The 144179-nt window shown below is 40.7% G+C and overlaps 5 protein-coding genes and 1 long non-coding RNA gene across 13 annotated transcripts in view; 1 reads left to right on the top strand and 5 right to left on the bottom strand.

The window, feature by feature from the left end:
* LOC137661142 (serine/threonine-protein kinase SBK2-like) overlaps window positions 1-5917 on the bottom strand; it is a 9900-nt gene extending 3983 nt beyond the window's left edge. Inside the window, exon 1 of the mRNA XM_068396519.1 lies at window positions 5751-5917. Coding sequence (XP_068252620.1) covers window positions 5751-5753 — 3 coding nt within the window. The 5' untranslated portion in view covers window positions 5754-5917. The remainder of the gene's footprint in view (window positions 1-5750) is intronic.
* A 20414-nt stretch (window positions 5918-26331) lies between these two features.
* LOC137661270 (carboxymethylenebutenolidase homolog) lies at window positions 26332-35384 on the bottom strand. 5 transcript variants are annotated; one of them, XM_068396755.1, is made up of 7 exons: window positions 35267-35384; window positions 34226-34316; window positions 31520-31788; window positions 30618-30725; window positions 29363-29505; window positions 27817-27908; window positions 26332-26600 (listed from the first exon to the last, which is right to left on the bottom strand). In XM_068396755.1, exons 3-7 carry the CDS (start codon window positions 31780-31782, stop codon window positions 26421-26423), a joined length of 786 nt encoding a protein of 261 aa, XP_068252856.1. In that variant the 5' UTR covers window positions 31783-31788; window positions 34226-34316; window positions 35267-35384; the 3' UTR covers window positions 26332-26420. The 5 variants fall into 5 exon arrangements, with proteins under 5 accessions (XP_068252856.1, XP_068252858.1, XP_068252857.1 ...); XM_068396757.1 differs by having other exon boundaries at window positions 31520-31742; XM_068396756.1 differs by having other exon boundaries at window positions 34226-34291.
* A 1714-nt stretch (window positions 35385-37098) lies between these two features.
* On the bottom strand, window positions 37099-46113 carry LOC137661476 (carboxymethylenebutenolidase homolog). Its single transcript, XM_068397027.1, is given in 5 exon segments — window positions 37099-37278; window positions 37945-38037; window positions 39242-39383; window positions 43085-43192; window positions 45899-46113. Coding segments are annotated over 5 exon segments (738 nt in total).
* A 7562-nt stretch (window positions 46114-53675) lies between these two features.
* LOC137661479 (carboxymethylenebutenolidase homolog) lies at window positions 53676-59041 on the bottom strand. Its single transcript, XM_068397030.1, has 5 exons — window positions 58836-59041; window positions 58085-58192; window positions 56038-56180; window positions 55535-55626; window positions 53676-53855 (listed from the first exon to the last, which is right to left on the bottom strand). The coding sequence occupies exons 1-5, from the start codon at window positions 59039-59041 to the stop codon at window positions 53676-53678; spliced, it is 729 nt and encodes a 242-aa protein (XP_068253131.1).
* Window positions 59042-70129: 11088 nt separating this feature from the next.
* On the bottom strand, window positions 70130-80943 carry LOC137661362 (uncharacterized). The gene is made up of 4 exons (XR_011047853.1): window positions 80442-80943; window positions 77460-78500; window positions 72638-72771; window positions 70130-71462 (listed from the first exon to the last, which is right to left on the bottom strand). It is a non-coding gene; the product is annotated as an uncharacterized lncRNA (long non-coding RNA).
* A 332-nt stretch (window positions 80944-81275) lies between these two features.
* MARCHF6 (membrane associated ring-CH-type finger 6) lies at window positions 81276-137972 on the top strand. Of its 4 annotated transcripts, none has more exons than XM_068396450.1 (26): window positions 81276-81367; window positions 86958-87054; window positions 87914-87987; window positions 97105-97248; window positions 101455-101527; window positions 103545-103713; window positions 105162-105354; window positions 105661-105722; window positions 107743-107775; window positions 109441-109492; window positions 112719-112777; window positions 113400-113480; window positions 114715-114783; window positions 114900-114974; window positions 115827-115961; window positions 116448-116567; window positions 118751-118851; window positions 119553-119690; window positions 121510-121711; window positions 125969-126038; window positions 127206-127387; window positions 128778-128912; window positions 131008-131097; window positions 132524-132656; window positions 133364-133499; window positions 135681-137972. In XM_068396450.1, the coding sequence occupies exons 1-26, from the start codon at window positions 81349-81351 to the stop codon at window positions 135769-135771; spliced, it is 2733 nt and encodes a 910-aa protein (XP_068252551.1). In that variant the 5' UTR covers window positions 81276-81348; the 3' UTR covers window positions 135772-137972. The 4 variants fall into 4 exon arrangements, with proteins under 4 accessions (XP_068252551.1, XP_068252549.1, XP_068252548.1 ...); XM_068396448.1 differs by having other exon boundaries at window positions 127191-127387; XM_068396447.1 differs by having other exon boundaries at window positions 81287-81367; window positions 86955-87054; window positions 127191-127387.
* Window positions 137973-144179: the final 6207 nt, after the last annotated feature.

The raw sequence follows: 144179 nt of genomic DNA, 5'->3' as shown, positions 1-144179 counted from the left end.
TTTTGGCAGGGGGCGGAATAGGACCTCACACTGCTAAAAAAGGTAGATGGCATCCTGGAAATATGAGTGGGAGCAGAAAGAATGAAGCCTTTTCCCTAAGTTTTCACATTGCTCTATCTGTGACCAGAGCTTATTACAGTTCCTCAAACTTCCAGCCCCCACTGCTGCTAAATCTGGTCATTCTTAAGAATCCAGTAATTTAGCAACAGAATTATATAAACTTAGGAAAACTACAAAAAGGCTGGATTTGTACAGAAGACTGGGACTACTTGCGGGAGAGTTCCCCTTCTTTTTCCTTCCCTTCTCTCCTAGACTGCATTGCTAAATCTTATCCAATTCAGAAGTACCAAGTCACTGGCCCTACTTTTCTGCAAAGGCTTTGGCTTGGTGTGAGAGCTGACAGCAGCCAAAGTTAGAACAGTCCACAGGGAGTTCAACAATGAACAAGTGTGTGCATGGGAGGGGATGAATGGAAGGCTGGGGAGAAACTCACAGGGAAAGATGGTCTGGAAACTATTTTAGAGATTTTTGCTTTGATGTCCTGCTCTTTGCTGCCCAGTCGGCACAACTTGCGAAATGCCACACAGCAAGGGCACCGCAGAACCTGCAAACAGACCCACTCTGCCACTGACATTTCCAAACTGGTGTTGCCACATTTGGGTGTTAAAACGAATAGCTGAAAAAGCCTTTTAAAGAGTCCTAGCTAGGAATATAGAGAAAAAACTTAAAATGTACTAGACCTTTGAAAGACATAGAACTCCCCTTGATATTAGATAGGGTAAAGCCACATTAAATAGGGAGTGGAACAATAGGAGAGACGTCTGCTTGTCTTGTGCAGAACGCATTAGATTTATATTTGTGAAAGAAATATCAAAAGATCTCTTCCGTAAGACAGTGTTTCTCCTATATCAAATCCATGGTTATATACAAGTTCTTGTCAGAAAATGGTTCATGATCTTCTCAGATAACTTTATTTCTCAAACTTGAGTTAGATAGTTTCTTCCCTTGTAGGCTGGCCACCTGTTAGTGCTATCTCACCCAAAGGTTAGAATCCACTTAATGTATTATTCAATAATGATATAATTTTCAAATATCTATTCATTAAAATGTTTTTATTTGCATTGAATTATTTATTATATGATTCATCTATTTTGCTTTTTATATGATTCATTAATTCTCTCCTATTTACCGTGTGAAAACTTGCTTTTGTGAATGGAAGGATATGCTTCTCTGTATATTCTTGGTTCTCACTCCATCTTTGGGAGTCGAAACTTTTCAATCCATAAGCTTTTGCAATTAAAAAAAATCCCAAAACCTCTCATGTCCTTCCACTCCACATTTCAAGTGAACTGCAATATAGGTGGCAAGGACCCTTACTTCCATGCGTGGCCCCACTGGCATGGGAGGGCAGATTGTCTGGGTACAGAGTGGGGTATCAAAGTGAAATAGCCAGCTTGGAAAAATAGATCATCCAGAGGACATGGGTAGAGTGTCTTGAGGGATAGTGGCAATCCTGTGGGTCTGATCAGGGCTCCATATGAAGGAAGCCCCAGATGCAGTCACTCCAGAACAGTTTGCAGGCTTTGGCCCTTGCTGCCCTTGAGGAAACTGATTACAGGACACAGTCCATACTTCAGGAAACAGCTGAAGTTGTCAGGTCTTTCTCTGAGGTACCACTGCTATTAGCTAGGAAGTTAAGTGAGAGCCAAATTTGGGTCACCACTGAGTAGAGTGTGCCTGGGTGCTCTGCACCTACCTCTGCTACCTTCTAGAGTGCCATTTGCCCTTTGCAGAGTGACAAGCACTGGGGAGGAGGCCACCAGGGCCCTGGCCAGGATGCACTCACTGGCTGGGCTGCACTGAAGGCAGCAGGCACAGTCCTTTTCAAAACTGTTCTTTCCTCCACTATCCTTCCTGTGCTTTACCCCTGCTAGAGGTCCTGTTTCCGGGCTGTCAATGTGTGAGAAACCCTAATTACCCAAAAGAGTCTCTAATTACAGCAGCAAGAAATTCACATCCTTTCCACCATTGGGAGATGCTTCCCAACTTCCTGAGGAGCTGAGAAGGAGCTAGCCTATGGAGATACAGTGTCTTAGTGTAGGTAATGTTATTCTGGTTCTTCAACCAAAATGATTAATATGTTTGGTCCAGAAAAGCACTTCATACATGTCAAGAGCCAAAGACAGTGTCATCTCTGTATAACAAACAGAGATAGTACTGCGATGACAGAATCACAGAGGTGTTTAGGCTGGAAGGGATGTCTTGAGATCATTTAATCCAATTCCCCTGCTCAGGCAGTGGCAGCTGAAGCAGGTTATCTAGGAAGCTGTCCAGTCAGCTTTTTAATGTCTCCACAGACAGAGACTCCACAACCTCTCTGGGCAACCTATCATGCTGTTTGACCACCCCCACAGGAAAAAAAGTAGAAGAAAAAAAAGGTGCTTTCTTGTGTTTCTTTGTGCACGTTGTCTCTTGTCCTGTCAATGAGCACCACTGAGAAGAGTCTGTCTCCCTTTTCTTCATTCCCTCTCAGCAGGTATTTACATACACCATTAAATTCCCCTCTGAGACTTCTCTTTTCCAAGATGAAGAGTTTCAGCTGTCTCAGCCTCTCCTCATATCAAAGATGCTACATTAAAAATGGCCTTGAGCATATGGCATGTAGGGTCCATTTTCTTGTCTGACCTTCTACAGAGCTTTAACCCAAACCAAATAACCAACAACATTTGGGACACCTCTTACAAAAAGTCATGCAGGCTTGATCCAAAGACAAACTTTGGTCAGCTATGAAAGGCAGTGTTAACATTCTTGCTGTTACATATTTATATGATGTCCTAATGTGAATTTACCTAACCTGCTGCTGAAGTTTCTCAGCTAGAGAAAAGAGTTTTTTAGTGCCTGTTATATTTCTCCTGATTCTTGCAGGGTTTATAAGCACTGTGGTCAGAGGTACAACCACAGCCTATAAGAACATATTTTAAACTACCTAGATTGAGTAAAACTAGCAGGGTACAGCCTGAAACTCAGGTCATGTTTTTAACCAATGCTTTACTTAGGCTTCGCAAACCGTCTGGCACACCATGCTTCTGTAGTGCCCACGTCAGTTAGTTTAAAAACAGATCGAATGCTTCCAGAAATTGTAGTCACATTTTGAATTTTGAATAAACATCTCCATGCTCTCTGATCAAGGCACCTCTCAGTCTTCTTATTGGTTAAATGCCTTCAAACCACCTTATGTACAATTCTCAAACCAAGGCCTGTTGTCCAGCTCTCAGATCTGTTTTATGGCTCTTTTCTGAAGCCTCACCATTTTTTCTGCCCCCACCATGTTAAAACACCGACTGCTCCTGGGGGAATGCCTCCTGTGATGCATTCAGCTAGAATTACCCTCCACCTCATGCCGTGGCCCCAAGATCTCTTTTTGCAGGAATGCCACACTGAGAAGTTGCACTACCTTATACATCCATTATGACTCCAGAGTTTTTCTAAATTACCGGGTTTTTTTGGGGGGGAAAACTCCACTTCCTCTTCACATCCCTTTCTGGGTGTTGCCTGCCTTGTTTCTACCTAAATACTTTTGTATCACCTTTAATAAAGCACATTTTGCTCAAATGGACTTAGTGTATCAAGTAATTCAGATCACTTGGTGTCCCTGTTGTTATCAAACCACTGCATTCACTTCTGTCTAGGAGCTGTGTAAGGACCTGACCTGTGGGGGTTTCCCACCAACCTCTAAATCATTGGTGGGAGTTCGGAGCACTTCTCAGCCCGGTATCGGTTCATCCTGCACCTGCTAGAAACATCCCATTCACTGATCGTTCCCTGAAAGCTATCTGTACGAATTCTTCCTGGCGTTGGTCAAAATCAGCAAGCCACACATTTTTAATGGATATAAAAATAAGCGTAGTATAGTGGAAATTATTGTATTTTATGGGTGTCTTCACCCTACACAATTAATTTTGTTAAATTCTGACTCTGTTATAATACTTCTGCCTTTAACAATGATCTAGAAGAAAGCACTGAAATCATCCAGAAAATGTTTGCAAATGACACAAAACACGTTTGGGTAGATAATGCATTGCTTGATAAAACTAGTGCATGCACATACACACATACAAAAGTGTTTCAAATGACCAAAGAAGTCAGGAGTTTAGTCTGGCATTGAGTGACAGGAAAAAAAAATGAAATGTAATATTAATCAGACAAATCTAAATTCATTTGTTGCTTTGTAGATAAAATGGGCACTGTGTAAACCCAGAAGTGTAGATCTGGTATAGCCTCACTTCTTTGCAGGCCTTAATATGTAGGATGATACAGAATTGCGCTAGAAATAATCTACAGTGATACAGATAGATACACATTTTAATGATCCAGATTCATGTCTGAGGGGATAACGGTACAAGGGTTACTGATGTTGCAGATTGCACTTTTACATTCACTCTGCTGAAGAAAATGCCCAAAAAGATTCAGACGCAGGAAACATCAGCAGTGAGAGGCAAACTAGCGTTTTCCAGGTGCTAAATTAAGAAAATAAGCTTCACTGTAAACAAAAAAAATAGATATAGCCGTTCAGCTTTACACAGAGTAAGACAGGTTATAACAAAAGAAGAGATCTGTTCTGAGACGACGTGCCTCACAGTGAACTCTACTTTCTGCAGAGGTTCCTACACACAGATGCCCTGAGGCCATCTGAAATTTAATCTCTGAAAATCAGCTGAGTTAGGAAAGCTGTATTTCTGAAGAGCTGGCCACCTGCTAATGACTCCTGCACTAGAATTGAGAATACCGCGCACCAGTGGATTTTGTATTTTTATTAGAAATGCATTCCTTCCATTTGCTCTGCTTTGCATTCTTCTTTATCTACTTTTTTATGATGTTTTTTGGAATGTTAAAAATATACTGATGTGAAAGCCTGGTTTCTCTAGCGCAAATTTCCTGAACTCCTCTGGAGGCCAGCTGATGGGTCAACAGAATTAGCTATTGGATGTTTTCTATCTTCTTAATGGTATCGGTGAGACCACAGTTCAGCAAGCTAGCACTAGTGTCCACACTTTGACAGAAAAAGAACCGGAGAAGAACCATGAGAATGACAATAGGGCTGACAATGACAGGGGAAACTTCCAGGGGAGCAGTCTTTTTAGCTTATCAAACAGAGAGTGAAGAAGTGACTCTATCATCTGTTTGTACCTTTGTGGGTACTAGAATTTCACTAAAGAGGGCTCTCCCAATTAAGTAAAAGCATTATAATAAAACCAAAGCTGAAGAATATCCTTCCATCTCTGGAACTTTTAACTCAAGAATGGTGTGCTTTTTTTCCCTAAAAGGTCCACTCTAGTGCAAACCACATTTAATACGGGCAAGGGATCAGAACAGATTTTGACAGTGGTTGTTTCTGGCCTTATTGCTAATAGATTCATGAGCTTCTTTCCAAAACTGGTCAGCAGGACAGTGCTTAATCTCACTGAGGAGAACCGCATGACTGTCCCCTTAGCAGAACTGCATATTGCTCTTCTTGGGCAGAAACACCGAGCAGCCTGCCCGGAGAGAGCCCCGTGAGCCTCTCCCCAGCAAGCAGTATACCACGATCTCTGCGCAGCAGTCTCCTCGGACAGAAATCGGCAGCAATCTCGCAGGGACCAAGCCACATCAAACCCTGCTCCCAACCCACCAGCTGGTACTGCGGCACCGTCCCACAGGACACAACCAGACACAAAGCAACCTTTCAGGGCAGAGGCACCTAATGAGCTCACCATCAACCAGATGTGGGAAATGGGTGCACTCCATGTTGTGCCGGCATGCTACACCGGAGTCTCCAAAACCAGTTCGTGAGGGGTGGGTGCCCTTTCACGTGCCTGTCCGGTCTCCTTCATCCTGCCACGGCTATACCTTCTCTTCCCACGCTCCCTCCCCGTCCATACCAAGCCTCTCACCTTCTCCGGCAGCGCAGCACTGCCGGCCGGCCGTGGACTGCCTCGCTTCCCCCGCTGCAGCCTCTGGGCTGGGTTCAGCCTGCGCCGAGAAGCCGGAGGGGGCTGCCAGGCATTACGGGGCTAAGCGTGACGCTCCGCCCCTTCCCCACGTCTCTGGTCCCGGGGGGCACACTGCCTCCCTGCTGAAGGTGACCTCTGGGAGGGAAGAGAAGAGGGGGAACAGGGGGAGGAAGGGGGCTATCCATCTGCCCCATTTATAGAGGGGGAGGTGTTGCAGGGATCGGAGTGTGGTTGTTGTTTCTGCTCTAGCCATACCATCATAAGCCCCAGAGACCCTTTGGCAGACCCACCCTTTTCAGCCCTTCCCTCCAGCTTGGGCTCTCATTACAGCTGAGAGAGCAAAGCAGCTCCCTGGGCTGGTGCATGGTCCTTGATCTGGGGCTGTGCCGAGTACAGCCATGATGGCAGGGCTCAGAATGACCATGGGTTGCCAGCGCTTGTTCTTGGCCACCAAAGGGACTGAAGACATGTCAGTCACAATTGCCTGTGTCAGTGAGCATCAGAGACCAGGCACAAACCATAACTGGGTCAAGGTCCCTTCATGGGCCTGGTGGATCAGGCTCCTCACGCACACCAGTACTACAGAGCATTAGGGAGAAGGTGAACTTATTAATGGTAACTACGATGACTTGCAGGCCTTTCACCTGTTCTCAGTACCTCCAGGCAGACTATGTTCCTGCACCAGAGTCCTCTTTCTTCCACTTGAGCATGGAGAGGAAAGCAACCCCTGGGGACACTGACACCATGCAGGTCCTAGACCTTGTCTCTGAAGCACAGACGTTGGCTCACAAGGATATGGATCAGTTTGTATATCAGAAGCAGTGATGCATGCAGCTGTGACACTCCTGTGTCACCGGCCTCCCTGCTCCCTAGAGCTGGAGCTATGCAGGGGACCTGCAAGGCTTAAGCACCTGATGAACCTCTGTGCTCCCTCGGGGGCACAGTATGCTGAGGAACACAGAGAGGACAGAGGTGACAGACACTCTAACAGGGGAGGGCACGGCAGCCCCCATAACTATAAGTACTCTGGGTCTCCAGCACAGGACTGAACCTTCTTGCCTGCTGTCTGATGGGAGGGGAATTACACCAAGGGCTTGTCGCTCAGTGCTCTGCCGCACATAGGGGCAGTAAGGTGACATGCACTGGACTGCCGTCACAGACCTGTGAAGTGTGAGTCTGCTGCTGCTCAGAGATGGTGCAAATCAGAGGGCAAGAGGAGTAGCGCCATCAGGCTCCCAGCTGTCCCTGTTATTCTCGATAAGAGGTGGGGACTGAGGTTGTGGTGCTGATGACCTAAAGGTCTTGTGCCATTCAAGGCTGCCCCTTCACACTCATTCTTGATGGATTCTCCAGTGACTGGGAAAGGCCTTCAACGTGCAAAGTCCCTACGGGCAGGAACATTACAGCTGGGGGCGGTGCGAGTGTGTAGGAGAAACCTATCCAATATCAAAGAATTTAGCACTGGGATGACTGGTGTAGTGTAACCACTGCTCCCCAGGAACATGGCCCCTGTATTACCTAGTCTTCTGGGGGACAGAATGGGTGAGACTGTTGCTTCCACTTGCGCCACAATTCAGAAGTTGAACGGAGACATGTCTCTGGGGACTTGCTTAAAGTCACAGGTACAAGAAAATGCTGGGAAAGCAGCCCAGATACCCTGACTCCCCAGTCCCTCTCTCCTCCATTCCAATCACTAACTCAAACCTGCTTCCAGATCTAGGAACAAAACACAGTAGTCTTCCTCATTTTCCAGCTAATTTTTTAAGAGATGGATTTCTTACATTTTCCATTCCTACTGAGCGTGAGACCTGCTGAGTGGTTTTGCTCAGAGAAAAGTTTTCTTTCACAGCCTTGCCTGCAGTGTGCCAACAAGTAACAATCTGGCTGAGGGCTTGCACCCTACCTGCACTTCATCTGACACTACATCTGCAGGGCTTGTCATGCATTCCTACCACACAGGGAAAATGTCACATACATTTTGTGACACAAAATGTCTCACATCTGTGTGAGACTCCCTGCTCTCTGTTCCCTGAGGATTGGGCACAGAGCAGCTGTTGGAGGTCCTAGGGCCTGCTGCTCTACTAATGAAGTGCATTTCAGGACCTCTATAATTTAACACCTACACCTATTGCACCTGTGCTGCACACATTTTGTCCTGCTGGCAATATTGGTCAAACAAAAATATTGGTCAAAGTCAGCACTGGCAGAGCTGGAAATATGATGTAATCAAGACTGCATTTGTCTTTCGAAAGTTGGTCCCAGGTTGTGGACTTGTGGATACACTGTCTCCAGCATGCAGAACAATTTGCCTGCAGCATCATAAGCAGATCCCCAAAGAATCTTGCAAAAACCAGTAAGTCAAGGTTGGTTGTGGATCTCTACACGTCCTTCAGGCAAACTCTGTAGGCAGCCATGGGAGTTGAACGGAAAAGGAAAAGTGGAAGAGGGGAGGAATTTCAAGTGGGTATTAATGGCACTTCTGTTCAGATTGCCTAATATTGTCCACTGCAAAGACTCCTTTCAGAGGCATGTTTATGCTTTGTGACACACACAAGCATTGGGGATGGCCTATGGTATCCAACAAAAATACTTCATGAAAATGCATAATTTTCCTCCTCTGAATTATTGTTGGGTTTAGCGTGATAAATCTCCTGTCCCTTGCATGCCTGGCTCATAAGAGGCAGCACACAGAAAAATAATGGAACGTGAACATGCCCAAGAGCCAGACATGGCAGCCAGTGTCACAAAGTCATAGCAGTGACAACTGCATGAGGAACAGCTGCAGTGAAGAGACTTAGTCAAGAAGGACTCTCCCACACCTCTTTAGTCCTTTCTTCTCTTCTCTTATCCCTCTTCCTTGGCATACACACAACAGCCCATTTCACTCCCATCAGAATAGCAGCAGTTCTTCAAGCACACACTGTACACAACTCCAAAGGATCAGGGTTGAATTCCTATTAGTGAGTGCTCAAAATCAGACAATGCCAGATGTATGGTTGCAACTGGAACACTGCCCCTTCAAAGAGAAATGCACTAGGCTTCAGCAAGTACCCAAAGAGCCACTGAGGGGACTGGCTGCTCCAACACACCTCTGGCAGGACACTCAGTTTCTCAAGTGTTGGCCTTAATGTGAACCATTTCTCTGCAATATCCCTGGCTAATGATGCTGGTGATTTCCAGAGAAGGTAAGTTGGGTGAAAGGGGCCTGTACTCCTGTTTCAGTTACCCAACCCCACGTGGCTCTTTAGTTTCCATTCTGTACTATTGAAGGTGCCAACAACACCTAGGGTGATGGAAGATTTGATGCCTGTTTGGACCCAAGAGAGCACTCTTGTCACTGCACTGGTATGGAGGCTTATCAGCAGGGACATATGTGAGAGAAAGCTGCTGAAACTGAACATTAAGCTCCTTTACCAGGACCTAAAATGGCACTGCTCTTTCAATGTTGTAGTCTATGGCAATACTCAGGTTGTCTATAAGCAGCTTTTCAGAGCAGTCATGATCCCTTCATTTCCAGCACTCACTTTTGCTCAGCCCTTTTCAGAATCAGCTTTGTGCCTGATGCTGGAATGGGAATAGCTCTTTGACTTTCCCCATTGCTTTCCTACTTCTTCTTCTATTAATAATTCTGTGAGCTGCCATCATTTTCCTCCCCTCCAGTCTGAGCAGGCAGGCAAGCAAGCCAATCTGCAGTGTGCTACAGGGTGGGGGCTGCCTCCTGGCCAGAGGGCTGGGGCCCTGAGCTCTCCTCGGCACAGGCAGGGTGCTCAGAGGAGTCCACCAGCTGCGCAGACCACTTGTGCTCTGAGGTCATTCAGCACTACCCCATCACTGAGGAATCTGCTGGCCGCCTTCCTGACAGCACCGTACAATGTCCCACCTCTCCTGCCAGCTAACACAACACGCTCATGCTGAGCCAAGGCCCTGCTGCCCAGAGGTGTTTCTCAACCATGCTCCCCAGCCTCAGCAAAACCCTTAACACCTGAGAACTCTGGTCACATGCTGACCACCCTATCTGCTTCAAAACACCTGCCCAGTCCCATTTCAGCCTCCTCCCTTCACGTTGCTGCTGGGTGCATTGGGTGCAGAGTGGTTGCAAGAGGCAGTGCTAATACGTTGGTATCCATAAGCACTGATCCCAATGCCTTGGAGCAATGCTGGGATGGTGCCCTTCCACTGCAGCGCAGGGACAGGGACTGACAATAGCTGTATTTTTAACCTTTCCTGTTGTTATCTCTCTCAGCCTGTCCTCCAGGACTTAAAAAAATACACAATATCCAGTATCCAGGATGCACATCAGCTTTCTCCCTGAAGCTCAATGACTTATTTGTTGCCACAGGTACAGCTAAGCACTGTCCAGGTGGCAGCTCATCTTGCAGCACCCACCCTAGCCTGGTGAGATGGTGCCATCACAGCAGGCTCAGTTGGCTGGGGCTGTGGATGGCTTGGAGACAGATCCTGGGGAGGGAAGGGTTGCAGCGGAGCTTTGCAGGAGAAAAGGCTGGACTTGTGGCCGAAGAGTGGGACTGGGGTGGCAGGGCAGGGTGGGAAAGCTTCCCTCTGTCAAGGCAGAGAGAGGGGCCAGCTGCCCCTAAGCGACAGGGAGCCAGGAGACAAGGGAGATAACGAGGCTGGCAGAGCAGGAGCTCGCCAGCCAGGGCTTGTCCCACAGTGTCCCACAACATGGGAGCACAACGTGGGAGCAGGGAAGGCCCAGGGATGGGAGTCGGGTTCACCTGAGTGTCCAGATCATCAGATGAGTTTGTGGTGACAAAGCAGGTCCAAGGGCCAGCTGAGAAGTTGATCTGCAGGTCAGGGTCAGTCCCAGTGGTAGTAGCCAGTGCCAGACACAGTCAGGTGATTGCAAAGTAGCTCTGAGATCAAGCCAGAAAGTCAGTCCATGTGTCAGGGTCCAGACGAACAGCATCTATGGCCAGAAACAGCCATGAAAGAGGTGCAGACAGACCACGATACAGCTCAGGCAGGGACTAAAAGCCTAGGGCTGAGCTGAAATGGGGCTCCTGGTTCCATAGGCAAAGGTTGCAGAGGGAGGCCCAGATGAGGCTGCTCAGGGCCATCAAGTGCCTTTGGGGAAAGGCAAAATGATGGCTCCTGCCTACCTCTCAATTTTTCACAGCTTCATGTCTGCCTCTAGCAATGGTCTGGAAGGCAAAGGATGCTTCCACCCCCTGAGGAAGGCTGATCCCTCCTGTGCTACCTCACCTCGTTTATACAGCTTCATCTGCATGGTGTAGCAGACCAGCACCCTGCAAAGCATCTTCCACCAATCACCCCCCAGGGACCACTGCTGCTGGGACATTGTCCCCAGTGTCAATGTCTCACTGTGCCCAGGCTTCTCCTGGGACTCTCCACAAAATTGGGAGGGAGGAAGATGCCCCCTCATGGGGTGTCAGCAGTGAGCGCCTGCTCTCTGACAGGTCTGGGTGGCCGGGGGGCTGGGAGCACTCATGGGTGCACATTTGGGGCGCACAAGTCAGCTGGGCTCTGGTACTGGCTGGGAGCATTGCAGCATCATGGTGCCAGAAGGTCCGTCCTGAGGGCAGTTTGTGCTTCCCGGTGCCTACCCTGGGGCTTCTTCAGCAAAGGTCATTGCTAGAAAAAAAGTTTTGTCCAATTTTATCTGAAAGTTATCCAGTGACACGGGCTCCCGGCTGCCTGCAACACTGCCTTCTTCTCTAAAGAAAATACGACAGAGGAGAGAAGCTGTAATAGCTATAATAAATAGGTATAATAAAACCTTGAGGGGAATGAATAACATGAAAATAAATTACTGCTCACTCTCTCTTCAAAAGACAAGACACAAGAACTAGAGGCAGGTCCAAAACAAACACAAGGCTTCCTCACACAGCACGCCTTCAGCCGCGGACACCTTGCCTCAGGAGAGCGTGGGTAATAAACGTTTATGCTGTTTCATAAAATAACTGGATGGAGATGCTGCAGAGGAAAAGCACAATTAAATACAAAGATTCAACGTCTGTCTCAGACTGCTGGAGTCTAGGAGAATATTTGGGGGATTTACTAGATACTTCCTTGCTCTTATATCTTCCACAAGGAATTTGCCACTGGACGGTCTCACAGACAGGATATAGCATTAAACAGTGGTTCAGCTGTTCTCATTCATTCCACTAATGAAATGCTCTGATGGCACAAGTAAGCTGCAGCACCCCTTGGGCAAATATACCAAGGCAATAAGCTCCATGTCCCTGCTCTGCAACCACTTCTCCCAAAACAGCCCCATAGCTGCTATTTAAATAGCTGATGAGTGATTGTCTGTCCTGGGCTAGCTTGTCACCTTGGCAGCCCCTCCCTCCTAGGGTGACAGCTTTCAGATTGGTCAAGGAGGTGAGATGGGTGGGAGTTTACCTGTGGGTGAAACAGAGACCTCACAGGACAGAGGGTTTCCAGAGAAGGAGTGGATGCCAGCCCTAAGGAGTAGCATGCTGGATTATTTGTCCTCTCTCTTCAAGGGCCACCTGTGAGTGTGTTGTCTGTGGGATGGTAACAGAGGAGCGGGCAGTGAGCCAGCCTTTTAGAAAACAACTCTTTGGTAACTGAGGGAAGCTCTCAGCTTCATGTTGCAGAATTTGGTGAGACAGATCTGCATTCACCTTGCCCATCACCTTCAAGATTTCATAAACCTCACTCATAACTTCTCTCAGCCTTCCTGTCTCCAAGCCGAAGAGCTGCAGCCTTTTCCGTAGTTCCTCGTAAAGAAACTCTATTCCATCTCTTCGATTGCTGTAGCTGACCTTCCTTGTGCCTTCTCAAACTCCACCATGTCTTTCTCGAGACCAGAACAGCCCCCACTGCTCAAGATCAGGATGCATGAAGGTTTTATACAGTGTTAAAATGGCACCCTCTGTCTAACTCTAAATACTCTTGCCAATGATGCCCAACATTTATTTTGGCTGCTGCTGCATAAGCCCATTGTATAGGGTAATAAATGACAACTCCAGGATCTCCTTCCTAATCTGCAACTGCAGATCTGAGCTCTGAGTTCAGCATTATGTAGGAATGTGCTAGATTATTTTCCCGAAATGTATTACCTTACATGTATCTACGTTGAATCTCATCTGACACTTTTCTCCTCAACCACTTCGTTTTGTGGGATCCCCCTGAGTTCCACACCATCAGAATAGTATTTGACCACCTAAGAAAAACCAGTATCATCCTCAAACATGGAGATTTCAGAGTTCAGTGCCTTCCCCAGGTCATCCATGAAGATGCTAAATAAAACTAGTCCCAGGAGCAATCCCTGGGCTATCCTCGCTGCTTATTCTTCTCCACTCTGAGAAGTGTCCTGTGCGCCCTACCCTTTGCCTCAGCTTTCATTCCATAAAAGGACCTTTCCTCCAACCCTGTAGCAACTTAGTTCCTATAGTAACTTCTGGTGAATAACCTGTCAATGTCTTTTTTGGTAGTCCAAATGCATTATGTCTCCTGGATCTCCTCTATCCATGTGCTTATTGAGACCCTCACAGAACCCAGCACAGCAATGACGCAGGATTTCCCTTTACAGAAGCCACACTGGCTCTTTCTCAACAGTTATTCACATACTTATCAGTCTTACTCTTTATTATAGACACCACTCTTACCACAGATGGAAGTCAGACTCACCAGCCATTTTTTACTGGGGGGATTACACTGGCAATCCACCTGTGGACACAATTTCTGTGCTCTGGCACAGAGACATTAATGACAGGTTATACAGCCTGGACAGAAGTTCGCAGTTCCACATTTGAATTCCTTCAGGACTTTCAGGCAAATGTCATGCAGTCCTAGTGGCTTATTAACATTTTAAGTATCTGCCTGGTCTTACTTCAAACTAAGCTGTCTCCTCTGACCAATCTATCTACTGCAAATATGGCATCAGGAGTGGAAATCTCCCCACCAAACAAGGCACTCCTCTGCTGGAAGGTGGAAGAAGAAGCAACTGTATCCCAAAGCTTCTCCCAACAGCCATAAAAGAAAGGAGCTTTAAAGCTTCCTAAATGCCCTGGGAGAAACATCCGAAGTCTGATGTCCTGTCAAATCCACTTCTCAAGAGCTGAATTCTCTTGTCTCTTTCCCAGAAGCATGGCTGGCAGTGTGGCTGTTGCTGCATCTGCAAGGTGATACTATTGAGGGGCAGAGGCAAGAAATCAACACTGGTCTGGAAAAATATAATATGTGGAAACTGGACCCAAGTGACACTAGGGGGTGATATTAAACTAAGGAAATGCACATTAATTGTATAGATTCATTTAGCTGCTTTGAAATTTAGTTCCACAGAAGTGATCTATTAAATCTAAGCCTTTCTCAACCGGGAACCTCCCAGGGTCTGAGCTTCAGCTTTCAGTGTCACTGTGGTCCAATGATCCATCTCTGGTATGGGATGACACTAAGTAAATACCTAGATACATGGATGGCTGAGGACCTGGGACAAAAGCAAATAGGGAAGAGACAGGCAAACATGCAGACAGAATCAAAAGAGTCAGGAAAACCTTCTTACCCTGGTGAGACATTATTGGATGGACATGTGAGGTGGGGGGTATGGATTTCAACACCAACAACCCTGCTACCACAATTCTTCTGTCTCCACAGAAAATGGAGGCAGGACAGTCTTTGGCTGTCTTCAAGTAGCCCATGATACCTGCTAGCCTGGGTTTACCTTCATGCTGTCCTGCCCTGTAGGAGCTGTAGGACCTGTCTACTGCTGTGGTCCCTGGAGATTTTTCAGTTTGTGTAGCCCATCCAGGGAATTTGCCTCTGAGTGATGATCTACAGGCATGGCACAAGCTATAGGATGCCCAGCTGTGCTTCATCCCTAGAGGAGCTCAGATGCAGCTGAAGTCTTACAGAGATGAGATTTCATCAGCCTCTATGACTGCATGAAAACTGAGGCTTCACTTGTGGGAGGTTCACAGTCCTCCCCCATCAGAGAGTCAGAGAGAGCTGCTGGTGCTGAGATGTTAGCAGGAATTGTTCCAGATATGAAAGGAACTGATGCTCCAGACGAGCCCTGACCTACCTCCCCTTTATATCCTGTCATAACTGGTGGCTCCACCAGTTCTCAGCAACCTCACATACATGGTAAAACACTACCACACTTTGTGGAGAGGCTTTTTTCTCCTAATCCTCAGTTTCTAATCACAGAATCAGGCAGAATGGATATGTCCAGGATAAACATGTCCATCCTATTGTGTCCTGAAATGTTCAGGTTTTTGTCTCGTTCATGTTATTGTGCAATAGAAGGTTCTTCTGCAATGTTTTTTCCTTACCAGAAAGCTCAGATATTATGCTTTCAAAGCAGTCTGTAGTTTTGGCTCCTTGAGTTGGACAGCCCAAGCCTAAGCATCAAAGCTGCCAACAAGTTGCAGTGCACACTAAAGGTGAAGACAGCAAACAGTGCTCAGCACTTCTCAAATTCTTGATCTTCTTGTTCCTGGCTGGACCCTAAAACTGTGCTCATAGTTAGAGGTCTAAACACCAGAGATGTCATGTGAAGCAGTAACATATTCTTATTTCTGACATACGGCAGTGAAAACAGAAAGCTGTGAAAGGATGTACTGAACAGGTTTGGAAAACTCCTGAGTATGCTTGGCCAGTAGGAGTGGACATATCAAGATGCCAAACCAAAATGTCTTATCCAACCCATGCAAAACAGGGAACAGAAAAATAGGTTTTGGCCTTGAGTCACATCTTGTTCTTTTGTATCTCCATCAATCCATAGTAACCCACCAACTACAACAGAGTGGATACAATTTGCAGTGCTTTTTGGTTCAAATTGCACTTATATTCCATAGGAGATAAATTCAGAATTATTCCAACCAAATTATGTGTTGTGTGAACAGAAACTAGTCCTAGATTAATAATTTAAAAAAAACCCAACCCCACAACCAACCACCCAAAAAAACCACAATCGACACAAAATACTAAGAACTTGAATCCACAGTTCATTCTTTAAAGGATTTTATTTCCTGGACACTTCTGAAGACTTTTTTTTTAAAAACTGGGCGGGGGGATTGTCCACAGACTTTCTAAAAACACGAATGCCAGTAATTTCTGGAGGAACCCAGTGTACTCAAAGTGACTGTGCATCATTGCCCAACCATCTAGTTTCCTGATATAAGTGACATCGCTGCTCTTTGCCATTGTACACATTTAGTTCAGTATCAACTCACTTCTGCTGAAAAACCTCGCAGCGTAGATGAGCTAGCAGAGATCATGGTCTTGCACTACAGGAAGCTGGTCTTCCCACGTGGGCACATCTATATAAGTTCACTTAAGCCATCGCTATCAGTATCAGTCTTTTGCTCAGATGAAATCCAAAGTGCTTTTCTCCACAGCCACTGGCCCAAACTCGTGAACATGGCCAGATGTCAGTGATAAAACCAGGACATTAAGTAGATATTTTCTCCCATTAGGAAAGACACAGATCAAAGCACTTTCCGCACTGGCCATATAAACTCTTTAAAAACTGTACATCTCTTGGGGTCCCTGCACTATACTCCACTGCTCCTTTAGAGGGGGAAATGGCTAGGGTATTTGTGATGATCTAGCTGGTGCCTCTGTGTAGTGTTGCCCAGTGGCTCTCAGCCAGAGCTTGGAAAGCTGAAAGCTCTCTTGCTAATGCATTATTTTATTTCAGTGATCTCATGTTTAAAGTATCATTTCCTCAGTCTTAGGCTCTCCCGCGGGGTCAGTAAATGCCACATTCAAAGAAAATTTTAAATCCTTGGTGAGTGACAAGCTGGAATGGCGATTTGAGTCCTAATCCCTCTCTTGAGTGGTGAACAGAGCATGTCATCTTTAGTACATCAGACAGATGCTATCAGAGATATCATAGGAATAGCAAACACCAGCCATTTGAGCCAGCTGGAAAACAACAAGACTTGGGCTGGTCCCCTCTCCACCCCATCAGCCTGCAGGGGTTTTTGGTGAGCCCTTCCTGCCTCACTCCTACTGGTATAGCATGATACAGCGCAGACATATTTCTTTTCCTTTCTCTTGCAGGTCTTTTCCTTCATCCAGAACCACCATTCCCCAATTTGCCTGAGGGGAAGAAGGAGTCAATATTTAAAACTTGTTCTTCTTTATTAATTCCTGTTTTATTTCCTTCTCCTTCGAATTGCTTTCTAGCTCCTTGTCCTTCTGCTGAAACATCCTGACATGTTCCTCTTCAATCCCCTTTGCATGTACCACTTGGCATCAGCACAGCAGAATAAGTAGATTTGAGGAGGCAGTGAAATTAGGGCTCAGCAAGGGAAGGGGGTGGGGAACATTCCAGAAAAATCCCAGACACCCATTTTTCCCCAAGTTGCCTTTGTCTTACTGAGGATTAACTTCCATCATCCTACCAACTTAGCTGTCTACTTCCTGCCATTATCCTGGGTTCAGCAATTCCTGGGAATTTAACTTTGCACTTTGGCATAAGATCTACAAATGACCCAGCAACAACCATGAAGCAACACAAGGCCACCTGTCTCTTACAGTGCCATTGCTTGCAGTGTGATAGAGAAAGTCTTAGTGACAGCAAGGAGTGTTTATTGCCTCAAATCTCTAGGGCACCTGGAAATAGAAACGTCCCCTGCCTTGCTTCTCCAGTGCTGACCCACTGCCTCTCCTTTGAAGCATATCTCCCTTTAGCTCTCTCCGCAGAGGGCCTCTACTTCCACTTAGTACTGTTGGCTTTTTGCTATTCTCCAGCCGAGGTACCTCTGCTAATGTTACCTAGTGTTCAGCCAGAGCTTATTCTTGGGTTGTTAAGTCAGGGAGATACAGAGGAGGCATAAGACACCCGTGGCTTTCAGGAAGCACCATCAGTGCCAGTGTCTTTTCCCATCCTGACACTCCACTTCTTCCTGTCCTGCCTTATGATCTGCCTCCTACACCTTTCACTTGCCTATTTGTTTTTTCACCCCTTTGTCCTCACAGACAGACAAGACTTATTCAACAGATCCTTGGCAAGCAAAAAATATCTGCACAGGTAAGATGTACGTGGACTAGTGAAGGCGGTCTTCAAGGATCAGCCTCAGGTGTCTTTTCCTCTTGTTCACAGTGTCTGTTTTCCTTCTCTCTGATGCCCTTAAACCCTCTACTTTTCCCACAACTCTCATTTTCAGCAACCATTCTGCTCTCTTCAGTGCCCGTCTCCCACACCTTTCCCTTTCACAGCCAACCGTGTGCTCCCTCTTCGTCCCACCTGGTAACTCTTTACTCCTTGCCTGTTCCAGTTTCATCAAAGACTCCTTCTGCCTCCTTCTTCCCTGCCCTCCTGGAAAGACCCTAAAGCTGTGCCATCTCTTCCTATTCTGTGGTCTCTGCTGCTCTGCCATAGGTAGCTGTTTGCAGACATTTAGTCTGCAAAAAGAGAGAAAAGGGCAAGAGTGAGCCGTTATACAGGCAGATAATTAGGACAGGGCCTCAGCAGCATTTTGCAGAGGTAAAAAGGCAGGATTACATGCACTCTAGACGTGTTGCCAGCCACTGTAGTACAAGCCCAGTCTCACTTGGAAGCCCTTTGGCTGTGAATAATGATTTTGATCTGATCTAACTCGCTAAGATTGTTTAAGCAAAGCGCCCTGCTGACAAGGCTACGCAGCTTTAGCCTGGCTCAGGCTGTGAGTGTAACAAGTTCATGGCTGCTTACAACAGCCTTGAGAAAGCCAAACACAACAGTGTTGCTCTCTGCCTTGGTGTTACACAGCAAAGCGACCTCAGCAGAGTGTGGGCTGGAAATGAGCAGCAAGAAATAACGTCGCTGCATGGCATTGTTACTTCCATTTTTCTGGCTTTGAGTGATTTTAATTATGTAACTTTATAGTTGCATTACTAAAGAGGGTTCCATCATTTTATTTATTTTTTTTCTTCCACTATTTATTATATTCCACTATAAGGAGAGAACATTTCTCTGGTTATCACAACCAAAAATACAGCTGTGATATACATCCTGTATGAGTCAGGAATACACCTGAGCAAGAGGTGAGCTCTACTTTACCCTGCCCTGTGGAGCCAGAAGTTGATTTCCCCTGTAGTGGGGAAATCATGAGTTGAGCCTGCCCCTTTCATTTTGACCCAGGTTATCTGTGTCTCTCAGAAAGAAAAAATCTGAACGAAGTTGGAGTTAAACCAGCTAGATGAGCAAAACAGGGAAAACCTGGGACAATGGCAAGCGCTCTTTCTATTCAGACCATCTGACGGGATCACCTTACCTTGAGCTCCTCACCTACCCTGAGCTGCTGGCTGCTGCACACAGCTACTCGCAGTGACAGTCCCACTGACAGGGAGAGTTGCAGCAGCTCACTGCTCTCTAAAGCAACATCACAGAGCACTACAAAGTACACTGTTTGCAAATATGTACAACAACATGCGAACTACCCCTTTCCCCTTCATGTCTTCCCCGTTGCAAACACCACTGCCTAAAAATTACCTTCAGCTTTTTCCTCAAAGGAATCAGAGGAAGTAATAATATTTTGTCTCTCCTTCTTGGTTTACTGAAGGACATGGGGTTTTTACTTGTGGTTAGCCACCCATCTGAGGTATCTTGGCAACTTTCTTAATTTTCTAAGGATTCTGGAAAAAAAGAAAGAACCTTAAAGAAATCTTCAACAATCTGTAAGCTCAGAACCTGGAAGAAAAACTAAAGAACAATTTAATAGTGCAATTGGAATAATTTCCAATCCCCTTAACAAATAACATTATCATAGCTTTGCTGATGTTCACGGCAAACCAGCAGCCCAGATGAAAAATTTCCTCACCAGCTCTTAACATAGCAGTGGTGGGAAGGGAAGGAAATGTATTGCCACAGGTGTCACCATCTGCTCCACGGTCTGAAAGGGGAACTTTGTTTTGGAGTTTTATTAGCCCATTTCACTCCCCGCTTTCTGAAATTAGGTATTCTGTTACTTGCTGGACTTTGATACACTTTAGTGCCAAAGATAAGAAACAGGCAAATAAGTAAAATGTGCTGAGGAAGGTTTATGAAGGCATAAAGAGGAGGCAGGCACCAAACTGCCATCACTCTTCCCATGGGAGCTCTGCAACAAAGCACTCTTTGTGGGGCTACTTTATTTTTTCTTACCTTACATGAAATGAAGCTAGATTGTTTTTTGTCTCTGTGACAAACCTGCGTCCCTGAAAAATGGTCCCCTCACTACACCTTTCTAGAGGCTAAGCTACCACTCACTGTCTGCAGTGAAACATTGAAATGTCATTAGCTAAAGGAATGAAGTCCAGTTTGATTAAAACCTATGCTAGGTAGGCAACTACAGTCCCAAATAACAAGATTAGTATGCCTGTGGATGTGGACAAAAGGAGCTACAACAAGGCCCTCAGACGGGCTGGAGCTGAATCTATGGGTGTAGTCACCTCTATCACGTTTTCCATCAATTCCCCAGTTTCCATCAAGTTCAACTTCTGGTCAGTCCTCTAGCCCTGAAGCCCCACTAATCCAGCACAGCAATCATTCAGCTCCCTCCCTAGGGCCTCCTCTGAAGAGGGCAAGGTCAAAAAATGCATCCAAGACCTAGCAGCAGAGTTCCTCAGAGCCAGAGGTTGCAGCTGACTAACGTCAGTGCAGCTGAGGAAGGAGAACTGCTCCTCACACTAGTACAGCTGGCACTCTGCAGCGGGACATATTTTTAAAGCAAGTGCACAGTCTCTTATAATCTAGCATAAAGCCTAGATGCCATCCTCCCTGCAGGCCAGAAGATATTAGACATTTTTTATAATGACTGACTGCACGTTATTTTATAGGAATATTGGCACTGCTATGTACGTGTGTGTGTGTGTGGTGAGGGAGTTCTTTTCTTTGTCCTTGCTGACTATGGCCTGCACACTGAATGTTCATTCCTGTTTGGAGTTTAGAAGTCAATAAAGCTGAGAAAAATTATTAAGATGAAAGACTGACTATCCATTTTAGGTACCACATTAAAAAAAAAATGCTAACTTGACAGAGAGAAATGCAGAAAATGGAGCAGAGTCAAAGAGTCATCAAGTTGATTAAAATTTGTTGCCATAAAGATTAAACTGAAAACCCATAAAAGAGCTCCCACTCAATGTGTAAAAGAAGCAGCAAATGAAGAAGAACTACAAGATAAACCTGTGTAATATTAAACTGATTAAAGATATCAGATGCTTCCAAAATACTTGTGCCAGAGAACAGAAATCAGGATCTGGAATTCATCTTCCAAGAAGGCAGAGGAACCAGTGGTTCATATTAAGCTTGTGTTTCAGTATTTTCTTGATATAAAGCACCTCAGTCTTCTTGTGAAGAGATTAGCAGCAGAGGACAGGATACGTGCTATTGTTCTTCAGGACTCTGATCTCCACCATGTTCTGTTGTCCTATCTATCTCCAGTCCCTGAGGTTTTTTTCCGGGAGACCTCTTTCACTTTAGTCCATACAAATGTCTTCACTCAGGCATCAAGGATTCATTGCACGCAGACCATGAGCATATAACACTTTCTCAGTGACAAAAATCCCACTTGGTCTACAAAAGGTGAGATTAAGGGTCATCTAGGTTCTCCCTTCCATTTCGTCCACAAATCGTGTGACTGCCCCCAATAGAGTCTCAGTTCCCCCTATCCCCAGGGTTACCCTCAGCCCATTCCCTCTGCCCTCCTGCTCCCCTGCATCTTGGTTGCCCTCGACATTTCCTTAGTCCACTCCCCTCCTGTATCCTCTGACAAACCCTACACAAGTGGTTCAGGCTTTCTGTGTGCTGACCGACCAGCCAGCAGCCTAAATAATACAAGGAACTGATGAATCCACACTACACTCTTTTGCTCAGCGCAGTGAGTCTGTCTCCTCTGTGCCATCCAGATTTTCTAGAAATGTAGAAGAACTAAACAGCACCGAGGACTTCACTGTTTTGTCAAATTTGTTTGGAATTGATCAAAGGGCTTCTCATGGTTTAAGTCTGGGCCGGCTATTAAACGGATGGCAGACGCTCTCTGTTAACGCTCCTCCCCCCGCCAGAAGGGGAAGGAAAAGAGAAAAGGGAGAGAGACTTATGGGTTGGAATGTTAAAACAGTTTTAATAAACTATAATAATGAAAAAGAGTATAATAATAATAATGGAAATAATTAAATGTATACAAATATATACAAAACCAAGATCGAGCTCCCCCGATGTCGGTCATGTCACCACTGGCACTTCAGGGCAGGCTCCGGAAAGGCCCAGGCTGGGCCCAGCAACAGATAGGAACTGGATTCAGGAATGCACAGTTCGGGATTGGGGGCAGCAGGAAAACGGACAGAGTCCTCTTGGGACACCGGCCATAACAGAAGGGACAAGACCCTCGTGATCCCCCCGCTTTATACTGAGAATGACGTGTATGGGATGGAATACCTGCGTTGGTCAATTTTGGGTCACCTGCCCTGTCTGCTCCTCCCTGAAGGTGCGACCCTTCTACAGCTCTTCACTCGTAAGCAGTGAGGAATTTAGCAGTGACCTTGGTTTCTCTAAGAATAAGTACAGCAAGAGCCTTTCTGCATAACATCCCTACCGGTGCCTCAGTGATAACTACAAAGTTCGAGCGTTATCAGTCCTGGAAGCAGACACTGTCTGCAAAACATGCAGTTAGTTTCAGAAAGTGCAGTTACTTAGAAGAAACTCATCTGAAAGTAAAAATCACCAAAAGGAACATTGTTCTGTTTTAGGCCAAATCAGGACAGGGCTCTAAAGTTACTAGGAAGGGACTGACAAGACAGCACGACGCCCAGGGGAAAAAAAGCATCTGCATGAGGTCCCCTGATCAGGCCTTAGGAATGTCTACTATGTCTACCCTGGTGTTTTTCCTGCAGCTAATTTACCTTATATCAAGGCTGCTAAGTTCGGTAGAACCGAACATTACAAACCTGAGTTTGTAATATCTAACCTACATGCCTATATGTCAGTGCTCTCTAGACACAAAGGATATTCTCAAATGCAAGTTTTGAGAATGTGTGTGTGGTTTTTAGTAAAGTAAATGTTAATACTGCCAAAGTTCTGAGTTTTCCATCTTAGATGTCGTATTTCTACAAAAACAAAAACATAATGAAATGCAATACCTGTCCTACAGCAAGCCACTCTGAATTCTCCAAGGACAATGAATTCTGACAAAATACTCCTCAGTTTCACAGTCTTCCCCTGTCTCAGAAGAAATTTGGCAAAGCTTAGCCCAATTCCCTGACACATCTGTTCATTCACATAAAAAAAACAAGCTGGAATGGTTTGCCAGCCAAGATATTACCTTCCGAGAAACCAAGGCTCTTTTATTTAAAATCCATGTGAGACAATAGTTCTAGGGAGTTCGATTTCATCATCTCTCTCTGTTCTCATAGCAACCCTGATAAATTGGGCATGAATCCATAGCTGGGAATTGAATTCACACTTTACAGACTACCTATCTGAAGCACATACCCAAATTGCTTTCTTCCAGGAAGGTTTGCACATTGTTATCCTCCTGTTACGCCAGAGCTCCACAGACACACGCATCAGATGTGCCTGCACCAGTGAATGGAGGTGTCTGCAATTCTCCCATGTGAAACTGTTCCTTCTCTGTATGCTGAGTCCAGAACCATGTCAGGACTGGCAGGAAGCACAGAACTCACTGTCCGGCCCTTCTCTCCATCTGTAGGTCACCAGGAAGCTGCACAGATCCAGCCCAAGGGCAGGACCAGGGAGGGCCTCATGTAACTTCTCACCTCCTATGTGGAGGGACTGTTTTTACCAGCATGACTCATGGCAACAACTCCCTACAGACCTGAAGAGGCTTTCCCTGCACTGGCTAGACCCACTAAGAACAGGCTCATCTCTCCTGAAAACAAACAGCCAGGAGATGGGAACACGACATGCAGTGACCAAACCAGAGAACAGCACTAATCGCTGACCAAGGGCATAAGCCAAGGAGCAAGAGAAGCTTTTGCACTTTTACCTCAGAGGTCTGCATGAAATCTTTTTGAAAGATAGGAGAGTTCCTTTAATATCAACTCAGTGTGGTGCAGGGAGAACTATTTTCTCATGGGAGATACACGGTGCATTGCAGGAGGGAGGGGAAGGAGTGATATGAAGAAGGGGTTCGAGATGGAGGGGTGGCTGAAGAACTGCTGAGGATGTGGAACTCGATGTGGGACTCACCTGGTGGGAGACTCTGAAGCAGAGGCATTATGGAGTCCAAAGACACGTGTGCAGCTGCAGCTCCGTCACAGACCACTTAGGGCTGGCCTGGCGTGCACCCCCGGCTGGGGGGACGCCAGAGGGAAGGCGACTGAGTGAGGGAGCTGCCAGGCATGGCTGGCAGATGTGACTGCGGAAAGAAAAATATTGTGGGGCAATGGAAACAACCGAGGGGCTGCACCTTGAAAGATAATAGTCTGTGAAAGCTGAAGGGGCTCCCTGGGCTCACAAGTATTTCACTGAGGGGAAATAGGGCTGTGTTCAGTACAATACTTTAGCTGCATCTAATCCCTCAGCATCACAGATGCAGGCAAGACCTTGCCACAAGCTTACTGTGAATTACTCTGAGAGGGACCAAAGGAGCAGAAATACAGTGATGTTCCTCTAGTCACTAGGAACAGCTGTGTCTTACCAATCCTGATACTTAATTAAAGCACAGTATAGAGAAATCTGATGATACTGGAAGGATTTGTGGAGGTGAGAAGGTAATGTTGTCATCCAGGCTGGTTTTGATTCAACTCTGAATGAGGGGTGGGGGGTAGGCAACTGCCTGAGATGGTGAAAGATGACAGAGCATTTGCATCAAGCTGATTGTGAAATGATTGTTTCACTTTCCTGAAAAGAAGGAAGGAGCATCATCAGAAACTCAGCTGGTGCTGGGGCTTCTGATGAAGATAATGTGAGGAGAAAGGAGTGGAGGACGCCAGTGCTTAGTGAAAGAGACGTTATTAAAAGTCAGATGATCCTGATGTGGAGGAAGGGCAGACAGTGTAGCAAGAGGCCATTGCAGCTGCATCGAGATGCCTGCAAGTGTTTCAGAATCAAAGAGGAGGCTTACAAAGGGAGGAAACACAGGCGTGCATCTGAGGACAAGAGTAAAGGAACAACAGACCCCACAGACAGGCTAAGGCAGCAGCGCAGCTTACTGCTATCAAGCGACACAGAACTAGTAATAAAAGTATTTGTAAATGCATCAAAAATGAGAGAAGGGCAAAAGGAAAGTCCTGGCTATTAGCAGGAAGGAGAACTAATACCAAAAAGTCTGGTAAAGACTGAAGTGTCCAGAACCATTTGGTTCAATCTTCACAAAAGTTAATTTTAAACATATTCTGAATGAAATTATTTTTATAGTGGAAACGGGAGTACACGTGTACAGAGGGGGAAGAAAAATTAAAACAGAATAACTAGATGTGAGCAGGTTTGAAATCCACCTTGGAGGAGTTTAAGCACGTCTGTGAGCCACGAGCCATGATGTCTCTGACTGCACGGGCAGATGTGTGACATCCCTGGGGAATGGAGGAGGACAAACATAGAGGCCAGCCTTTCCATGGAAGAAAGGAAGGCACTGGTAGCACTTGAAGGCTACCGGTAAGGCCTGGAAGATATGAAACCAGATTATCCAGAACTCAGTTAATAGACATGGAGTAGATAATAAGATGCTAAAGGAAATAACAAGGTGGCAGCCAACAAGAAACTCCTGCCCTCCTGAGCTCTCCCCTTACTAGACCAGTCTGGAAATGGAAGGAGAAGAGGGACTGGAAGTCTTCACTCATATTTTCTTCCTATGCTCTCTGTATGTCTGATCGTAGTCTCCTATTCCTATTCTGTTCTTCTTTCTCTTCTGAGTTTTCCTGCACTTCACAGTCTCTTTGTGTCCTACTCTCTTTCCACTTGTTCAGGTCCTTCTCCTCTGGTCCTGCATGTTCCTCTAGTCTCCTCACTCCAGTCATGGTTCCCAACATTTTGCAGCCCCCTTTCAGCCTGCATACATTGCTTTCCATTGGCCTTCCCCTTCCCTCTTTCTAGCTTTGTTTGTATGAGTTGTGAATAGGATATTCTGTTTCCAGGAAAACATCCCAGCCTTCCAAACTATACTTACCTTGGAGCTGAAAAACTCACAGCTCAACAATTCTAAACACAGCTTTTAGGAGAGCATTTCTTAAGCGTAGGCAGAGTTTCAATGATTTTTTATCATATTGATGTTAATATAAAAAAGTGAAACTTCCAGATTCTAGAAAATATCCCACATGAGATTCTAATAATTTTAAGATATACAAGATCAAATTTTTAAATCTTTTTTACATTTATAGCTTTCAGCATTTGAAAAGCCATTTTGAAACATTGCTTAGAAAATAAGTGCAAATAAGTAGTGTTATTGCAAAAAAGTTTCACAAAATATTTTTATGGTTTGAGCGCATTTTAATCAATATAGTCTGTATTTCTGATTTCCTACAACAATTGATTTATTTTATGGCCATTTATTTATGCTAAATGTATTTATTCAGCCAGTTGATCATGTCCTTTCTTCCTTCCTCAATATAAGGTTTATCTTGAGGATTGATATCTTCTCTTTTGCGATGTACAAACCCATGTGTCTGCCCAGGGTAAATTTTAACTTCATAATCAACTTTGCAGTTGTGTTTTAGCTTCTGCTCCAGTAGGGTGACCTGTAACACAGAATGTTCCATGTTGGCTGAGTACGGAGTTAATATGTAATTTATTTACAGTCCTCAAATTGTCCTTGTTTTTTACGTTTCTGGGAAACACAGTGTGTCCTTCCCATAGTTTTCTCTTCTACTAATTTTATACCCAAATGCATTTCTGTTACTATACTTTCTTTATTTATCTAGGCTTTCTTCTCCAGTAAAATAACATGTGATTGTATAAAACTGAAAAAAAAAAAGTATATGGGTTACTGTAATAATACTTGTAAAGGTAAAAACACCTATTGCTCAGTGTGATGAGAAGGTTAGCATGTAGTGATCACTGTACAAGTTACTGCTGATAGACCTCACAAAAAAAAATGGGGCAAGATTTTGAATTAATTTGAAGTTGAGGGAGGAGAGGCACAGATACAAAATCGGCAGTTCAAAGCTACTGATACTTTTGGCAGGAAAATTAAAGCCAACACCACTCAATGAAAGTGTGTCTTCCTCCGATCCCCTTGTTAGAGAATCATCTTTCTGCAGTCATTCTCCACCTGTGCTCCCCAGGAAGGCTGTTGACAGACTATCAAAAAGGAGAAGCTCTGCAGAACAGTGGGAGAAGGAAAAGCATAGTCACAGGATTTTTTAATTCCCTGCTGCTAGTGATTCCACCAGTACAGATGGGGACTTTCTGCTGATTTTATGCACCATCAGTATGATTAAAGAGGGTCTCCTATCTCAAACTTGACAGAAGTCTTCCTTTGGATTCTTGGCCTTTTCCTCCTAGGAACTCTCATATCTAAATCATATTTTGCAACAGAAACTGAAAAGACTTTTTAGTGTCACTGTAAAACTTTTTTATTTGGGGATAAACAACATAAATTTGTGTAGAACTACTGTAAGAGTTAGTGAAAGAGGAAGAAAAGTGCAATTTAGTGTCCTGGTTTCACGGGGATAAAATTTATAGAATCAATTTTCTGTTACATTTTGTTTCAGTTTGTGGCCAGCCATGGTGATCAAGGCCATTAGCAGTTAAATTCAGGGCAGCTGACCCAGGCTGGCCCACAGGTGTATTCTATAACATTAACAACACATTCACTATAAATGGAAAAGCTTGCTGGGGATGGGTGTGGTTTGTTTGGTTGTTTTGTTTTGTTTTGGTTTGTTTGTTTGTTTGTTTGTTTGGTGGTTGTTGTTGTTGTTTTTCTTCTTCTCCCCCTCCCCCCGCCTCTCTCACCTGCTCCAATGGGATGAACTCATCCTTTTCAGCAAAAATGAAGAAGGTGGGATTAAGCAAACTGGATCTGTCCTCGAAGAACTTGATCACTCCTAGGGAAGAAGGAGAGGCATATACAATAAGTCATGCTACTGAAAGTGGTTAAATCACTAGTAAAGCTATACAGTCAAAATAAAATACATTCTGATCCATTAGAGCTGATCAGCTTGTAATGGAATTAAACATGCTTTGCTTAAAAGTCCCTTTGGTTGTGAGAACTTCCTGTGATTTGGGATATCATTAAAGATAGAAAGACCAGCTCTGTGTGAAAAAGTCAGGGAATAATTGTTGTATTTGCCCCATTCTTGGGGTTTTCTTTGGGCATCTGCTTCTGACCACTGTCAGAGACATGGTCCTGTGAAAGATGGACACTTCAGAGCTGCTCCCCTCTAGCCTGGCATGGCCATTTTTAAGATAATTGTAAATATTCATTGTTCCAGATACATGGTTAGTATTTTGGGGTACATGCATTTATACTGATATAAATTTATAACAAATAGATATTGTAATTTTTGACTATTCAAATATATTTGATTTTAAGAAACAGTAAAACTAGCTAGTTACCATGCTGGCCACTCTTTTCATTATTGAATTTATTACAGCAGAAAAGGAAAAAATGAGCAAGTAGCATTGCTGAATTGACTCGGCTGATCAGCAAATCAGTGCAGCAAATTGTCCCCATAAACTTTCTGGAAAAATACCTGCAACTTCCTTTCACCTCAAATGAATATAAATTGCTCTGGGCTATATAGAACTACAGAGGTTTATAACAAAAATATTAAAGATAGCATAAAAGCATTAAGAACGGAAGTGTGAGAGTGCAAGTGTTAAAACAGAGTGAAAAAATGGTTCACATTAGTAACAAGGGGCCACTGCCAGGAGTAACATTGAGGAATAAGGTGTTCAAGTCATGACCTGAAGGTCTGCAGCCTGTGCAGTCCCCAGCCCAGATGACTCATTAGCAAAAGACCCTGCACTCTAACAGAAGGACAGCAAAAAGATTGCAGCATATCATCACTACTGCCATGTCTTTCCCTGTTAGCCCAACAAGGGAATAGAGTACAGACATGTGTCAAATAGGTTTTCCAAAAATGAAAACCAGACAGTGGGCAGCAAACTGTCCTAAGACTTATGCAGACTGAGGTAAGTAAAGATCCATAGTAACTGCTGGCTCCTAAAAGATACAAAAGATGTGCCCAGAAACTATTTTGCCATTGCCAACCAAGAGGAACCTGAGCCATAGAGAGGCTTTGGCACTTGGTGTCACTTGTACGCTACGTTGTACAGAAGCAATCCTGGCCATGACACTTGAATACATAGATCTTGCTGATTATGATTAAGTGCAAAAATGTGAGTGTGCAAAATCAAATTTCTTAAAGATTTTCTATAATAAAATCACCTTCTTCCATAAGATGGCGCACTGAATTTTGTTACAGTAATACTCCTACAGAATAAGTTCCTGCACTGGTCATGTCTGCTCAGAACGTAATAGGTATTTGAGACTTACCATAGAGGGACACCCCCGTCTTTAAATGAGGATTTTTCAGCATCAGATGTTGTACTGCTGCTCCACCCCAGCAAAACCCAATGACGCCAATCTTCTTTGCACCACATTGTTCACTTAGATACTTCAGGACGACATCAACTTCTCTGAGACATGTAAATGAAAGCAAATTAAGGCTCTAGCTCTATTTCCCTGGCCTCCAAGGTGGCTGCTGCTCAAAGACTGACTGGGCATCGGTCTGCTTGTGGAGGTGGTGAGTGACTGTCTTTGCATCACTCCTGTTTTTTCTCTTTCCTTCACTTATCAAACTGTCTTTATCTCAACCCATGAGTTTTCTTGCTTTTGTTCCTCCTATTCTCTCCCCTGTCCCTCTTGGGGGTAGTGAGTGGTAGTGGTATAGGTGCTTGGCTGCTGGCTGGAGGAGGTGAACACACAACACTAGTTTACTATTATTCATTTCTAAAATACAAGAGAAATTTCAGGGGAGAAGAAAAAGGAGAAAATCAGTCTTCCTAGATCACTGTTACTAGAACCGAAGGTGATTTTATAAACAGCAGTCAAATTAATTTCACAAATGGCAATAGTTTTCTTACAGGCTAACACAAATAAAAGTTTGAGACCCACAGCCAGTTAAGAGCATCTCATTATCACAAATATGACTATAGGTAAAGTGTCTTTCATCAGGGAGACAAATATTTCATGAAATTGTGGAAGTAAATTTGCAATTATTGCTTCAAAATCAGCAGTAACATTGTGCAATCAAGCTATGTGTCAGATAAAAATGGGAAAAATATAGCTAGTAGAATGGGGAAGTAGTATGCTTTGAACTAGCTGGGATCTGATGTGAAGCAGGACCAATGATCCCTAGTTAAATAGTGTTTGGTGACTACGTCTGCACCCTATCTGAAATCCATAGCAGTTGCGCCTGCCTGCGGGAACTGAATCAAACTGAAGTGGAAGGAGCGAGCTGCATTTTCTAGCCTTTGCCAGTTCTTTTCTTTTGAGTCATTCATCTCACTTCTACTCTCTGCACAGGTAAACAGTGGGAACTTCTATTCTTGTTCAACGTTCTGCTTTTCTCCAAAAAGCACCCCTCACATAACCACGAGCTTGACCCATGAGCTGCATGACATTTCTGTTGTGGACATCCAGCTGTATTTGACCCATTAATAATTTACGATCTAATCCTGCATCTTTAATGAGGCAAAAATCCCTACAAAAGGATGTCCACTCGCTGGACAAGGAAAAACAGTTGTACTTGTCTATTTTGCCGGCATTTCGTGTTTTCAGCCAGTCATCAAAAGACGCCCAGTCATTAGAAAGCTTCCAAGCTTCTTGTCCCACAAAAAAATCTGGGCAGATGGCTCTGCAAGAAAAAATGAACAGATTTTATGCTCATGAAATAATATTGAGAAAAGATTAAAGGGAAGTCCATGTGCACTATACAACAAATTCATTTTGTTGAATACGCATAGAATTTCATCTACATCAAAACACTTATTTTTCTACGTCTAATAAAGAGACTTAGCATAACTCCCAGATACATTTTGCCCTGTTAAAATTCATTAATTAATTTGACAAATTGTAACTGCAGTTGAAAAACCATAGTGGTTTCCTACCAAATTTTAAAAAAATACCCTACAATTTACCTGGTACGTGTGTTTGGGCTAGAAGAAATGCTAACCCAGTAACACAGGATAGAGGATACCAAATATGCTTTTCACATATTTGAGAACTTGTTTCTTTCTTTGGCACAAGCTGGTACACTTCACCTTCACAGAATGACTTTCAGCTTCTCTGGAATTTTTACCATAACAGTAAAGTTAAGTTGCACAGATGCTACGTCAGAAGAGAGGAAGCAGACTGCTTTGGGCTTGCGGAGGATGAAAGATGCAGAATAAGATTTTTCTGTTTCCCCTCTCTTCTTCTGTGCTTGCCTACTATCTTGTTATGGTAGGAGTACTCAACTATGTTAGACTTCTTGCACAACTATGTTAGACTTCTTACACTGTTTTAACAAACAGGAAACTCTTCAGAGAAACATGTAAGCGAAGCCTATGAAATTATTTGTGTTTGTAGGGTTTATATAAAAACCTGGAATAGTTAGTTCAACAAACTTTCTTATTAAAGAGACACTTTGAAGACAGTAGTATTTCTTACGTGTATCCATTAGCTGCCAGCATATCAGCCATGTATCTGGTGTTTGGGAGTTGCCATCCAAATATATCATGAATCACAATCACAGCTTTGTCTGTGCTGGCAGGTGGTTTGCAAACATACGCCTTGACGTGCTCAACTTGCACTTCCTGGCCACGGCCTCCATAGTCAAACCTGTCTCCAATATCACATGGGCAGGGCCTTGATTCATTAGCCATGTGTGATGCTGAAGAACAAAAAATACTCTGTTGTGAATATCCCAGCATACCATACTGAAAAAGATCAAAATACAGCAGTATCATAGATAATCAAATTTTTGAATCATTACAGTAGTATTGTGAACACACCGGTTACTGTTAGATCTAAAATGCAACATTAGTCAATAAACCCATTGGGTTGTGTTTTATAAATAATAATCTTGTTAGAGTTACTTACGTTAGGAACTCTCCAGTGGGGACCTGGTACATAACTAGGGCTTCCATGCCCTACGGTAATACAGTAAGAATAAATTTAAGACCAACCAGCCAGGCAACCATCACAAATTATTTAAATAGTGATGAAGCCAGTTCTTCACTCTTCATTGTGTATATGTCCTTGTCAGGAATGCATAACTTTCTTTCGTATAGACTGTAAAGTCTTAATACAGGACTTACTTAGCATTTTGAAGAAAAAAATAAAAGCACAGCTACTGTGTAGAAAGATACAATTACACTTAGATTAAATGTGATATTTTCCTCCAGAGACTTAAAATATTCCATAGCTGACCCTTTCAGTGTGAAGAAATTCTTTTTCTAAACCAGCTTTAGCATCAGACATTGCAGACTTTTGATGGAGGATACTTAAGGAAGGTGCCAATAAAAATATACCAGTGAAAGCCAGAGTATAAAATGTTATTTATCTAATATTAAATAAGGAATGCACTCAAACCCCAAGACAGAAAAAAAGAAAACTGAACATAACGAAAAAATCCTTAAGTTGAGGTAAATGTTTTATGACCAAGGTAACAGTAGGGCATGGTTCATTTTTTACAAACTATTGCTTAAACGAAAATAACTCACAAAGGTCAAAAAATGCCAGCTGAATCTAACACAGATTTATGTAGCTCCTTGATCTCAAGTTAATGATTGTGTTCCACTGACCTTAGGTTAACCAGCTGGGTGAACTGACTTCATATCGCTGCAAAATGACTCTAATAACATATTTGAATATGCACAGAGTATCTCCAAATTATTAAAGAACATGGAGCGAATTTAGATAAAGCTTTACCTAAACTCTCTACAGATAAAGTGTGTGTACTAAGAAAATTTTGCTAGTACAGAAACAAGAATGTTCAAACTTGACTATGCCAAATATACTCACAGAGAGAAATAGGAAGAAGCAGGTTACTGAACAGTCCCTGAACTACTGTGACTTACGTAGTTGTGGCACTAAAGGGACAGCTTTAGGAAAAAAAACAAGCAAAAACAACTCTACAGCCAGGAGATTTGCACAGATCTCCAGGGACCAAGATGTTCTGTATTTGCAGACTTTAAAATTGAGAATATCCCAAGTAGTATTAGCAGGGCTAGGGTTGCAGGTCTTGAGAGATTTCATTTTCACAGGTCAATTCAAGACAAGGTGTATCATCTTCTTTGAAAGCTGCATTAACTCTGGGCACACATTTATACTAATCCTCTACTTTTTTTTTAAATAAGCGACACCTGCTCATAGGTGTTTTTTTTCCACATGTAGTCTCACATATAGGACTTCTAATTTAAAATAAGTCTACTGGGAAAAAATGAATTAATAGATGAGCATATAAGACCACATACAGTTTAAATATATAATAGGAAAGAGCAACTAATTTTCCATCCACAGACTATTTCCTTTTGATTAGATTAAAATATAACAAAACCAGCAACTGAGTATTAAAGAAATATATAGTTCAGAACTCCAGAAACACAAACACAATGCCCTTACAAGTCAGTATACCCTTAAAGGCTATAATTGCAAATATTTCAAATTATGTGATAAATTGTAAAGCAAAATGTAAAACATGAAATATTTAAACATGCAGATATAGCAGCTGAGGAAAAGAGCTCCAGACACAAGCCCACAACGGCTAGTGTTGGCTTGTATGGTTTATAAGCCATATAGCCTTGCAAGCTTTGTAGCATAATCAAAATGTTTTGGTGCTTCTATATTTGCCGTAGTATGCATTACATGCAAATAGTATCTTTCTCTGTTTTTGAGATACTACTAAAACTTTCCTTAAAAATTAATTCCCCTCTCTTACATCCATCAAAGCTCTTCTTTTAGGAGGATCTGTAAACCCACAGCCTTGGTGTTCCACCATCTCCACCTACAAGTACTTGAGCATTTATGTGAAGACTGAACAATAGTTTTCAGAAACTTGAACCTACAATCAGAAAAATATAGATATTGCTGTGAGGCTCTTTCACTTTCAACAGACTCTCCTGAGTCCTCCTCCTGAGAGGTCTTCCTCACCTCAGGAGGGAAACTAAAAAATTTCTGAACCATCATTTCAAACAATTAGGGAAGGAAGTAGCCTCCTGATAGCATTTAAATGAGCACGCACTCTTTAAAACAGCACATAGATAAAAAGAAAGTTCCCCAAACATGCTGAGTCAGATCTCAGCATGCACTTATTTCACATTTCTCAGGAGGAAAAGCCACAAAAGTTTAGAAAAATCAAAAACCCACACATACCTGTAGCACAGCAAGTGTGCGAGATAGCAGAGGCAAGTCACAAGAGCTCAGCGTGGACGGTTACTGCTGAATGTGATCCCAAAAGAAAGTGCTAACTCATAAAATGAAAGGGGTGAGTGCAAGGATCAGGTTTCTTCAAATAAGAGTTACGTAAGTTACTGCCTTTATCTTGGCGTAACACAGAGTCAGAAAGTGGCAAGTTCACTCTTTTAAACGCCATTAAGTTTATTGCTCGTGTAGGCAGGGTGCGCTACTGTGAGGAGTAGTGCCATTGCTGAGTACCAGACCTTCTTTTTAACTTACACAAAATGGTATTAAGCACTGGAGGTCTCTTCAGCTTAGGAAACATGTTGACTCAGCTGAGCAATTCATTTAGGCAAGACTTTTTTTTTTAAAGGGCGTTCCTTTGTTTTTAAAGGTTGGGGTAGTGCCACTTTTAAACATTACATTGGGGTTATTATTTCCTTAGACTCTTCATCCATTGGTAAAACACATATCTAAAGTCATCACCAGGGTGAGGTAGTGAAGTAGAGACATCGTTTCAAAGCTCTATAAAAGACAAAGCTTATATAGTACAGGAAAAATATTTTCTCTTTCAGAGTGAAAATAAATAACATACAAAAAAGGTAACAGTTTTGTAGATTGCTGTACATACCATTATAATAAGTGCTTAAAATGCTGATACATTTTTATCCTCTTACAGGACATTTTATACATTTTTTTTCTTTTGAATTAAAGTGACTGCCTGATCCTTGTATTCCTTCCATTCTCCTGATTTTCTTTTTATTGGATTATTCGGATTATTCTTTAAAGAATTTTATTAAAGGACATTAGCAATCTAAAAGTCACTGTATTCCCCTTTACCTTAATATCAACATTAAACTTTAGAAATTAAATGGCTTTTAATTTCATTTCCTGTTGTTTCCATGTTCCTTGCTACGCAATCCATACATTTTTTTTACTTAGAAGTCAAAACTTAATTCAACACATTCAGGATCTCTGTACATGCAGGAGGTTGCACTTTGTTCTGTAAACACATACCTCTTTTGGATCTCGCATTTCCAGCTCTTACTCAGTGCCTTACAGTTTTATCATGAAGATTTGGCTGTGCTGGTAGCAACTCCTAGCTACCCTTTCACTTCAAATAAATGCTGCATCTCAGTCTGTTTTTTTTCTTTTTGCTTAGTCACGGTGTTAGGGTTACAGCACGCATGCCATTTCAGTATTTATGAATGACGGCTGTTCTCTAAATATATGACCTGATCGGCCTCTTGCACATTAGCTAACCTGCTAACGCTAATGAAACTCCATTAACGTGGAGTTATCCAGGTTTTACACTGGGGTAATTAAGGTACAATAAAGTTCCAGACCTCTACCTTCTTCTCCTGGAAAAAATGTGTTATGAGAGCTGTATCACCCCGTTAACAGCTGGATTAATACATTAGATCTAGATGGTATCATATGAAAAGCAACAGTTAATCGACAGTCTCAGGCCAGAATTCTCTGAAGACCTCCCCACGGGAAAGACAGAGGGCCATCAGCAGCATGTGAAGGAGGAAAACATGGACGGGAAAAAGGAAAAGACATTAAAATCCCATTGAGAGAGAGACGGTCAATACATACTGTTGACTATTTTTAAATGACACACCACAACGTATATTTCTCTGATAGTATATCAGTTTAATTTGAGAGACTGTCGTTAGTAAAATTAAGGCTTTCCTAAATTACATTTTCTTCCCGTTAAATCACACAGCAGAACTTATCAGTAGCACTGAGGAGGTGAAAAGGGACATACATTCTTTTCTTTTTTTTTTCTTACAACTTTAGAAGTACCAGCACCCAGTGAAGACACTAGGCAGCTGGTTTCAAACTAATGAACACAAGCCTTCCTCCCCATGAGGCACCATTAAACTGTGGAAGTCACTCTCACAGAGTCCACTAGAGGTCAGCATTTCAAGCAGGTTCAGAATGGAACAGGCAAACTCACAGAGGCTAGGTCCACCAGTGGCCCTTCGACATGCTGCTCCAGTGGCAACATCCAGCTCAGGGATCCCCTGAACAGCTGGCTGCCAGGATGCGGAGCGAGAGGGGAAATTCCCTACGCAGCCGATGCTGGCCACTGGCGGAGGCCGGGTGCTGAGGTAGATGCAATCTTGAGCTGATGCAACATGGAGATTTTTGTCGTATCATTGATGGAAAAATTACGTAACAAGACACAGTACGCAAAAACATGTAACATTTCTTCTTTAAGCAGCAACTATGGTTTGTAAGCCACACATTAAAATACCCTGTCTGCAGATTGCATTGTACTTTTGAATTCCTAAACTGACCAGGAAATAATCTATAGAGTTTCACAGAACCAAAGGTAATCTGAGAAAGTAGTACCCCATCTGAATAACCTTAACCACAAATTCTGAAACAATATGTGCCCTTTTATGTCACCTGTTATATACATCTGCCCCCAGGGTACAAGTCAAAAAAGCCTCTCAAAATGAGCTTCTCCAAAAATGTATTTGTGTCCCTAAATTTTGGGCTTGTGATTTATGTAGAACTTAGATGAACAGTGGCCATAATACACAGAGAGATTAATTTACCATTAGTCTAACTTACTTCAAGTATTAAGATAAACCTCAAGGAACTGGAGCATATTTCACAGCATATTAAAACATGACACTGCTAGGTGAAATCTGAGACTTCTTCAAAACAGAAGAATATGAAAGTAACAATTAGAATCTACTGACAAAAAAACATCTAAAATATTCTGTTTGCTTTTTTCTGTAATTTCTTTCAACAAACTCTCCCCTCCGTTTTTCTAAAATGTGTTATCAAAAATCTCCAGTGTTGTGTTACAAATTAAGTTGCTTGCTCTTCTATTAAATGTATTTATTCAGCCAGTTGGTCATATCCTTTCTTCCTTCCTCAATATAAGGTTTATCTTGAGGATTGATATCTTCTCTTCTGCGATGTACAAAACCATGAGTTTGTCCAGGATAAATTTTAACTTCAAAATCGACTTTGCAGTTTTGTTTAAGCTTCTGCTCCAGTAGGGTGACCTGTAATATAAAGCATAGTAGTAGTTATATTAATATAGCCATATTCCATGCTGCCAGTCCTCAGCTTATTCATAGTTCAGCTCCCTAATTTATCATTCATGCTAGACACTAATAACCAAGCTCCATATGAGCAAAACAAAAACTAAAATTATATAAAGAAAAACTACCTTTGCAGTAAGGGTCTAGAAAATTTGTTACAATGTAAAGGCAGGTCCAACAATCTGCAAAGATATGGATAGAACAAAAGTATTTCCTACATGTGAGATACATGACAACGCTAAATAACACTACCACTGAACAAAAAGCTTCTAACGGACTCCTATGGATGCATGTCCTACACAGTTTACGGGTTCCTAGGACCAATAGAAAACAAAGTCATACAGGAAAGGATAGCACCCAGAGTAGAGTACTCCAAAACAGCAATGGGACTTCAATAAAACTTTGTTACCTGGGTTACTGGCCATACTTTTACAAAAGAAAAGAGACATAGGAAAAAAAGGATCTAGTTTCCATTCTTTGCCTAGGTTACATTAGCCCTTCTATGTCTAGCTCCATTTTTCTGCTTGTTTTTTGACCTTCAAGCACTCAAGGCCAAATTTCAACTCCCAATTCAGGATGGAAATACAAACATGCAGAAATGAAAGAAGATGGAGGTTATTAGCATACTTGATGAAGGGGAATGAAGTCATCTTTTTCAGAAAAAATGAAAAATGTCAGGTTCAGGAGATCGGATATATCATCAGAATCCTTGATTAGTCCTAGAAAACATTAAAGAAACAAAAAAACTCTTCAGTTGACTTTTAAGGTGAAATCCAGATTCAAATAGTCTGATTCTGCAGTGAAAAGTTTTCATGTCTCATGCAATATGTAGCCACAAATATTAGCTTTACTTTCAAGCTACTGTAACCACGGCTCCTAGAATACCCGCCCAGATTAAAACTCTATTTAAATCAGTTTCTTGAGATACAGACTGAATATCTGAATTGATAAGACTTGAAAGATGCCTTCTGTGCATACAAGCTTGAGCTCTTTTGAACTGACTAGGAAAGTCAATGGTTTAGTAAGTAGACAAAAATTTACATTCTGAGAGCATTAGCAATGGGCAGCTTAGCTATCCCAGCTTCTTGAGCAGAGCATAAAAGGAAACCTGGTGTTAAAATAACCACAATCTAACTTTACAGAGTAGCTAGATCAAAAATAACACTCTCTGCTGCCGGGTGAAGTTCTAGCTCTGCAGCATGCACAGCAGTAGTAAGCAGGAAAAAGGAGCCAAATTGGGAAGCGAAGGACTACATGTCTGACTGTCCAGACCTGAAATAAAGACATGGCTGCTATGACCCATTCTGAAAATAGGAACAAATATCCTGACCACCATTTTCTTTGCATAATATCCTTCCTACTCTGCTGAGAAGAGAGAAAAAAAAAAGAAGAGGAGAAGGAGAGGAGAGGAGAGGAGAGGAGAGGAGAGGAGAGGAGAGGAGAGGAGAGGAGAGGAGAGGAGAGGAGAGGAGAGGAGAAATGAAGAGAAGAGAAGAGAAGAGAAGAGAAGAGAAGAGAAGAGAAGAGAAGAGAAGAGAAGAGAAGAGAAGAGAAGAGAAGAGAAGAGAAGGGACCTTACGATGATCACCTAGTCCAACTGCCTGACCACTTCAGGGCTGACCAAAAGTTAAAGCATGTTGTTAAGGGCATTGTCCAAATGCCTCTTAAACACTGACAGGCTTGGGGCAGTGACCACCTCTCTAGGAAGCCTGTTCCAGTGCTTGACCACCCTCTCGGTAAAGAAATGCTTCCCAATGTCCAGTCTAAACCTCCCCTGGCACAGCTTTAAACCATTCCCACGCAAAATCTCTCTCTTCCTCATCTGACAGCCTGATTTGAAGAAATAATGCCAGATCAAGTACTTAAGCTACACAATATACATATGTATGTGTACCTGCTTGTATTACATCCTTGTATTTACCTACCATAGAGATACACCAGCCTTCAGTTCTGGGTATGTCATCATCAGGTGACGTACAGCAATACCACCTCAGCAAAAACCAACAACCCCTAACTTCCTTGCACTGCACTGTTCCTTTAGATATTTCAGGACAGCATCAGCTTCTCTGGAACTTATAAGCAAATGCAAATTAAGCATAGAATCATAGAATCATAGAATGGTTTGGGTTGGAAGGGACCTTAAAGATGATCTAGTTCCAACCCCCCTGCCACAGGCAAGGACACCTTCCACTAGACCAGGTTGCTCAAAGCCTCATCCAGCCTGGCCTTAAACACTGCCAGGGAGGGGGCAGCTACAACTTCTCTGGGCAACCTGTTCCAGTGTCTCACCACCCTCAGCACCCATAGTAAAACCAGTATTTGAAAATATGAAAAGAAAATGTAGAGATGCATATAACTGTCCCCATATCACACTGCTACTATATTTTCTTTCACATACTTTAAATAAAACATTATTTCAGACAAATATTAGGAGTTGTTATCTGAAATTATCAGAAAAAGAACTGAATGGAATTAAATAAAAATGCAACATGAATAACACACATCAAAGGAAACCTAAAGGGATGGAAAGTAGATGATTGATTAAAAACCTACCTAAGAGTTTAAAAAGCTTACAATTCTCTGAGAAGCTGGATGAATTTTTGCTTTGTAAATGTAGATAGAAAAAGTAATAAAAACCTCTCAAGAGAATACTATTCATTAGACAGTCAAAATGCTGACAATAACTGTAAGTTAGCATCTGAGATATTTGCTGCATGAAAGTCAACGTAACAAACATGGTAGATGTTTTCAGAATTTACAATGTAGCTTGAAATACACCTTGCCCAGATGGTGTATTCTGAAAACACACATTTACCCCTGAAGCAAGTGTCACCATGCAGAAGCAGTAAAGAGAAAGTATGGATGGGAGAGAGGTAGCAGTTACGTCTCTTATATCACCTCAAGACTGCATTTTCAGCACCAGTTCCAGCACCAGCTATATGCAATAACAAAAGCATCACAAGGCATTATCAGCATGCTGAAGAAATCAGTCCTATTTCTCTCCAGAGGTGTTGTGTTTCTGCTGTGAGAAGACATGCTAATTTGGACCACATGGTCTGCCTTTGACGCAGAGGAAGAAGCCCTTAAGCTACCTGTCAGATTCTCTCAGGAAAGAGCAAAACAAGAGGTGCTGCAAACACTGCCATAGTTCAGGAAGATGCCAGTAAAGTCTGTTCCAAAATCTGCAAGAGGAATCTAAAACAGGTATCATAGACACAATTACTAGAAGGAAATTCTGAGTTAAGAAAACCAAAGGACATTCTAATATAACTGCGCTGATGTGCATCCAGGAAATCTGAGTGATCAAGAAAACGCCAACACTGCTGAATACAACTCAGTTATCAGCTAGCTATTCTAAGATGCAGGAAAAGGGATTCAGTTACACCAACAGCTGGACAGAACTGGAATCAACAGAGTTTCTTCAGCAGTGGTGCCAGGATAACATCTTTAGGAGCTAATGAAGATGTCCTTGATCCCACTAACTACAAGAGCATATAGTCTGCATGTAAGTGCAGGCTTGTACCTTTCCCTTGGCCTTTGCTAAGCCAAGAGTTTGACTCCAAGGTTGTAGCAGCAAACGGCTCTATTCTTCCACTGCTACGTAGCTGTGCAATATAACTAAGGTGCTAGCAGAAGACTCTTGCCTCATGTTGTCCAAAGTCAGCATTTTTTTTCAAGGCAGCCAACACACCATGAGTTCAAATCACAGCAAACTTGGGTCTTAAAAATTCTTCACAGTGAAATGAAGAGGCTGCATGACAAAACTGTGTTCAGGGACCTGAACACATCCACTCCTCCCTCCCCCAGGGTTTTGCTGCCAGGGCCCAGAGTCAACCTAGGATAGTGCAGGTGAAGGCTGCTCCATTCCCTCTAGTGACCATGGGGAGAGGCTCCCAGACAGCGCTGCAGGGTAGTCTCAGCAAGGGCTGACAACTCCTATCTCCATGGGAGCTGTTTTTAAGCTGAGGCTCTGTCACTCAGCCTTGCCTGAGCTACAGCCCCCGCTCTGTCACAGCCTGTGCCTGGCCATGGGCCCTCTTGATCCAGACCCCTGTCCAGATCATGGACCCATAAACTGACTTCGTGGCTTGGCCTCGGCCCTAGCACATGACTACAGACCTGCCTGGTGATCACTGGACTGTATCTGATACTGGTTAACGTCTCCAGACCTGCCCCTGAGCCCAGCTTCCTCATTCCCAGCTTGACCTCAGACCTGCCTCAGCTGACCCTGGCTGCTGTCCTGGTGCCTGCCCTGCTCATCTTTCTGGAGTACTGTGGGATGGGGCCCTGGCACTGCCAGCTCAGGATACTCCTCTTGGCTCTCAGCACCCTGTCCCCTAGGGAACCACCAGCCCTCACTGCGCCCTGACAACAGATGATCCAGCCATCAGCTACCTGGAGCCAGTTACACCATGCTGGGCAAGTACAATGGCACAATCAAAAACTCTTCTTTCTATACAACATCCTAAAGTGTCAGTCTGTTATACTCAGTGAGACTCAAGATGAGAATTATGTTTTCTCACTGCTTGTGTCACTGATTGATTGTTTTTAAACCACGCTTTTTGAGGCAGAGGAAGCAATTAGAAGTCTATGATATCAGCACAGAATCACAGAATCACAGAATCAGCCAGGTTGGAAGAGACCTCAGGGATCATCAAGTACAACCATTGCCCTGACACCACCATGTCAACTAGACCATGGCACTAAGTACCGTGTCCAGTCTTTTCTTAAACACATCCAGAGATGGTGACTCCACCACCTCCCTGGGCAACCCGTTCCAATGTCTAATGACCCTTTCTGAGAAGAAATGCTTCCTAATGTCCAACCTGAACCTCCCCTGGCGAAGCTTGAGGCTATGTCCTCTTGTCCTATCGCTAGCTGCCCGGGAGAAGAGGCCAACTCCCACTTCATTACAACCTCCCTTCAGGTAGTTGTAGGCTGCAATAAGGTCACCTCTGAGCCTCCTCTTCTCCAGGCTAAACAACCCCAGCTCCCTCAGCCGTTCCTCGTAGGTCAGACCCTCCAGACCCTTCACCAGCTTGGTCACCCTCCTCTGGACTCGCTCCAACACCTCAACATCTTTCTTGAAGTGCGGGGCCCAGAACCGGACACAGTATTCAAGGTGCGGCCTCACCAGTGCCGAGTACAGAGGGACGATCACTTCCCTAGACCGGCTGGCTACACTATTCCTAATAGAGGCCAGGATGCCATTGGCCTTCTTGGCCACCTGGGCACACTGCTGGCTCATGTCTAGCCGGCTGTCGATTAGCACCCCCAGGTCTCTTTCTGCTGGGCCGCTTTCTAACCACTCTTCCCCCAGCCTGTAGCGCTGCATGGGGTTGTTGTGGCCGAAGTGTAAGACCCGGCACTTGTTCTTGTTGAACCTCATGCCGTTGGTCTCGGCCCATCTATCTAACCTGTCCAGATCCCTCTGTAGGGCCTTCCTACCCTCCAGCAGATCGACACTCCCACCCAGCTTGGTATCATCTGCAAATTTACTGAGGGTGCACTCAATCCCTACGTCTAGGTCGTCAGCAAATAATAAAACTCTTCACTAAGCCACTACTGAGAAAGCTGTCCTTGAACTCTGTTCAAGGCAAAATAACAGGTCTCTGATTCCATCCCCTTCTAAGGAGTCATTAAAAAAGGCCACCTTCACTGGTAAATTAACTGCATCCAATCTCAAAGAAAAAAAAAAGGAAAAAAACCAACAAACCAATAACTGACAGCAGCAGGCAATGTGATATCCAGCTCCTTGACATCTTACTTGTTTATTTTCCTGGCATCTCGAGTTTTCAGCCAATCATCAAACTTGGACCAGTCATCAGAAGGCTTCCAAGCTTCTCTTCCTGCAAAAAAGTCTGGGCAGATGGCTCTGTGCACACAGACACACACACAGAAAAAATCAAAATTTAATGAATTAATCAAACACTGAGATACTTTTGGCCCTTCATAGCACAGAAAGTTTCTATCCAGGCATAATTTTGTTTTGATTTCTTTTTCCTGAGAAATTCATGGTTGTAAACATCATTGTTAACTATTCTACAGAAATGCCTATGAGCTTTAGAGAACATTTATAGGTATCTAGGTATTGTATAGGCTTTTTTCAGTTACTAAACCACATGATACAATTTGTGATACAAATCTAGAAAATACAAATATTTTTATCCCTGGTATTTTACCTGTTTTGAGTACATAATTTGAAAATACACACAGTAAAACAACAGATTATCTTGTAAAGGATGTTCGAACTAGGTCCTGATTAAAACAATTTTGGATTTTACACACAACATAATACCATTTAACATAAATCCATCGTTGGTGGGTTCCATTTAAACAAAGACAACTACATAAAATAGTTATTTACTACAGAGCACATCATGAGGCTTACTTACGAGCTAGAAAAAAATAACTGATGGACTGAGGTCAGCGAAGAACAAGCGAAGGGAAAACATGTGGGAAGAAAGGGAGGAGTGTTTTACTGCACACATCATTTGGTGACTGAAAAAAGTGAAGTACAGTAAGAGACCACTCAGTACTAAAGAGTTCCTGCATCACGGGCATGTCCAAACCCTGGTCAGGAGGACCTCGGCTGAAATGTGTTGCGTGACCAGCAGCAGAGCTGTGATGGTGCAGTCACTAGTGGATAATACAGTCTCCTCATGCAGAAGGAAACGAGCAGGGACTCTAGAAGCTGCCCTCACTAGGTCACCCCCAGATACTGCTGTGTGTTCTCCCAAGCCCAGCCCACAGGGAAGCAATGGGATCTCTGGGAAACTGCTATCATCTTTCACTTATTAAATGCCTTTCACTCTCTCCCTCCTCAGACACACAGTGTGGATCTCAATGATCATGGTGAAATGACTGGTTCAGTTTGGCCTAAAGCAGACCAAAGTATGTTGCAAACATTATTTTTTACTGTGTTTGGTCATTTCTGTGAAAAAAAACCAGTGACATCCAAAGCATACTTGTGTTTGGAAAGGTATGGGCAAAATTGCACAGCCTTTCGATAAGTACCTGTCAGAAAGGCTACATATTGCTTTGAAAATGAACCTTCCCAAGCCCACATAGAAGAACAAGTTCTTCCCCACTCATACTAGCCTGATAAGACACTACAAGCCGTCAGTCTTAATGTGGTCTCTGAAATACAGCTCTCATAGCTCTTCATCTCATATTGCACCAGGAAAAATCCAGCTGTTTTCCTCTCAATGAACATTGGCATACCAGTTCAGCAGCATCTTGAAGCAATCAGGGAAGACACCCACAGCCTCTCTTTATTCAGACACTGCTGCCTGAAAAATCTCATCTCTCCTCCTGCCTAGAGCAACGGAAACACCAGCCTTCTTCCCTTGACCGCTGCAGTATTAGCAGTACGGGTGGAGGAAAAGAAGATATTACAAAAAGAAGTGTAACACGTTATGAATCACAGGGAAAAATTACAAGAAGTAAGGTAGTGTGGAGAAATACCAATTCATCAGACACTGGGTACTTTTGACTGAGCGGACTCTTACTGTAATAAGGAAGCACACTGTCATACTAGCAACTTGCCAGCATCCTGCACAGCATGAAAGGTGTACTTCCAGTCTCATGTTGAGAATGATTGCATTTGGTCACAAGACAAACATACTTCCAATCATGGAGCAGAATTGGGGGTGTCAAGTCCTCAGTAAAGACAGTAGCAAGGAGCAGACTATAGACCAATTCACTGCTCCAGTGTATCAGAAAACGCTAATCCTCACAAAGGCAGTATCTTTATCTCACAGAGACATAAGAGCTCCTTTCAGCTCCACAGACAGACCTCAGCCACATGGTAACTGTCTGCTGACATCTGACTTCCCTCGTGCTCCGTAGGCTGAGAGCATTAAAGGCACCATCTCTCAAAACTAGACCACTATATAATTAGGTGGAGGTTTGCTTTTTGGAACTGCAGGCCACTCCCAACCCTATGTTTATAATGTATACTGCAAATGGAATACCTTGCAGCATATCCAGTTATTGCAAGATGTTGCTGCATTTTGGAATTTAACTGCTGTAGGGCACTGAAAATGAGTGTGAAAGATTTGCAGGGAGGAAGGGAATTGTATTTAATACCCCATGTGTGCATATGAATCATTCATATGCACATATTCAATGTACCTATTCAATATCATATTCAAAAGATACGACATTCATTCATATGTCTGCTGATGACGATTTTTTTAAATCCCATCACATAATTTTGCTTGAATGACTGTTTATTTTAAAAAGACTTCTAAAAACAGAATACACAATTCTGTGTCAGAACACACCGTTTTTTAAAGTCATCTCACATTGCTGGGAAAATTATCAGAATCACTTTTTACTGCATCATGTTTTCAATACTCTATGCATTCTATGTGGGCAGTCACTTCTGTGAACAGCAAGTATGAAGGAAGCATGCTGTACTCTGCAACATTTCACAGCAATGTTCCTTTGTGTTTTTGTATTATGGAAATATATCACTCAAACTGCCCTGGTAATAGTTTCCTCTCATGTATGGAAATAAAAGTTCTAACATAAGGCTAGAAATCATAAATTTCTCCAAGAAGAAAAGATTTCTTACATGTATCCATTAGCTGCCAGCATATCAGCTATGTATCTGGTGTTTGGGAGTTGCCATCCAAATATATCATGAATCACAATCACAGCTCTGTCTGTGCTGGCAGGTGGTTTGCAAACATACGCCTTGATGTGCTCAACTTGCACTTCCTGCCCAAAACCCTCATAGTCAAACCTGTCTCCAATACCACACGGGCAGGGCCTCGATTCATTAGCCATCTAGGAATCTGCAGGAAAGCAAAAGGACAAACAGTAATATCATTTATTTGCAGTAACAACTGTGATTATGGGTCATAATCCTCATGCAGTCCACACAGTTCCCTCCAGACACCCACTTGATACTGCAAGGTTAGAAGTGAACGCTCCAGGCATTTATTGTAAACAGGCTCTTGACACCAGTCCTCGCTGGTTTCCATAAATATTCCTGAATTCCAGGTCCATCAGCATAACCCAGGAGTGCGGTAAGGCCAGAAGAAGGGCTTATGTCAGTCCACTGTTCTTAGCTTTGTGCCTGGAGCAATCCAGCATGTGATAACGACATTTCCATGTGATGTCCCCACACACTGTGCTTCATAACCATTCCTCTCACGTGGTCTTACGGCTTCTCCTCACAGGCTGGCACTTGGTATGTTCTTGTTGTTACTCCTGTGAGACCCCACTGTCAGCATGCTGCTTTTCTGACTACTTTTTTTTCCTTCAAGTTTTCATTGAGCATGTCCCCTTTCCTTTCCTCCATGGGGAATCCAAGGCTGCTGCTGCTGCCTACATGCACTTTGCTGGTCCCTTGTATCCCCTGCTGCGTACAGCCCTTTCCCAGGGAACCCATCATTAACTGGCATCTCTCAAAGTTCTAATAAATCAACTCAAAGAAGGTAAATCAGCAGAGGATTTTCTCTGAGAGTTACACACTATGTAATCTGAACTGAGAGTGGTCAGAAGAATACAGAGACATACACCAGTACTGTGCATATAACATACCCTCAAACATCACAGATACGTAACTTCTCTGGAGGTATATATTTTAAAGGACAAACTAGAAACTACTCCATTCCTCCTCAAGTGAAGAAAGGTTTCTGAAGAGTTTATGACCTAAGAGGTCTTCTCAGAAGAATCCCTCAAGTTCAGTTTAATTTCTTGTTCGTTTCAACTGGAGATAGGCCACAGTAGCATCTTTTTAAACCCAACTAACTTCTGGTGCCCCTTACTCTTCCCCCTCCACCAAGCAGTAAGTGGTCATACACAGAGCCTTTTTTCTACCCTAGTCCGAGAAGCTGTTTAACCTAGCTCTGCTGCCACTCTTAATCAATCAAAATGGCCCTGCTTGCTTACTAATAAGAGCTAGTCTCTCTTCCTGTGTAAATGCATGCACTGGAATGATATTCCTTGGTCTGGCTGGTCCCCTTACTAAAGTGAAATGCAGCATGCTGGCAATAAAAATCAAATGCAAAATCAACTCTTCAATGCTTAAGCATTTTTTGTTAGGAATATATCTTAACCATTTATCCCCTTCTAGATTTTCTAACTAATTCAAACAGATGTCAAATAAGACCTTTAATACGCTTCCAACACTCCCTCCCATCTTTAATTTCTCTGCTACAAATGTGTCTAACATGGTAAATGGTATTAAAAACCAAACAAGAAAACATAGTGAACAACAAAACAAATTACTCCAAATCCTGCCTCTTTACACCAGTTATGCTCTTTTCACAGGACAATGTGCTTTGGGGTGATACATGGAGAGGTTCCCAGCATCGAGAACTAACCCCCTTTAAGGACAGTGCCGTTTCTGAACAAAGCTTGTCTCCTGACATGCAATCAATCACCACATAATCCCCAAAAGATGCAGCTGGAGTTTAACTTGCCAGCTAAACTGACTGCAGCTTTGCCATCATTACATTGAGGCAGAAGTACCTTTTCCAAATCTCAGGCAAAGCAAGGGCATGAGACTTCAAACACACTCTGTATAACTGACCAGACTTAGAAAAACTCTCCTACCATCATGCTTGCCAACTGTTTTCCTTCACAAGCAGTTCATTTGAGCAGTAAGTCGACAAAAATTGATTTCTATTTAAGTAAAAGACTTCTTTTAAAATAAATCTGTTTTAAAATACATGTTAAAACACAAGCTGTGTTTAAACAAAAAAAAACAGTATTGCCAAGGTTTAATAAACAAAAACAACATGCTGCATCAATAAGGTTTTTTTTAAATGTAATGACTCAACGTTTACGAATTATTCACAGAAAGGGGTAAATCATCTTGTCCTGCTGAGGCTACCCCTACAAACATGCCAAAATTCACAGCATAACCTTTCTTTGAACAGAGTGAATGCTTGGTAAAAAATACTAATTAAACTGGCATGGATGCAGATTTTCAAAAGTACATAAGAATAGTTCACAGAAGGGATTAATAGAGATGCTGAGCAGATCATGAACAGAGCACTTTTTTTCTCCCTGCACCCTGTAGAATTTATCTGGTACAGCTAAAATTCATTTAAATAAAAATTGCAGGAACCCAGGATTTAAAAAGTTGTTTATTAATTGAATACTAATTTTCACCTATACGTAATTCAATCACCATAAACTTAAGGAGTAGAAAGTTCTTAGTTTAGGAATTTAATTGTATTTACAGTTTAGATGAGCTCTACACATTGGTGAAACATCAAATGAAATACAGTTCAAACTTGCCTGCGGCTGAGACACATGAAGACTTTTAACCTATCAGCTACTCAGGTTTGATCTCTACCTAAGAAATCAGCTGCATTGCCATCTCTTCTGACTTTTCTTTCAAAGCTTTATGAAGTGTGAATTTCATCATGACTTTAAAATGCTTCATGCCTTGCCTTTTTTTCAAAAAATTACTCACTATACTTTACAGTCTCACAGTTTTAGACACTTGTCACATTTTATCAAGCCCACACACGACATATTTACAGCCCAGATCTGGCATTTCCATTGCCTTGATTTACGCTTCCCAGTTTTAAGACTTAGGCTATCACATAAGCCCCCTCTATAAAATAAAACTAAATAGTAAAACAATTTTGGTAAGACCTAGCTTAGGCAGAGAGTCCAATCTGTGAACTTCTAATACTGCAGCCACAGCACACCACCTGCGCTGTTCTCCCATCCACAGTGGTGAACCTGGGGCTACAGCATCAACACAGAAATACATCACAAGACTCAAAACAGCTCTAGGTTGAAACACTTCTGTGCCTTCTCCTTCATCCCTCTAGTTTTTCTTCCCATTGTTCAGAAACACCTCATCAGCCCTCTTCCTGCTTCCTCTACAGCATGTCACTAAGGCAGCAACTCCCAGTCTTCTCATCCAGCAAGCTCTGATCAAGTGATAGGAGTGCCAGACACAAAACTGGAAAAAATGGTCTCCACAAGAGTCTATACTGCATCAGAGGCTTCTCCTACCTTTAATGAGCGCTGGTAATGCTTGGATGGCAGAAGTTCAGCTTTACTAGTTGCTATTCTTTGAGTGCTACTCCTTCAGTGATATATATTCGGGTTGCTTAAAGTGCGTCCCCTCTCAACTGAGTTTTAGTTCACTGAGTCATTTTAATGTGATTTTGCACTATTTGGCCAACCAAGTTTAAATAACAGAGAATTGCAAGGAGATTAACTCAGCATTTTGGAACTAATACTGTTTGTCACGGTTAAAATTCTCTGAAGCAGGTAGGTATACCTCTATTTATACTTGTTTGCATGAGAAAAAAGATCTTACTCATGATGAGCAAGCATGAACAGTAAATACCCCCAGGGTACAATTCAGATCATGCTTCTTCCAGCTCATTGGCTTATCAAGTTTTAATGCTATCCCAAGGCAATCTGATTTTGCCACGTACAGGAGATAAAACGATAAACATTCAGCAGTGCAAACTAAAATGCAGGGTGTGACGATGTTGTATCACAACCACAGCTGCCTCTGAATAACTCCAGAATCCTAAGGAGGAGGTGAAGTTCCACCTTTTATCCTAATCCAGCAGGCTACAGTGCCTTGCTGCATGCAGAGAGAACACTCAGCAGCTTTGCTCGCTACAGCTTCTCACCGACTAGGAAGCCAGGTTTCCTCCGACAGTGGCGTACCATTACCGCAGGATTTGACAGGGACCATCCAGTGCTGATTACTGTAGTTAGAGCCAAACGCCCTAAAAGCCGCCTTCATGACAACCAAGGAGAGGGGCCCCATCTCGTGGACATTTCCTGGAGCGAGGATGGCTGCGAAGCTGTTAAACACAGTGCTTTTAATGCAGTGCTGAAAAGCTGGCTATGATAGCCATCTGCATCAGATCTCTCCTGAACTAGAGGTACATCTGGGCTGAGCAGCCAGGGGTTACACACAGAAAACGCCTCCTTTCTCTCTCCCGAGGCAAGCCATCCTCCCCTTTCCACAGGTATGAGGAATCCTGCCTGAACACGGCTTTTAAAGACCTGGAGAAAAGTTTACACACTGCTGGCAAACTCTGTACCTGTGCACTGAGGAGGGGGGATGAGGGCAGAGGGGAATGAACTGGGATGAGGTCAGGGCATCCACCACTACCAAGGTCAACCAAGCCTGGGAACAATTTATTGGGGGCCCCAGAAGCTGTGGCACCCTTGCCCATATGCTGTGAATGGCAGGAGAGCCTGGATCCCCAGCATGGCTGGAGACAACTTGTGCCAGCCCTGACGACCCAGGGCCTGGCGCATTTGGAGAAGAGTACAGACAGGCTTTCACATCTCTTCTGTAAAAGCTGTTTACACAACCTGTAGCTTTGTCTCACACATGCTACAACACCCAGCTTGTTAGCTTCATCTAAGGAGGCTCCCCACTGAGTGCTTATTTTTAAGAAGCTGTGTAGGATTTGGGAAAATAAACAGGAGAAAACTGTTGTACATGCAATGCCTATTTCTATCCCACTTCAAACAGGTTTTTAACACCAACAACACAACTGCCATTTTTCATTTCAGGACAAGCTACAGCAGACACTGCTTTCCCAGCTCCCTCAAATTTATTTTTTCCTGATTAGCGAAAGCTTCATTGGGCTCGCCCCTCATCTCCTACAAAAACAACGTTATGTATGGTGCTGCCTTCACAAACCCACAATACTTGCAGGATTTTTCTGAGGTCGTGAAGGCACACAGGGACAGGAGTGGTGCCACAAGGGCCTGGAGCTTTCCTTGGGGTACACTGGAATGCTGCGGGATCGGGACCTGGACGTTTGGCTACACAAGATCCAGCTTGTGACCTGGTACAGCCATTTGGGGACATGGGATAACACAGACTCGGGTTATCATGCAGAAAGCATCAGGTCGGCACGGGGATTTTGGGGGTCAGAGGAGGTTGAAGGCACCCCTGGTAGTCATCTCGTCCTATCTCCCGGGGTGGGCCAGGACAGTTTCTAAACCAGACCGCACCAGTCAAGGCTTCACCCCGAGGGGTTCTGAAACTCTCCGAAGAGGGAGATGCCACCACTTCTCTAGGCAGGTCGCTCCAGAGCTTGGCTGTGAAACATCCTCCCCTCTTCAGAGCTCAGCGCTTCCCCTAACGCCTGCTGCCTCCTCGCCTTCCCCTGCGCCCTCCTGTCAGGGCCTCCTCCACCGCCCCCGCGGTGGGCGAAGGCGGCAGCAGCCCGGGGTCCCCTCAGCCCCCCGTCCCGGCTGCCCCGAGTCCCCGGCCTGCACCCGCCCCGCTCCCGCTTCCCAGCGCCCCTTCTCGTCAGGAGAGGCCCCGGCCGCGCCCCTCCGCGGGAAGCGCGGGGCGATGCCACCGCCCGCTGCCCCTGACCGGTAGCGGGCACGGCCCGCCGCCCGCCCGGGGCCCGGGGTGCAGGACGGGACGCGGGGCGGGGAGAGCTCTGCGCAGCAGCCGGTTCCCGCCCGCAGGCGCCTCTGCCCCACTGGGCACAAAACGGCCTCACGCTCCCGGGGCACGGCGGACCTTCCCGAGCGGAGCCGCTGCGGCGGCCCCGGCGGGGAGGGTTATGGCGGCCCTGGGAGCCCTGCTCTCCGCTGCCGGCCCTTCGTGAGCTGATGGCTGCCGGCAGGGAGCGCCGGGGCGGGCGGGCGCTGGGGGGGCTGCCCCGGCCTCCTGGGGGAGAGGCGAGGCCTGCAGGTGAAAAGGTGGTGAGGGGGGGATTGGTGGCACTTCTCCAGGTCCCCCCAGTACCGCCTGAAACCTGGTCTAGCATCGCAAAACACATCCAGGGAGGTACTTAAAAAAAAAAAGGGCACGCACACATCTTTTTCTTTTATCCTTCTGCGTAACTGTCAGAGGAAATTTATTTCAGAAGGTCGGTGCGCGGGGCATGGTCCTTGGTTGCGGAGCACGGGGCCGCTGTTGCTAGCTTTGCAGGAGCGCGGCACCCCAGCAAGAAGGTCAGCCACTTGGAGATACCTGCGTGCCCGCAACGGGGCATCTCCCTTGGCTGTAACACAATGCTTCTATTTTCCATTTCAAGTTTCATTCTCTCTAACTCCTGAACATCCTCCATCACCATGTCTATAGCCATACCTCCATGGATACAGCAAAGACAGACAAGCGGACTGGCCACATAGGTACTGACTGGCAGACCAGAGAGCTGAGCAACATGCAGTTTGTACAGTGCCTCTCACTCCATGACTTCTCTCCTCACAGCAGTATTAACATACTCAGCCTGTTGAGGTATGCAGACAACGGGTGTACCGTGACCATATAGTCACACTGACAGGACAGCAATGTGTGAAACTGCCAAACATTCCTGATACCAAAGGGAAAATAATATCCATGCAGATAGCTAGCCTTGATTTATGGCTACATTAACAAGGCAGCAGGGTGAGAAACTGACATGTTGTAGAAAATAAAAAGGGACATGAGTGCCTTAGAGGATCTCTGAGTAAACACAAGTTGCCAAGTAATTACCAAGGCAATGAAGTCCAAAAATACCAAAACCAAAAAAAACGGTCAGCAGGTCAGCAAAACTGGAGCCAGTGCAGTAAAAGTAAACAGCGATGTTTATTGTTGTATATATGTTGTGCACTTGTGAGGAGATGAGGGGAAGAACTTGAGAGAGGAACAAGGAATATAATGTAAAGCAAACAATATAAACAGGACTGAGTGGGAGTACCTGTTTGTCAGCCCTGTGCCTAGTCACAGTTTGGACCAGGACAATAAACCCACTGATTCCACAGTCTTCATGCCTGGGTTACTTCCACAGCCAGGAGGGACTGGTTATGTTTTTCCTTGATGTTCATGAAGGAATACTAGAAGTGCCCTCCTTAACATTGCCAAGGGAATACCTGGAGGTTGCCACTTAACAGCATCATTCCTTCCTAACTCATTAACACAGCCAAATGTTTGTTTCATGCATGGGAAATTCTGCTCAGTACAGCCGTATATCGGAGACAAATACTTTGTAGTTAATTAAAAAATGTCTGTACACAAAACCAAGGTATTTCCGTGTTAACACCTATGACCACCAATCATCATACCAAAATACCAAATACATCCTGAAACTACTCAGGTAAAGTCAGGATGAAGTCATGCTCGCTAGCATAGGCAAATGGATAAACAACATCATTGTTACTATTGATGTCATAATGCAGAATAATGACGCAAATAAAAGCAAGATAAATTCAATCAACTTTTAATGCCTAATCATCCTTTAGTCCAACTTTGATTTCACAATCTTGTGCAAATCTTGTAAAAAAAATACTTAAGAACTATAAATTAAAATGTTCCTATTTTTGTTTGTGACTGTTTTCAAAACCATACAGTTTTCCCTTGACCGTTTGAAGCCTAATGTTACTTTATGCTTTTGTCAAATAAACATATTGACCCAATCAATCATATCCTTTCTAGCTTCTTCAATATAAGGTTTATCATCAGGTTTCATGTCTTCTGGCTTCAACTGTGCAAACCCATGAACTTGTCCAGGATAAACTTTAATTTTATATGCAACTTTACAGTACTGTTTCAACTTCTCCTCCAGTAAGATGATCTGTAAAAGAAAGCATTCTTCCATTATATTGTGGCTTTTTTTAAGTTTGCCAAACTTGCCATTTCTCATATTGCTACATCTTTGTATTTTCTCAATTATCACACTTGGAGCAGGTTCTGTTGCTCAACAGATGAGAAAAGCCCTTCTGGAATGTAAGACTGAAATGTTTTTTAAAAGTATGGGTGAGTCTGAGAACCTCAACAGTTACTGCAGAGATGGTTTGGTAAATCTCATTGCCATGAAGGAACAGGTGCAATTCTATTCAGAGACTTAATATGGCTTGTAAACTAATTTTAAGCTCTGATCTTGAGAGAACTTACTCCCTAAACCTCAGTGACTCTCAGTCCACATGTTTTTATAGACTTAGTAATGGAGTTTAAGAAAACACAGGGGGCGTTTAGTTTACTGCATAACAAAAAGACATGGCTCCTGCACAATCATTTGAAAAGTACACACATGCTTACACACAGAGTACTAATCATATGATTACGTACCTGTATACATGTGTAGACATGTTTTTGTGCTCATTTCCATTGACAAAGTCAGAAAATAGGAGAATGAACACTTCTTTTGCCCCTGCAAGCTTAATTCTCCCCTTTGTGCAGATTAGAGACAGCATTGTAATTTATTTCATGTTCCCTTTGTGGTTTTTTTTTTTTCCACAGAGCCCTTTATTGCTCAGTGCAGAAAACAATGTATTTGAGGATTTATTTTTTTTTAAACACAGGAATTTTTCTTACATAATCTGCACAGGTAGCTCAGAGAGGAAGCTTCAGGAGAAAAAGGTATGGTTTCAATGTGTAATGCATGATGGAAAAAATGTATTTATGAAAATTATGCCCCTGGAAAAAAGACACTTTCACCCTAAAAAGGGGATAGGGAGTGAAGGATTTGTTTTCCTGTGCAGAGGAGACACATATTTGAGGTACAGATTAACATGCTGAATAACGCCGTTAGAAGTAAATGAGGATTGGCTTCTGCATTCCAAACCACACTGCCAGTTCCCCAGTTAGACTGTACTCCTACACAATAAACTGTGCTAGAGGTGGTATGTTATCCTTGTCACTGAAGGAAAGAAGTTACGCGTAGAAGAGGGCACCAGTTTCATACCCATATATTTAACTAACCTCTCAGATACGCTTACAATAGGGGTTATATCAGAATATAGATGGCAGCCAGGAGTCAAAACAGAGTCCACAAGTTCTCATCATCTTAGTTAAAATTCACGCCTGCTCTTCTGACACAGTTCATTTTGTCTTCTTGTCCAAAAGCAATTAGTCATTGGTCCACATCATCAGAAAGTTCAGCTAGCAGGCTGAAGTTATTTTTTCCATTCATAGTCCAAATTCAGTGGTTTAACTCCCTGTTCTCTCAACCATAGCAGTAGTATCCACGTTTATGAGATGTTATTAGGCTTATACCAGTTGGATCTCCCTGACCAGTTTCACACTCTGCTTGTCCAGTCACTCGGAGACCGATGACTGGTCTTTACTGCATTTCTCACCCCAAAAAAGAAGCTTTGAATAACCTAAGCAAGATGTGGGGGAAGTTGAAATACAAGCAAAACAATCCAGCCTGTCTGATTTTTCATATCTGAAAACGGTTTCTAACAAGCTAGGATTTCTGTGGGATAAAAGAACTATGGGAAAAGAAAAAGCATTTCCAGGACAACAGCTTACCTGATCATAAGAAATAGTGTGGTCTTTCTCACCAAAAATGAAAAATGTGGGATTTAGTAAATCGTATCTTTCTTCGGAGTCCCTAATTATTCCTATAATATATTTGAGAAACAGTCTGTTAGTGGGGTTAACATTCTTGTAAGATAAATGGCAAATTAAAAGACAAAATTTCTATTTAGGTTTACTTGTTAAATACTTTTTTTAGATCAGGATAGTTTCTATTCTAATGGAGAAAAAAGCATTTGGAAAATGTATTTCCCCACTCTCCAAGCACTAAAAAAAAAGATCAGAAAATTTCTCTGCAAAACGAAACAATTTTTTTTTGTTTCCACCATTCTTAATTTTTGATACGCATACAGCATATTGCTGGAATAATCACAATTAAAATATGCAACTCACCTTTGAGTTGAGTATTTACAGAAATTGTTACAAAGCAATAACTAGACTTACAAACTACGTATAGTCATGTGAGCCCATGTAAGTTTTCATGTGTTCTACACTACCATAGAGGGACACCCCAGCGGTTAATTGAGGATTTTTCAGCATCAAGTGATGTACTGCCATTCCACCCCAGGAAAACCCAACGATACCAATCTTCTTTGCACCGCATTGTTCCTTTAGATACTTCAAGACAACATCAGCTTCCCTAAGACATATAAACAAAAGTAAACTAAGGAATCTATTGCAGAATCAATACTTGACAATTTAAGATGTAAATTAAAAGAGATACATGAACTTTTCGCATCTGCACCCCCAGTCATTTAAAGCAGAGAATACTTAAAAATCACATTTCAACCCAGAGCAGTGGCTTCTGTTCTTAAATGGGAGTTAACATCTCTGGTCCTAGTTTAGGGAAGTACAGGAGTAGGTACTTAAATACTTACCTGAATTGTGACCTGCTCCTTTGTTTTCAAAAGAAGCAAATTTTTAATTGAATCACTTTGTCTAGGACAGGACAACTAAAGACAAGACATATCTGCAAGTAGAACAACATCTTGCATTATGGATTGTAGGAATAGATAAGCTTCACTGTGCTATCTCTACAGAGTCCACCTATTTAGATAAAGATTTATGTTGAGTATGTCATTCCTGTTGCATGAGTTTATATTGAGATATCCTACCAAGCCCACATGCAATATACTATACTAAAGTAGCAATTACTCAAAATTAAACTGTCAGTAATGATAATGTTTGAAAAAATAGGTATTGCATGAGGTATAATGCAAAAAATATGCAAATTGTTTTTAATGTGGGCAAGAGCATGTAATTTTTTTTAATTGCTAACTTCTTAGGTCTCAGTAGTTTTATCTTTTTTTATTATCTACAGAGTTGGAAATTAATTTTAAATGCAGACTGCATACACTAATAATTTTATTTTCAAATATTATGCACATTAGTATGGTCATCACAGGTTTGGTTAGGCTGACAAACGCAGTACGAGAGTGACATGATCAGAATATCATGTCTTAGGCCTGTAGCGTGTGCGCTGTCAATGGATGAGCTGTCTCGGATTTGATTTGTTTGGAAGAGTACTAAGTCATGGGTGTGTTGCATTCTTTGTGCTTTGAAAGAGCAACGGATCTGACCTTGAGGGCAGTTACAAGTGATCCTTCAAAAAGACAGCACAGGCATGTCCTTGAGGTCTTAATTGTTTAAGACAGTGGCTTTTTGCTCACTTACTCCAAAAAGACTGCTCACTTTTTGGAGTAGGATTTTTTACAGGTGTTAGTCATTTGTCTTTTCAAAAAATTCAGTCACAGCGTCTGCAACTATATGGTCTAAAGCTTTGCAGAGAGATGTTGAAATTAGGCTGTGGCTGCTGGGACCTTTTGAAAGGGTCAGAAGAATTCTTGTGGCTTACAAGATGATAGTTGAGTAATAGGGTGTCACTGCCTCACTATAATCTTCTGAAGTTTTAGGCTGTGGTGATAGATGCTGAAGAAACAGCAACGCCTCCCATAATTCAGGGGAGCCTTGTTACAGGCACTGCTAGGCTCTACAGATAGTGGGCCCTCTATTTCACATTAAGAAAAACAGTATAGTTGATCAGACGTATCTTAAGTTTTGGGCAGTCTTGCAAATTTTGATCTAGTGCTGCTCAGGAGAATATCATCTGTACCTGTCATTATCTACAAGGCAGAAAGCAAGATGGGCAAGTGACAATCTGCAGATAACATGAGCAGTTGTGGAAGAGTTTTCCTCCTTATCTTGAGGAACTAGAGGCAGAATCAGTACTTGTGGGTAAGAGTGCTGGGTATTTCATAGCCTGTGAAACACTGGCTGTGAGCCTATGCAGCCAGTATGACATAGTTAGAAAAGGGCCCAGGAAAACAGGATGGGGACAATAAGCAGAGTGATGGACAGAGCAGATGATCCTTTCCAAATCCCAGCCAAGACAGTGCCCAGAACCACAGAAGAACCGCCCAGAATAAGCAATTGTGTGTGTACAGCCAGCTTGCCCTGCTGTGAGGTGCCACTTTTAACATTTCATACAAATTCCCCTTGTTTGCTGGATGCTCTTTAAAATTCAAGTACAAATATGCATCTTACTTGTCTACTTTCGTAGGATCATGATGTTTCATCCAGTCAGCAAAGTCAGCCCAGTGATCAGTAGGTTTCCAGGGGTCTGTCCCCTTGAAGAAGTCTGGGCAGATGGTTCTGTGTGAGACGTGGAATCAAGTCAACTTTCACATCCAAGTGGGGAGAATAGGTGGTTGTCTACATATACCCTAATGTCTTTGCTACTCCAGAGTACACACCTACATGGCTACTATCTGAATCATATTCTACTCATCCTGTTCTGGCAATCAGCAGAGCTAAAAGTATATGTCTTTCTATGGAAAAAAACCCACAAATAAACTCTCGTTATTTCCTTAGACATACTTAACACAAAAGTAAAGGGATTAAGCAACCCTCCTGATTCTATATAAACACATATATATTTCTCTGCTAGTAAAAGCTAAAGCAACTGTTCAAAAGGTTTGGTTCTGAAAACCTTATACAACTTCAAGATAGATACCAACGTTTATCTTTTAATCACCCATGCTGCCACATAAGCACAAACACTGACACGACGTGACTCTCCTTGTGGCTTTGTGCTCAGGCAGCCGTTTTTGATGGGTCAATTTTAGTCACTTTGGTGGCCTCATGGGAACATCTTGTCCCTTCACATTTTTATTCGCTCAGACTGAAATGGTATGGTTGCCCTATGGGTATGGGAAACATCATATGCCATGGTTAGCTTTGGGCCTGGTGACCTATCAGTGCATTTAAGAGGAAGACAGGAAAGACAATTGCTTACATGTATCCATGACCTGCAATAAAATCAACTATGTATCTAATGTCTGGGAACAGCCATCCAAATATATCATGAATCACAATCACAGCTTTGTCTGTGAAAAAAGATGGTGCACAAACATATGCCTTGATGTGCTCAATTTGTACTTCATGTCCAAGGCACTCATATCGAGATCTTTCTCCAGTATCATATCGGAAAGGATCAGCCATTTGGAAACCTAAAAAAAGAAAAAAAACAGAGAGCAAGAAAGTAAAAATAATTTGTTAACACAAATTATTAAGGGCAAATAAAGGTAAATATGATCTGCAGAAAGTAGTTCAATAACTTCTGTAAATAACATTGACATCCTTGTCTGAAAGGAGAAAGTAGAAAAAAGCAAAAGTAAAAGCAATGTTCTAGTGCAGAATGGCTCTTAGTCCATTATGTGTTATTAAGCTGAGAATGAAGAGAAATAACAAAAGCAAAGTTATAAAATTACAAACATCCTGCACATGTAGGTCCTGACTCTCACATCACATTTGTTTTGCTCCCATGCCACTCTGTCAGCACTGGTGTGAAGCAGTACAGCTTCACATGTCGCTCTCTCCCCAGGCATGGGGCCATCACACGTGTCTTCATGGGGAATCCCATGCTGGTTTCTCTGAATTATGTGATGGGCAAGGACCACAGTACTCAACTCCTACAGAAAAGTACAGTGTTCAGTGCTTCTCTCAGTGCTGGTGCCTGCTAGCTAATCTATGCTTTCGATACCAGCATCACAGCTGTGCTGGGAGCTGATGTATCAGGCGCAGTTGGTGAAGGACTGCAGTACGGATTTGTAAATTAGATTCCAATGCCTTGGGCCCCTATGCCCTGGAAAGGGATTGCAAGAAAACAAGCATATATGCAAACCTTATTCAAAATATGTGAGAGCATTTGGTTTTGTCCCTTCCCCAAAAATAGCAATTACAGACAATGAGCCAGTAGCTCTGCTGGAGAAATTAAAGTCAAAAGTTGTTCTGACTCTCTGTGTCAGGAGCTTGGAATGGACTCTGTGCAAAAGGTAGAATGTGATCCTGTAATTAAAAGTAGCGTTATAATGCATCTATACAAAGAATCCAATTAAGTCTGCAAGTGCAGTGTTAATAGTAGCATTTCCTAGCCATGTACTGACTTTGAAACTGTCCTTGGGGGTGCAGTACACGCATCTGTATATCCATTATGACTGTCTCTGCTTCATCATTTCTACATCAGCCTATTATTTCTGTTTGTGTTGTAACATGTACTTCAGAAAACTATCTAGACTTCACAGAATCACACAGAATCACAGAATGTTAGGGATTGGAAGGGACCTCGAAAGATCATCTAGTCCAATCCCCCTGCCAGAGCAGGATTACCTAGACCATATCACACAGGAACGCGTCCAGGCGGGTTTTGAATGTCTCCAGAGAAGGAGACTCCACAACCTCTCTGGGCAGCCTGTTCCAGTGTTCGATCACCCTCACCGTAAAGAAGTTTTTCCTCATATTTAAGTGGAACCTCCTGTGTTCCAGCTTGCACCCATTGCCCCTTGTCCTGTCAAGGGATGTCACTGAGAAGAGCCTGGCTCCATCCTCTTGACACTTGCCCTTTACATATTTATAAACATTAATGAGGTCACCCCTCAGTCTCCTCTTCTCTAAGCTAAAGAGACCCAGCTCCCTCAGCCTCTCCTCATAAGGGAGATGTTCCACTCCCTTAATCATCTTCGTGGCTCTGTGCTGGACTCTCTCTAGCAGTTCCCCGTCCTTCTTGAACTGAGGGGCCCAGAACTGGACACAATATTCCAGATGCGGCCTCACCAGGGCAGAGTAGAGGGGGAGGAGAACCTCTCTCGATCTGCTGACCACACCCCTTCTAATACACCCCAGGATGCCATTGGCCTTCTTGGCCACAAGGGCACACTGCTGGCTCATGGTCATCCTGTTGTCCACTAGGACCCCCAGGTCCCTTTCCCCTACGCTGGTCTCCAACAGGTCTGCCCCCAACTTGTACTGGTATATGGGGTTGTTCTTGCCCAGATGCAGGACTCTACACTTGCCCTTGTTATATTTCATTAAATTTCTCCCCGCCCAACTCTCCAGCCTGTCTAGGTCTCTCTGAATGGCTGCGCAGCCTTCCGGCGCGTCAGCCACTCCTCCCAGTTTTGTGTCATCAGCGAACTTGCTGACAGCGCACTCTAATCCCTCATCCAAGTCATTAATGAATATATTGAATAGAACTGGTCCCAGAACCGACCCTTGCGGAACTCCGCTAAACACAGACCTCCAACTGGACTCTGTCCCGCTGACCACCACTCTCTGGCTTCTTTCCTTCAGCCAGTTCACAATCCACCTCACTACCCGATCATCCAGACCACACTTCCCCAGTTTAGCTGCGAGGATGCTGTGGGAGACCGTGTCAAACGCTTTACTGAAATCGAGATAGACCACATCCACAGCTTTACCATCATCTATCCACCGGGTAACATCCTCATAAAAGGCTATCAAGTTGGTTGAGCATGACTTCCCCTTGGTGAAGCCATGCTGAGTGCCCCTAATGATCCCCCTATCCTTGATGTGCCTAGAGACAGCACCAAGAACAAGTTGTTCCATCACCTTTCCGGGGATGGAGGTGAGGCTGACCGGTCTATAGTTACCCGGGTCCTCCTTCTTGCCCTTTTTGAAGACTGGAGTGACATTCGCTTTCCTCCAGTCCTCAGGCACCTCTCCCGTTGCCCACGACTTAGCAAAGATGATGGAGAGTGGCCTAGCAATGACTTCCGCCAGCTCCCTCAGCACCCGCGGGTGCATCTCATCAGGGCCCATGGATTTATGGACGTCCAGGTTGCTTAATTGGTCCCTGACCCAGCCCTCGTCTACCAAGACAGATTCCTCCTCTATCCTGACTTCTTCTGAGGCCTCAGGGGTCCGGGGCTCCTCAGGACAGCCTCCAACAGGATAGACAGAGGCAAAGAAGGCATTCAGTAACTCCGCCTTCTTTTTATCCTCTGTCTCCAGGACCCCCACCTCATTCATCAGTGGACCTACATTGCCTCTAGTGTTGGCTTTACCTGCAATGTATCTGAAGAAGCCCTTTCTGTTGTCCTTGACCTCTCTTGCAAGGTTTAATTCCAAGGAGGCCTTAGCTTTCCTAAGTTGCCTCCCTACATCCTCTGACAGCAGACTTATATTCCTCCCAAGTGGCCAGCCCCTCCTTCCACGATCTGTACACCCTCTTCTTCCACTTGAGTTTGCCCAGCAGAAACTTCATGGAAGTGCAGCAAATTCTGGTAAAATGTATACCTTCCTCAGCTCTTCATTAACCACAGCAGCGGAGAGCTTGGTTTCACCGAGTAATGGGAAATTTTGCCTAGGCAATATGGACGCATTTGGAAACATAGTGCGCACAGACTGAAGAACAAAAAGTCGATGCCACAGAGACTCACCGCTTGCTTGTGCCTTACACAACACTTCCCAGTTTGCATGATTAACACAGGCTCAGTAACAGCATCCAAATTTTATACGCATTTAGACAGCCTCATACCCAAGATAATCAGCCTTCCCAATCTATAGTGCAGAGACACTGTTCTTCCTCATCCTCTCCCAGCCCTGGGGCTGCTGTCAGCAGATCTGGCAGGGCCAGCACTGAGTTTGAGCAAATATGCTTGGTTACAACTGTTACCCCTGGCTGATGGAGCGTGGTATAGAAATACAAGAACTAGGTGAACGTGGCTTTACTGCTAGAATCAAGTTGCTTCAGAAATAGCCATGAAGTGTATGATCTCCCATCATGAGTGATCCCCTGTGCTGATAACTGACAGCTGACTGCATTTGTTAATTGTTTTCCCACCTTTCTCAACATCTGAGTGTCAGGGTTGGTGCTAGGGAGCATAAAGTAGCCTGATCTTCAGGACTAAAACCTCCATTGTTTTGGCATTGTATGAAAGTGGAAGATGTAACATGCATGGGAGAGTATCTCCTAGTTTAAGCCCCCCGAAATAGGCCTGCTTGAGTCTGTTTATGCAAAAGTACTTCCTACCTCTTTTTTTTTAACCTAAGCTGAATGAGCTTGTTAAAGTGCAAGATACTGCCTGGAGAATTCACAGGCACTCTCAAAGACACCACTGGCTTCTGAGATGGCAGCCACAATCTTACCCCACTAAGATAATTTGTTCAGAAGGGCACAACCTACAGTGTCCCCTTCAAGGAAGTAGTGTTTAGGAGGCATTAAGCTTTGTGATAGCTGTGAAACAGCCATCTGCCTATCTGTTGGTTGCCTCCCAGAAATCATTTCTTTGGCCTGTCTGCATTGATGCCTAGCCAGCTGGCTCTCCTCCAGGCAGCAGGCTGCGGAGAACGTTAGTAAATAGTCAGCCACACCTGAACTGCTTAGAAGTCTTTGATGGGATCCTGTTCAGTCAGAAGCTTTATTTGTTCCCACCTGCTTTGTCCCACGCAACACGGTGTGGCAAAGCAACAAGTCAGGATATTTCCTACCTGTCCTGTCTCACCTCATTCCCTCTTCCCACCGATTTCAGCCATTACACTTTTCCTTTTCCTACCTTCCCTGTGGCACAGTTCCAAGCAGGCAGTATCTTGCCTTTACACCCCGCTCCTCATCGCTGAGCTCCAGCACAGAGGAGACCTGGGGCCTAGCACAAAGCTAGGAACAGGGGAAAAACTGACTGCTGCTAACAGGGAAAAGAGAGTGATATCCATGAGTCTGCTGTCATCCTTCTGCTTGTTAAGAGAAGGCCTCCTTATGGATTCTCCTCCTCACCAGTGGTTCTGCTCTTCATTGGGTGTCTCGATACCATTTAGCTTTCATGCAAGTAACATAAAAACTGAAGAGAGTTATTTACTATTATCACAAGGCAAAGGTGGGCTCCCTTGGGTGGTAGGACAGACCCAAACTACTACATTTTTAGGGAGCAACAAATCACATGGTTAAATCCTACTGAGTCTTAATTTTCAATAGGAAAAAACAAATCCCTACTAGGGAGGTCGGGCTAAAAATCTTTAAAAAAACAATCAGGTAAAACAGGGGCAAAGGTAGTCCTAAGTATAATCTCCACTTCGCAGAAAGTGAGTATGAGCACGTGATCTCAAAGTGCTGTGATGTTTGGCAGGACCTTGGACCAGTGATGCCAAGATGTGACATCTCTGCCGTTTTCCTGGGTGCAGTGATAACATTTTAAACTCCAACATTAATTTATTTCAATGGTAAGTGCTCCAATGGACCAAACAAGGAAAAGAATGGGAATTCATTACCATAAGGACAAAAGAAATTATTACGGTCCTTTAGTGTGATCTTGCTACTCATGGACATAAAATGGTTACCAGTGTCCTCAGAACTATTGATGTGCTACAGCTTGCAGTCATCACTGAAAATGAAATCCAGTCTTTCCCAAAGTTGACACCCTTTATCTTCACCTTATCCTCTCCCTAATACTTGTCTTTGTGCATTTTTTACTGAAACCAAAATAAAAGTCTCTCTTTAAATGAGTGGGTTTTGCTGAATGTTTTGTGCCTTTTCAAAGAGCTATGTCTAATTGCTTAGCAATTTCAGATTTCTCCCTTTCAGCACAGTTAAAAGTAGTTAGCCTTTCTCTGCTGCCAACTCAGTCTTTGTAGACCAGTTTGCCATCACATACCTGGAGTACAGGATCCTGTTTTAGCCCAGCTTGCTTCTTCTGCTCAAAGAGATACCAGCTAGATTTCTCTAAACACCACAAGAAGAAAACCAGTTCTGCTGACAGTTTTGCTCCTGCTGCTGCCCATCCAGCTTCCAAGTGCTCTTCAACTCTTCTGCAGACTTTGGGATTGGGAGGTGAGGAGGAGAGGCTTAGCACAGGAGTCACCCGGGCCGGAAGGGGTGGGGACAGAGCATGCAGAGAGGCAGGGTGCAGCAGGCTCCACATCAGTTGGCTTTTACTCCACCTTTTGGTTACTCATTATTTAAGGAGTTTAGAAAGCAAGATACACACAAACACTATACTGCACTTATTTTTTTTGTCTCTCTAGATATGTGTGATTCCTAACAAAATAGTATAGAGAAGTTGAAACAAGGCTTCTGAGTGTTACTATCAGCATGCTTCAGTTTTCTGGGAAAATTTTCCTTCCGGACCTGTACACTACAAAGCAAATGATGTGTGTGATGCAGCCATTTAAGACACCATAGAATCTTTGGACATCAGCATTTATAGCTGAGACATTTAGCATCAATGGTGCATTTGCTGATGCATTGTTAAATTCAGAGATGCATTTTCTTATATTATATTCATGCACTTTTATTGTCCATAATAAATATCTTTAATGGAATTTGTGCCAAATTAAGATGAATGTGTCCTGGCAAACTTGCAGCATAAAAAAATTATGGAAGTCTCCCTCACACACAGATTAAACATATTACAGCCACACCCACAAGTATTTCCAACAAGTCCAAAAGTGTTCCAGGTTATTTTTGATTAGACTTGCTTTCAACAAGTTAGAAACGTTTGAGTCTGAGCTGGCTGTTATTGATGGTGGCTCATTGAAATTTTCCATTCCTATTTCCGTAATGGCCTTGTATGCAAGGAACATTAGCTTAGCCCTCAGGCTGATGTCTACTACAGCTTTAATTTTCTCTGTGTGTACACGTGGTTTGTGTGTGTGTGCATGTTGCGGGGAGGAATGAGACAGACAAAAGAGCTCAAAGAAAATGACAACGTCATTTCAAGTCAAAGATCAATAAAGAAATGTTGATCCTGAGTGTGTATGACAAACAAGTCCCACATTCACTCTGTAGATCTTCAGCAGCACTCTGTGTGGTAGTGACCACTGTGTAATTTGAGGACTATGTAAAACAGGTGGTGGTTGGATTCAATTCACCAAACTTCAGACATTTACAATGAGGATGTCTACATGTCAGCAAGGTGTCTACACTCCCACAGTTGTCATGAAGATTTAGGGTATGATTCACACTCTATGGGTGTCTTCTTTAGAATTAAATGGATAGTCCCCTAGATGCCACCACCTGTGCTGATCATGGAGTTTAATGGCAGCCTACCCACCTAGTGCAGGTGTAGATTGCTGTGCTGAATGCATCATCGCTCAGGCAAGAGGAGTCCCACCTCTGTGTGCTATGGGAGCTACATGTAACTCAAAATTAAGATTTGTCATGACTAGACAGAGGATGTTTGTCCTGTCATACCTGTCGGTAGCTTTGCACATCAGGATTGTATAAGACACCATTAAAAAGATTGCTTGTGTTGCAAGGGAGGGAGTGGGGAGACTTCACCGAAAAGATCCAGTTTATACTTTTATATTAATGGCATCTTGCTTGAGCTTGTCTAACCCCACCTGAGTGGACATGCTGTACTCAGATCCACAAGACTGAAGTACTGTCTTCCTACCTTACCCCCCCAGAACGTGGGTCTGTCCAAGCTGTGGTCCCCTGTGGAACAGATTGGGCCAGCAGAAGCAAACATCTGATCCCACACGCATCTCATGACTGTAAATCCTGTCTTTGTGGCCAGTATCTCTAATCAGGGGTGGTTAGGGTGAAAGGAGAGCAAAGGACTTGCTCTGCTGTAATGCAAGTCTTTGCCTGCACACTGTGATTATGTTTGACCTGCAAACCCTAAATCATTTAGATTTCCCATACTTGAAGAGACTGTCTGTTTCTCCGTAAGATATAATCACCTCTGTAATGGACTCAGGATTATGGAGTTCATTGTACCCATGCATTTCCTACGGTGTCAAGCAACTTATACATTTATTTTTTAAGCGTGCTGTGAACATTTCTATTTTTAGGGTTTTCAAAAAAAAAAAAAAGGAAGAAGACAAGTGTTGGAATGAGCACAACAGCTTCATTTGTTCAAAGACACAGTGGTCAAATTTCTCCTTCACCTGAAATACACAGCTGGTTTTTGTTTGTGTTCCCCCCACCCTGCAAAGGTTTGCACCAGTACTCCTCCAATTGCTCCTCCTGGTTTTGTAGAAATGGGCGTGGAATAAAACCCCAAAGTAAATCTTCAAGGCTCTTGGCTGCATTTTTAGCTGTATGTTAACATAAGAAACAAGATCCTAGGACATGCAAGCCTGCTGTCCTGAGGCAAAAGAGAAAGGTATTCTCTCCCAGACAACCACTGATAGATAAAAACCCAGAAAGGCAACTACTCTGCTGGCATCTAGTGCAGAAGTAAAAATGTCCAACGGGGAGACCAATGGACAGGCTTAAACATGTCCCATTTACTGTCACCTGGTACTGTATCTGGAGTGCTGTTGGTAGCAACAGATGTGTCAGAAAGTTGAAATCATTACAAATGTTATATTTATGTTGTGAAAAACCTGTTCAAAGTGCCTATGATGAGTGATGCTCTGATTGCAGCCTAGAAGCTGCAGACAAGGCAAAAGCAATGGTGAGGCTCCCTTCTTCTCTTGTGCGGGTCCTGCCAGCAATAGCAGCCTTGTTAACGGTTACCACCACTGAGGGTACCTTGTGAGGAGCCTGTGGAGACACTCTCAGGAAGGGTTAGTGGAGAGGCGTGGTGGGATGGGGTCAGAACAGCTCAGCTCTGCGGGGCCAGCTGTAGTGCCAGTGAGGACTCTGTACCCAGCACCTGCCCTGAGAGCAAGAGGCATCCTCTGGGACTTGGGTGGCTACAGGAGGGGAGCATAGCTAGTCCCTCTCACACAACTTCACTGAAAAGAGAGGGCCTAATTAGTGGGCTTGTTATTTGGAGCTGGGTTTGGGGCTTTTGTTTCTGTATGTTATTCCAATTCCTTTCCCTCCATCCAGTAAAAGGCTGCATATCTAAACTTATCTACTGAGTCATCACTTGGGAGGGAAGAAATACAGTTTAACAAATCTGATTTCATTTTCCAGGTTTCTGGCTTTGGTCTCTGGTCAATGTTTTAATAAAGACCCTCGGAAATTGGGCCAGCTCTTTGTTATTGCAAATCAAAGCTGGGAGGTTTACATGTACAGATACTTTCACTGTCATCGGTGAAAACTAGTCTCACGATTTTCTTCTTTACCATTTACTTAGTGTGCTACTCTGGAGTTCATGGCTGCCTTTGCCTGGAGCATTAAAAAAATCTCCAGGAATTCTCTGATTTGATTAGTAGTGAGCCATATCCCTGCTCTTTCCCATGCTTTCCTGTGTGTCTAAAAGAAAGGCTCTGAAGTCTCTCCTCTGTGGGAATGACCTTATCTGCTTCATCAGGTGCAGCGCTGGCAGGCATGGCCACGTTCCCTGCACCCAGCAGAGCACCAGATCCTCACAGGGCACCAGCACCCAGGCCAGGGCAATTGCTGCTTCTTTGCTATTAATCTTTGCATCTCTCGCCATGCTCCCACTCCCCTGCATTTTTATTTGCTGCTAAAAAAATAATAGACTCGACCTGTCATCGTCTCTCTCCTTTGACCATCTCCCGCTTGCGTCCGCCCCCTTTCCTGGCTTTCCACTCTACTCCATTTCTGTAAGTTATCTGAAGCCACTGGTGTCATCTGGTTTCTAGTTGTCCCTTTTAATGTCCTTCTGAGTGTCCGGCTTTTCTTTTGGGTAGGCTAGGGCCGGCTCTCAGAGCATACAACTCCTTTTCTCCCTAAAATCAAAAGTATGGCTCTGACCACAGGGACAGAAGGATGATCTGCAAAAAAATGTTTTCGATAGGTATGTTGCTAATTTGCTTGTCGGCATGTAGAACTGGTTGACCCAAGAGCTTCTGGGTTTCTCATGCCTGGTTTGGATTAATTTTTACCTAAAATAAATTGTGAATGTTTAGTCTCAGCTTTCCTATTTTTGCTGAAAGATCTTGTGGGATTTCAGAGAGTGTGTTTCGTGAACTTTATAGACAAAGGGTGGAGCATAACTTTAATTATGCTGAAGCAATAACAGGAAAACTATTTTAATATTGCGGATGACATGCAAAGAGGCATATTAAAATTACCTAACACTGACCAGGTGTTTCTAGGTTATTTAGGAGCTCATCACTTATTAAAAAACACTTTTAATGGAATTTCAGTCCAAGGCACATGATTCCAAATAATAATTAATATTAATAGCAATATATAGGGAAAAATAGTAAATTTTTGAGCAATGGCTCCAAAATAGGTACCCCAGATCAGAGGTAGCATCACTGTTGCACTGAACACTATAAACACAGACATGAGCAAGACAACAGAATTAAGATTACATGGATAATTGCATGGATTAAGGGCTGATTTCCTTATCTAAAAACCTGAACATCTATTTTTTCCATGACTTAAGAATATGTCTATTATTTTTTCTTATCAAATATTTTGTCTTCTTCTCTAAAGCCACAAAAATCTGGAATCCAGAAATTACTGAAAAGTAGTTTTCCTTTCAGTTATCCACCAGACTATTACCTTCAAGGATTAATTCATTCCACATATTTAGTCTTTGAAAGCTGAATTTTGTATGCAGAATTTTCCCCATAAAATGTTGATTTAAAAATATATATATTTGGCCTCTTTTGCTCTGGGGCACAAGTCCTTTTTTCTTTTTTCTTTCTTTATTTGGTATGAGTTGTCTCCTTAAACAAAACTCATCTAATGCTCATTTTATATTTCAGGAACTGTCTGGGATTAATCAGCTAGAAGGGTGTCATTTTGTTTGCTTGTAATTGAGGCTGTGTTTGTGCTGAGATATAAACACAATTTTGGTCTTCAAATTAAATGCCTTGGACAAAAAAAGTGCACCTTGTGCCAGCAGAATTTACCCCACTTTTCAGAAGAGGAAACTTTCATGAGTAGAAATCTGGCTTCTCCTCTGTAAACTCCCAGTGTGCACTTGAACAGTTTGATTTGGCTGAGATTTTCCAAGAGATCCTTTTTAAAGCCAAGAGGACCCCAAAATTTCCACTTACACAGGATCCCCCACAGGTTCTTCTAGGTGAACATTTTTTTCCGAACTGGAAAAAGGAGAAATGTTTGCTACTATCACTGACTATTGAACAATTCTGGCAAAAATTACTACACTAAGTCAGTGTTTTAAACTCCAAAAGTTTAAACAGAGTGCCAGGAAAAAAAAAAAACCTTCTTCCCATGTTTGCTCAACATTAAAAGTCCTGTTTTGCAAACATGTCTACGCATTAGTAATCTTGGACTGGATCCAGGCAGCTTTGGACTGTATTGCACCAAGCAATACAGATGCCCAAGTACAACATCAAAGCAGCAAGTTTAAGGAAAGTTAATATAAGAGCTTCTAATTATATTACAAGGTAATTACCACAGATAAATCAATTCAGAGCAATCAAGGTATTTTATTAAATACGTTTGCAGAGAGCACCTCTTCTTACCCATTTTCTAAAGCGAAATAGTGAACTTTGGCCTAGAAGAAAAAAATTACATTTCAGCGTAATCCTGCAAATTGTTAAGTCTGTGCTGGGAGTAAGTGTACCTACCCTACAGTCTGTGCCAGTTTAACAAAATCAATTTCTAAGAGCCCCTGAGCATACACTGGAGTAAACACATAATGGAGGATCTCAGGAGAAAGGGTCCAGGAAGGGAAGGGGCAGCCCACCGTGCGTCTCCTGCCCTCGTGCTGCCCAGGGCAGGCACAGGCAGGCACAGGCAGGCAAACAGGCAAGTGCATTATGTGTGAAAGGGAACGCCTGGACCATGGAGGTCAACCAAACTCCAGTCATTGCCCACCCTGTCTGTTCAGAGGACATCTACTGAGTGTGCCATCAAACGTCATTGTGTGGAAGAGGTTGTCTCCCCTTGCCCACCCGGACATATGCTCCTGCCCACGTCGACAGTTAAAACTTTCCCAAGGGCTATTTGTGCCGAATCCGCTGTGCCAACAAACAGTGAATTCGCACATTCGCTCTTCCACAGCTTGTTTGTGAGCTACCGAGTTTCATACTGGAGGTTTCAGCAAGGAGAAAATAATGAGCTCAAGCAGGAAACTTCAAGGCTTATCAGATTCGCTCTTACAGGAAACTTCAAGGCTTATCAGATTTGCTCTTACAGGGCTGACATTGCCACCTCCAGTCCTGACAATTCCCAGCATACTGCTTCCTTCTGGTCTGAAAAAAATGGACCTCAGTTGCCTGATAGACCCACAACGAGATCTCAGAAAATTGACAAGTGGGCCGTGAGGCAAAAAGCTTAGGGCCACCTTATTCGATCCTTCACAACATTCCTCTCTCAGGTGCTTTGATTTTCCCTTTTTTTCCCAGGAAGCTATAGAGATGGCCCGTCTGTACTTGACACAGCAGCTACCATAAGGCAGACCCCTTCCAGAGCTCTGTCTTGACCTGTGGCTCAGATGTCAGGCCAACCTTGTCTGTTCATTACAGCCTGTTCTCCTGGTTCAGGGGGAAAAAACAATCCAAACCTGAAACTCTACCCCAGCAAGCTGGAATCAAATCCCCAGTCACCTTCCTTTCTTCAAAGAGACCAACAGTCTGTACAACAACTTATTAGCTTCCTCAGATCTCCCGGCTTGCTTGTAGGTTTGCTTGGAGAGCCAAGATCCATTTTTTTGAGTGAAATCACTGCTTGCTTCTACCAAGACAGACCCCAGTGGGTTACCTTTCCTCCTTGTGCAAACCGTCTTGTAAGCCCAGATACAATGAACAAGTTCTCCAGGGTGTTGATGATCTTTGGGCTTGTTATCTGGATAAAGAGGGGGAGGGAAAAAAAAGAAATTAGCCATCTTCTCCACAGAAGGAATTAATAGTGTGTCTCTACCCACGTACTCTTTCTCATGAGAGAGTGATAGATTGACATTAATGGAATGGATAGCATTTGTCTGAATGTCTATACAAAAAATAAAACCTGGATATAAAGGAGATAGATAGATAGGAATAATGCTGTGGGAGGAAGTCTTGGATAGACTGGTCCTGAAAGAAGGACCCAGGACTTTCTATCCAAGACATACGCCCTCAGTGTGGCCTTGAAGATTTAACCTAAATATGCTAGGTCAGAGATCCACGTTCAAGCTACTGCTCCACCATGCGCATTAGTGCGGAGACTGCCATACCCACATGGCTACTTCCTACCCTTTGTCTTTTCTGGGAGATCCTGCCTTTGTATAGCCACTTATGTTTTCATGTGAGCAGGAACCAGAAGCCTGATTCCTCTCGTTCCCATCAGATACCAGTATACTATTAGCTATTCCAACACTCCCTCTCTGGTTTTAAGCAGAAATCGGTGCCTGCTGCTGATCTCTTCCCCCGAAATTTCTTCAAAAGTAGCACCAAAACTGAATTTTGATCATGTGGATTTTTCTGATGATGTGTATTCATCCTAAAAAAAATCACAGCCAGCTCATTTCAATTCCTCAGAGTTAAACCCCATGGTTCAGCTGAGCACAACCATTTCTGTATATTATGCAACAATCGTGATAAGTTCTTTCCTGATAGAAAAGACATAAATGTCAATATTTTCAAACTTAAAGCTCTGAGAGCTAAGTGAATTCCCAGGGACAAACACATATTGAGTTGAAAGCACACAGTAAGCACGGCATGACTCAGAAGAACAGCAATGAAACTGCACATTCCTCAGTGAACTTGTGCATTATGCAAACAGAAAGTCAGAATTAAATAGACTCCTGCCTTGGTATTTGTAATTAAGGCTCTTCATTACCATGCAAGATGCTTTTATAATATAGGTTTGTTTAAAGGCCTCTTTTATATTCTCTGCTTTGATGGGATAAAAAGACTTCGTGAAGTTTGGGAAACAACTGGTTCCCCTAAATGCAAACTAGATTCTGCACGCTTCACCTGTGTACAGCTCAGAGTAATTTTTGATGTGTTTATGTTCATCTTGCAGGCAGGTGAACTACTTACTGGCAGTTGTGTTGCTTACTCCTGGAAACCTCCCAGAGAATCTGCAGACTTCAAAGGCTGTTAGGAATTATTCATATTCTTTAGATATGGTATCTTTTTGAGAAACTCTTCTTTCTCTGATCTCCCAACAGCAGCTGAAAGCCAAGAATTATAATCTTGTCACACTTGCCACTTTCTTTTCTCTTGTACTAAATGGCTCTCTATTTATCTTACATGCAAATTTTACAAAGATGATTATTTTTTCTCCTGAAAACAAGAAATATATGTTTTTTTCCAGCTTGTTGTCTCCAGATTTAGAAAAAAACAAGCACGACTGAGATGCTGAAGAAGAAGCCAAGCTCAAGCCAATCTCAGAAAGCCAAGCCAGTACAGGTCCCAGTCCTACAACACACACCACTTTCCCAAGGCCCCACTCACTTTATTCCCTGGGCTCTAGGAGGAACTTTGATTTGTCCATGTAGCACAACACTAAATACATATGGCAATATTGTAAGTATGGATTTAGGATTGACACCCAGCTGAGTGAAAATTTATATCTTTCAGCTTCCAACATTCATTAAAATATGGTCATATTAAATAACTGAAAATGAGCAGGCAAATAATCTTATTGAGTGTCTGTGGTTATATGTGATACTAAAGTGCAGGACGTTAGTAAATACCTTTGAGAAACTGACAGAGATCAATATAGCAACTGGAATATAGCAGGTAGGGAAAGCACGATGGAAAAATAGATGGTAAAGTCACTGAACTGTAATTACATTTTAGTAAATGCTTTGTTGCTGTGCATATTATAAATATGGGTTTTCAAAACCAGAAAGAGATCTTTAATGTCTTTCTTCTCATGTGTCTTTCAGTGATAATCTAAATTCATCCCTTTTTAGTCATGATAGCTGATCTGGACTCGATACTACATCCAGAATCTACAAGCCAATCCAAAGTATACTGCAAGTCCAAGGACATTTCAGATATAATCATGACAGATACATTATCATATATACATCAACATATTTAACATAAGCATACATTTTCAAAACCCAATTTTGGACTGCAGTGAGACAATCTAAAGCAGAAAACCAAGCGCAAGCTCTCTTTGCTGTACAGATTTCCAGTTCACCTACATTCACAGATCCCCATCACCCAGACAAACTAGATAGATAGGTAGCTCTGGGTCCCCTCTTTCTCAACCTACTTGGACTTCCTCCTGTCACTGCAAGATAAAGGCTGCTGGTGAGCACACACCAATTCGCATACGCGTGCTGCTCAGTAGGACTGTGCTGACATGCTGCCAGACCAGATCCGATCCTTTACGGTCAGGCTCACATCACAGGCTCCTTGCGTGAGACCATTTGGTGTGTCAGTGCTGGAGTGCTCCCACACCCCGTCCCTGCCCCTTGCCTCCTTCCTGGTGGGGAGCTAAAGCCTCTCTCTTTCCTCTTGACTTTGGACTGCTTGATACTGCCAACAGGACATTTTAGCAGGTAGCATTTTGCACAGAATTTCCTAGATTTGAATCAAAAATTCATTGTCATTGGGGTGACAGTGACCCCTACCTGGGTCCTCATCAATAAGGCAAGGTTAGAAACTCCTGGCATGTTCTTCCCACATAACCCTGAAGAGAGGGACAAGGGCCAGTCCCTGGGCCAGGAGGTGGGACTGCTCCCCACTGGGGCTCAAGAAGAGTAGCATTTTCTGCAGCTGACTGGAGGCAGAGACCATCAGCTGCTGGCACATCACCCAGGTGATCCTGGGTGAAGCACTAAATCCCCAGATCTATCTCCCCAACCACCTCTAGCCCCAGCTGAGCACAGGCAATGACTGACCCAGCTCAAGGGGTTCTGGCAGTCGTGGGATGTGATCTGGGGGTTATTCTAGTGAAGATACAGCAAGATATGGCAGCCTGAGGCAGGACAGCAGATCGGCAGCCCCTGGTGACTCACTCGTTCAGCTGCCACCAGTGCTGGCAAGGTGCTGGGCAGCTGTGCAGGATGCTGCTTCAGATGTTGAAGGCTTCAGACACCTGGAAATGCCCCAGGGTCCCTCAGGTAATAGGCTTAATCAGGTGGCAGCATTCGAGGCAATAGGTTTCCCAACATCAGCAGCTGCTCGTTTCATGGCCCATCAAATTGCCAGATGGCCCCAGCCGGGTGCACACCACCATGGTCCCTGCCTGGCTGGCCCACTGCAGGCCCCAGAGATGCTCCATCTCTTCTGGCACTCTCTTCTCAAAGTCTCTGAACCACCTCCTGGAGCTGAGGCAGAGGTGCCCTCTTGTGGCACCCACGGAGCTCTGTCACCTCTCTGGATCTGCCCATGCTCCAGCTCCCAGTCTCCAGGTCTCTGTTGCCATGAGGCTCTTTCACTGCATGTCACATAATCTTTCTGTGGACTGAGATTATGCTGACCAAACAGTACTGCCTTGAAGATGGCTGTGATACTTGCCTTTCTCCTGTTTTCAAGGACCTCCCCCTATTATCAGTTCTTGACTACTTCTAGTCTCACTCCTAGTCCCTCTCCTAGTCCCTCTCCTCTCAGTCACCTGTACACACACCCCTCCTGACTCGCCACACTCATCTTGGCCATGCTATTCACCATAATCCTTTACACCATGCTTTGCATCTGTACAGCTCCTGGCTGTTCTTCCCATATTCGTGCATGGTAGGACCCCGGTACAGAGGACAAACTCTATTTGCCCAGCTTCAGTTTACCCCCATCGGGATTGAGATTGAGGGAGGAAAAGAGAGTGGTCCATCAGCCTTTGCTTTCTTTGAAGCTACTGTGAGATTCAGGCCTCTCAGAGAATTCCCTGCCTTTTACCGTATAAAATTCTCCCCTGCCCTTCAATAGAAGCAGGATCAGGAACTGGCTCAGGGGGACCAGGAGTGTGTAAGGAACGCAGAGATAATGCATCCCCTCAAGAGGCTATAAATAATTTGAAGACCCCTGCTTTCCTTTCTGGTAGGAGATCAGTGAGAGAAGAGGAGAAAGGAAGAAGGGAACCAAACTTGAGGATCCAGGGAAAAATGACAGAGAAGGAGAAGCCTATTTGCCACCCTGAATACAAAGTCATGACTGGAAAATTTGGTACACGTGTCTGACAGCAATTTGTGTTCTCAGGGCTCAGCTGATATAATGAATCAGAAAATACAGGCTCTCAGAAGAGTCCTTCTAAAGTAGGGATAAACTAGACACTCACTTCTAAAGTAGGGACTTTCCCAGATGTTCTCCTTTGAAAAGGAGAGATTCCAAACAGGCTTGTTATCAGGAGCTGAACGGGGATGCTGAGCTGAGCTGCTCAGATACTCTACAAACCCTCTGAGGACAAGGCCATGAGAAAGAAATACCATGCACTACCAATTCTCTGTGTGTCATCATCCTTGTAAGATGACTCTTTCTTTAGCACCTTTAACCAGGCTGAGGCCCTGGCTGAGGCCCATCTGACCCCAAGACTGCATTAAAAAATTAATATAACAAAACGTTTAATTGATCCACAAAGAAGAGTCAAGAAAATGTAGATTTTGAGTAGTAAATGTGTTTGAATTTCCATGTCAGTCACCCAACTGAAAATCTACTTCACTGAGCCAAGCATTTTGCTCTCGTTTTTAGACGTCAAAAGCATGATGTGGTTTCTTCAGGGTATTCGCTGACCTTACATTGAAGGCAGTACACACAGCAAATACATTATTGCCATAGGGAAACAAGCAAAAACTGGGTTTTATGCCCAAATTCTCAGTGTGCAAGCTACAGCAAAGTGGAAGCTACCACAGAAATCAAGAGAACCTCATAAAACAGAGGTCATCATTGACTCTGATCAACCTGCAGTAACTCTGACCTTTAGACCATAGTTCACTTTTCCCTGGCCATCCTTCTTCCTGTTGCTGCAAATGTTTGAGAAAAAGTAATGATAAGGCATTAGAAATCTAAGTCCTTCTGTATTTCTCTCCTAGTCAGTGCAGCAGACGCAGAGGCAGTAACATAGGTGTCTTTATAGAAAGTATCTGTAGTCACTATGTGGATCATTCTCCACAATAGACACAGTCTCTTTTTGGCAACACTCACAGTTTTAAATAAAGTAGAACTGAACCCTGCCCTGAGGAGTTCATTTTAATTTGGTTGGCAGTCATAACCTCCAATAACATCTGGAAGGTCAAGAAAAAGGTTTCTGGCAAAATAAGATTGCTCCTGCTAAATACTGAGGATAATCCCCAGCTGCTGTCATCTGTAGGGATAATTTCACAAATTTTTAAAGACATGAGAACCAACATGTCCTCAGAAGGACTTCTACTCAGTCACTTGACAATAGTAACGTGTTTCATACCACACCCTCTATTACCAAGGAGAACAAGGAGCAGCACGCAAAAAAAAAAAAATTGTTCTAATCTAATGACGCAAATATCCAACTACATCTAAGAGGTTCACTTGCAGTTGATGGAAATGTTTTAGGTAAAGAACCTTATGCCTCAAATGATACTACAGTTATTAGGAATGGGATATTCTGGAAGACGAATACAGCCCTTTTTTTTTTGTTTTGAACCCAGGAGTCCTTCACCAAGCACCAGCAGCCACGTAGTTCTGAATCCCAAGTAGATTAGTAACGGCCATTGGCTCCACTCTCAGCATGACAGCGGGATCCCAACCAAGCTGATAAGGCCTATGTTTTAAACAGAAAATCTACTGTAGCTAATACATGTGAAAAGATCCCTCCTGTGCTTAAGCTATGTAATTTGGTGATGTGCATTCTGCAGATCTTGAGAAGAGTTGTGAAGTTCTGCAAATACTTCATTAATGCATGGAAACAGGTATGTGTCAATCATCCAAATATTACCTAGCTTCTTGAAATCTGGACATATATAAAGAGCCTTGATTTTCTTCTCAGTCAAATGTATTAAACAGTGATTTCTTCTGTAATACATTTTAGACTAGGTTTTTTACACTCTAGCAAAACTTCACCTCTCACTGAAAATGCAAGCGGGCACAGTTTCTTTCTTGGTTGAAATGTTACTAATCCATAGAACAAATCCCAGTGCACAGCCAAGCATCTCCTCAGAAATATTTTCTAAAATAGGCAGACCTGGAGCCTATACCTGGAGCCATTATGTCCCTCCCTAAATTTATGTTCGGTGCAGTACTGCTACGCATTTTATAGCATACCGCAGGTGTGCAAAACATGAATCACAAGTCACATTTTCATTCAGGAAGTTTGATTCCTCAGGTAGCTACTAATCATAGCCTAGGTTCAGTAAGAAGCAAACACCAGCTGAAAGGAAACACATTGGTCGATACTGAGGCTTCAGAGTCGGTATTTAGCATCAGTGCAACAGCCTGGGCCGTTCTCCTGGTGCTGGAGCAAACGTTATTGCATACGCAGTACATCTGAGACTACTTCTCTCCATCTTCGTGACAGGAATCTGCTGGCACAGCAGCAACCTGCTGGTTAGGGGCAGCTTTATGAGATGTCATGGCAAAATGGCCAGTCACCAGGAAGCACATCCTCTAAAGGCCCTGCAGTGCATGGGGAAGATCCAGGGTGGCAGTGGTTTTCACCATGTGTTTTTGTAGTCCGCAGACCTTTGTGCTTTTTCTTTGTGCCAGGCTAACTTTCTGTAGGCCACACTTTGTATTATATACCAGAGTGCCTGCAGTTTTTCTCCTGCCATGGAAGCTCTAGACCTCCCTAGCAGTGGTGCATCGGTTGTTTAGGAACCAGATACTGCCTGATTTTTTAAGATAAACTGGCATCCGTTTGGTTTTCCTTAAGATAATCCATTATGTCTTCCACATTTCTGTAACTTGCTGTTCATAACCAGCTGAACCATTTTTGTGGTGAGAGTCAGGCAGGCAGCTGAGGAAAAGAACTAGGGCAGCACTGAAAAAAAACAAACAACTGGTTAAGAAAATAAATGCATTTTGAAATGTTCAGCTAAAGAAAAACTGAAAAGCATTAGCTTTTGCTGTTTGGCTTTTTCAATGCTCTGAACTTTCAAAATAACTCTAAAAATTTAAGGGAATCATTTTTATTAAGTCATTTTAAAATGGGAGAAAAGATGGAAATCTCATAGTACAAATGCTAGATAGTTTCAATTGTGCAATATTTATTTTGTATTCTCTTATGAGAACTTTTGAAAAAAACACAATATATTTTCCAAGAAGTTAAATGTTACAAACCCAAAATGTTTTACCAAAATAAAACCACGTTCAAAAGAATCTTGTCTTTTTCCCTCTTCCTCCACCCACTCTAAATATGCCCTTCCTTTTGCCATAACCTTCTGTGGTTTGGGGTTACATCTATTACTGTCTTTGGTTTCCACCTGCAAAATTTCTGTATTATTTCCTCTATTTTCCAGATAATAACTCATTTGGAGCAGAGTTTTTTTCCAGTATGCTTGTTCAGTGCCTGTTGGCACCAATTCTTGAGTCTGATGACAATCAGAAGCTAATAATAATCTCCTAACATCCTCATCTATACCAAAAAATAAAAACTACTTAAGCCATGGGTATTTCTCAGGCGAAGAACACCGAACATATTATCAAATAGACAAGGATTAATAATATGTTCACCAAAAACACCAGGAAGGCTGAGAGAGACTTAATTTCATTTAACTCACAATAAAATATTCATTTTTTTTCTTTTTCTGTTTAAATGATAATGGCCTGCCTTCAACACATGTTTACTGGTAAGCTGTTGTGTAGCCCATATTGAAACAGTGAGTAAGAACAAAATTTGGGGATTAATTCTCTCTAAATGCTGAGAAGATGGTATACGTGTGATGTTTGTTAGGTAATGTAAATAGCTAAATAGATAGGCACAGACAGGAATGAAATTACTCACTGGCAACATATAGCAACTCATTTCAAAAGCTTTCATCTAATTTAAAAAAGCCTACCATGAATGAACAAAATTGGAGAATTATATACATTAACCCTGCCATGGCCTTTTGAATGTGAACATTTAGAGAGTTTTGTATGACATGTAATTTATATTTATCACAACAGAGTAACAACAATGGTTACATGTTTGGGAAATAAAGACTGGGAATTATGAATGCACTTGGAAATTGAAGTGCCCCATTTCTTGTTTCTTCCATATGTTTTTTTCATTGATTTTTCCTTGTTCAGACAAATTGAATATACTGGCATTTCTCATATCCTCAATACTACGCTGGTACTTTTTTAGTATGCCAAATACGCCAATTTGTCAAGATGAAAATGAGCTTACTTTTAAAATAAACTGATTTTTTTTTGAGTTGTAAATGGGAGTTTTTTCACCTTGCCTTTCTGAGAGGGAGGACACAGCGAGCTGAATATGACAGTGTAGCCCACATGCGTTTTATTACAGCACTTTACTGTAATTATACAGCTACTGGAGAGCCATCCCAAGCCTTCACATTTTCCTGGGTTTTTTTTTTTGCTTACACAGGCCAGTATCATATATTCCACTAGCTGGAAGAAGGTAATCTTGAAGGTACTAATGTGGTTAAAGTTGAGGAAAAAGTTATAAAACTGTAACTCGGGCACGTGCCTTCTCCGCAATTTTAAGTCCAGAGTTGAACTGCCATCCACTCTACTGCTGACATGATGACCAGAGGCTTAATGCAAAGGATTTAAAGACTGGTTGGACACAAAGGGTCATACGGTAGAGAAAGCTGAAAGTTGCTACGACTAGTTCGTCAACTAGTATGGTTAAAATAGCTGCTACAATGGAAAATGAAAATAATACACACACGCATTTCATCAGTATAGAATTTCTCTTTACCCTTGATGCAACAAACTTGTGTTTTCTTCCTTAATATGATTCTTGCCAACTCACCTGAAACCATCTGGTAACTTTCTGTGCGCTCGGCAGAGCACAAACTTTTAACGTACGCCACCTCTGCTCCTCAGGCCAGCAAGACCCGAACACACAAACCACTAAGCTGAAAGATATTTTTGTATTTTACAGAAGAGTTCATTAGCTCTGTTGGAAATCTCAGGCTCAGGAACGAGAGATGGGATTTGAAGAAGAGGACAGGTAACACCCTTCCACTGAGGAGAAGCAGGACTATTTCCAGGGGGCCACGAGAAAAACCCGTGGCCTACGCGTTCCTGACCCCTCCGAAACCGACCCTCCCGGCCCCGAGGATGAACACGGCGCTGCTCTTTGGTTTGGGGTAGAATTTAGAATCGTTTTTTGCTGTATTTAGTCCGACTTCCGTGCCCTTCCCGGCACAGCCGCTCCCAGAGCACGGACGCGTCCCTCCGCCGCTGCCGCCGCCTCCATGGCCGCCAGCCGTGCGGTCCCGCTCGCCCTTTGCCGCCCGGACTCCCGGTCCCGCTCGCTCCGCCCGCAGGGGCAGGGCCAGGCGCTGCCGGAGAGGTCAGACACATTGCAGCGACCATCGCGTTGCCAGCCCGAACACCGGGCGGCCCGGCCCGCCCCGGCACGGCGTAACCCGACCCGTCCCGGCAGCCCGCCTCGCCACGGCACGGCACGGCACGGCACGGCACGGCGTAACCCGGCCCGCCCGCCGCCGCCGCCGCCGCTGCCCCACACCGGCCCTCGCTCCCGGACCTCCCGGCCCTGCTACCCCCGCTAGGGGGCGCCCGCGGCGAGGGCGGCGCTCTAGCCCATCCGGCTCGGTGGTGCGGTCTCTCCGGCGCCCGCACGGGTTACCCGCGCGGCGCCGCCCCCCGCGGTCACGCCACTCGATCGGCCGCCGCTGCGTCAGCCAGGCAAGATGGAGACCGCCGAGGAAGGTACCGCGCTCGCTCCGCGCCCACCGCTAACCCCCGCTCCCGCGGCCGACCGGGTGCTCTGCCCGTGCTGCCTCCAAGGGTGGAGGGGCGGAGGGGGCGTCACCAGGCCCGGTAGCCGGCTGGGCTGGGCGGGGTGGGGGCTGTTTACACCCGGAGGGGCTTCGCGTACCGAGGCTGCAGGTGGCCGGGCCGCCTTCCCGCGCCCCCTTCTCTGCCGGGCCCGTGAGCCTCCGCGGAAAGGGGGGGGGGGGCGGCGGGGAGCGGGCGCGCGCGCGGGTGTCCCTTACGTAACGGCGGCCGTTGGGAGCCGGGCGCTGCGTGGGGGGTGGGGGAGGGGAGGGCGGTGCTGCGGTGACACCGCGGCGCGGGGCTGGCCCCTGCCGGTGCTCGCCCTCGCCCTCGCCCTGGCCGCCTCGGGCGGCGCGGGCTCGCCGGAGACTGCTACCGGCTGCGTTCTTTCCCGGCTGGGGCTTTGCTGGGGGGCGGGTTAGGGGTGTGAGAGGAGATCGCGGCGGGCGGGAGCCGGGGTGGTCACGGTGGGGAGCCTGAGGGGCCGTGAGGAAGGGGCTGCCCCCGACCTGCGGAACCCTCGCCGGGCCCGGCTTTCTCTTGGCCGGCAGACGCTGTCGTACTTGGCGAGTCCTGTAACTTAGCGAGTTTTGCATTTCCACTTTCAGCTGAATAATAATGGCAGCTTTAGCTGCTGCTGCAGCTTCTTTTGCAAAGTTAACTTTGCTATATATGCTGGAAAATCTATTTAAAAAAATTGAAATAGTAAAATGAAACAGGAGCTGACATGTTTCCCCTCTACAAGAGACAAATACATAGTAACTTACCTCATTTTAAAAAAGAAGTTGTCAAAGAGATCACGGTCATGTTTTTCTAATGTGTAGTTTCCATTTTTAAGGGTATTGCTTTACTTAAGATCAAATGTGAGTTTGTTTCATCAGCACTTTTGCTCTCACAGAACCACAGAATGGTTGGAGTTGGAAGGGACCTCTGGAGATCATCTAGTCGAACCCCCTGCCAAAGCAGGTTCACCTAGAGCACATTGCACAGGGTTGTGTCCAGGCGGGTTTTGAATATCTCCAGAGAAGGAGACTCCACAACCTTCCTGGGCAGCCTGTGCCAGTGCTCTGTCACCCTCAAAGTAGAGAAGTTTTTCCTCATATTGAGATGGAACTTCCCGTGTTTCAGTTTGTGCTCAGATAATGTTGAGGAACTATGTAGTTCAAGCTGATAATGCAGAACTTTCATAAACCAGGACTTTATCATATTGTAGCGTAAACCAAAATAAATAAAGGATGTTTGTTGTGCTATGCTTCTTGCAGTATTTGAGCTTTGTTTGTCGTCTTAAGCAAAAACTACTAATATATATTGCAGTAGCGAGACAGTTCCAAGGAAAGTATTTTGTGTCTTGGCTTTTGTTACTTTGGCGTCATTTTGAATGTAGCTTTTTATCTAGTGAAACTTGATTTTGTAGCTTGAAAGGATTAAGAAAAGAAAACTGGAAAAACATGAAACACCAGATGAAATAAGACAGCACCTTTGTAGAAATGTCCCTAGGGTCGTGCTGTAGACATCATTGGTACTTGTGAAAACAGGTGGTTTATCAAAATATTAGTGTTGTTAAAATGTAACAACTTTTAAAACTTCTTGCTGCAACTCTGTCATGCCACTGTAGATCAACAGTTACTTATACTGATGAAATTAGCAATGTGAAACTTTGATTGCTTGGCCTCTGCTTGCCCAGGAAACCTGGCTTATAGCAAACTGAAGTGGATACTCAGAAATGACCAGCTGAGCTCCCACTACTCCAGTAGCTGGTAAATCCATCTCGGTGGATTTATTCAAGCAGCATAGTTCATAATTTGTTACAGGCTGTTAACAGTGGTAGTCTTTGATCATACCTGCTTTTACAGGGCTTTGTTTGGTGAACAGAGAGACCAGGAAGAGAAAGAAGAGGGGGCTGTTATTTACATCTTAAGGCATTGGCTCCCTTAACTAAACCTTAGTGTTAAAACTCTACACTTGGAACTTGGACTTTTCTGGTTTTATATATACATAAAAACACACACGCAAACACATATACATGTAGCCTTGGATATTATATTGTAGTCTTATCAATGTTACCCTCAAAAGGTCTGAGTAGTAGTTTCCTACTACTCAGTTGTAGTTTGACCCCAGCTGGCAACTAAGCACCACACAGCCACTCACTCGCTCCTCTCCCCCAGTGGGATGGGGAAGAGAATCTGGAAAAAAAGTAAAATTTGTGGGCTGAGATAAAGACAGTTTAATAGGACAGAAAAGGAAGAGAAAATAATAATAATAAACGAATATGAAAAACAAGTGATGTACAGTGCAGTTGCTCACCACATGCTGTCTGATGCCCAGCCTGTCCCCAAGCAGTGATTGCTGCCTCCCAGCCAGCTCCTTCCAGATTTATATGCTGAGCATGATGTGACATGGTATGGAATATCCCTTTGGTCAGTTGGGATCAGATGTCCTAGCTGTGCCTGCTCCCAGCTTCTTGTGCACCCCCAGCCTTCTCGCTGGCAAGGCATGAGAAGTCCTTGAGTTGGTGCTCAGCAACAACTGAAACATCAGTGTGTTATCAACATCATTCTCATACTAAATCCAAAACACACCACCATACCAGCTACTAGGAAGAAAATTAACTCTGTCCCAGCTGAAACCAGGACACCAGTCTATATACTCACTTTCCATAAATACCACTAGAATGTTACAACAACTTCTACAGTTTCAAACTTCAGTTCCCACTGTTAGAATTTCACGACACTTGCCAGAGCACTGGAGAGACTTCCCAAGGTTAGAAAGCTTTAAACACTAGCAGCAGCAAAGACTGCATTAGTGCCTTAAGGAAGAGGAAATCCGTGCTCTAATGTTACTGTGTGCCTGAACTTCTGCTACAAAGTGTGAAACGGACTTCACTCACTGTTGATAGCCCATTAGCGATATTATGGCCATTGTTTTTCTGATGGGTTTCGTCCTTGACTGTATGGTGAAGCTAGAAAACTTAACTGGATGGTGAGAGCTCTGATAAGAGAGGCAGATTAGGGTTATAGAGATCAGAGCTAATTGGCAGCTTCTTTGCTTCAGAATGAACGTGAGAGTTGCGCCTCTGTAGCCCTTGAAGGCAACAGATACCAACTTTTGCTGATGAGAGGTACTTCTGCTTCTTTCTAGTTAAATCAGTTTGTTGCTGAATAACATAATCTTCACTTTTGGCTATTACAGTGATGAACGTTCAGTTAGAGAGGTGATAGGCCGAGAATAATTTTCTGAGGGAACAAAAAAGAACTGTATTACCCAAGGTCATTCTTTCCAAAACACATTCACGAAGAACAGGATGCAAAGTGTGTGTACAAGTAGAAAAATAGTGTCTGTTACACAGTGAAATTCACTCTGAACATGACAGTAGGTCATAAGGTGCATAGCTTTACATATGGACCCTTTGCAGGGTTTGTTGATTTGCAGATATCTACTTAACAGTCCATGTTGTTACTCTCATATATGTTTATTTGGATTTATCAAACAAGTGGGAATATCTAGAAATTCTCATACCCTTGGAAAAAATAAAATTTAGGTTTAACTTGTTTTAGTAAGCTAACAGAGGAAATCCTTTTCCAAATAAAGAATTCATTTGCTTTCAGTAAAGCAAATTATGTTTCTTCCCAACAGTCTTGAGAATAAGTGAACAGTTTTTTGTGAAAGCCAATGGACTGTTAATGAGGGCGTTCAGAGAGCTATGGGGGTCTTTAAGAGAACAGTTTGCTTTTAACTTGCTGTCTTTGGTGCCAGAGATTATTCCTAAAGCAGCGGTTTCACATCCTGTCTCTTGTGCGGGCTCTAGTGCTTGTCTGACCCTTTCTGAGGCTGATCCAGTGTACCAAGTTGTCAGCTCACTGTGGAGAAATAGCTCTGTTTGAAAGAGTGCTGCAGGGAGGTGAGCACGCCACGGCCAGTGGGTAGAACCTGCCTGTCTGTTGGAGAGACCTGTCCTGTGCAGCCAGCTGGAAATACTCTCGGCGATAAAGGAATCATTTGTTGTGTGAGGTGGCGGTTCTGGTCGTTCTTGTCGGCAGAGGAACCAGGGGCTCCTGACGTTTGCAGCGATGTGCCGTTGCTTGAGTTGGCTGTGACGGAAGTAGTTTCTGTCTCTGTAGCGCTGGTGATGTGGTATTGAATACATGTTTCTGTTAATTCTAGTTTTTTTTGCCTGCATGAACGAATTCGAATCTCTCTGTTATAGATTCAAAATCATTTTTTTCTTTGGAATCACTTGAATGCTTATGCTTTATGTGTAGAAACTGTTCTAATACTATGTGAACTATGGATATGGTCATATTGTGACTTCTTTGTCAAAAAACATTCATATTTTAATGGTTGGTACCTTTTGGAACTTTTTGTAGAAAAACATTAACTTTTAGAGATTTCAGCCAAGAGCAAAGATAGGTGATTCAGACTTGAAATTGCATATTTTCAGTATTTTTACATCAGTACTTTAAGTTGGTATTTTTCTAACAGAGACCTATGATGTGTATCTGTTACACTCTTGCAGGTTTGCTGATGGTGATTGATAGAGAAATAATTAACACAAGAGAAAATCCTAAACTTAAATCTTCTATAAAAATGGACATTTTATGTTCATTTCCTTAATAGAAGTAAAAGTGTAATGGTATTAAAGGAGGAGTAAAGGGAAGATACTACGCATCTGTCAATAAGCAAATAAAGTCCTTGATTTTTATTTTTATTTGGTTATGTGTTTAAATGCTCTGAATAACCAAATGGTATTAAAATAGACATCTGTTCTTTCAAGGGAGAGGTTTACACTCACTTCTTTGTCCACAAGACGTCTTGCAATCTTTAAGTGTAAGAAAATGTCAAAACCAGAGAATAAAGAAGGTGCGGGACCTATTGAAATATTCCTGAAATTGAAATTATGAAAAAATAAATAGAAAATGTCTTTCCTATTGTGCTGGACTGTAGACTTCTAAATGGATGGCCTTATTCAGCTCAGGTAGCAAACTCACAAAATAGATGTTTCTGTTTATTATGATGGGTGTTTTTCCTTTCCATCAAGAGCACCAAGGAATATTCGTGTTAGGTTCAAGAGTAGCAAATGGTGCGTTTAAGTCATTGTTAGACAGTAAATCTCTTCTGCTCAGCCTCCATTTAGCTTGTTCAAAACTCAGATGGAATTTTTCAATTTCAAAGTCTCCACTTTCAGGAAGATTATCCTTAACAATCTATATGTAGTTTTAGTGATTACTTTTTTTAGGCAATGTAGTTTTACTGTGTCTATTTCCTAGAAAACTTAAAAATATAATAAGATATAATTTGGGGTTTTTATAACATGATCAGGCAGATGACATTCTTGTTGCGTTTTCTGGTGACCTCTCAGTCTTCATATCTTGCATCAGATTAAATCTGTCTTTCATCCTTTTTCAATTTATTTTGGCTTTGTTTTGCTACGTAGCAAAGTTTCTAGAATTTAATTGTATAATTTGTCTTGTAAATTTGAGTTCTTTAAGCAGTAGTGTAATAAGCTTTATGTCCTTGTCAGCAGATATATGCAGAGTCTGTCGGTCTGAAGGAACTCCTGAGAAACCCCTCTACCATCCATGTGTGTGTACTGGCAGTATTAAATTTATTCATCAGGAATGGTAAGTTCTGTGTTTGTGGGGTTTTTGGTATTTTTTTAATAAAACACATTAACGTGTTTCTAAAAACACTGCTTCCTAAGTCTTTAGGTTAACTAGTAAGAAAATCAAATTTTCAGAGGAAATGTGTTAGGGGTTTTGATGTTTTTTTACATGATCGTTCATTACAGTTCACAATGAATTTAGTAATTATATATGAAAAGAAAGTACTGATAATTGTTTGTGTTTAGGACTACAGTTCTGTGCATATGTCAGCTTTATGAAAACTAAGCAGAAAAGTCAGTATGTTGCAGCTTTTCTGCTCACTTATAGTTGTGAATAAAAAGAACCTCTAACCTCATAGCAAGAAATAAAAATACCCTGGTACTTTTTGGTCATTTTGAGTTTGTTGTTTGATCAGGGAAGTGCTAAAATTAAAACTGTAATTCTGGTCTATAGCACACATTCCTTTTGATGGTATTTTAATAGCCATTCTTTCACAAATACAACAGTTCTAAATCTTAGGTGTATATGTGTCATGTCTTTAAATATTTTTAAGGATTGGTGTCACTAGTGGGTGTCCATGTCAGGATATATGCTTTGAGTTATTAGCCTTTTCAATAACGTACTTGAAGAATGTACTTTGTCAATAATATGATGTAATTGAAGAGTCGCTGTTGCTCGTAGTCAGCTCAGCTTTTTCACTTTTTGAAACTTACTTGGTGGCCTAAAGGGACTGAATAAACATGCTAATTTAAGTCCTGATTGATAGTACCAATATCCTGATTTATGTTTGAAAACAGAATTGGTGTGTTTTCCTTAATGGAGGGATAAGGTGGAGGGATGTAATAGCATATATTAATATGATCATTTTTTATTGCAGCTTAGTTCAGTGGCTTAAACACAGCAGAAAAGAATACTGTGAATTATGTAAGCACAGATTCGCTTTCACACCAAGTAAGTACTTGTTTTACTGCTCCTATTTTTTCAGAATTTCTTTTCCTTTTTTCTCTTAGTATGTATGAAGTGATTACTTTTCATTCAGCATGATAGATCTAAACTTGTGTTTTAACTTCTGTATATTCTTGTTTGAATTACAGTTCTTATGCATATTATTGCAGGCTGTGTGAGTTGTTTAAATAATTAATAATCTGTTTCTTTCATAATCTTACGTGACCCATAAAAGAAGTACTATTCTGTACCTTTCCTGACTGCCTCAGTCCCATTCTTTTGTTGCCAACATTACAGTGTATGGCATGTTTTCAGCTTCATTGATGAATTTAAGTGTTTGGAAGTCTGAACGTTAAGGTGAAACCACAGCAAAATTTGAATTTGAAAAACAGGTTTCAGTTACCTTTGAACTGTCCGTCTGCAACACTACCACATGACTTCTGTCAGTTTCAATTCAAATGGTTTTCACAAATAATGCAAATGATAATTATTCCACTTGCATTTCAGTCAAGATACAGTAACTACCCACTGTCACATCGCCTTTTCTGTTCAATTCAACATAATAGATTCAAGTTAGGCAGCTTATGATCAAGAATGACTGTATCTTTATATAGTTCCCAGAGGATTCTTAATTACATTTTAACTGATAGTAGTAGAAATAAGTGAGGTCCTTTGGCTTAGTGTCAGGCTAGGCTCATTATTTAGTATTGCCAACTTACTGACTGTTGAACAGGTAAAGTGGTTCTTGTGCTACGTATTTTTCTCATTAGATTTATTTGTGCTGATTTATTCTTTACAACTGCTGAACTCGGTTCTTCGTGGTGCGGATTCGTAATTTTTTTTTTTAAACTGATGAGTATCTGCACTGTAGAAGCTGTCTTGAGTTGGGAAAGACAACGAGGTTTGACTGTTCTAGGTGTGTGGTACAAAAAAAAAATCAAAGCTCCTTTTCAAGGTAGCCGGTCCCAGTTAGAAGGACAGGGCGCTCGTCCCATCTCCTGCTCCCCTCTCACCTTTTTTTGTTTTTTTTTTAGTAGTTTTGTACATTGTTAGAGAAAACCGAGGCTAAGGAGCCAGGTGGTTTAGTTCATGTATTTTCTGTTCCAAAAATCCTGTGATCCACCTTCCTTCTATATATTTAACCTCAGTATTTTCCATTTCTGCCAACAATTGATTAAACACATCAGACCATTTTTTAAATGATCGTCAGTGAAATGTACAATATTAACTCTGTCTTATCACTGTGAGAACAGTATATTTTATGTTGATCACAGCAATGCTTTTAGGTTATTCTTTTTAAAAACTACAGACTTGTATAAGAAATTTAAGAGAGATGTCATCTGCTTGTAGGTTTTATTTTTTAAACATTTTTATAAAGGCATTTTATCGCTTCTGTTTGGAAGCTTTGCAAATTAAGAATGGTCCCCAGTTCTGGAGCTCCCTACAAGCTAATTAGCCAGTTTTAAACTCTACAGAATTTAGTGTGCAAGACCAGAAGACTGCATTTCAGTGATTTACTAGTTCTGAAGAAGACTTTCTAGTTTTGTATGAAAAAAGAAAAAGACAAAAGTGTGTAGTGTTTTCCTTAGGATATCGAAAAAAGAGGATGAGAAGTTCTAAATGAAATGTACTTTATACGTGTGTTACTATTGCTACTAGAAAGCTTACCAGCTGCCCATATCAACAGAGGTGTTCCTGCGGAAGTTTAATCCTTGACTGACATAGCTGTTACCAGCACAGCTTTTAGTGTAGTTGCAGATTACGGCCACGTGAGAAAACCTAATTGAATTACTGTGGCTTAACAAGGTACCACTTTTCATAGGAGCCTTGAAATTGTTAATAGGTGAACCTCTTTCTTCCCCGAGTAATAAAGTACTTCCTTCACATTCAGCCTATAGCAAAGGTCTGCTTATCCTCCTGTCGCACACTGGCCACTCCCCGGTTGGTAATGTTTTTAGCACCCTCAGTTGGTGATGTTTTCTTCTTGGTTTTCCACAGCGTAGTGTGCTTTTTTTCTACCAGGCTGCACACAGTGGTAGCATGTGTCCGGTACCTAGCACCAATTCCTCTAGCCCTCTCTACCCAGCGTGTCTTGTTTCATTGTTTCCCTTGTACCCAGCACTCATGCAGTTACAGTTTCCCTAGCTTCTCTTATCCCTCCTTATTTGGAAGATAATGTGGATGTCCAGTCTCGGAGCTGGGAAAGAGTCACAGGAGATGGAGAGAGAATGATAAGGCAGAGATGGGATTGATGTATATGCCAGTCATCCAAAACGAAGTTGGATCAGGCCTATAACCATGCCAGGTTTAAAGCACTTTCAGATAAGTTAATTCACCATGGGATATGGTGGAATAAACGCATGTATGTAATTAGTATCTGTGCTTCAGTGGACAGGCACTAAGTTGAGAATAATAGTGCAGTAATACCAGCAACTCCTCGTTTAGTTTAGCTTGGTTTGCTTGTTAAGGCTGTTGAGGTCATTCTGTCAAAAATGCTCCTTTGCTAGTATATAACTTTTTGTGTATGGAGTATTCATAAAATATTCCTAGTGCATATATTCTTTAAGCCCTTTACTACCTTTAAATTTTGTAACATCTTGTGACTTCTTTAGTGCCAGAACTACTAGGTTAGTTACTGTTTGTAAGGAAGGAAGGGAAGAGTAGAAGGTCCAACTCGCATGTTGGCAGGAGTATGAAGGAACTGATTTTTCTTTTGAATAATAGCATCATTCTCTAAAAATATTTAGTCATGTAGGCAAATGGCTCAATTTGCAAATACACACTTTGGAGCTCAATTTTATATGTTTTAAAATTCATTCCTTTTCTGCAGTTCTTCAAGCTATGAATCAATACAACTATTAAAAAAAGTAGCTTTGGACTTTTTTTGAATTACGTCAGGGTGCTTGTTCACTTTTAACTCACACGTTTTCTTTCTGAGTTTTTAAAGAGCAACTGCTCTATATTCTTTTCATCCCCACACATGCACTTTCCTTTGTCATGTGCTAGGATGCACTATTCTTGATGTCACACTAAACATTCGTAAGCACTGACCCATGAAAGAAGGTGAGGCTGTATTTCCCATGAGAAGATAGTTTTCAAAACTTCTCTTTTCCGTAGAAGGTAACATTAACATAAATATTTTCAAAAATATAAATATGGAAGTAGACTAGCCTGATCTTTGGCTGGAGATTGGGATGGGTTCATTCCTCTGCTTCTTAAGCAACTGCATTGCTGGTAAGTGGTCAATATGATGTCACAAGCTTAGTTAATACAAAGACTGTAAAATGGAAGGAAGTCACGTGGGTAGAATGTTCTTCAGTTTATAAATTATTATAATTTGAAATAAGCTTTTGATTTATGCATGCGAAGTTACTAATGCAAGGCTTGCATGCACTTGGACCTCACTATTTGTATTGCAATTCTGGTTTGTTGCTGTTCTTCCTCTTTCTTGTTGTTTGCCACCTTTGTTAACGTGTAACTGTTAATGTGAAAGCTTGTTGGATCAGGAACTATTTGTTCCTGTGAATCATTTAGATTGATTGAGCTCCTAAGCTATCCTATAGCACACTGAGATTCTCCACATTAAATACTTAAGGTTGTTTTTTTTTTTAATTAATCCATAAGCCTTGATACTTTTTTGATCCTCTTAAAACCTTCCAGATATGACTAGCATATCTAGCTTAATGTCAAAGAATTCATGGTTCATAGATTTTAAGGCAAAGAAGAATGAGTATGACTGAGATAATTGTAAAATATTAATTTATATAATAATATTTTCAAGTAACTTGTGCAAAAACCATCACTTAGTAATTGCATGTTGTTTGTAGTAACACTTAATAATTAAGTTCCAAACTTTTGGATCTTTAATTTTGTACAAAATGATCTGTAAGAAGCTATGTAATTAAACTGAGTGACCCATTTTGTTGGGCTCATCATTCGAAGTAATTAAGATTTTATTGACGGATATAATGGGCTAATTTTTTTACCTGTTCATTTTTACAAACTTTAATGCAGTAGGTCCATAGCTTCAGCATTTCTAGAAAGTCTAGTTTGAAAAAACATAAACTTCTGAAACAAAGTACTGCATGGTGGCACAGAATTCAGCACGTCTGCTGCCAGCTCCAGGGTGCAGAGTAAACATGCGGATGAGATACACAAGTATCATTTCATATGTTTTGGTAGACCTGTGGCTTCCGTGAGAAAGGGTGACGTTTTTCTCCTTTTACTTTAGATGTCTGGAGCAAAGTCTGTACGTCTCAAGAGTGTAAAACACAGAAACATAGAATGGTTTGGGTTGGAAGGGTCTTTTGAAGATCATCTAGTCCAACTTAAAGAATAACTCACAACCCCTGTTTTACCAAACTAGTGCTTTAACCCGTGAGCTGTAAACCACTTGGTTTTTACGTATGAGTTAATATAGTCTTATTTCATGACCAGTGCACAAGAATGATTGAGGTGCTGTATCAATGGCTTGCAAGTGTAATAGTAAATAGAAAATCTGTGGGTAGGAGGACTCAAAGTGTGGAGATTCTGTGAAGCAGGCTAAATGACAGATTTACCTAATCAAAGAAGAATGTTTTGCTTTCTTCCGCAGTAGGCATGCACCTGTGTAGGTCGTGAGCAAATAAACAGGCTGACTTGAATGGGGAAAGAGTGAGCAATTAAATAGGGTACAGTTGCATTGTGACAGCTGTGGAGAAAAATAATACTATTGAAAAAATTCAACCTTCATAATAAATAGTGGTTGGGGGGTTTTGATACAGCGTATGTCAGAAGGCTGTTGCTTTTCTAGTGTCTTTCTGCAGCTCTGCTTCTGTCAGTGAAAAGTAAGATGGTGCACTATAGGAAGGGACTCATGGGAGGCATGAAATCTGTGGGTATAACATAAACTGGGAAAATACATTTAGGGTCTTTATTTCCTTCTAGGGGGAAGATTTGCATTTTCAAAATGCTACTGGCCAGTAACATGAAAACTGTGGCTAACTTTGTGTTGTATTTTATACTAGTTTGTAATGTTCTTATATCTGACTTCTCCACAAATGTTTGCATGCTTCAGGAAGTATCCACTTTTTACCCTGTGGCAGAATGAGCCATAAATTGGGGAGATAAACATATTTAAACCTGCACAACCTGTTCTCAGTCATTGGGAGTAAGCCCTTAGGAGACAGGGCAAGTCTTGGACCATGGCTTTAGGACAGATTACACATTGCTGATGATTTGTTGTGGAGGTGGGTTTGTACAGGGATTCTGCTGCCAATGTGGGACAGGAAAGAGGAGCAAGAGAATTTTGGGATTAGGAAGAGCCTGGTGTTCTCTCTATTGGTCATTTTTTTCGGTTGTGTATCTGGCATTTATATCTACAGAGAGTGCTAGTGCTCCTGATATTGCTGCTTTCTTTTTTCTTCTTTTTTCTTCTTTTAATACAAGCAATGGAAGTGAAGTCTGGAACTATCCAGGTTTGCTAATATTTATAATTATCATTACATGTTACATTATCAGAACAGAACATACAGGTATTCAAAAAGCCCCTGTTATTGCTCAGAAACTGCTCTGATGAGAGCTTCTTTCTGTAATGCCCATGTCACATCTAAATATCTCTCCTATCTCCTTGCAAGGGAAATTGTGTGGGTAGTATAGTTTTCATTTGGATTAAGTTTTAGTGCTTTGAAAAGATTGGGAAAGAGAGGTTAGATTGAAAGTGTTTGTTTCATTTCTTCGTAAATTTGGTGGGAATTATAGCATTCAGCATTCCCTGTTGTGTTTGCCAAAGTACAGTTGTGTGATGTTTGTACTAAATAGCCTCTGAGGAAATGGGAATGATAAGAAGGCTTCCTGTAATAAACTTAAAGGTATCACTTTGGCAAGCTAGAGCATTGGGAACTTTTTTTTCCACTTTCCTGTTCTGGATTTTTTTGTCAGCTGAAGTCTATTGACAGCCTGTTTCCCTGGAAGCTACTAATCATTATTGTCTGCTTTCTTCCTTATTTTTTCTAGGAATGAAAATTTCTGAATACAGCTTTGTGTTTTTCCTACCTTATTTGTGTCAGTGTAATAGCAGATTTTTGTCCTGAGCTATCTGCTTTGGAGAAGCAAAATTAATATTTATGTTCCTGAAACAGTTAGGCTTAAGGCGGGGGGGAGGGTGGAACAAAAACCCACCTCCAGAAAACAACCAGCCAAACAAAAAAACCCCACCCAAATCTAGTATTCACAAGTAAAATAGCAGTTACACTGCATAGGTGTGACACGAGTATCCAAAAAGCTTTCTAGTAGTTTTTCCATGGCCTGGACAGCTCAAAGATGTGGAACTAAAGGTCACTCAGCTCAGCCAAAGTCTGTTTGTTTGAATTTCATGCTGTAATGGAAAAAAACTATTGCTTTAATTGGCCTCTAGTAGAGAGATTTTTATTTGGGGGGACTATGGTAAATAATGCAGGAAATTGGTTTCTCAAACTGAGTTAGGAAAGTTTGCTGGGATGGGAATTAAGGGATGGAGGAATGAGGAGGAGGACAAGTGTGCAAAAGGGAACGAAGAGGATGTGTGCTGCCGTGGCAGGGGTCAAAGTCTCAGGCCTCACAGTGGTAGTGGGGAGTGGATAAAAGGGGGTGGAGTGTGGAGGGAAAATGCCATTAGATGACAGACACCAGTGGGGGGATTAGCTGTGAAAATCACTGGCAGCAAGGTTCAGTGCTGCAGTGTGCTTGCACACCAGGGCTTCCCGTTGTGCTGGGAATTTTTGCATTTCACCCACCCAAATGCTGTAGGGCATAGAAGGGCTTTCTCTTATCATCACAGTGTAAAGCTTCTAGTGGTAGAAGCTTTATATATTTTGAGGTGTGGCAAAGCAGATGAAAACCAGCAGTCTTCCCCCTGCCCCCGCCCCATCCCCAGCTCCTGAAATCGTCAAAAATCACCAAACTGTTAAAATTAGGGGGATGTAGCTTGTCTTCTCTGAGTAGTAGCTACATTGTGCATTTATTTGAATACTCTGTTGTAATCCTAAAGCCTTTATAAAAATGAGTATGCAGAGGTGCAAACATTTATAACCACTTCAACTTTACTGAGTTAGGATGGGCATCGTTTGTTACGATCCCCTGTGTGAGTGTTCAGTAATTCCTGAAAGATGCATTTTTTTAAAAAACTTCAAACCCTCCCAACTTCCCCCTAACACATAAATCATTAATGCAAAGTTAATGTTTTCCTTGTAGCCTCTGTTGCAGTTCTAAAGTGTTGATCAAAATGTGTGTTTTTGAAAACAAAAAAAAATAAGCCTCAAAGTATCTGCTGAGTTCAATTTTGTCTGAGTGATACCATAAATGTGTAACAAATATACTCTAGGTAGGTATTCTTTTAGCACCCTTAACAAAGGTCTGCTTGTCTCCTCTGATAATTTTCCAGAATGTTCAGTGTGAGCTGAGAGATCATTAGTAAGTCTTCAGTTGGCATTTTCTATGGTACTACCAAATTGTATACTAAAGCTGTTTCTATAATAAGAAAATTGTAAATTGGTAGACAGTGTCAAAATATGTTTGTGTCCTGCTTTCAATTTACTGCTCTATGTTCTCACAGCTAGGCTTCTCTACTGTTATATTTTTAGTCCTTTTTTTACGAGTTCCACTTCCTCGCCAAGATACCTGACAACTAAGCAGCTTTGAAATTTAAAACCAGTTACTACTTGTCCTATGGTTAGTGTTTTGTTGTTACTTTATGTCTAATGTAATCCACATGTTGAAATGCACCAAACTCTACATTCTTTGTCTACTTCTCCATGTTGATACTACTTTTCTATGTTCTTGAGTTCTCTTTACAATACAGAAACTTAGGGAAATATCCCTTGAGAGAAAAGAGGAGGTTTTTTCTCCTGTAGAGGCTTCCTCTCTGAGATTAGTAAAAGGGTGGGTAGGAATGTAGGTAAAGGTAGCAGGGATGTTTGCTAGAGAAAAGGGGAGATACAGGTAGATTGCATAAAGCAGTGTTTCTCAGGCTTTTAAGTCAAAGGACTGTCCATGAGAAGGAAGGAAAATTTTCTCTAGTAGTTCTTATAAAAATTGAGTTTCTTTATGTAGTTTAAAGTATGGGATGTTTTAAAAAATAGTGCATTAATTAAATGTGTTAAAGTCTTCAAGCTCAGCTGTTTCCAACATAATTGTTAAACATCCAGGCAGCAACGTCTTTGTGCAACTCCTAACCGTAGTTTATCTTCTTTATTCAAATCTGTTATTAATACTGTGCATTACCACTTCTTGACATCCGTATAAGTGTGTAGAAGCTAACTAAATGTAATGAAATTGTTAGAGATAGATGTTTTCTAATTGTTTGCAAAAGAAGCAGCATTGTCACTGTTTTTCTTGGCTTTTGAGTAGGGACAGATATATGTAATATATAGGTGTTGAATTTAAAAAGTCAAGGAAAGCATTATAGACTTTATGAAAATGTCTATACAGGGTGAGAGATTTACATTATTCTGTAATAGAAGTGATCTTAGAAGAAAACTTGCATAGTATGAAATAGATATCTGTTGAAAGTAAAAGTCATTCTGTGTAAATTTCAACGTCTGTAGATACTTATTCAGTTCCCTTCAGTTTTTCTGTCAGTGTAGTGCTTTCGCTTTGCTGATTTTTTTTTTTTTAATGCTGTTGGATAGCAAGCGGAATCTAAATTATCTAGCACAAACAAATTTACAGTATGCAAAATTGCTAATTGCTCTTGTTCCTTGTGCTCTTTCCTTGAACTAGGTTTATGAATAACAGACAGGGATATCTTTGAGGTAGTGCTGAGTGGGAGGGCTGCTGAATTTAGAATCTGCTTTTTCTTGCAGGCTTGAGCTTATTTTGAGATAACCAGAGTTTACAGTTGATAAATAAAGCTATTAAGAAAACTCCTCTAAATCAAAAACTAGCATGGAGTTTATCAATTTTCCCATTCCGCTCAGTATACAAAGTAACAAATGTCATGTGAAGCTTTTTTTGTTATTTGTTTGGGGTCATCTCTTGGGAATTTGTAAAATCTGCTTATTTTTCTAGTAAGCTTTTGCCAAATACAAACATTTTGTAGTTGGCAGGACTTTTGCATAAATGCTTCTTTAAAGGAAGAACTATTTCATAAGTGCCTTTTCTACACAGTTTATTCCCCAGATATGCCTTCACGGCTTCCAATCCAAGACATCTTTGCTGGACTGGTTACGAGTATTGGCACAGCAATACGATACTGGTTTCATTATACACTTGTGGCCTTTGCGTGGTTGGGAGTAGTACCTCTTACTGCATGTAAGTATTAATTTTTTGTACCGTAATACTCTTATACACAGGAAAATACACCACTTCATGCAACAGAGTTTTGTGAGACCATTGTGTGTTTATTTAAAACAATAATCGTAAATTCAGAGACATTATTTCACTTATTTTCACTCCGAAGTTCTAGCTATTTGACTCTTAAGCTAGTAGTACAATGCAGGAAGGTGTGAAGAGGTAGGAGAAAATACGTAAAAGGGCTTTTAAACTTCTTATTCCAATAAAATGCCTCTTTTCAATTATGTTCTTTAAAATCTACATGGAAGTTTTTATTTGATACCATTTATTAATATGAGGATAGAAGAATTGTCCTGGTTTTTCTCACCATTTATAAACTAAAGTGCAATTTTTTTTTAGTATGAAAAGTGAAATTCATTTACAGTCATACATAAATTAATTAGTAAAACTCTTAAAAAAATCTTAAACAAAGGCCTATAAGTAGTAATTTAACAGAAAAAGAGAGCACACATTTAAATTACTGTAGTATTCAGTTTGAAATTCACTTTTCAAATACAAGTGGAAGGAGAACCATTGATGTTTCAACAAGCTAAAAATATAGAGAAGATGAAAAAAGGCAATAGGCGTATAGTGTTCAGCCAAGGAAATGATTGGCAGTGCATCTTTACAAGTAGTAATATGCCCCTTGAACAAAAGAGCAGGGAGCCGGTAAATGAATCTCCCTAGACAATTTCTCAGTATGTTCTGTGCTTTTATTTGTAGCTGGCAGTGGCTTAGTTTGAGAATAGCACAATAATGGCATCAGCTATACAAGAGTGATCCTGTTTCTGCAGCCTGTCCTTCCTGTGCAAGAAAAAGAGCTTTTCTGGGCATGGGGTAAACAAGATTTAACAAATTGCTCTGCCTTAAAACTAAAAAATATTTCAATTTTCTTCCTTGGGTTTTTAGGTGAATCTTGGTTTTCTGCCGTTGTCTTTCAAAATGCAGACGTTGTACACTTTTCGTACTAAAACTTTCGAAGCAAAGCAAAATCATATTCAATAGATTAATTAAGGTAGTTATGTTTCATAACTGTCCGAAAACATGATGCTGGCTCTTCAGTAATACTGAAATGTTACCAGAAGTCACCACCTACAACTTAGTTATATAAGACTTTTTTTTTTCCCCACTAATGTAATTTATGATTTTTAATACTCTTTTACTAAGCCAGTATAACTGACATTATTTTGATTTACAAGTGACTGTTCTTTGTCTTAATTTCTGTCTCTAACATTGCACATGTACCCCTGTTTATGGATTCTTTTAAGAATTAATCTACTGTGAAGAGTTACATATTTGCACAGGAATTTATCCAACATCATAGAGCCATTCAGTCTAACAAACCTTGAAAAATCCATTTACTTTTGAAATTTGTCAAGATCTGTCTTGTGGATGTGATTTTGTATATAGGTCTTGTCTTCTTACATTAAATCCCTTTAAAGTAATCTTTAATTTTCTGTAATATTTAAATACTTTTTCATGTAATCTTTTGCCTTCCCTGTTTCTGTCATATGGCTCACATAATTGTGTGTGACTGGCTTCACAAGGAAGTATTCTTCTCATTATTTTCTATCTGGAAGAAAAAGGTGCAGCATAAAAAACTTGTTAAACATACCAAAGGAGATGTATGGTTGTTTATCCCATTGCGGGATAAATTCTACGTTATTTTTTGGTACTTTCACTTCTTTATTGCATGCCCATCTTATGTGGTTGAATAAAAGGAATGTATCTCTCTGTGCATACCCTCAGCCTAATCCCAGCAGGCTCTGATATGGTGTTCCTATTCTGTTAGCACAAAGCATATTTACACTGGTGGATGAAAAAAGCCAGTTACACAATCTGCTATGATCTGTCCAGAGAAGTAGGATTAATTGGGCCAATTTAATCCGAAGTGGTTTTATTCTCTGTGATAACTATATTTAGCTGCATGGTTCCTAGATTGAAATACCTAAGGTACCTATACAGTACGTGGAGTAAGAAAGGTGTGCACACTGAGGAAAGTGAATGTGTACACTAAAGCAGTAGGAAATGCTAGAGTGGGAGTTGAGTTGTCTGAAGTGCCTCCTTTATCTCAAATTTTAGAAATGACTGTTCACACACTGATATTGCACATGAATGTATTTTTCTGGAGTGATTCAGTTGCCATTTTTTTTTTAAAACAATATAGCTGAAGAGAATGGTTGTATGCACGTTTCATGTAATTGTGTAGCGGTTAAAATAGTAGAGATGTGTAACAACTGCTTAAATTGGCGTGAGTAAAGTATGAATGGAATTGCGTATGTGAGCACCAGAAGAACCAGCAGAAGAAGGGCTAAGAGGAGTATCTGCTGTTTGCCAAAGAGCACTGTAGATGTGATTGCATTCAATCAAGACGGAGAACAGACTAAAGATAAGGTGTGAAAAAGATGCACAAGACGACTGGAGTTATAAGATATACAGATAAGGAAAACAGGAGAACTGTGGATTTTGCCTCAGACTCAGGAGGGATGAAACAAAATAGTGAGGCAAAGATCCCAAATGGCATCCACTGATGAACAGTATGAAAGGCAGGTCTAAAATCAGTTCATAAATGCTAATCAAGAAGAATCCAAGAGATATGATGAGGATTTACTAGCTGGTGTACTTTGTCTTCAGTGTTGTCCACAAGTGATCCTGTCCAGACCACTTGGGCATACATGTCTTAGTGCTTGTATGAGAATGAGCAAGTGAAATCTGGGAGGAAAAATAGCTTGCTTAGAGATCAGTTTGCTTAGAGATTTTGTGTAATAAAATCCTCTTCCTATTCCATAAAATCTCACAATGAGTTTGGTTACACTAGTTTCCTGCAAGTGTAGAGTAATCAGAAGTTAGAAGGCTTGTGTTCTTTGACCTTTTCAGCCTGGCAGAGTTCACAGCATTATCTTGCCCTTTGGAAGTTCCCCCACCATGTAGCTAGATGGTAGGCAGAGGCAAACTATTGAAACTCACTGGCAGCAGAGGATCAGTATCATCTTGCTAAATTTGATTCAGTGGCTGTTCAATGTAAAATGTGTAAGTAGTACTGACCACAATGAGAGTGAACATTTTCATTAGATCAGCTACAGCCATTGTCTCTTTTGTATTCTAACTTACTCTAGACCTTTGAATTTTGTATTGTTGTTTTGTATTATTTTCTGTCTAATGTCAGAACTTCAGCAGGAGGAGTGGATTGCACTGGGGATGTAAGTGTTAACTTCCTCCAAGTGCTATATTATGTCTTATATAATAGGTGAGCATAAACAGTAGACCTTTTGCACATTTCTGGTGGATTGATTCATGAGAGACAGAAACCTAAACTTGCTCTAAGTTCCAAACAGGTTTAACCAAGAGGTAACAACTGAGCTATTTATTCTAGGTCACAGAAACAGTAGCATGCCAATATGTACTTGGGTACCTATGCCTGCCTAAAGGGTACAATGAGAATCCTAAGAATTGCATTTCTGGTACGGGTGCCTTAATTCTTCCCTCATCCTGTTCTGAGAATCTGTGTCATCTTCCTGTGGAACTGAACCCAGTTTTCTGAAGTAGACTATATACACTGATAACCTACTTTTAAGATTATGTGACTGAAGAGTTGTGGTAAAAAGCTAACATTAACTAACATCAAGTATTAATCCATAAAACAATTATTTAAAACACATAATGAAATGGTGAGACTCCTTGCTACAAGACATTGTAATACCAGAAGTTTATACAGGTTCAAAATATGATCGAACAAATTAATGGGGGAAAAAAATCCATCGAGAATTAATTAGCACTGAGATATTATGGCCCAGGAACTGAGCTGCTTTGCGTGAAGCATATGAGAATGTATTGAGGAGGTATTGCTGCAAGTATCTTTAACCTGTTTCCATGTTCTTGCTCAGGCATCTGTTGGTGTGACCAGTGCTGGAGGCAGGTCTAGATGAATCTTGGGTCTAACCTAGTATGGCAGTTCTTACACTTTGAATGTATACTTTATCAAGAATGTTCATCTAAAATAAATACAGCTTTTTTCCACGTGGTTATATATGGTCTTGAGTTCTATTAGTTCACTGAAAGTTTAGATTTTTTTCCTTGTCATAAATTTAATTAGGACACCAGGTGCGAAGAGGGTAACTATGGTCCTTTCCAAGTGAGGCTATAACCAAAATCGAATTTATACCATGCTTCTGTTTCTTCGTGCAGGTCGTATATACAAGTGCTTGTTTACTGGCTCTGTGAGCTCACTACTGACGCTGCCATTAGATATTCTGTCAACGTAAGTACTTAAGCAGTTTGATACAAATAACTTTTCTAGTCAGATTACTGTGAAAATGGTTGATTTGGAACTTAGTGTCCCTTCCAGTTCTGCTTGTTATCTTCCATTATCTTACATGAGCAGCTGCCTGTTACCCTTTGCATAATGAGATGTATGGCCAACAGTATTACAGTAGAAATCATTTCACTTTGAAGTTCTGTTATTCACAGTCTTTGGAGATGGAAAACTGACCTTACAAAATGGGCCCTGGTTAATGAAGATTTGTATTTGATGTCAAGAAAACTTATGCTGCAAAATTACACTTAATAATTAAGAAAATGAATTTCCTGCAGTTTAAATTAGATGCCACATAGTAAAATATTAATATATATTGCTAATAATATTAATGTCACATTCTGTTTGCTTTGTTACATTTTAATATTTTTAATTTAATTTTATCCATCCTGAGTCTCTTATGTGATAGGGATTTTTTTTTTATCAGATTGCCTTCTAGCTAGCTGACAGATCTTAATGCTTCAATCACCATATGCTATTGAATAGTGTCTGTCTTTGTCTTTTTAAAATCAATTTTACTTAAAGAATCAGTAAATACCAACACACCAGAGTTTCAGGCTGGTCCTTACATTTTTCATTATCTTGAACTTGAGGAACTGAAACTCAGTTGGAGTAGAATCAGTTGCACATCAAGCAAATTTTGAATGACCGTCCTGTGCGGTTCAGCTAAGTCATCTCAGTTAGGCTATTTGATTTGAGATACCAGGTCGTGTTACATTTAATTAATTTTTATTAATGGAGAGAGGTGCTCACTTGAGATTAATAATAGTATTTTTCCTGTTATCTCCCAGTAAGTGTAGATTTTGGGTTTATGTTTGTAAGAAGAATCTGAAACAACTGAAGCTAGCGCACCTCTTCTCATGTCTTTTACAATCTAGGGAGAAAATAAAGGACTCAAGTATGTGTCAGATTTTAATGACATATGAAGCTGTGCTTTGGCATGTATTTCTTTGACAGAGTCAATTTCAGTAGCATCTTGTCTCATCTTTTTGTTTTGGACTTCTTGTCCCCATGGTATTCACTGTGCTGTGCAGGCACAAGTGTTTGTGCGGCTGCATGGAGAGCCAGACTGATACTTCTTTGGGGATGGTGAAGTACTGTGATGGCATATTTCTTTCTTACTTTAAAGAATGTATTGTAGTTGGTTAGTTTCCTGAGCAACTTCACTGTGGTCAAGGAGTAGTGCAAGGGTGGAAACAAGTGGGAGGGAGTACCTGAAATTAGGGATGAGGGTTACTTAAGACAATTTAGGTACCTCTTGCATTGCATGAAACCCTAGTTTCAGTTGGCTAACTCAGCTTTGTTTTGCTGCTGCTTTACAGTTATGTATGACTTGATAGATTGGGATTTTTAAAGTATAAAGAGAATATCTGGGTAAAAGACTACTCAAAATGTAGAGCAGTTGAAGGCAAACCCTGCAGTTCCATTTTTCGGTTAGGGCAGCTCAGCAGATAAAATGTTTCAGTGAACTGGATATTATGCATCTAGCCATTTAAACAGACCTTTTACTGTAGCAAATAATTTACTTAGCAACTATTGTGTTTCCTTTGCTATTCTTGAAGATTGTTTTTCCTGATAAACTACTCCTGAAGCTTTTATTAATATTGAGTCAGATCCTGTTTTGTAGGAATATTAAACAGTAGTAATTTCACAAACCAAACCAGAGGAACATAAAACCTTTTCCAAATTAGTGTTTATCTTGGCACTTAAAACCATTTGTACATAGGTGCATACAGCCTTCCTAAAAGAAACCTTATTTGAACAGATTTTTAAAAATTAAATAAAAATTATGTCTACTTTCTTCAGGTAGACACATAAATAAATTCAGCTTTTTACACAAATACCAATTTATTTGTTGATTTGGACTAGGAGGATCTGTTTGTGGTAGTTAACAGTGACTAAGTTTAGTCTTATTAGCAAAATAAATATTGTTCATTAATGTTTTTTTTTCTTTCTTTAACAGGGAGAACTTACTGGCTGACTGTTTGCAGGGCTGTTTTGTGGTAACATGCACTCTGTGTGCATTTATCAGCCTTGTTTGGTTACGAGAACAGATCGTCCATGGAGGAGCACCGCAGTGGTTGGAACAAAATCAGCAGCAGCCACTCAATGGTGTTGGACAACAAAATGAGGTGAAACTTAACTGTTCAGTAGTTCATGATAAATTTAGAAAATGTTGTTTTGTGAATAAATACATTATCAGAACCCAACAGTAATGTTATTTTATTGTAGGGTATCTTTATTTGTACGTTAGCAGAAGTTGAACATGTTCCTGTATAAACTCAGTGACACCACTGTTATGTTTTTGAAGTTCTGTAAAATGGAATCTTAATGGATTTGTTATAGTATAATTTTTGTAAAGTAACTTTAACATTGTTTAGATTCTTACGTCTGTATCTTTACAGGTTTTTTTAATTTTGTGCATATAAAGCTGAATTGTCAGCCATAGTCAATGAAGATGCAGCTTGCTTTTATTTTGTCTTTTTCATAAGTATTTCAGTAGTTCATGAGGTAACAATTCACTGTTCTCAGAGCAGTTGGAGATTTTGTTGAAACCTCTGAAGTTGGAGCTTCTCTGCCCTCCCCCCACCCCCCAACACGCACACATGCACCCCTTCAGTGCTTACAGGAGCCTCTGGGGCAGGAGAAGAGATTATATAAGCAATATATGCATGGGGAGAAATAATTAACATCTTGTTTTCTTTGGTAATAAATGACAATTTTTTTAAAGACAGATAGAGATCCTCAGCTTGATGACTGACTTGGGTTGTCCTTGAATTACCATCTTTCTAATATAATGATAGTTTTCATAAGGTCAAGAGAGTTCCTCTCTATTGAGCACTGGTGAGACCACATCTGGAGTGCTGTATCCAGTTCTAGGCTCCCCCAGTACAAAAGAGACATGGACATACTGGAGGGAGTGCAGTGAAGAGCCAACAAAAATGGTTAAAGGACTGGAGCATCTGACATATGATGAGAGGCTGAGAGAGCTGGAACTGTTCAGCCTGGAGATTAGAAGGCTCAGGGTGGACCTTATCAATGTGTATAAGTGCCTGATTGGAGGATGTAAAGAAGACAGAGCCAGAGTCATCTTGGTAGTATTGAGTGAGACAGGACAACAGGCAGTAGGCTCAAATTAAAATACAGGAAGTTCCATTTAGACAAAAAAAACCCAAACCACCAAAACCAGATGTGTTTTGTTTGTTTTGTTTTTTTTCCTACTGTAAGTGTGATCAGCTACTGGAACAGGTTGCTCAGAGAGGTTGTCAAGTCTCAGTCTCTGGAGTTACTCAAAAGCCAACAGGATACAGCACTGAGCAACCTGCTGTAGCTGACCCTGCTTTGAGTAGGTGGGTTGACTAGATGTTCTCTAGAGGCCCTTTCCACCCTCAGCCACTCTGTGAAGAAGTCTGAATGTTTCTCTCCCTCTTTTAGAAGGTTTAGTGGTCCCAAATTTAATGCTTATCTAAAAAAATCCATTATTAACTTTTAAAAATACTATTCATTTTTTCTATATACAGGATAAAATTACAGAGAGAGGTTGATCAGTTTAACTGAATACTAAATCCTCTTTCTGCAGGCTCAGGCTGTTGTAAATGGAGGTGTTGGAAACGCTGTGCTTGATCAACCTGCTAACCCGGCTGCTGAGAATGTAGTTGTAGGTGAGAACCCTGAAATTCAAGAAGAACAAGTAGATGAAGAGGAGGAGGATAATGAAGATGAAGAAGATGCTGTAGTAGAAGATGCAGCAGATGCAAACAATGGAGCACAAGGTAACAGGTGACTCAAAACAGTAATGTCCTAGTTCTTTTTAAATATAAATGAAACCATTGAAAGTAGACCTGTCATAATTCAAGGAAGCTGTGTAAACTCCCACTTCAGCTTATTTATCTTGTTTTTTGCAAATTTCATGTATTTCTTTTGAGTGCTGAAGCATTTGCTTTCTGAAAAGCTGTCAGCAGTTTTGAGTTGAATGTTATCCACTTAAGTCTTTTCGTTCATTTAAAACATAGCATGGAGTGGTTACATCTTGTTTTGTGTGAGTCTAACAGCTGTAAAAATGGCCATTGTCTCCTCAGATGACATGAACTGGAATGCTTTGGAATGGGATCGAGCAGCAGAAGAGCTTACTTGGGAACGAGTGAGTAAGAATCATTTTCTTGAATTGAATAGTTCAGACTCATACTTGAAATTATTTGTAGTATTGCTGTGTTAAAATCCATTTGGGATAGATTTGGGTACCATTGTCTAGTGTGAAAACTATCAGTAAGAGGCCTTAGTGACCTAAAAAAGTCATTGTATTAAAAACAAAATGTTATTATGCTACTTGTTAACTATCAAAAAGTCATGTCTCTGATTTGAAATATAGTAGCAGCTTTAAACATGTTTTAGCACAGACTTTTCTGAAGTCTTCAACTTGGTCAGGTTTAGAAATGAATTGCAGCTTGCACTGAGGATGCTAGGCCAGATCAGGAGCACATAGGTGTTGCGTTATATATAGTTTAACACTTAATTTTTGTGTTCATGAAAGCATTAAACTAAAGAAAAGACAGAACTGGAAATTTTGGTTAATTGACTTTATTTACATATTTGCAAAAGACAAATGTATTTCTTAAAAAATGATGGAGCATTTTAATGTAACATTGCTTCTGTTTTGTTTATGGATCACAAATTCCATAATTAAAGCATGTTATGTACGTACACGGTAATTATAGAGTAGTGTAGAGGCTCAAGAACTAGTTTTTTGTAGCTGGTTTAGAAGTAGCCAACATCTAAGTGCAAAGCTCACCACATGCAGCAATATCTACCTGCAGGTAGATACAGCAGCTTCACGTGACTTACCAGCACCACTAGTGCCTATGGCAGACAGTTGTAAAGCTAGTCACTGTATTCCTAGGCTGTGATATAGTTATTGTCTTGATTGCAGCGTAGTAGAAATACAGTTTTCATCACGAGGGACAGGTCTTGATCTTTGTGATGTATCTAGTGAGAATGTCTTAGTTTGTTTTGAAAGATGCTTAGTGAAAAAGGGCATACATAAATTCAAGTTTCTGAACCATTCTGCTGTGTATCTCAAGAGGAAAGTATTATATTTCTGAACCCAGTTTATGTGCTGGGAAATGTTGATGTACTTCTATTTGAAAATGTTCTGATGCCTCTCCATGAATATAGAAATCAGTCTGAGGAAACTCATAACCATTTCTAATCCAGTGTGCTGGCATAGGCAATAGACATCTAGTTGGCATTCAGTACAAAAAGTGGGGTAGGCTTTTCTGCTATTTCGTCTTGTGAAAATAGCATGTGAGCTTTCTGAATTTTCAAAAATATTTGCATCTTGGTTTACTTTGTAAAATATGTGCATCTTTAATAGCTTGGAACTTAGTGCAAAATCCTGGTACAAAATAGCCTTGAACCTGGTACTTTACAGCAGTAATTCTGGAGTAGGAGTGTCTGGATTGAAATAGTAAGAAATCCTTGAAGTGGGGGGAAAGGAGAGAATTTTTTTTTTTAATAGATGCTCTATTTTTGGCTGTTCTGTGGACACTTCCCGTAACAGCTGTGCAGAGTGATGGAGGATTTGTTTCCTGTCTTCCCTAGCTGTAAACCAGTTCTGTTCTAAACTTAATAACATACAGTGTAGCAACATTATCCTGTTACTAGTTGCTTTTATACATTGAAGGTCAAATATTAACCTTTGACTTTTCTCAGTGCGGTGTAAACCGATACTTTGCAATTAGGAAGCAAAAAAAAATTTGCTCTTGTATTTTAATACTGAGTTGTTTAAACGTGTTTTTAAATAACAGTTCAGTCGCTAAAGTCTTTTGTAAATACAAAATCTTTGTCAGAGTCTTCAAAGTCTGGGAGAGAAATAGCTTATAAATTAATTGATTATATGTTTGGTTTGCCGTATGTAAATGCATGTGTTTTAAGATATTCCACATGTTTATCACTCCCTTTGATCAACTGAGTTTACTGTGTTGAACGAGAACTTAGTTTCTGTCTTTAAGAATTTATGTCCAGGTTCTGAGCAATAAAAAAAGCTTTTGACCGTATTGGACATTAAAAGTTGGTATGAAAGAGGCTTCTATGAGGCTTATTTTAGATGTGTGTTGCTTAGTTTTTCCGATGAATAAATACAATTAACTTTCTTGTCTTCACAGATGCTTGGACTTGATGGATCTCTGGTTTTTTTAGTAAGTGAAACCCTGCATTACAAGAATTTCTGTAGAAGGTTTTTTTTTTTTAAAGTAAACTGTATTTTTTAAAATTATGTCATTCTATTTGAAGTCCCTATTTTCATATGATATATATTCTTTAAAGAAACTTTCATATTATGTCATGTTCAAGCAAACTGTCTTTTTCAGAAGTTTCACAGAGTGGAGTTGTGTGTGTATGGCGTAAAAGAGGAATTTCTTAAAAGACATAGGTAACTTTGGATCACGTACTCCACTGTAAATAAAAATTAGACCCTTTAAAAAAGCATATGCTGAAAATACATATCTGTTCTAGCCTTAAGTTTTGCTCTTTATGTTGTGAATAAAACAGTGTCTTCATTCAGGCTTCTCTGATTTGCCTTAATACCACCAGAACACCACTAGTGAATTTTCAGTGTAGACTGGATTTTAAAATTTAAGATCTTCAGTTATGTTTCTTGACTTTATTTGGGGTTTTTTTTTGTTCCTCTCTAGAATTTTTCCCCTCTTGAATATTATTTTAACTGATACCAGTATCAAATCTTTTTTAAAAATCTTTACAATAGTCAGTCTGTCTTGTGAAGCATGTATCTTCTAAATTGGTTCCAAAAATCTTTATGATTGTGATAATTTAGGGAAGGACTCCTAAACAGGCTGTTGGCTTTTTAACACTTGTGAATGGGTGAACCCGTGTTGATTATCTCCCTGGCAAACTCTTACATCTGTTATGTACATCTAGTGGGCTTTGTTATAGTTTATTTGAAGGGCTCTCTCTGCTGCCCATCCTACCTGACTGTTGAAAAAGTCTAGCTCTGGCTTCAGGATCAGGGGAGAGAGAGTGCAAAGAGTCAATGGCAACAAAACTTTAACCCATCACTACATTTGTTGGGTACCCTCTGCCAGATCACTTACATTAAAAAGAGAAGTAATTTCTATTTTAAAGGGAAAAAAGATCTGTGCTCTCTTCAACAGTATAAATTTTACTTTATTTAATGTGTGAAAGAAATATCATTCTTAAATATGAATGTGTTTGTTAGATACTCTAGTGGATAAATCTCATGTCTGAAATAAAATGCTCATTTTAATGTAATATCTCATATTATGTCATTAGTGATTTACCTCAAATATTAATATCAAAAGAATTAAAATTCCAGCGTACTTACGGCTGAGTTCACATCTTAGCTAAAAGTAGTTTTAAAAAATGGAGACGTGCTGTCATTTCTAGAGTGAGAGTTGTCAGTTTTGTTAACGGGTCTCTTGTGGCAAAGTCTAATTGTTAAAAGTTCAGATGAACATTTTCTCATTTATAAAACAAATGTCCACATACATTTCATGTAATTGTTTTTAAGGGTGGAACGATCTATATTAATTTTAAAATAAAAGCTTATTTTTACAAAATAGTAATGGTAAAGCAAATGTAAGTGCTCTTATCTAGGTAAATGTCCATGAATGTAAACAGATGCTTTCATAATCTGTCCTGCATGTTCTGGTCTTTGTGTTAGAGCAAGTGTCTTGGCTCTAACATGAGATGTGCAAGTTCTGGTAATAACAGGCAGTTGAAATAGGAAGTTTAGATACAAAAGTGAAGTCACTTATTTAAATGACTGATATTTATGTACTGTTTCCTTGTCGTTTTCCTCCCTCCTTCCCCCACACTCCTCGCAGGAACATGTCTTTTGGGTGGTATCTTTAAATACGTTGTTCATACTTGTGTTTGGTAAGTATCATTTGCTCTTAGGTTTTAAAAAGATCCTTCTTTGTGAAGTGATAATGCAGGTTAATTTTAAGACTGTTCTAAAAATGGAACCACAGATGAACTGGGAATATGAATAATAAATCTTCATTGCTTCTAGTTTTGTAATTTTAATTCCTTTAAGTGAATAGGTTTAAAATAGGAAGTCTACCAAAAGCTGAATGATGTCAACCAAAGCACAGAAAATATTTGTTTGGAATACTGTTAAATGAAAGGAGGAACCTCCTGGAATTTAATTTATGAGAAAATGCAGTACTTTTAGGAATGGCTAGGATATTTGTTTCTCCTTATAGTTTTCGCTAGATATAGTTAAATCACTTTTTCCATCAAGAATCCATTTATAGAGCTCAAAATTGGGGAGGGAGGGGGGTGCCCAAGAATGTAGCTGACTCTCTAGAGTTGTGAAATAGACTTTCATTTTGTGCCCAAAATTACTACGGAACAACTTCCCTTAGTTCATACAACTTAGGCTGACTTAAAGTATAGAAAATAGTAAATTATAATCAGTGGCGTATTTTACTTTATTTTTCTTTCTTCTTTCTGTAGATGCAGAAGCTGAACTGCAGCTTTAAATGTCTGCAAGACTCTTTTCTGTTTCTAGTACAAGATAGGAATATTTTTGTGTTCTGATTTCATGCATAGTTAGTGCTAGGAAAATCTCGTGGACGTAAACTTGTCACAGCTTAAAAAAACATTAAAAAAAAAAATCCCCAAACCCTAAATGTCTATTTTTCGATCATTTGAACCCTAAAAGAAAAGGGTAAAATGCCTGCCTTATTGTAAATAGCAGTAAGCTCCCCCTTGAGAGTTTCTGGAGTTCCTATTTTATATTTACTGCATATTATATGTATGGTAAATTTGCATTTCCACTCTGGTTTTATTGCAGAAAGGGAGGAAACAAATTTAGAAAAAAACCTTTTTTAAGACCCTCCTGAGAGGCCTTAGGCTGTGATTCAGATTTTTTTTTTTTTTTTTTTTTTTTTGGTACCTTACACTTGTTGAGTGATGTGGGAGAATAACAGCTCTTCTCTGTGCTTCAATTTTGCCTGTTTCGCTGCTAACAGAAGCTTTTGGCTTATGGTGCTCGAGCTTGTTAGCATTGTTAATTTGACAGAACTGTGTGCAGAAGCAGCAGCATTTTAGTGACAAGATAGAGCATTTTATACACTTGAAGAGATACTGGACACAAAATTCCACTTGCCCTGAATTACCAGTTTAGAAACGGATTGGTTATGTTACTTTGTTTTTTTGAGTGGTCTTTCTTGGCAGAAGAGTTTGAGCTTTTAAAACTGAAGTCATACTGTAGATAAGAAATTTTTGCTGGCAAAGTCAAGCTCACATTACTGAACCAGTGGTCTGAGAATCTGGTTACTGAAACAGATCAGCAGATTGAAAGAAAATAAAAAGAATTGTCATGTATATTTAATTCACAAAAAACTATAACTGTTCTAATAAGAGTTGGAAAATACTTGAATTATTTCTTTCTGATATTTAGTCTATTTTAATCTGTAGTTACCAGAAGTTAATTAGGTTTTTTTGCTGCTATAAAATGTAGGCTTTTTTAATAAGTAGATAATAACTATGAAATTTCTAAATCCTTGATTTAAATTCAATAATAAGTGAGTAATAAGAATAATTAATAAGGTTGTCATATAGATGTGTTTTCAGTAGCTCTAAGTGTGCTTTAACAAGTGGGAAACTTAACAAGTAGAGAAGAGAAGGGAAATGACTTTCCGAAGCAAGCTAGCAGGAGATCTGGGAATTTAATTTGTGCGCCTCAAGCCTGTTTTTAGTAGCTTTCCCACTAAGTAGTACTGCCTAATTTACAATTGCCAAATCTCTAGTTATTCATAATTACAGTCCTGGTGAGTTCAAATGTTACAGGAGGTACTTTCCAGAAGATGAAACAGAAGGAAAGTATTTGGAACCTTAATTACTGGTCCAGAAATTCTCCTGTGATGTTCTCTTGGACAAGTTAATTAAGTTCGACTTAATTCATATTTTCTATAGCTCATTTTAGTACTCACAGAGGAGTTTGTACTCCTTTATGCTTTTTATTAAGAGAACTGTTAGAAATTCTCTTTTAAAGAAAGTTATTTAAAAAACATGATGAACTATGCACTATAATCTCATAAAACACTATCACAAAGATACGACTTTTAAGTCATGAGTCTGATGCCTATAGAAGTTGAGAGTGTGATTTTTGTCATCTCACTTTTATTTCTCTTGTTCTTACTGAGCAGGAAGAGCTCAAGCCCTCCCTTTATATTTCACATTTTTGCTATTCCCAGTAACTGCTGATTTCTCTGAAAGGGACATAAATTAAAACTTTCTGCTCATTGATTAGGGTAATACAAGTCCTGCTAAATTTTTTCCTAGTTTTTTTTTACATACTGGTCATATGGAAATGAGGAGGAGAGAGATCATCAGGCTTTTCATTTGAGGGTATGTTTAGTCTACAGTAGTCCCCAGAGTGGATTATCATGATATAGTGAAGGCAATATAAGTGAAAATAAAAGCTTGCAGTTACTGCAGCCCCTTTACTTCTGAGGTCTGAGAGACCTCAGAATTGGCAAGGATGAGTTCTCAGGAATGTTGACAGTTCTTAGTACATTAATTCAAAGTAAAAGACTTCTCAGTTGCTCCTCATCCCTTCACTGGACCATTGTCTTTCTCCCCGTCATCTTCTCTTCCCTTTGCAAATTTCTGCAGGGCTTGCATTTTTCACAGTATTCTTAAGGATTAAAGCACTAAAACTGAAACCTTGCTAAAGCAAGTCCCATCTGACCAAGATGTAAAATCTCTACTTAAGTCTTTTAGTGCATGGGAAAGAGTGAATAGACAGAACAGGTTCCTACAGCAGTCTGTGAGACCGATACTGCTCTAGTACGTAAGACTGAGAAATAGTTTACACGCAGCAAGAAGGAAAAGACTGTGCTCTTATTCTGTGTAGTATTACGTAGTTTGTAGTCTTTTAGTGTGAATTCTGATCTGATTTTCAGTGTTTGTAAAATTACAGAAATCTAACACTTGCAAATATTTGCACAGAAAGTAATTTTTTTTTAGTTGTTTTCACAAATTGATGAGAAGTAGAATAATTACAATGTTACAATACACATCCTGCAAATAAGACTCCATTTAGCAGATTTCATGGCCTTTTTTTCCCCTTCTTTCTGCTTGTGTTATGCAGCATTTTGTCCATACCACATCGGTCATTTCTCCATTGTTGGCCTGGGCTTTGAGGAATATGTAAGTACTGTTTTATAATTTCAAAATGAAAAAAATGCTGCTATTTATTTAATCACAATATTTTTGTAGCATCCTTCCACTTTTATTTGTGATTGCAAAAGTAACCTGAAGTGTGTTTCATTTTTTTTCTTCTCAAACCTTTTTTAATCTATGATTAAAAATGTTCTCTCACTCTTTCCCACTTCCTCTGTTATTTAAATTTCAAGTGAGGTTCCTTCCTTTTACAAAAAAAAATGCGTACATTTTTGGGTTTTTTTTAACAGCCTCTTGTTCCTCATGTACGTTTTTAATTTGTGTACTGAGTAATTTCCATAGTTGATGATAATAGGTAGTGAAAGCTAGGAGGTAGTGAGGTAGTGTGAGGTGACACTTTTGTTTGATATATAGAGGTTCTTTCATGTTTGAAGAAAGTAGTTGTTAGACTATTCCAGTAAATGTAAACGTTTTCTACTCTTGATGGAAATACCAAAAATGTAGTAGAACATTAAAAAATGTAGAAAATAAAGAAACTTATCATTCTTCTTGAAGAGTTGAGATTTGGAATTTATCTTAATTACATAAAAAGGAGATGTAATCTTTGAAGAGGCTGATAAACTTTCCCTTTTTTTTCTCTCCCCTTCAGGTTCAAGCATCTCACTTTGAAGGCCTGATTACAACTATAGTCGGATATGTTCTGCTAGCAGTGACTCTGATTGTTTGTCATGTATCCTTTTGTCAGTAGTTACCTGGTTCAGATTTTACATGTAAATCATTTTTCTGGCTATATTTTGAGGAGGCACAGACATGACGCAAATGCAATTAATTTACTATTTTGCTCTGCTCTTTTGGTAAAATTAGAAGAAAAGGTCTCTTCTGTTCTGTAGGACATTTAAAAGTTGTCAGTGTGACTGCATTGTTCAGAACACTTGTGCATGTTTAACAACACAAAATCATAGGCTTTTATGCTTGCTTGAAGGCCTCCAACTGAATTTTGAAGGTCTGTCTGAGAAGATGACTGTAGAACCATTGTTTTTTCCTCACTGTCCTTACACTATTGCTGTGAGCTATGTAGTTGTCAGCAGAAAGAGAAATGGGATTATGAAGATACATAGGGTACAATGGGAAATTTATTCGCATCTTTTTGATCCTGCCAGATCTTTAGAGTGTGAATTGGTTTAGTTCCTCTTTTATGTTTCTAAACCACTGAGAGTTTGCAGCAAGGACTTCTTTCAGGTGATAACCCTCATTATTACAGAGAAAATTAAGTAATGGCAGAGTCCTAAAAGCTAGAAGGATTTGGTCACAAGTAAAAAAGTCTTCATTCTAGTTGCATGTTTTTAAAGGGACTACACCAACTTCAATGTGAAAGAATAAACATTTGTTAGCAGTTTTCTGTTCAAGAGTACACAAGGCTAACATCAACTTTAGACCGCACTGTACCAACGTGCTATGCAAATGTGGTAAAACAGTTGAATGGCATGTCTCTGTTTTGCCTCCTAAAAGAAAAAAAAACTCAAACTGTAATATGCATCCTGCTTTTCTTGGAAAAGGTGAGAATTTGTTTCAGACTGCAAGAAAAGGAAAGCTACCATTTATGGTAGGCCTTCAGTTTCGAAACTTGCTTACCTGTGGCAGACGTTTTCAAAGCCAACTGTTTATTTCTTGAGAAAACTTTTGGATGCTTAATTTAAGAAGGGTGGTAGTATTATTATTTATTTATTTATTTATTCATTTATTTTAGATGCATATTTGGGTGGGTTGTCTAGCACATCAGATTGTAGACTTCCAGAGTCACAGCCAATTTTGAAAATAGAGCCATGATAAAATACATACTTCCCATTTCACTTTTGTCTTTTATAAAACTTCCTGTTGCTAAAAGCCACACGATATAGTGTTTCATATTAATCAAACTGTTATAAAGTATTTTTCAGTGTTACTTTCTTGACAACACTATTCAGGGTTTGGCAGCACTTGTTAAGTTCCAGCGATCACGTCGTTTATTAGGAGTTTGCTATATTGTTGTCAAGGTAATCCTTTTTTTTGTGTGTGTAGCAAAAAACCCTCTCAATTTAAGCTTAAATTTTAATTTTCTTAGCAATTTCTGTTAAACTAGTGAGATGTTCTTTTTTCTTTTTTCCTACAGGTTTCCTTGTTAGTGGTGGTTGAAATTGGTGTGTTTCCTCTCATCTGTGGCTGGTGGCTGGATATATGCTCTTTGGTAAGAATGGAAGTAAATGGGATTAAATCTTTTTTAACAGTGTTTATAGTAAAAGGAAAAGACTTCTAATGAAAAGAGAGTTGTTAATATGAGTTTGACAGCACTCTTCTCTTTTTATAAACATAGTGTTTCCAGAGGGAAAGGATTTATTAGGCACTGCTTAATGCTAATTTTGTTTTCCCTTATGTTACTAAATACAAATCGACATGCTATTATTACAATAATAAGTTCCTAATCCTTTTTACTGCGTTTACAAGACCACTGTGATAATGAACTTACTTATAGGCAAACTTGTGTACTGAATAAACTTCTTTATGTAGCCATCTTATGTGAAATGGTAATGACTTCATATTTTAATAGTTGTCCTGTCTCTTCCTGTTTTGAACAAGAAACCTGCTGTGTTTGCTTGGAATTGAGAAGGGCAGTTTTTCTGTCCTGAAAAAAAAGTTAAGTGATTAATTTCAAATGGAGAAAATCTATTTCTTCTAGCCTTAGTAGAAATAGAATTTTACTTAAAGGAATAAGTATTTGCTTCCATCACAGTACCACTTTGTTTGAACTGATTTATAACTTACCTAGTATATGTTAGTGTTTGAGTTGACTTCTTTCTTCTTTCTGTCAGAAGAAAGAAATTGATCAGAAATTGATCTTTATTTGCTGTTCTTATTGTAAATTATTCCCTTTTCTCCTAATTAAATGCTATAATTACTTATGTGTTAGCATGAGGCAGATATTTAAATTAAATGCCTAGTAGTATATATGAACTAGGGTAAACAAAATTAGTAACAAAATTAGTAACTTAGTGGAGGTTTGCCAAACTTTATTCATATTTGTTTATTCCTTACCTTCTAGGAGATGTTTGATGCCACTTTGAAAGATAGAGAATTGAGCTTTCAGTCTGCCCCAGGTACCACGATGTTTCTGCACTGGTTAGTTGGAATGGTTTACGTCTTTTATTTTGCATCCTTCATTCTTTTACTGAGAGAGGTAAGTCTATAAGAACAAGGTTGGTATGTAACATAGTTAGAGAAGGTTGCATGTTGAACTGTTAAATCTTTCACATGTGGCTATTACTGCTACTGTGTTTTGTGTGTGTATATTGGATCTCAGCCTTATGTAGAAGGCCCACACTGGTACTTACTGCAGTGGAAAATCATGATTTAGAGTATGTTTTACTTAGAGATTTTTAGTTTACAAAGAGTCCTTAAACATGGGTATTGCCTTCAAATGAATCTAAATACATTTCAGTTGTTTAAGATTGATTAATACTTGAAAATTAAGCTTGTAATTGGTTATTGCTTCTCTACTTCTCTATGATAATGCTTTCTTTGTTCTATTTCTATACCATTTTGTTCAACCTTGTTCAACAAATACCGCTATTTATGTTTAAAACTTATTTGCTGCAGCAAATGAAAAACAAAGAATACAAAGATAATTTTCTCTTCATATATTTTTTTCCATTTCCTAATTCAGGTATTGAGACCTGGTGTCTTATGGTTTCTCAGGAATTTGAATGATCCAGACTTTAATCCTGTGCAGGAAATGATTCACTTGCCCATTTATAGACATCTCAGGAGGTTTATCTTATCAGTGGTAAGATTTTCTCAGAAATTTCTTTGGAAAGAAAATTTCATACGTTAGCTCCCATATATGCTACTGCATATTTAAGGAAAAACATTTTCACCGTGAAGGTGATTAGACACTGGAACAGGTTGCCAACAGAATCTACATCTTTTGAGATACTCAGAACTCAACTGGATAAGGTTCTGAGCAACCTGATGTAACTGGGTCTGCTCAGAGCAGGGGTTTGGAGTAGTTTACTTCTAAAGGTCCCTTTCAAAACAAATTTTTCTGTGATATCTTCTCCTTATGCAAAATCACAGGAAATGTTTGTATATTCAGACAACAAGTGTTTTTTATTATGGATATTGTAAATCACGTAACTCTTTCATGATGCTCTTAGTTATTGCAGTAAACATTGTGTGTCCTATTCAGCTATAGTTCAGCAGGGGTAGAGTAACTTTCTAGTTAAGTTTTGGATTGCATTATGTTGATCTAGCCAGTGGTGTCTGTTTTCAAATTATCATTGTAAGAAATTGAAAACAATGAAAGTTTTTTTCCTTTTGCTTCTTTGTCTGAAGTTTGCCTAGAGTGCAGTAAGGGAAGGGTCTCAGGCTGTCTTTGACATAAATGTCATGTCAGCTGTGAAAACTGATATACCAGAAACATTATTATTTGACATACTGTATTAATACACCTAAAGTGCTTTGAGCAGTGAAAGCTCATAGAGAGATCTTAGTTCTATTAGAGAGCCCATCAGTACATGTGAGGAGCTGACCTGTCCACCTTTCAGAGTATTTTCTCCTTAGATAATCATAATGCGTTAGCTGCCTGAAACTTTGTGTCACAGCAAGTGGCCCAAATATAAGCAAAGATCTGCTTGTTACTAAAGGTCTTGGAGATATGTTCTGTGTTGGAACTGGTGCCTGCTTGAACTTCACCTTTTGATTTGCTTAGCTAATTAATTCAGAACTTTTACCAGCCTCATGCTAGAATATGGGGCACAGAATGGTGATCATTTACAGTTTATCATTTCAAAAAACAAGTCACACTTTTCAAGTTGTGTTTCTTTCTCAATATTTTTAAGAAATTTCATGTGTAGAACATAAACTATTAAGTTTCAAGAAGAACGGGATTTGATTTTTTCTTTTTTTTACATAGTTAAACACATAAATTTTTTTGCATTTTTACTCACGAGTGGTATATTTATATGAAGTGTAAGAATGTGATTAAAATGTACTTGATTTTTAATCTGGTTCCTTAAGGAAACAGGGTTTATAAAATTGCATGGTCTTCATGCACCTGATCTCCCTTACTAAATTTTGGTCTTTCAGCCAGTTTAAAATGTGAGGAAATAGAAACTGAAAGATCTTTTGAGGCTTCTACAAGTTGCTTGAAAACTCAGCCACTAAGAAAAGAGAGGAATCCAAAATTAGTAATCCCAGTGCTGGGAGAGGGGGAAGAAAGTAAAACTGTCTGACATGGTCCTAACTGTCAGCTGGCCAGTCAGTGCTTATTCAGGTGCAGTCCTGTTTGGCAAGGGCATTGTAGCCTATTGGTCTGCTGAGGATGGTTAATTTTCTTCAAAGCAGCCCATCTTCTTCTGTGCTTTGGATTAGGGCTGAAACAGTGTTGCTAACAGACAGGTGTTTTGGCTATGGCTGAGCAGTGCTTGCACAGTGTCAAGGCTCTTCCACCTTCCTGCTCTGCCCTACTCCCTCACCCCTCCAGCGAATAAGCTGGGGGTTGGGAGAGGGGTGTACCTGGGACAGCTGACCCAAACTGACCATAGGACATCGTGCTCAGCAGTAAAATCTTTGGGAAAGAGGAGGAAGGGGGGGGGATGTTCATGGTTATGGCATTTGTCTTCCTGAGCAACTGTTACCGTGTGCTGAGGCCCTGCTTTCCAGGGCCCTGCTAATCATCTGTTTGCTGATGGGAAGTAGTGACTGAATTCCTCTTTTGGTTTTGCTTGCAAGCATAGCTTTTGCTTTCTCTATTAAACTGTCATTATCTCAATCCACGAGTCTTCTTGCCTTCCTTCTATCTTCTCCCTATTCAGCCAGAGGGGGGAATGGGCAAGCAGCTGGGTAGATGTTTGGCTGTTAGGCAGCGCTAACCCACCATAGACAGGAGGCATGTGAGAGAGATGGGTGGGAAACTAGGTTTGCTTGTTTCTGCTATTTGGACTAACTTGTTTAACTTTTCTGTTGCAGATTGTCTTTGGATCAATTGTACTGCTCATGCTCTGGCTTCCTATACGCATTATTAAGTATCTGCTGCCTAACTTTCTTCCATATAATGTTATGCTCTACAGGTAAGCATTTAATTTTAAGATGTTTTTTCAGTCTTCCTATAACTAGAAAAATGTGTATTTGCACTCTTTGAACATTAATGTGACATTATTTGGTATGTTTTGTTTGTTTTCAATTAATCTGAACTTCATTGTTCTAGAAAAGTAAAAAGATAAAGGATGTGCATACATCATACAATTTGTCAAATAAAAAGCTACTGAGAAAAATAAGGCATTTTGTATTACTTCAGTAATGATAACTATTTGGTGTTTATATGCCCTCAAAACACTTACCCCTTCGACTTTTTGATAGTGAAGCTGCTGCCATGTTTGTTTTTCGCATTCATTCTTGATTATCGTTGCTTCAAGAATAAAAGAGTATCTGTAACTGAATTTCTTTTTAATGATAGCAGTATCTTTCTGTTTCTAAATAATAATTGAAACAGCAATGATAGAAGCAAATAGAAGAGCAAATCATATTCTCCGATATAATCTTTCTCAACATTTCTTCTTAAATGTCTTGTGCGCCTGAGTGCCTAAACACTCATCAACACTTAAACTGTGCTCAGAGTAGTATATAAGGAAAAATGTCTTCAAAAACCTAAGAATTGTTCCTGTTGGCATCCAATATATTTTTTTGTTGTGGTGATAATATGATTCAGTGTAAAAGATGGCTATCAGAATGTTCCTTATGTTTGACTTCCTGCTCTTCCCATTGTGTCTAGTGATGCTCCAGTAAGTGAACTTTCCCTAGAACTCCTTTTGCTTCAGGTGGTGCTTCCAGCTTTGCTAGAACAAGGACATACAAGACAGTGGTTGAAAGGTCTTGTACGAGCATGGACTGTTACGGCTGGATATTTGCTGTAAGTACAGAAAGCCAAAATCAACTACAAGCATTGTGTCCAGCTTGGCCTTTTAACATGAAAGTAGCATGCTTTCGAGAGAGTTATCCCAACAAGTAGCTTTAATAGCTATTTTACAGATAAATATGTGATGAAAAACTTCTATAGTGATTTCCTATGGAAGTACCTTCTTCTAAGCAGTAGTTGTACCTATTTCTGGACTAGTCTTTAACACGTAATTCTTTTGGTACACTATTACAGCGTTTGCTTAGTAAAAAACTATAAAAGTATGACTAACAGCTTGTTAACTTCCTATTATATGGAAAAATTAAAGAGGTGTTAGCAGACCATTTCCATGAGTCATCTAACTGAAATTCATGTGCATCTTGCATTTCTTACTATAAGAAGGGAAAAAAAAAAAAAAAGGAAAAAATATTTAGAACATTTAGCTGAAGAAGTAAATGGCTTTAAATTGGGGATTTAAAAGTTAAAAGTTCAGTTGCTAAAGAAGGATAAAACTGTACCTTTGTCAGCTAAAGTAAATGATTATACAAAGAGAGGTTCTTTAATTTAGACTGCCAGGCAGAGTTCTACCACTTGAAATTAATTTTTAGTTCATGTGTTGTTTACTAAATTAGTCAAGAAAAAATTAAGGTTGATTTTGTTTCTATAAAGTTTTAAATTTAACTTCAAAGTATGTTGGCATTCTTTTACCCTGTCTTGCCCATTGTGGGTCATGCCAATGCAGCACTATTAGGAAGAAGACTTATTCTTTGCTAAGTTATATCTGAGACTCTGAGAAAATTAATGAGACTTTTTTTATTCCACTGCAATCCAAAATATTTATTTTACCTTCTCATAAGGAAACTGTCCCCACCTCTGTTCTCTTAGTTTGCATTTTGGAAAGTTATTTTTTGAATTAGTTTGTCCATGTTTTGATAGTGTTTCATTATGATGCAAGAAGAGAATTTCAGAGGTGAAGACAGAAATGGCTTTGCTTTCTCCACTGTTGCAGCTGTTAAGAACAATTGTGAAATCTGTCTTCAGCTATTTTAGTTGAGGAAAAATGAAAATATTTTCCTCTGCTTTTCTTAAAAAGCAAACTGCTGTGAAAATGTTTTCATTGTCTGCCAGTACTATATCTGCATGCATCTTACTGCTAATAAAAAATCTGCTAAAGCTGAGGAAAATTAACTTCTAAAAGTTCATATTGGATTTTGGGGATTTTTAGTCAGACACAAATATCTATTTGCTAATGATGTATGCAGGAAATATCAAGGGAATACTTTTCAAAGTAGATTTGACTCTTTCTAGGAGTGGTGTTCTTAGAAAGTTGTGAACCCATTTTGAGCAATTTAGGATCTTCTTGAACAACTCTGACTGTACTTTTGAAAACATCTATAGCAATACAGTACTGTCCTTGTAAGTTTAGGTTTGAAGGCAATTGTTTCCAATAGAGCTTAGTAGCAGTAAAATAAAAGCTTTCAGTTGAGCTGCCTGCTTACACGAAGTGAAATATCGATGCAATTTTCCTTTTATATGCACAACTTTAATACCAGATCTTTCTTATAAAGCAGTCAAACAGATAAGTGATCTTTATTTGTGGCTTTATTCCCAGTGTTCTAATCTGCATCCACACTAGCATTTTTCTTCTAAATTCTGTGTTTAGGATGACATTGAGCACATTATCAGAAAATGCTTTATTTTACTTTATCAAGATTCTGCCAGTACTCCTCTATATAAGTTTTGTACAACTTGCACTCATTCTGAGTAGGCCTGTCTTTCTGTAAGATTCTCATTCATATCAAACAGAAGAAAACTGAAATTTTGATTGTTATAGGGATCTCCATTCTTACCTACTTGGTGACCAGGAAGAGAATGAAAACAATGCAAACCAGCAGCCTAACAACCAGCATGCTCGCAATAATAATGCCATTCCAGTTGTGGGAGAAGGTCTTCATGCAGCCCATCAAGCCATACTTCAACAAGGAGGACCTGTGGGTTTCCAGCCTTATCGTAGGCCTTTAAAATTCCCGCTCAGGGTAGGTATATCTAAAGCATTATGAGAAAAGGGAAAAGCATTTGAAAAATGGGTATAATTTTTTTTGTAAGAAAGATTTGGTGCACATGTTATCAGAAGTCAAGAGGTGGGTCATGTTGTTTTGTGTTCTGTGCTGTTTGCATCTTTCTAAAAAGAAGACTCATAGTTATCCTCACATAAAGCTTTTTTCAGCCCGTTACTTAAGACCTTCAATTACCATTTTATTTACAGATCCCATACATGTTGCATTTTATCTATTAGTTCAAGTCTTATTTTCCTAACGGTTAGTAATGGAGAGAAATATAACCTCCCAGCAAACAGGTAGTTCAGGAATGTCTCTAACAAGGCATGGCTTTCAAGAGGGCATATTTTAGTCTTGTGGCTGAAGTGTATTTTAAACTTTTTTGCTTTATTAAGAAATTAAATAGAGAATTTCTATTGCATCTATGTTAAACATAGAAAGATGTTATAATACTTGAAAGTTCTAAATCCCTACAATTAGAAAGGAAATGTTGTTGGCAAATACTTAACTTTCTAGAATAATATATAGGTCAAACTAGATAATTGTTTTGTTGTTACCAGAACTCTGAGTTAATGAAATATAAACTTAAACACAGCTCATCTACCATGGTTTCAGGTATAGCTCAAGAATGGAAGTAGCAGCTAAAGTTAGAACAGGGTAGTACTGCTTCTGAAGTTTCCTTAAAATGCCGAATCTACCAGAATTCTCATAAGAAAGCTTTTTTCCCCTATAAATCTCAACCTAGTAGAATGAAAACGAATTTGAAAGTATTTTAGTATTTCACAACTGTTGAGCTTCTGGGTGTTTGAAGTTGGGGCTTTTTTGAGGGGGGAGGATGTGGGGTTGATTCCCTCCACTGTTTTTACCCTCTAAAATGGCTCTCCACAGGAATGCATGAGCTACAACACAGTTGTAGAGGAAACAGTGGGAGGAAGTAGCTCATGGATGAAAAGGCTAGGGAAGCAGAATGAATTTGCCCCTCGCATAGCAGCTGCTGCTACCTCCGTTTAGTCATAACAGGAAGTCAAAGCATGCTCTGACTGAGACCAATTTAATCTAGCATAAATATGCACTTACTGCTGGAAGGAGTGGTGCTGGTCTTCTTTCCATGGCAATTGCTCCTTTCTTCCCTTCTTAGCATGAATGCCAATGCTAGAACATACACATGATGAGCTGGAATAGGAAACTGGTCCAGCTGAAAACTGAGGTAATAAGCATAAGGCATTAGACATGTTTGAAAGTTCAGATAAGACTTTATAGTGTTATTTTTAAAGAAAATATGATACTTGTGACACTTTCACTAGACTGAGTCAAGTTCATATGAAGTTGCTGGGATGACAGACAGGTTAATTGCAATTAGTGCTCTGTTTGGCTGCTAAGGAGGTAATTAAAGTGGATTCTCAATTACTGTGTCCTGGCAGTATATAACAACTGTAATGTGGACATGCTGCTTTCAAGGAAGGGGCATGTTAACCTAGGGACTCATAAAATGCTTTCTAGAACTACCTTTGCATTGGTTATTTTGTTTTTGTGGATGCCTCTGGATAAGGATGTGCTGAAATCCTCTCCCCCTCACAAACCATTGCATAGTATAAGCTTTCAGTAATTTGGGGTGCTGATAATAAGTAATTGAGCTGGTGATAATAACTAAGCAGTTTCATATTCAGCTGTCAAAGACTTTTTTTCCAGTTTATTTACCTTTGTCTAGACTTTTTAAGTTGTTCTTTGGAGAATTCTACAGAATGTAGAAATAAAAAGAAAATCTGATGTAACTGAATTTCTTTCCATTGTTTTCATCAAGAGATATGACAAGCACTTGCGCAATCTCAAACACATGGTAGCTCACTGATATGATTCTGTGTTCCTGGTTTCACTTGTTTGAAATATTTAAATAATGAATCATTCAGGATCACTGTAGGTGCTTCATTTGTGATTTTTGGTATATTGACCTTGGTTCTATTTGGATAAGTTTATCTTAGGAAAAATGTGTTTCCCGCACAGAATTCCAGTAGGGAACAACACCATATTTTAATTATTTTCTCAGTTGTGATTTTAAGCATTTGAGAAGAAAAAAAACAATGTAAACATCTGATCTTTTCTATGCTTTCATTAATTTTTTTCATTTTGACCAACTTGTAAGAACCTAGAAGAAGGTGGTTTATATTCAGTTTTTATTATGTATGAATGTTTTCCGCTAGAACTCACTCATCATGTCCATATGGATTAAGCAAGCAATAAGAACTGATCCTTTTGTTACTTCTGTTACAAATAAGCATGTAAAACTATGGTTTTGATTTTTTTTTTTAATTTAATTAAGTACATACTGTTAATCTCAAAAAAAAAATCAGATTTTTTTTTAGTTATTCTACATAAAAGCCTATCATCAGTTTTATCAAGCAATCTAGATAATTCTTCCAATTCATTCCTTTTTTAAACAAATGTTCTCTTCTGAGGACCTCCGAAAGCCTCTTCAGAACAAATGCCAATATGTAGAATTTGTTGAATTTTCCCCCTACTGCCTTGTCTTTCTTTAGCCTTCCTTTCATAATCCATAGCTGTCAGCAGAGCCTGCAAACTCTCTGGCAGGCTTTCTTCTGAGGATTTTTAGATTTTATTACTTTATTGTTGAATCTTTTAAAAAAAAACTATCTATAAAAATAAATATATCATTACTTTTCATAGACTTGGTTTGTCCTAGTGTAGTTTTGAATTTCACTTACCAGAGTTCATCCATTTTCTGTTTTTTTTCCCCCTGTGGATTTATTTCCAACTTCTGGAAATCTCTTCTGGAAGTCATTTTTACTTTACTGTTTACTGGGACAACTTTGGGGAGACTTTTTTTTTTAAGTCTTATGATTAGTCGTGTGAGCTTTGCCAAACCTTCCTTTCTAAATGCATCTCCTGTGAGCATTTCTCCTTTTGACTACTATTTTCAATATTCTTTTAATAAATATCCTCATTTTAGCTAGTTCACTTTTTTGAAATAATATTATTGTAATGGATTTTGGGGAGAGGAAGGCTGTCCTTGCAACATCTTTGAGTCTGAATATATTGCGATCACTGTCAGTGCTGCTTCTGTGATACGAGACTGTGCATTGGTTAGGTCTGTGTCAAGAGTTACTCTTCCTCTTGTACATTCTCTTGCTCACTGATTGAAGAAGCAGCTGTGTATGGCTTTTAAAAGCTTCATATCAGCTTTAGTCCTTCATGCATTGTTTATTCCCACATGGACTGACTTTTCCCCAGCATTCCCTAAGTAACTATTTAGACAGTATTGGTCCCAAGCAAGTCACACCATGTGTTCCTCACTATTGAGCGGTTTTTTGCCTGCAGTCCAGTTGTCAGCTGCTCTGGTTTTCTTCTTTCTGTCATTTGGGACCCCGAATCCTAAAGAGAGTATTCTGTGTGAAAAAAGGTATGTGGGTGTCACCTGGCAAGTAATTGGGTGTTGTGAAATCATCCCTCTTCACGCGGGCTAATGTCTACAAAATCACAAGATTTTTCTTCCTTTAAGCAGTGCTGAAGATCCTAACAGAGATGAGACTGATCTACATTGTCCCCAGAAGTCTCATCTGGAAAAATGTGTCCTACAGATTTAACTTTCTCTTAATAGTCTGTTATAATAAGGTGTTAGTTTTCCCATAGTAAGCTTGCTTGTTGTGTGGCTTTGATGATTAGTGAAGCAGAACTTCATAGCACATGGTGCTTGAGACATTCAAATATTTAAAAAGTCAGGTACATGAGAGTTCTCTGATAATATGTAAATCAGACTGAGGAGTCACCAGCTTTGCTGTCAGCTTCTGGTCACATAAACCTGAAGGCATCTGGAAGAACTTTCTCAGCAAGGTTTTCCTTATTATATTTCCTTTCTTACCTGGCATACAGAGCTAGAAACCTTTCAGGGTTAATTGAGAGTCATCATGTTGGTCAGTGCAGAAACAGAGAGATTATTTTTTAATGTAACATAACAAAGAACTTCAGTCATTCTGGATTCAAATGTTAATTTCTGCTGTTGTGACAAATGATGCGAACTCTTAAAAACACAACACTGTAGGTGTGCTGCATGTACTGTGGATAGGTTTCTTACTGCTGATTTACTTACACAGTGAAACATCAATTGGTATTTGAACATTCTAGTTTAGCTGCCTTTCTAGGATGATACATCTTTTTATATGTTTTTTTGGCTTTGGTTAAGTAACTTCCCTATAAAACGTTTTTCTTTTTTTCCTCTTTCAGATATTTCTTTTGATTGTTTTCATGTGCATAACATTACTGATTGCTAGTCTTATCTGCCTTACCTTACCAGGTAAGTCTGTTATGGTAAAACTGAGGTTAAAAACAACTCAGCATGTTGCTATGCTCAGCAGTGGTAGATGTTTTAAAACCATTGTTTAAAGTTAAAAGGAGAAAACATGGAAAATTGTGTCTCATTTTTAATGGTACATCATCAAATTGTAGTAGTCTAAAATCCAAATGATAGAGATTGCCATTTCCTTTGTTTTGTTGTAGAATAATTTTCTTTTAAGGGCAGGGCTACAAGTGCTGTGACAATCTCTGTAGTAGTACTGAGCGAAAAAGAGAATTGATACTCTTGCACCTGCTTTACCATTTAGAGAGGAAAATATCTAGGTTATTACCAGGTCTTCTACAGTATCTTCTTTAATTAAATATTCTGAAGGTTTCATCGTGACAGGTCACTAGGAGACTTTGAAGTGATATACATTCCACTTCCCAAGTATTTATGAATAAGTATTTTAACCAAATCAAAAGCACTTTATAGTATTTTTAAAATAATTTGGAACAAATTAAGACATGTAAACTCATTTTAATTTTATAACCTGGCTACCGTAGTACCATGTCATTTTTACCTCTTTGTATTAATGATCCTGAACTCAACAATGTGTCGAGATCAGAGTTATGAATTTTGTGATGGTTTTAATAGTAGTAAATAAAATATTTCCACTATAATAGTAGTGAATAGAAACACTATTAAAAAATGAAATATAGCAAATGAGTCTCCCATTTTTGTCGGAGAGCTTCAGGAGCCCCATCAGGAAGTCTCAAAAAGTTATATGAGGCAGTGAAATAACCCAAACATAGCTTGTAAGATTTAAGTTCAAGCGTATGGACTAATCCATTATTGCCTTTGCAGTTCTGCAGATTAGTGTTCAGGCTCTGAATAGCACAGTATTCAGTGCTTTGTTTTGCTGTAGTTCAGATCACATTGCTCGTGTAATGAAATTTTAGGGAAAAAAAAAATTCTACATATGTATTTGGTATCATCTATGTAACTATTTACATAGTGCCTCACATATTCGTGCCTTATGGGTATAGTACCAAAATACTGGTTTAGGCTGAATACTGTTTGTGCATTGATATTTAACAATAAAATTGATAAGTATTTTTTTTAATAGACATCCTTCCTTAATACATCAACGAGCATTACTCTGTTTAACAGTGTTTGTGTTTTCAGTATTTGCTGGCCGATGGTTAATGTCATTTTGGACGGGGACTGCCAAAATCCACGAACTGTACACGGCTGCCTGTGGTCTTTATGTCTGTTGGCTAACTATCCGAGCAGTGACAGTGCTGGTCGCCTGGATGCCACAGGGTCGTAGAGTGATTTTTCAGAAGGTCAAAGAATGGTCTCTCATGGTGAGTCTTGAGAAAAATTTTTACTGAATTATCAAAAAAGTAGCTAACAAAACTTCTTGTTTTAATTTTTACTTGCAGATTTTACTCTGTAATGTATACTACATTTTTCTTTTCAGACCATTTTGAATCTTTTGCAGCTTACATTCCTATTGCATAGCGTAACTGTATTTTTGGAAACCATTTAGCACAATGTTAAGTAGTCAGTGTAAATAAGTTTGCATATATGTTTATATATACATGTATGTTTTTCTTTTTTCCTTTAAAAGTGAATATGTTGCATTATATTATCCCATATGTGATGTGTCCAAAATACATTTATGTTTTCACATACACCTGGAAGCTTAACTATTACTCAGTTAGCAACTTGACATTATCAAATAAAAAAAATTAGTAAAGCTGATAGATGACGTCTCTACAAAGTAGTTTGATGCATGTTTTCAGAAAGATCTTAATGATTTGTCAGATCTTTGTGTTGTTCAAATTAATATTTTTTAAAGAAAGTATCCTTTTTTATTACTGGGAGTTTAGATTCTCACCATGGCAACAAATTTATATCCCCCCTTTTTAACTTGGTTTTGGTTTTGAGGATTTCTATAGTAGATTTCTTGCCTAAGTATAGTAATTTTAAACATTCATGGCATAAATGGTATCTTGTGATAGACAGGCTTGTGTGCTTATTAGACTATTATAGACAGAAGAGCAGTGTAAGTATGTAGTTCATGTATTACCACATTTCCCAAATACCTCATCCGTCTTTTTCATTTAGGAAATCTTAAGCTTGTTTAAGAAAATTCAGAGCTAAAATGTATTTCTCTACTTGTCCTTTGTCCCTTCTCCTGATCATGTTAATTAAGTCAGACTAGTTTTGTATCTGATTTTTGGATGATGCATGTAAATGAAGAGAATTCTCGAATAAAGAAAGATTCAAGTATGGGATTCTGAGTCTTTCATTTTAAAGTCAGAAATATTCCATAACGAATGAATTTTTAAGGTTTGGTTTTCACTGGAGAAAAAATGGCAGTTTTGGAAAGATTCTTCTCTAATTTTCCAACATACAAGAATACTTCAATGTAATGAAGTGCCATTGGATAGTATTCCCTACTGGTAACAGTCAAAGGTGATTTTATGGTTTAAAATTATATGGACACCGGTAGGCACAGTCATGCCTTTTGCTGGAGGGGGCATGGAATAGGACCCAATCTTGAAAATTTGCATTGCAAAACTATGTAAGTAATAAAAATTATTTCTAGGGGTGTATATGTATGAATTAAAGGTCTGTGTAGTTTTTTTCTCTAGCTTTATCTGTTTGTGTAGTTTAAGTTACATTTTGAAGTTTAAACAAAAAGAATCCTCTGATAAACTTATTAATTAGATGTCTTGGTTTTTTTAGATAATGAAGACATTAATAGTGGCTATACTGCTAGCTGGTGTGGTTCCACTTTTGCTTGGACTTCTGTTTGAACTAGTCATCGTTGCACCTTTGAGAGTTCCTTTGGATCAAACACCTCTCTTCTATCCTTGGCAGGTCAGTTGCTCCCATTCTGCTGCTGTTGATACATTTATTTACTTAGAAGTAAGGGGTACAGGAGTTCTCGTTTCGTGTTGATGCGGTGCTTCAGAGCATGTCCCAGAAGTATGTTTCTGTGTGGCAGAGAAAAGACAGCCCATCTGGATGTGAGGATTATTTAAACCGAAAGGATATGCTTGCGAATTTTAAGTATGAAAAGCTGAACTTTGTGGGATGACATCAGAGGATCTTCGCATTTCAGTGATCAGATAGACGCTGTTTTCAGTAGCATAATTGGAAAGTTACGTACAGAAGTTAGTATAGCTGTATGTACTTATGTACACACATACCTATTCTGTCTGACCTTTCTGGAAAGCTTTCTACCTACAGTTAGGCAGCAAGAGGTTCAGCAGATCTTTTTTTCCATACAAGGTTTTAATTCAGTGATGATACACACTACGAATGAAATTTTAATATGCTTTAGGATCATTCTGGTTTTATGTTGAGGCAGTCAAATCATTAAGGTAGTAGTGTTTTGTTTTTCTTCAGTCAGGTGTTACAGGTTAAGGGAATGCAAACTCTTTTCCTGCAAGTTGGTGGAAGAAATGAAGGTACAGTGGATTGAGTGACAAATGCTTCCATCACCTAGGCTGAATTATGAAAGAACTTGATACTCAAACCCTAACTGAGGGAACCATAACTCAAAAGATCCAGAATGCATATTACTAAATAACAAGAAAGTGTTCAGGGATAGTGATTTTGTAAGCCGTCCACAAGCAAGCTTTCATTTACTTTCAGTATCCAAATGTTTGAAAGCCATAATACAAAATAAAATTTGACTGCCAATTTAAATGTTCCATTATGTTATAATACAAGTATACTTTGGAGGTGTCTGTTTAAGTAAGTGACTAATAAGTCAGGACATCATATGATTGCAGTAGTAGATGATCATGGTTTCCAAACAGTTTTGGAAAGAATTTGTAATGCTAGAGATTCTAAAAATTCTTAATTTTTGCATATTAGTTCTTTAAGAGTTTGTAATTAAATATAATGAAAGATTTTATTTTCATGTGGCAGAGCTTCCTCAAAATATTGGATTAGAGGGATTTGAGACTTGTTCTAAATTAACAAGGAGCTATTGAAATTGAGAATAATTTCCATTTTTCACAAAAGAGAGTAGAGTTATACAAAGGTTACATGCTTGAGCAAACATGAAGCAACTTCGACACTGACTTTTTTTGTATCAAGTTTTTAAATTTTTGAACAGGTAATAGAAGTTAACAAAAGCTGTCTTTTTAAATAATTGGTTAAAGAAAATATATTTCCCCAGCAGTTTAAGAAAGGTAATTAACCTATGATGTCTTAAGTGTTACCCGTTCTGTAGCTGTTTATTCTGCCTTGTCAACCTATACTTTGCATTCTATATTTGGTGGTTTTTACTGAAGACTGTCTTACAAATGCCTGTAATCCAGAAAGGATTGACTCATGATGTGCGGTGTTTACTAGAAGCTTGTAGTTATATTGTGTTCTTTTAATTCCATGCTATAATAATTGCGGTATACGTTAAAGTATAAATTTTCCTCTGAATAGTGTGACGTTCTTTTGTGAAGAGCATTGCCTTGCTTTGTTTAGCTTTTCTCATATCAGGTAGGGTTTTATGAACAATTAAAATTTAAAAGAAGAAAAAAAACCTTGTTCCCTGACTTGTGTGGGCATCTTTGTACCTTGTTTCTCTTCTTTTTTAAAGGAATCAAAATAACTTATTTCTAGGTAAACATTAGCAGTGTTAATTAGTTTGTACCAGAATGTTAGTCTGTTGCTTTACGTAAGTGTAATGCTTTTATTTTGTACATGCCTTTGGTTTAATAGTAGTACCTGATTTTCCTGGTTCCAGAGAGCTGAGTATTTTACAGACGTCAGTTAAGCTTGAGAGCATCCTCTTTTTCTTAGGAGTTTGCAGAAGATGTCACCTCTTGTAAACAATGTCCCATGTAAATAAAAAGTAATTATCTTTTCACTTATAAGTAATATTAACAAGTTACTCTAAAAGCTTTTGGTTGTCAAACTATTTAAAAATATGTTAGTGCTAATAGTCCATTTTTATAAAAATTAGGACTGGGCTCTTGGAGTTCTGCATGCCAAAATAATTGCTGCCATAACACTGATGGGTCCCCAGTGGTGGCTGAAAACTGTTATTGAACAGGTAGGAAAAAATTGTCCATGTGAATTATCTGTATAATACATTTTGAATGTTTTTTGAATGTATGAGTCAGAAAACAGTTACTGTTGTAGTAATGGAGTAATTTGAGTAATTGACTAAAACTCAGCTAGTCTTGTAGAATCCTTTTAAATTGTATAGCCTAATCCATTAAGGTACACTTAACAATAAAACAAAAATAAATCTCAGAAATCTGAAGTCAAGAGATTGTTGCACATACGTATATGCAATTTTGTCAGGTTTGTATTAAAGTGAGAATCATCATTATTTCTTTCCATGAATTCACTTATGTCCAAGTATTGAATGTTATTTATGTCCACCACTCAAGAAAAGAGAATTTCTGCCTTCTCCAGAGCAGCAGAGATTCCCTCATTCATAGATGAGTGCATATGAAAGACAGCATTTTCCTTCCCCTTTGACTGTTAAACAAGACAGAACAGGTTTTATGAGCAGTTCTGAGTCACACAGCCTGTTGCTTTCTTTGGCAGAAGTATTTTTTTCTTGATTATAACCTTTAAGTTCTATGCTTGTCATCTCAATTGTTTGTCAGAAAGTAACTTTTCAGCCCTGCACTATAATGGCTGTGGTGCATGTCCTGACCTCTGTACAGAAGGTGCCTCTCTTGATTAAGTCTAGCACATAGTCCCAATTATTAAACCATTTACTGATCACTTTAGGTGTCACGCTGGAGGAATGAAGTCTTAGTTCTGTGAATACCTTTTGTTGCATATCATGGCTTTTCCTTCCGAATGCTCTCCCTGGGCTTGTTTGTTGTACAAACACCCTCCTGAACCATCCTTAGAAATGGTTACATCTGGGCTGTGGGACAGGCCATCATCTAGCTGTATGTGGCAGCCATTTAAAATCGGCCTTTCGCATTATTTGTCTCTAGTCACGATGAGACCTTAGCTCCTCAAGAATTGTGGAGGCCCTGTCTTCAGGCACAGACTCCACATGCAGAGGCTTTGGTCTGCCCAACCAAGTACAAAATAAGGTCCTATTTTCTGCCTGTGTTACCAAATTTAATAGATTTGCTCTATTAGCATGCACAGGATCCCCTTTCAGCAAGTTAGCAGCACAAAGCAATCCCAGGTCACCCACAAAACCACCATCCACAGCTCTATTTAATGATCTTTGAGCTGGTCTCTTGCACTTCTGCAACCAGATCACAGCACTCTTCCAGATTAAGTTGCTCTCCTGGGCACTATTTAAATGATTTCCTGGAACCCTCATGATGTAGATTGGCACAGAGTTTTTCCGTCTTCGACTGTGGCCATCATGGTTTTCTTCAAGTTGGGAACACCTGTTTCTTCTCATAAGGAGAATGGTGTAAAACCCTGTAATTATTACTATAAGCGCAAAGCATGGCTTTCTTGATTGATCCATTCTGCTTCTCATTTGTTCTTCTTAGGTATATGCAAATGGGATTCGTAACATTGATCTACACTTCATAATCCGTAAACTGGCAGCACCTGTCATCTCTGTTCTGTTACTTTCCCTGTGTGTACCATACATCATAGCTTCTGGTGTTGTACCTTTATTAGGTATGTATACGATCAGAATACCTGTTTTATCATCTGATGGTTTAGAGCAGCGTAAATATATCTGTGGAAATAAAACTTCAAGCGCTAGGTTATTTAAAAAAATAACAACAAAAACACCACTATTCTGCCAGCAAATGTAAATGCTTAAGGATTGCTGTGTCATCTTAAAAGTTTGGGGATTTTTTGAGAAATGCAATACATTATTCTGACTGGCTTTTTAATAAACGAAGTGCAGAACACATCAAGAGCATGGGACTGCATAATAACTAACAGCAGAAGCGTAGATATCTAGCTAGCTTGGGAAAGGGATGATTAATTCATTTCTTCCTTGGACAATCAACCTTTAATTTTAGTCTCTCTTTAAGAGCTGTACTGAGCTGAGGACGTATTTTGTGACTTGTCAGATTCTAAAGGAAGATTAGGACAGGTGAAATTACTGGTTTTTGTTTTGAGAGTTTCATTCAATATTAAAATGTAACTTGTAAATACAGTTTGTTTTTTTCAGACTTCCCTATCTCCTCATAAATGAGGGAAATAATTTTATTAGAAGCAGGGTAGATATGCTTTTTCATCACCAGTTGTCTTTGTTGCTAGTTAGTTCTGATGTTAACAATGTGTTCAAGAAGTCCCATTTTATTCTTCAACCACTCACTTGAATGCAGACTTTTATAGTGTCAACATCTGGAGAGTTGTGTCTTGTTTTGTAGGAGTTACCGCTGAAATGCAAAACCTAGTTCAGCGACGGATTTATCCTTTTCTGCTTATGGTGGTGGTTTTGATGGGAATTCTCTCCTTCCAAGTCCGCCAGTTCAAGCGCCTTTATGAACATATTAAAAATGACAAGTGAGTATATAGTGTTAATTTTTCCACTTTAAATTGTGGTAACAACTTCAGATTGAATTCAGGTGTTGTAGATACTTAGGGCTAAAAGGGATTTTAAGAAGCTTTCTAGACAAATGACCCTCTGAGGCAGACCTAAACTGTTCTTGGCAAATGTTTTAGCTGTGGTTCAGGTACATAAACACAGGAACAGACTGTCTTTATAAATGGAAGACACTCCCCTATATCTAACTTGAATGTATTTTACCACAAATGAAGCTGGTTGCTTGTTTGTCTCCCCCTCTGTAGTCTTGAAGGACAAGTGAATGTAATAATTATGACATATCTGGAAGTAAAATCATGTCTCAATCTGCTGCTTATAAAACCATTTCTCCAACCTTTTCTGCATAACTGTTTTTCTTATTCTTTCTACTAATTAGTCCAATTAATCTGTTAAAGAACATTCAGTTGTTTTTGTGTGTTAACCATATTACCTTATTTTTTGTGTTACCCTAATTACCTCATGTGTTGGTTATTTAGAAAAGTAAGTTTTGGACCCCAGCAACTAGTCTTCCTAGGCTTCTTTGTATTGAAAATTAATAAATGAGTTTGTTGTGTTTGTGTCCTGAGTTACCCTTGAACAGTTTTGCTTTCCTCTGACTACAAAAGGAGTCAAACCTGAAATAAATTTCTTTGAATCTTGAAATGTTAGGAAGTGACTGATACATTATGTGTTTGGTGTAAATGTGAAATTAATAGTATTTAGAAATATTAAGAGAGTTGTAACTATAATTAAACTCTCAGCAGATCAGTTTATATTTTAGCACCTTTTATTTGATCAGCTGATTTAAATCCTGTTCGCTACCTGCCTTCATAACATGTCCTGTAGTATTTGGCCTGCAGTAGTATGTATAGCTGCTATTTATATTTACAAATGGGTTTTGAGCTAAATGTTAGTATCTTTCAGGCAGAATGCGTATTTAATTGCAACTTGCATTAATGTTACAAGTTGCTTTCTTGTGTACATGAGGCGTGTAAACAGTATACAAAGCTGTGAAAACATAGCTAAGTGAAAATTACTTTGATATTAAATTAACTTATTAAATGTTATAATCATCCTTGTAGACAAGAAGTTTGTACAACTTAAGTTAATGATCTCATTTCAGGAAGTAAGCAAACATAGTCATGCTAGTCAGTAGATATTTATGGTTTAGAAATATGCTTAATTAAATCTTTCATGTAACAAATTTCAAAAGCATATACAAGTTTTTGTGACATTCTAAAATGTACAAAAAATATGTGATTGTTGTTTAGTGATGGTACCATGAGAAAAGGTGCAGTGGTGAAAAAGTTTCTAAAGGAAGTGTCAGGTTTCAGGGGAAGAATTAATAGGTGTATATGGCTTTTCTACTTGTAGAACCAGCATACAAATAGGAAGCATGAAAGGAATTTAGAGGGCAAAAAGTAGGAGTGTGAAACAATGATATAGAGGAAGTGAGGAATAATGTGAAAGGTAGGAAATCTGCCAAGCTTATGAGATGGTGAGATGTTGAAACAGAATTTAAATAAAGGAATATCGCAGCCCTTATAGGCTTGACATGGAGGAGCATTAGGATATTTTCTCTCCCTTTAAGAAAGATTGAGCTGCAGTAAAAGTTCTTCCTTTACAGTATTTATTTTTTTCAGCCAGGGTGTTTTTCATTGGATATATGATCTGAGCCTCTCTTCCTCTTACCCAGTGCATGTTCTGTGTTGTGGCAGATTCTTTTTTGAGCTTAGAACCTCATTAGCACTCTCATTTGGTTTTATATCTGAGTTGTTGAGATGTTAAAGTGGCAGTGGCTCAAACAGACACTGCAGAGATACTCTTAAAAGTATCATCCAGCAAAGGGGCTGGGTATATAAATAATTCAAGCACACTCTTTATATTTTGTATCTTCATTCAGCTTATATATGTCTGAATTGTATGACTACCAAAGTTAAGGCTGTAAACACAAACCTGTAATGCCTACATTAAGGAATGCCTGAATGTTGAGAAAAAAGATGAGGATGGTTGAAGACCATTAAGGGGGGAGGGGATCACTTGTAGAATAATTTTTATTGAGATGAGAAAGCTACTTCTGCAGCAAAGGAGATAGAGTGGGTTTGTGTTACAGAATTGTATTAACTTTTGTTAATTTCTCACTGTTTTTATTATAATCCCAGGTACCTTGTTGGGCAACGACTTGTGAATTACGAACGAAAGTCTGGTAAACAAGGCACATCAACAACTCCACCTCAGTCCTCACAAGAATAGATGGTCATATTAAACATCTTGACCTTCCCTTTGCCTTTACATGTCTTTTTTTCATAGACTTTTCTTCAGTCTTTGGATATCTCTCCCAATAATACTCTCAGCAGTGTTTTGGCTTCTGTTAGTAGCATCCAGATAGCAGTTAAGGCTCTGTTCCTTAGCTGCATTTTCTGATGTTATCAATGCTGTCTGAGGCCTGTATATGTGTAAATAGAAGTATCCTGACACCCTGAAACCTTGGATTAAGAAGAATGTGCATTGTACATCTTTAAAAAAGTATATTAATTTATTAAATCTAGTTGTCACTTTATTTTGGACTGCTGTTCTGTTGACAATGTGCCACAAAGCAATAGTGCTAAGAGGCAAGATGTTTTTACAAAATTTGGAGCTTACTTTATGGTGTTCATAACAGTTCTTATTGTAGTAATATAGCATGATTTTTCATGAATGGAAAGGCCACACAGAGAATATCAAAAGTAAATAACTGTCTTACACTCAGCAATGAAGTGGCTATGGTGAGAACATAATGAACTATGTATCTTGCTGTCAAGTCTTTTTTATTATTTTGTATAACACCAAAGCTGTTGTACATTTTCTATTGCCTGATTGTTTTTCATGTGTCTGAGTTTGTAATATTGTACAGTTGCTGTTAAATCAAGAAAATATTTCCTCTCTGAGAATGCAGATGTACTTGTTGAGGCTCAGCTGGGTTTTTCTGTTTCGGTGGGGGTGGGTTGGCTTTGGTAATCTGGATTTCCTTAATTGAAACAGTAAGTAAAAAATTTACTAAGGCCAGGTGATGGAAGCATTTAAAGGTACCAAGGAAAATTAGGTAGGTTCACAACTTACATTGTAGCCAATTTCTTATCAGTAATAGAATTTTTCAGGAACCTCAAGAGGAGGGGTGAACCTTATCTGATGTGTTTGCACAGAAACAAAGAGCATAGTGTAAGCAACCTTCTGACCTGGTCCTTAATTAGAGATTGAAATCTTCTTTCTGTAAGTTACCAAAGTTGCGAATTGTAATATAAATTTTATATTGCACAATTACTTTTAAAAAAAAAAAAGACCCACAACAACAACAAAAAATCTCTTTTCTTTCAGAATTGGTCACTGTGAATTTTTGTGGGAATAATATTAAGGAAGTGATTCATCACGTGTCATTTATTGCCTGTGGGGCAGGGAAATACATATGATATGAAACAGGCAAGGAAAAGTTAGCAGATTTCTTTGCAAGGACACAGTCAAACAAGAGCCACCAAATCAAGTCTGTGTTACTTCTGTATGTAGATAAGAGTTCTTTTGCAGTAATGTTTGGGGTTTTTTTATGTAGATATTTTAAAGAAAATACAGAACAGTATCACAAAGCTTTAAGTAGCATTAAATCACATGCTTAGATTGCAGTATCTTTCCTAGATTAAATGGGGGAAATGTGAGTATCCATTGTGGTAATCAGAAAATTGATGGAACATTTAACTTGCTTCTCGGTACACTGTCCTTCAGTATTCTGTACTTAACCATATGTGTATGTAATTAATACTTGAGAATCTGGCAGGTGCTTTGAGAGTGTCATCTCCTTTTATTGATGTTGCATCTCTGATCTGGCATGTTTTGAGCTAATGTGGTCCAGGCTGTGATGGTGGTAGTGTGTTTTTTGGTGTCTGGACTCATGTTCTAAGGCAGTGAGCACAAGCCAAATGCATCTGAATCTAGTGGCAGGAGGACTGGGCTGTCACTATCAGAAGGTCAGAAACTACTGTTTTACAGAATTACTGTTGTCCTGATGGTTTTGAACCACAAATATTACCCTTTGGAGTGATTTACTAGGAAATTTCCAGTGAAATGAAATTATAGAAAAATAACCAAAATACTTCTCTCATTCACTGTTGCTGACTAAATGCTAAATTGAGTATTCGCCCCATATATTTTTGATGTGCATAAATATTGCATTTGACTATTTACAGTGGTGTACATTGTGGGACAGATATATTTTCACAAGATTAAATTCACTGATAACATACATTCTTACTTATGCCAAGATTCTGTCTTTGACATATTTTTCATAAACAGTTCCAAAATGGTCTTGCCACTCAAATATTGCGAGCACTACTGTGCATCATGCAGAATTGCAGTAGTGTGGTTCTTGTAACTTCGTGTTTTTATCCAGACAAACTGGTCTTAACATTAAAATTTATTAAGAAAAAGCCTTTGTGGTGTTTCTTATTACTGTTATTTTACAAGTCATGTCAGAAGAAACTGAATTGGGCCAGTCGTGTAATGTGAACTGTAACTATTTTAATGTAGCTTACGTTATCTGCATTTGCTCTTTGTTATGGAGAACTGGTCAAATCAAACTGTTCTGCTTGCCTTTGCACTGCTTTACAGATCCCAGGTGAAGTGAAGTTTGTTTCTGAAACTGTCCATTGTGAACTTTCAAAAAATCTCATTTCTTATCTCCTTAATTTTACATGTGTTTTGGGAAAGAAGATGGAGGTTGTATAGAACAAGAATTAAATCACACTACTTTTTTTTATTGTTTTAACAGTTTGCCTTATCGTGCTGTGTGTACTCCTCTGTCATAGAAACTTGATAGTAAGCATGTAAGTTAACTGGCTGTTACCAAGACTGCTGACGAGCTCTGTACCAGTGGCTTCCATCTGTGCTAGAGTAATACAGCATGCAGGGGTCTTATATTACTCTTCAAGTGGGAAGAATTCTGCGCGCGTGCGTGTGTGTGTGTGTGTGTGGTGGTGACCTGGGGTCTTGAATGGAGGGGTTGGAGATGCGTACTGACTTAATTGTATTCCCTTTGTGGTGCTGAGTATCTAATGCTGTTAGTAGTTCTACAGGCCTTCATCCAAGAACTGTCAGATGGCTCTGTAGCTATCTTTTACATACTGAAAGAAGTTAATTGCAGCATGGCTCTGACTGTTTTTACACAAATTATTATATATTGATTAAAAATAGTTAAAACTCTGCATCCTTTCTCTGACTCCCCCTTCTCTACTTAAAGCCTAAGTTACTTGTTTCTGGTTTTGAGGGCCCTCTGGAACCTGTAACTATTTTCTGTCAGTAACTTCCTCAGTAAGATGCCAGCTCCAACACCAGTTACAGTATTCACATCACTTTTCAGCTGAGTACATTAATTCTTTCCTTGCTTTCCCCTAAGCTTGAGCAAACATCTTCATAAAAATCTGCACAGCAGCCCCACTGTTCTTCAGAGAGCTCTGTAAAAAGCCTTTACCTTACCAAGCACAGGTGACAGTGATTTGTTGATTCCACTGCCTGGCATGCTGATCAGTGTCGTCTTGTTTACTCCTACGCCACTGTCTGTCCATCCGTTTAGATTGGAAATTGTTTGTGGCAGGGCCAATGCTCTTGTTCTGCTTGCCTTGTGCATGGGCACTGCACAGCCTGCACAATGAGTTGGGTTCTTAGGACAAATGATGCTACAGATAATAAAAACAGGAAACTGAATCTTGGTAGTAGTATGAAGTTCAGGATGCAAAAACGGAAGCTGTGTTTTGAAACAGATCAGGAAACAACTTTTACAAAGCATAATGGTAAGTTAGAGCTCTCTTACTCTGGTATTTCAGTTCTTAATTAGATTAACTGGAACTAAAGAATTGCGTAGTTATAACAGCAATTTTATTAAATCTGTGATTATTCCAGAAAAGCTATGCTTCTGTTTTTAATTTCTTCGTTTAGAAGTGCCATGGTCTAGTTGACACAGTGCTGTTAGGTCAAAGGTTGGACTCAATCCCAGAGGTCTCTTCCAACCTACTTGGTTTTGTGATTCTGTGATAAATTGAGAAACAATATGCTGAAATCCAAGTTACTTAAGAATGGAAATTTTTAGAAGGTGGTATTTCCAAAGGCCAAATGTGATTCCAAAATAAACTGAATGTTTTGAATTCACTATAATACTGAGGAATGAAGGAATGACAAGATTATTTCACAACTCTGCACATCAGTTTTGCCGCTTACATGCTTACTTGCTGTTACCTCTTACTTGCTGAGTAGTGGCCAATGCCAAAGCTGCACAGGGACTCCCTCCCCTTCCCCTGTATAAGGAGAAATCAAACATATCTGGAGTTGTCTGACATCAGGGCAGGGGCACTTAACCATACTTGTCTGCTTTACGTTAAATCACTTGGCTTTCAAGGAGTGTTTCTGTTCCTGGAAAATGACACTAGTTTTACTGAGAGAGAACAGACTTCCTTGTTGCTTACAAAAACAGAGAACACTGCAAAGCTGAGTGTTTATTTATATTGAATAGAATTTCTGTATTAGAACCTAGATAATGAAGATCTGCATTGGTGTGCCATGTTCAGCAGGTGCAAATTGCGTAAATGGCCTGGTTGAATTCGGTAAGGAATGTGCTCGATCTAAAAATACTGCTGCATTATAATGGCGTATACATGGGATATTTAGGCTAGTTGTGACCAGGAGTCGTGGAAGCAGCAGCAGAATTTCGAAGCTGAAATCAGGCAATGCTGCTATAAAGCAACAATTATGTCCATGGATATACTTTTAAATGTTCTTTATATAAAAGAATAATCAGTAAAATGCATGGGGGGAAGTACTCGGTGTCTAGGAAGAAATCTGAGTTACTTCTTTCACTGGAGCCGCACTTGTGTATTTACTACCTGTGTTTTCATGGAGTTTGATGAGCTTTTTCTTAACAGAAAATGTTCAGGCCTTACTACCTTTATAACTTTGGGCAAAGATTCTCAACATGACCCATCAATGTCTCTCTCACTGGCCCTTTCTGCAATCTCTTTTTCTTCCTCGTTGAAAGGGATTTCTTGACCTAACAGCCACATTACTTACCCGTGTAATCTCAAGTTTCCTTAAACAACCTTGCATTAACCTGCCTGTAATTGGCAACTGTGGTCACACCACCAACCCTCGAAACTGAGGCCTCCCTCCCTTGCCTACCTGTTGATCTTAATTTTACTCACCAGCTATCTCAGAGGTTATTTCACTCTTTGTTACGCTGTCTTAGTAGTCTTCCTAATATTTAAGCAGATGTTTTAGTGTAATTACATGTGAAAAGCATGCTACTTTTAGCTAAAAATATTAGTTCCCTGAAGTATAAATGACTTCTTAAAAAGGACTCTATATTCCAATTTGCCAAACTTAAAACATGAGTAATTATGCATGTACTTTGTGTATTGTTAACACAGGAGTAACGAGTAGAAAATGTGCAGTACATCTGGTTCTGCTTATAAACCAGGAGACTGCATAGTAAGGATGATCATAATTCATGTAACTGGTGGTTTTTGATGTTTATTTCCCCCTGCCCCCTGCAGTTAAATACGTGATGATCTCTGGCCAGTCAGGGCCAAAGGATAGAGGAGAGCAGTGCCCATGCTCCTCTTTCTGCAAAGATCAACAAGCATATCCCCCAGAAGTTTTTTTATTAATTTTTGTTACATTTAAGCATTTATGCAAAGATTAATTTAGTCACGCCTTTATAGATGAAGCGTGTTCTGGAGCAGCATGCAATTAATTGGTCTCCTGCGTGTTCCGGAGCGGTGGGAAAGCCCACACTGCCTCGTTAGCACGAGTGGTGCCCGGTGTGGAGCACAGCAGATGCTGACAGGCAGCGGGCGGTGGCCGTACTGTGTGTGGTGGGGACAGTCCATCAGCGGTATTGCTGTCCTGGATTTCCAGGCCCCTGGAGGCTGACCCCAGTGGAGGTGCTCCTGCCCGTCACGGGCAGCTGGGCTGTCACGTGAAGCAGCAGCTACTGCGAGTAACAGGAATTCTGGGGAATATGTTGCCCTGAGTCTGTTCTGCCGCTTGGGCAGTGTTTGCCCACATCTCATCCAGGCCTGGAAGGCAGCTACGAGAGAACCGGAGTCACGACGGCCGTGCTGCACCGGTGCTGCTGACCCAGCGGTGCGCCGGGGGGACGCGCGGGGCCCACGGGCTGCAGAGTCCGGGGGACACAGAGGCCGATCTCCTCGCTCCAGGCTCTGCCGGTCACTTGCCGTTGAGGTGTTTCAGGTCTTTTCAGAAGTTCGTAGAAAACGGGTGCTGCTCTTGCGTTTTAAACAACGGAGGCACCAACCCCCTTCCCTGGCCTGGCCCCCGTTAAGCACCCGGGCCGGCCTCCCGCCCGCCCCGCCCCGGCCTCTCTCCGCCGCGTTGCCTGGGCAACGGGGCCGCGGAGAGGGGCAGGTGAGCTGCCCTGCCCGGGCCTCCCCCGGGCTCAGGGGTACCGGGGGGGGAAACAGCACCGGCGAGGACGGGGAGGCCGCTGCCGTTGCTGGGGGTGGGTCCTGGGGCGCTGCCCGCCGGCGGCAGCCGTGGGACGGCGGTTGGGCTCCCGCCGGCCGCAGCTCTCCCGGCGCCGGGGCCTGGCGGCGGCCGCCGTGAGGTTACATCAGACGGCTCGTACCTCGGTGCTGCCGATCGCTCGGGCAGGAGGGAGGAGGCACCGGCCCCCGGGCCGGGCCGGCTTGTCGGAGCGGGAGCTGGGGCGTTGGCAGCCGGCTGCGCTCCTTGTCGGCTCTGGGCCTGTGGGTTGCGGTCACCCGCAGCAAGGCAAGGCTGGGCTGCGTGCACGTACTTGTTGGGTTTAGCTTTGTACCCAGAACACCTGGGGCTGGTTTTGGGTGCATGAACGGAAAAAATAGAAAATAAGAGCAAAGAGGAGGTGAGAGAGATTAGGTGACCTTTGCGTTTAGCAGGAGAGTGACCCGTGTCAGAGCACAAACAGTAGGTACTGCCGTGGACCGATGGCGACGAGTTGCAAAGGCTGGCTGACCCGACTGAATGGTTCTTTGCTCATTAGGTGTGTGTATGCACAGGAGGTTCCCTCTGAACATCAGGGAACACTCTCACTGTGAGGGTGACCAAGCATTGGTACAGGCTGCCCAGAGGAAAGAGACCTGGGGGTGCTGATCGACAGCCGGCTAAACATGAGCCAGCAGTGTGCCCAGGTGGCCAAGAAGGCCAATGGCATCCTGGCCTCTATTAGGAATAGTGTAGCCAGCCGGTCTAGGGAAGTGATCGTCCCTCTGTACTCGGCACTGGTGAGGCCGCACCTTGAATACTGCGTCCAGTTCTGGGCCCCGCACTTCAAGAAAGATGTTGAGGTGTGGGAGAGAGTCCAGAGGAGGGCAACCAAGGTGGTGAAGGGTCTGGAGGGTCTGACCTACAAGGAACGGCTGAGGGAGCTGGGGTTGTTTAGCCTGGAGAAGAGGAGGCTCCGAGGTGACCTTATTGCAGTCTACAACTACCTGAAGGGAGGTGTTAAAGAAAATTGGCAGAGTCCGGGTCTCTAGGTTTGCTGGTTTTATTAACAACTCAGAGGTGGACCACCACCGCAGTGAATGGTACCTGACTCAAATTCACTATCGGTTTATATAGAAACTAATAATCAATTACATCATAAACATTTCATAAGCTTCTGTTAATAATCCACTAACTATTTCAATTCCTCTTTCTTCCTTCATCAAGAGTCCACAAAAGTCCATTCTTTTCCATTGTTTAGCTGATCTTTATGTTCTGGTTCCGCTCCGACTCCGGCCGACACCCCGTCCTCGATGTTCTTGCCGTGATCGGCGTCCTTAATGTTCTTGCCGTGATCAGCGTCCCATCCTGATCCAGGTTGATCAGAGTCCAGTTCCCACCGTCAGTGTCTCCTAAACATTCAACTTTAAAAACAACTGAAGTTATGTTTAAAACCTTATCTATACTAATTTTTATTTCTAAGTATCCTATATTTCTTTTAAGGTAAAGAAAAGGTTAACCATACATCCCCTTTACTAAAATCATCAGAAGGTAATACTTCTAGGCCTACTCCTGTTTAGCTGCTCATTAAGCTTTGATTGATGATTTGTTCAGTCCTAGGTCAGGATTACACAAGGAGCTTTGAGAACAATATTCATGGATTGTGAAAGCCCACCTGTGTTTATTCAGATAGACTTATATTAATTATTCTATTCTTCATTCTATTTCACCCCTATTGATTCTTGTTTCTCTAACTCATAAGAACTTTTTCATTAATCGTGTGGAAATTTCTATAACAATTCCCTCCTTTTGTTTTTTATTGCATCCCTGCAATTATTTGTATCTCCATGATGATTTTATTTTTAAAGCAAAGGAAGAAAAACATCTCACACAACACTGTCCCAACACTAGTACAATCACAAGGACAATAATTATAAGCGAGGCAATTACAATCAGCTTCTTTATCCATAAGGCCAAGTCTGGGAACCAAGATGTGAGCCAAGAGAGTGTTTCAGTAGATCCTCACGAGGTGTCGTCTTTTTCTACTTTTTGCATCATAGAACTCACTTCCCAAATTTTGTGCACATCTGTGAGCAGTTCTCCAGATATGTCTGTGTACGTACAGCAACTGATACTTAAAACTGTACACACTCCTCCTCGTGAGG

This window comes from Nyctibius grandis, chromosome 3 (genome assembly GCF_013368605.1).
Source record: "Nyctibius grandis isolate bNycGra1 chromosome 3, bNycGra1.pri, whole genome shotgun sequence".
NCBI classification, from domain to species: domain Eukaryota; kingdom Metazoa; phylum Chordata; class Aves; order Nyctibiiformes; family Nyctibiidae; genus Nyctibius; species Nyctibius grandis.
The sequence above is the reverse complement of the archived record's forward strand: the minus strand, read 5'-3'. Positions and strand labels throughout refer to the sequence as shown.

Bases quoted from the DNA above. Each gene is read 5' to 3' on its own strand.
- LOC137661479 (XM_068397030.1), bottom strand. From the start codon at position 59,041: ATGGCTGATCCTTTCCGATATGATACTGGAGAAAGATCTCGATATGAG. The intron at 58,193-58,835 runs GTAAGCAATTGT...CGTCTCACACAG, and splicing joins ATTGCAGGTCATGGATACAT to AACCATCTGCCCAGACTTCT. The intron at 55,627-56,037 runs GTAGTGTAGAAC...AATATATTATAG, and splicing joins CGCTGGGGTGTCCCTCTATG to GAATAATTAGGGACTCCGAA.
- MARCHF6 (XM_068396447.1), top strand. The intron at 105,723-107,742 runs GTGAGTAAGAAT...TTGTCTTCACAG, and splicing joins AAGAGCTTACTTGGGAACGA to ATGCTTGGACTTGATGGATC. The intron at 109,493-112,718 runs GTAAGTATCATT...TGTGTTATGCAG, and splicing joins GTTGTTCATACTTGTGTTTG to CATTTTGTCCATACCACATC.
- LOC137661270 (XM_068396755.1), bottom strand. From the start codon at position 31,782: ATGCTGGGATATTCACAACAGAGTATTTTTTGTTCTTCAGCATCACAC. The intron at 27,909-29,362 runs GTAAGTCTCAAA...CTTCTTCCCTAG, and splicing joins GACGGGGGTGTCCCTCTATG to GAGTGATCAAGTTCTTCGAG. The intron at 26,601-27,816 runs GTGAGAGAGGCG...TCTGTGTTACAG, and splicing joins AGTTCATCCCATTGGAGCAG to GTCACCCTACTGGAGCAGAA.